Here is a 115126-nt window from a genome sequence, read left to right as displayed (position 1 = left end):
ATTTCTAGCATGGGTGAACCCATGCATCAACCAGGTTCTTCCCCTGGCGTTAGACAAAGTCTGATCCGCCCGTCACGCTCCAGCCAACTGAAACATTAAGCAAAGCTTCCTGCGAGGGAGGCAAAGTTCAGAGAGTGGGCATGGCTGCTACACATGCTGGGGTGTGTCTTATGCTGAGGTGGGGGTATGCCCCCATGCTGCATCTGCCATCCCCACAACAGACAGCATTCAAAACTAGTTTATTCTGATCTTATGTGTCAGAGGTTGTTGTGACTACTGTATATATAGAGTAACGACTCCACATGCTTGTCTTTTAACAGTCTTTATTGGTGCACTCTATTTACAGTGTAACGGGGTGTTGGAAACGTGTCTTCTTATTCCGATGCAGAATCCGGCACTGCCCCCCGGCGCGACTTCTCCCAACATAAGAGTCGCGGGACAGTGAATCTCCTCCCCTTTCTTCTCCGTAATTCCGGAACCAGGGGAAAAGGTCTATGCTCCGTGCTTTCCCTTCCCCCCCCTTCCACCTCTCTCTCTTCCCTCCTGTGTAGTCGGGGCTCTCCCATGCTGCCAGAGCCCGGGCACTCTCCCTCCACCAGCCTCTCCAGAGCCCGCGCTTCCATCGCTGCTTGGGGAGGAGCTACTCCTGATGCAAGGGGGAGGTTCTCTATGCTGTCTTCCCCTTACATTATGTTTATATTCTTCCAAAAGGTCATTTTAAAGTTCACCATGTAGTTCCTGGGTGATACGAAATTGTGGCGTCCCACTTGTTCAGAAAACCTTCACGTATACAAATGGGCTTCGCCTTTGTCCCAGTCCCCTCCACGCACCCCAAAAATAGAGAGTCGGAAAAGGATTCAGAGCATATTTCCTGTTTATTCAGATGGTCACATTCTAGAGAGATGGAACAAGTCAAATAATAGCCCCGTCTTCTTGGACGTATTGCAGACTTCCAAGATCCACAGAACTCTTCATAGGGCTAAATTAGTATGTTGAGCACAAAGAGTTAGAAAATGCTGTTGCGTGGAAGCTTCATGTTTTACTCTGCAAGGTGTGTGTTAGGGTGCAGATCAAGAAAAACATATTTTACCCATGCACCGTTGGTACTTAATTGACATAACTGAAACAGGAAATCAGAAGGTGAGCAAAGCACAAAAGGGAACACCCACTACCGTGTTTCTCTGAAAATAAGACAGTCTTATATTTATTTTTCCTCAAAAAAGCACACTATGGCTTATTTTCAGGGGATGTCTTATATTTTTCCTCCTCCTGCTGCTGTGGCCGGCATTGCTGCTGTGCCTATCACTATGTCTTATTTTCGGGGTATGGCTTATATTCCTTGAATGCTTAAAAATCCTGCTATGGCTTATTTTATGACTACGTCTTAAAATAGGAGAAACAGGGTACTATGAATTGGAAAGGCCTGCTGTTGCTCCTTATACCCTAATTCAGATACATGCAGGTGTGGAATAATTGGAAGGGCAAGAAACTGGATTAACAGCTAAAAACACTTAGATTTGTATAAGCCCACAGGTTACTTGTGCGATTTTAGAAGCTTTTTTGAAAAATTCACATTACCGCTTAACACGAACAACATCTTAATTGAACTATAAATGCAACCAAAACTCTCAATTTCCCTAAAAGATTCCTTGTTCACGCCTTCTATTGATGTCTCTCTTGAGTTGGCAAAGAGCAAATTGAGGGCAACACCACAGAGTGCAGAAGTCATCGCAGAGGGATCCCTGTTAAAAAGAAACGAGGCCACGAATCTATATAAAGAAAAATGTAAATGTCCGTTTGTACAAAATCTATGTGCTCCGAAAGGTCTTGACCGATTGCTTTGAAATTTTGTCACAACGTTGCATTCGGATACGGAAGTGTTTCTGTGTAATTAGATTATATAGATGTCACATCTGTGACAGGTAAAAACATGGTTTGTTTGTTTTTTAAAAAAAGCGCCATCTGTTGGACGTCTAAGCAACACACGCTATACTGCCATCCTTCCAATGTGAGTGTGCAGAGGCTGCTGGTCGGCAGCTCCTTCTGGAAGGGCGGGGTCGGATCCTGCCCCTTCGGCACCTCCGCCTCGCCTCTCCCGGCCACCTTCCCCATGTCCGCCTTGGAGAACCAATTGCAGCTGGCCCACCTGCCCCCTCACCCGCCGGGACCTGCTGGGGGAATGGGCCAGGCCCTCCCCAATATACACATGGGGTATGCAAGGGGGGGGAGAGAGAGGGGTCAGGGGGGTGGCGGATTACGTCAGAGAGAGGGATGTCGTTATGTCATGGGACTGCCCTGGGAAACGAGGCCACTGAGTGCAGGAGGGGCGTGCCTTTGGGGAAGAAGAATGGGGCGGGGCGGGACGGGATTTCTACACCCCTTATATTGGGGGTGGGTAGGGGGGCATTTTCAAGAACACTTGAGTGAGGGAGGCTTTGTTTGGGACTTACAGACTAAGCCACAGCAACGCGTGGCTGGGTACAGCTATTGAATAATAATAATAATTAATTTAGACCCTGCTCATGTGGCTGGGCTGCCCCAGCCACTCTGGGCAGCTTCCATCATGTATAAAAATAATTTTAAAAAATCAAGCATTAATAGTAACAATCTGATCCAATATAAAAAGTCACAATAACTTAAAAATAAACAATATTCAGTAATCCATTAGATTCCAATGGTAAACAGTAAAATTAAACACCAGCAAATAATTAAGTTTACACTTATCAATTACAATAAAGAATTAGTAATAGAGTATATACACGCACATGCATGAGCTGCTATTTTGCACCCGAGGTTCTAGCAAAACTAAAACAACTCACTGCAGATTCTTAAAACCTGGATCTGCCCTCGCTACACTTACCGGGATCCCATACTTTGTTCGGTAGACAGCCCTCATTGCCATGCTTGTGCCGCAGAGGCAACATTCATTCATATCTGCAGCAACTTGGCATCCCAAACACACATAGCAAAATGTTCCACAGAGACCTAGACAGAAGAGAGCATGAAGAGGGCATCACTTAGAAGAAAACGACAAGCCTTACTAAATACAAATAATCTCAAAGTCTAATAGGTGATTGGAATGGGGAGATCTGAAAGAGCCGCCACTATTTGTTTTCCTCCACAGTGAAAATTTCTGCCCTGCTTCCTTCCATTTCCCCAGCTGCCATTCCATCCTTTGCCAGGTCTGGGGCTAAACGAAAGTCGGTGGCAAAATTGACTTCTAGAATGATGTGCCCCAGAATGTAGGAATATTTAGGCTTTTTTTCAAAGAGGAATGTTGAGCCGTCCTCCATGAATTGATGATACTAGTTATTAGCCACAACAGCTGCAAAAAAATTGAACCTCCAGTTAGCAAGTGAGGGGGACAACCTCTGTTTGTGAGTTTCCCAGGGGCACCAGGCTGGCTGGTATCAGAGATGGGAAGTGTTGAACCAGCAAATTCTTTGCTCTGATATAGCAAGGCCGTTCTACTCTCATGTAGCTCTGGATTTCTGAGCCAATGCAGAGTCACTTCAGAGATTCCATAAGGATTGCGCTCTTATTTGCTTCTCCCCAATTGGGTGGATGAATATTAAGTACTCCGCGGACCTGTCTGGAACGGATTAATCCACTTTCCATTACTTTCAATGGGAAAGTTTGCTTCAGGTTAAGTATGCTTCAGGTTAAGTACAAACTTCCGGAACCAATTGTGTACTTAAACCGAGGTACCACTGTAGTCACATAGAATCATAGAGCTGAAAGAGACCACAAGGGCCATCCAGTCCAACCCCCTGCCAAGCAGGAAACACCATCAAAGCATTCCTGATGGCCGTCAAGCCTCTGTTTAAAGACCTCCAAAGAAGGAGACTCCACCACACTCCTTGGTAGCAAATTCCACTGCCGAACAGCTCTTACTGTCAGGAAGTTCTTCCTAATGTTTAGGTGGAATCTTCTTTCTTGTAGTTTGAATCCATTGCTCCGTGTCCGCTTCTCTGGAGCAGCAGAAAACAACCTTTCTCCCTCCTCTATATGACATCCCTTTTATATATTTGAACATGGCTATCATATCACCCCTTAACCTTCTCTGCTCCAGGCTAAACATACCCAGCTCCCTAAGCCGTTCCTCATAAGGCATTGTTTCCAGGCCTTTGGCATTAAGTGTCTCTTGTCCCCAGACAAGACTCGGAAGGGGTTGAATCAGGAATGACTTATTCTTCTTCTCGCACCCCATTTTTTGGAACACCTGAATCAGCGATAAGCTCCTTTATAATCCCATTCTGCTTGCTTGCTTCCTGCTCTGATCAGAGGCACCCATTAACCCTATTATTTATTGACTATCCTCTGCTGCCTTGTGGGAAATCTTTGGTAGAAAAGGCTATAAACTTTACACAAATCCGGAGTGGAGTCCCTAAGATGGTCGAATGGCACCTTGTAGTAGTAGTAGTAATAGTAATTATTATTATTATTATTATTAATATTATTTATTTATACCCCGCCCATCTGGCTGGGTTTCCCCAGCCACTCTGGGCAGCTTCCAACAGAAATATTAAAATGCAATAATTTATTAAACATTAAAAGCTTCCCTAAACAGGGCTGCCTTCAGATGTCCTCTAAAAGTCTGGTAGTTGTTTTTCTCTTTGACATCTGGTGGGAGGGCGTTCCACAGGGCGGGTGCCGCTACCGAGAAGGCCCTCTGCCTGGTTCCCTGTAACTTGGCTTCTTGCAGTGAGGGAACCGCCAGAAGGCCCTCGGCACTGGACCTCAGTGTCCGGGCAGAACGATGGGGGTGGAGACGCTCCTTCAGGTATACTGGGCCGAGGCCGTTTAGGGCTTTAAAGGTCAGCACCAACACTTTGAATTGTGCTCGGAAACGTACTGGGAGCCAATGTAGGTCTTTCAAGACCGGTTTTATGTGGTCTCGGCGGCTGCTCCCAGTCACCAGTCTAGCTGTATGCCTCCTTCCAGCAACTCCTGCACCCGAGCTGGTGCCAAACCTATTGCTCTGCTTTCCTTTGGACCACATCATTGAGGCGGAGAGGGGGGTCTTGTCATCTGGGCAGTGCAGGGTCTCCAGAGACACTGCCCAGGCTTGGACCAAGGGGAGGTCATTTCAGGGCTACTAACACAGCAGTCTGACTTCACACACACACACACACACACACACACACACACACACACGGAGGAGCACTCCATTGTCTCTCAAGACAGATAGAGGCCAACAACATCCTTTTGACCACAAATGCAAACAGAGAGTAACTAAGGATTATATTTGCGCTTGAGCTTGTTTTCACTTCTCCTTCCTGCTCCTTTTCCCACACATGCCATGGTTTGTTTGTTTTTAAGATTGTAAGGCTGAGGGCAGGGATCGTCCTAGTACTTATTTCAGTAAACTGCTCACATGACACCACCGCTCTCCTGCAGAGAGAAAGCTAAGGGACAATTTGCATGGAAGGGGCCATAGCTCAGTGGCAGAGCACAAGCTTTGCATGAAAAGGTGCCAGATTCAATCTCTCGCACCTAAAAAGATGGCTCAGAAGGACTTCTGTCTGAAGCCTTAGAGCAGGGGTCAGCAACCTAAGGGGTCATTTAACCGGCCCATCGACCCCAGCTGCCCGCTCGGGGACCCCCGCTCAGTTGGCTCCCGTGCACTGCGCTAAACCTGCGCGGAGCAGAGCAGGGACCGCCTTCCGCGACGCTGGCCGGCTTCCCATTGGCTGCAGGAAGCTCCAAACGAAATGTTTAGGGGTATGCGTACCCCTGGCGTACCCCCAGAAAGAAAAAAGACCACTGGTGTTACACTATTCATTTGTGCTTTTATCTTGTATTTTTATCTTGTGAGCAGCTCTCAGACCTTTCGATCCTTTCGATCAATCTAATTAATAAATTAATATTTTTATATAAAAAAACCCCAATCTGATTGAGAACACAGCCAGCGGAGAGAGAATTGTGCTTCCATAACGACAATGATGAGCAAGCTCATACTTGTTTAAGATTTGCATCCAGAGTGGATACTGACCCTGCCTTTCCCAACTGAGTAAACTGCCTTAATCTCTATGCAAAAGGGAGCTATGTGTATCATAGCTACTCACATATCCCGCAGTCATGAAAACAGTCATACAAGCCTGTCTGCCAGTAGTTCTGTTGTGATGGCTGGACAACCACAACTTGTGGCTGCTGTATGATCACTGGCTGAGGGTTCATTTTCCAGGCTGCTGATTATAAAGAGAAAGAGAGAAAGAGATGTTAAAATAAACAGATCTCCATTCTGAAAATACAATAATACGAATGCAAGGAACATGTCTATGCTGTGAACTGCCCTGAGCTATTCAGGTGAAGGATGCTATACAAATTTAATTTTAAATTTTTATTGGAATTTTATTTACAACATAACACAACCCACCCCCCCCCCACCCCAATACACAAATCCACCCTCGTTAAATATGAACATAACATACAGTGAGCATAACTTACAACAATACAAACAACCAAATAAAAGACTTCCTTTTATCCTGTATCTGGCCTTCTTATTTACTTCTTATTGAAGGAAGATGTGACCCAATTCTGATCATATGTATAGTTTGCTTGATCCTTTGTATAGCTTGCCAATTCTGATCAGGCAATTCTGACTGCACAGTTCAACCCCAAGCTGGGGGCCCCCTGCAAATTCCTAAGATGTTTTCTCTCTATCTCTCTGTTCCTTTTGAAAATCCATTAGTGCCTTCATGCCAAAGTGTAATGTAAACATTAGACAGGATGCCCTGCTCGCTGTCAAGGCCGAATAGCTGTCCTTGTCTGGAAGGTAGAACGAGGATCTTAGAGAGGCTTATCAGCAGATGATTCACTACCAGTTTGATGCACAAACCAGGCAACCCAATTCTGATTGTTGGGTCACATCTTCCTTCATTACAAACTGTTTCCTTTGTGAACAACTATTAAGATTTTTCTAATTATAACTTAAACATCCACAAAGTCTCCTGAAGTCATTGATCGAAACAAATCCAGGTATGTATTTTAGGGCACTGTTTTGTGAAGCATTCTCTGCAATTCCCCCATGCTTTTTGAAACTCTTTGTCTAGCGTGATCTCTAATTGCCTCTGTTAATCTAACCAGTTCAGTATGTATAACTTTATGAACCACACTGAAACTTTTCTATTAGGGATAACGGACACAGGTATAGCAAGACGAGATCAGAAAATATTCCTCTATGCCACAGGAGTGGCAAGGATCCTAATTGCTAAAAATTGGGGGGGGGGGGGAGAAACTGTGCCAACAAAAAAGGAAAGGCAAGATAAACTGTTAGAGTATATGGATGCTATACAAATTTAATAAACAAAATTGTCACTGAAATTCTACTCAATATTGATCCAAAGTAGATTCCAATGTACTGTATAGTTAGCAAAGGAAAAACTTAAACACGTTGCAGGATTCCACAAAAAAATAGACCAGAGGCAATTAATATTTCATGCAGCAGAGTTTTACTGCTACTGAAGGCAAATGAGCATAATGGTCACAAATCCAATACATTCAGAATTGGCACAGTCCATAAGAAATCCAGTTGACTTAACTTAAACTTACAATATATATAATAAGTCTAAAAGGCTTAACACTAAGCATACTACTTACAGAACACCACGCCAGAAGGAAAAGAGATGGGAAGAGAAAGTGAATCCCAGGCTCCTTCTGGCCCTACTTTTATAGACAGAAAGAAATTGCCAGAAAGAAATAACAAAACCAGTTTAAGCCAGCTGTACTCAGCTTCTCTGAAGGTACAACCAGTGCTTTTTTTTCTGGGGGTACGTATACCCCTAAACATTTTGTGAATCTTTGTACTTTTGTCCATTTACTGTATTTATTTCCCCCGATTTGAACTATAAAATGGTGGTTTTCTTGAGTCAAAATGAGAGTACCCCAAACATTTTTAAAGAAAAAAAGCACTGTCCGAAGGTATAACCCAAATATCACGAACCTTCTGCTTGCTTCTTTCACACAGAGAAGCTTCCAGAACCCTCTTGAATTAATTAGAATAGGAAAGGTCTCTACACATCAGATCAATACTTTCTGCACTAAGAAATGCAAACTAACAATAAATAAAATACATTTTATTAGAGAACCAATCTGCATATGTACCTGAGTTTATGCTGGACTGAGAACGTTGTTAATCTCTTCCAACTCGACAGTTCTATGCCCCTATGATTCTTTGTTTTCTGTGCATTTGTATGCCTTGCAAAATTCCGCAACTGAATTTTGCATGAAATCAACGAGCAGGCTTTTGTTCAGGTTTCGATACCATTTTGCATCAAGCTGCTGGTCTGAACCTTCCCTAACTCAACTGATTTTAACCACTGGTTTCAAAACTGTACCAGTGATTTATTTATTAGGGTTCCCGAGCAGCGCTTGCATGAGATAAGACTGGGCTCCTCATTCACATGCTGCTTTTTTAAGATACTTGTGTGAACGCAATGTGGAAGTTGTCCTCCAACCTTTTCGTACAGGTATCAGAACTGGAGCTTCCCCAGGTAAAAAATAAGCCCCCATTCAGCAACACCACAGGAGACCCAGAACGCAGGCAAAAAAACCACTGCCTGAAATAAACCAGGCACAATGCTTTATGCGCAATGCTTTTCGAATGTGATTGGAGCACGCAGCCTGATTCGTTTCCCAGTTATGCTCTGTTTTCCGCAGTTATTGTACAACCACCAAACCCCCTCCAAATTTTGCAGACTTGCCCCTTTTCAACTGGAATACATGAAGAAAACCAGGCAAATATAATCCAGATATTCCTGGATTACATATGTCTATTCGGGTAGTAATTTCTGTTGCATCATGGGCCTGTTTAGACCCACTCTTTATAAACTTTAAGTTGAGATGCATTCTTGATAAACCTAAACTACCAACACTGATTATAGGTTACATTTCCCCCTTCTTTTTCCAGGAAGGCTATGTTAATTGTTAGCTTATTGCAGCATCCAATTCCAGGAGTTCCCTCTATCAGCTCTTTCCTCTTTTCAAGCAAAATCAGACAGTAACATCACACATGCCACTTACCAAGTGTTTAGAAAGCGACAGGTCCCTTCGCAGCCGGAGGCTGGTGTCACTATAAGAGACACTTCAGTCCAGCAAGCAACCTTTGTCGGTTTAAGGAAGTTGATGGCAAAAAGAAAAACGAGAAACCCACACACTAACAAAACTGCTTTTGTTTGTTCCGTTGAGCATAAAAAAAACAGGTATCAGCTTGCAGACTGGCCACCAGGTAGGTGGTACATTTTTTTATGTTAATAGCAAAGGTGGATCTTAGCCAGCAGATGCAGAAAAAGATCATGAGGAGCCATCATTTCTTGGGGACTGGGAGCATCTACATTGAAAGATCTACCTGAAGGAGCGTCTCTACCCCCATCGTTCTGCCCGGACACTGAGGTCCAGCACCACCGAGGGCCTTCTGGCAGTTCCCTCGTTGCGAGAAGCCAAGTTGCAGGGAACTAGGTAGAAGGCCTTCTCGGTGGTGGCACCTGCCCTGTGGAACGCCCTCCCAACAGATGTCAAAGATGCTTTTTAACATCTATATGCAGCCGCTGGGAGAGAGCATCAGGGGGTTTGGGCTGGGTGTCCATCAGTATGCGGATGATACCCAGCTCTACCTCTCTTTTAAATCAGAACCAGTGAAGGCGGTGAAGGTCCTGTGTGAGTGCTTGGAGGCGGTTGGAGGATGGATGGTGGCTAACAGATTGAGATTGAATCCTGACAAGACAGAAGTACTGTTTGTGGGGGACAGGAGGTGGGCGGGTGTGGAGGACTCCCTGGTCCTGAATGGGGTAACTGTGCCCCTGAGAGACCAGGTGCACAGCCTGGGAGTCACTTTAGACTCACAGCTGTCCATGGAGGCACAGGTCAACTCTGTGTCCAGGGCAGCTGTTTATCAGCTCCATCTGGTATGCAGGCTGAGTCCCTACCTGCCCGCTGACTGTCTCTCCAGAGTGGTGCATGCTCTAGTTATCTCTTGCTTGGACTACTGCAATGCGCTCTACGTGGGGCTACCTTTGAAGGTGACCCGGAAACTACAACTAATCCAGAATGCAGCAGCTAGACTGGTGACTGGGAGCGGCCGCCGAGACCACATAACACCGGTCCTGAAAGACCTACATTGGCTCCCAGTACGTTTCCGAGCACAATTCAAAGTGTTGGTGTTGACCTTTAAAGCCCTAAACGGCCTCGGTCCGGTATACCTGAAGGAGCGTCTCCACCCCCATCGTTCTGCCCGGACAATGAGGTCCAGCTCCGAGGGCCTTCTGGTGGTTCCCTCACTACGAGAAGCCAAGTTACAGGGAACCAGGCAGAGGGCCTTCTCAGTAGTGGCACCCACCCTGTGGAATGCCCTCCCACTAGAGGTCAAAGAGAACAACAATTACCAGACCTTTAGAAGGCATCTCAAGGCAGCCCTGTTTAGGGAAGCTTTTAATGTTTAATAAATTATTGCATTTTAATATTTCTGTTTTGTTGGAAGCCGCCCAGAGTGGCTGGGGGAACCCGGCCAGATGGGCGAGGTATAAATAATAAATTATTATTATTATTATTATTATTAAAGAGGAAAACAACTACCAGACTTTTAGAAGACATCTGAAGGCAGCCCTGTTCAGGGAGGCTTTTAATGTTTAATAGATTACTGTGTTTTATTTTTCTGTTGGAAGCCGCCCAGAGTGGCTGGGGAAACCCAGCCAGATGGGTGGGGTATAAATAATATATTATTATTATTATTATTATTATTATTATTATTATTATTATTATTATTGACCTGTAGACCCTCCCAGTGTCCCTATTTTCCAGGGACAGTCCTGAATTTACAGAAGTCATTCCAGTTTCTGATTTGATCCTGGAATATCCCATTTTTCCTTAGGACGTCCCTACTTTCATTGGAGAAACGTTGGAGGGTATGGAGATTAAATTACTTAAGGTCATAACACTGAGTCACTGATGCTATCTTTAGGTGTGCCATATATTTCAAGGCCTGCCTCTAGACCAGAGGTCCCCAGACTACGGCCCGGGGGCCTCATTTATCCGGCCTGCCACCCACTGCCGCCGCCCGCTCTTAGCAGCGCAGCACGGCTGCCCACTTCCAGGTCGAAAGGGGCACCAGAAATAGCTTGTGTGCATGTGCAAACATCATTTCCGGCGCACTTCTGGGTCGGAGGAGGCCAGTGCGCATGCGCACAAGCTATTTTCGGTGCTCCTGTGACCCGAAAGTGCGCCGGAAATGGCGTGTGCATACACGTATGAGCGTGCGCTCCTGCACTCTCCCCCACCCTCCAGCCCGCCGTGCGATCGGCGCTGCAGGCACTGGCTCACAGCATGGTAAGTTTGGGGACCCCTGCTCTAGACTCTGTATAAAGGTAAAGGGACCCCTGACCATTATGTCCAGTCGTGACCGACTCTGGGGTTGCGGCGCTCATCTTGCATTATTGGCCGAGGGAGCCGGCTTACATGGCTAGTATGAAAAAGCTGCCTCTGGCGAACCAGAGCAGCACATGGAACTGCCGTTTACCTTTCCGCTGTAGCGGAACCTATTTATCTACTTGCACTTTGACATGCTTTCGAAATGCAAAGGTTGGCAGGAGCAGGGACCGAGCAACGGGAACTCACCCCGTCACGGGGATTCGAACCGCCGACCTTCCGATCGGCAAGCCCTAGGCTCTGTGGTTTAACCCACAGCGCCACCCGCGTCCCAGACTCTGTATATAGACTGTAAATAAAGTAGTTTAGAACTACAGATGATTCGTTCTTCTTGCTGGATCATGCTGGAAGACCTGCGTGCTCTTTTCATGAGGAAAGGTCGCATATTACTGGCACTCTGGACTGAAGGGACATGCCAGCCAGAGAGGGCCACAAGGAAGACGCTCCGGAGTCTTGGGGAGTACGCCGTCTCCCCAGAGTGTTTTTCTTACAGAACACCCTCCCATCAGACGTCCAGGAGATAAATAACTATATAACCTTGAGAAGACATCTGACGGCAGCCCTGTATAGGGAAGTTTTTAATGTTTAATGTTTTATTATGTTTTTGTATATGCTGGAAGCCACCCAGAGTGGCAGGACAACCCAGATAGATGGGCAGGGTACAAATAATAAAATTATCGTTAACTTTTCCTGGCTTGGCCATGTGTCGATGAGGAAAGTTTTATCTGCTGAATTTCCGTATGCCCTGCGACGCAAGAGCCCTGTGGAAACTCAGTGGCTGGGGCTGGTGGGAAATACAGTGCAAAACATCTGGAGGGCGCGAGGTTGGGGAACACTGTCCTACAAGGAAGCAATGCACTTGTTCACGGGCCGTTTGCTCCTTCCTTTCCTTGCGCGTTCCTGCAAACATTGCTTGGTTTCTGTTAACTTTCTTTGCTCCCTGCCCCCTTTTGTTGTGTTTCTGCAAAGGAATAGAAAGGGCTTGTCTGTGTATCTTTCACTGATCCTGACAAACAGTAAAGGCATGTTAGCAACTACAGTACCCTCCCATAGTAGAAGGAAACTGGCACATATTAAAAACCAGAGAAAATTAGGAGGGGATATTGCAGGGCCGAGTGGTTCATTGCAGCTGGTGAACGCATGGCTGACTGACAGCTTTTCCCTCCATGAATAGTGGGGCACAGGGGCACCATCTGGGGGGAGGTGAGGGCCCTCCCCAATTTCCAAGGAGCATGCCAGGGCCCCTCAATATTCCATGGCAATGTGCACACGCTGTGTGTGCACACATTGTGCAGTACCCGCCTGCTCAACCAGTGCACCTGGGGGGGATATTGATGGCCAGGGATGTGGGTGGCACTGTGGTCTAAACCACTGAGCCTCTTGGGCTTGCCGATCAGAAGGTCGGTGGTTCGAATCCCTGAGATGAGGTGAGCTCCCATTGCTCTGTCCCAGCTCCTGCCAATCTAGCAGTTCGAAAGCATGCCAATGCAAATAGATCGATAGGTACTGCTGTGGCGGGAAGGTAAACGCCGTTTCTATGCACTATAGTTTCCGTCATGGTGCTCTGTTATGCCAGAAGCGGTTTAGTCATGCTGGCCACATGACCCGGAAAGCTGTCTGTGGAAAAACGCCGGCTCCCTTGGCCTGAAAGTGAGATGAGCGCCTCAATCCCATAGTTGCCTTGGACTGGTCCTTTACCATTTACCTTTAATTGATGGCCGCCATCTTGGATGGCTTCAAAATAAAATTAGAAAGTTCGTGGAGGACAAGGCTATTCCTGGCTACTAGCCACCTTGACTATGTTCTACACCCACCATCAGAGGCATTGCGTCTCTGAACACCAGTTGGTGGGAATCACAAGTGTGGAGAGTGCTGTTGCGTTCATGTCTAGCTTGCAGGCTTCCCACATTCATCTGTTTGGCCACTGTGAAAATGGGATGCTGGACTTTGCAGGAGCCCACAGGACAACTCCGGTGGTCACCCAATGCTACTCTCTGGAACTGCCCTCGGAGATAGGAGTGGAAGCACTATAAAATGGTACCTCGTCTCACAAATCCTAAAGGTGGTTCAAGGGTATAATGTGATCCATGATATTGAAAGCCGCTGAGAGGTCAAAGAGAACCAACAGGGCTTCATATCCGCCATGACTCTCCAAACAAAAGTCCATGGATCAGAGTGACAGTTATGTACTGAGCTGAATCCTAGAACAATAGGATCCAGAATGCAGCAGTCCGATTGGTTTGCAGGAGCCACCCAATCCAGCTCCCAGTGGAAGTGAATCAGCAACCTGATTAGCCTGCAGGAGCAGCCAATCAGGCTGCTGGCAGAAGTCAATCCGCAACCTGATTGGCCTACAGGAGCAGCCAATCAGGCTGCTAGCAGAAGTCAATCCGCAACCTGGTTGGCCTCATGAGCAGCCAATCAGGCTGCTGGCAGAAGTCAATCCGCAACCTGATTGGCCCCAGGTGCAGCCCTGTAGTAGCCAATCACGCAAGGCACATTGTGTAAATAATGTATATAAGCAGACGTTTTTTGGGAAAGAGCCATTCTTCTTCTCTTCTCCTCTATTGCTACTACAAGCTGAATAAAGAGCATGAAATTCACTCTTGACTCAAAGCATATTTCAGTGACCAAAGCGATTTTGGTCCCCAAACCAGGCCTGAAGTCAGGTTTAAATGAGGTCAGGTATCACCAACGGGCATTAAAGTGTAAACCAAAGTTCTCAGGGCAATTAAAAGCATTCACAGCCTAAAGCACACTTCCTTGTAACTGAAAAGCCTTGTAACTGAAAAGCGGACACCTTGTGCCACACCCCAAAGAGATATTTTGTCAAGTAATTGGAGAAAGGGCAGCTTCCTACGTTCTTGTTAGACCATGCAATTAGGCTGAAAGAAAATAAAAGCATAATAAATGATTGTGTCCTTGTTCTGGCTATTCTTACTATGTAGTAGCACAGTAGCCCCATATTTTCCCCAACTCTTTTTCATTAATCTCTCAGTTAACAAGAAAATAAATTGTGTTTAAAACCATCAAACGGGAGATAAAATCCCAGTAATTCTCATGGGCTGGGTTCAGGGATTTTGTTGCCTTTACTTTTGCGATGCTATTGAGAGTGCTGTCTTTCCTGTGTGTAGATCCACCCCCACCCTACATCTTCGTTCCAAGAAACATTGTGGATGACATACACAGCACAAGGCTCCTTTTTATTAATTCTTTAACAAATTTCCAGTGACAAAATTACCTAAATATTTATGTATTCTAAAAAGCTATGTGCTTTTCCATAATCTTAGGTCCAAGGCATCATCTTTCAGAGATTACGTAGAAAATGAGCCGAGCAATGTTTGACTTGATTATGAAGGGTGATGGTGATGAGCAGAAGGGACTTCCAGACCCGTCCCATTGCTGAATGTGTACAAATCTGAAAGAGAAGGGGGAAACACCAGTCACTCAGAGCAGAGCTGGGAGAAAACATTCTGAAGTGTTTTATGGGCAACTGTTCTGTTTTGTGGCAAACCACTGTGAGGACCCTGCGGCAGAAAAAACCACTATATAAATATAAACAAGCAAATGTAAGGGCGAAGAACAACAACAACAAGAAGAAGTTGTTAAAGTGGTTTGCTTGGGGAAAGGTACCAGGCTGGGCTATGTAATGGCACTGGTAATGCCGCAGGTGGTGCTGTGGTCTAAACCACTGAGCCTCTTGGGCTTGCCGATCAGAAGGTTGGCAGTTCGAATCCGCGCAATGGTGGTAGCTCCTGTTGCTCTGTCCCAGCTTCTGCCAACCTAGCAGTTTGAAAGCACGCCAGTGCAAGTAGATAAATGGGTACCACTGGAGCGGGACGGTAAACGGCGTTTCCATGCACTTTGGTTTACGTCACGGTGTCCCGTTGCACCAGAAGCAGTTCAGTCATGCTGGCCACATGACCCGGAAAACTGTCTGCAGACAAACGCCGGCTCCCTCGGCCTGAAAGTGAGATGAGCGCCGCAACCCCATAGTCGCCTTTGACTGCGCTTAACCGCCCAGGGGTCCTTTACCTTTACCTTTTTACCTACTCACCATTCAAGGAAATTGCATCCAAATCAACACCATTTACATTCGCCATTCTACATACCATGCAGCTGTCCATAGGAGATGGCTCATGGGTGGAGGGCAGGCTTGTTTGTAAGTGATTTGTACTGTATATTGCAAGGAACCTCTGCACATCAGTGTTCCTTCTCAATGGCGCACTTGATGGCAGGGCTGTGGAACCTCAAGTCTAGGCCTCTCTACCTGACACCTGGGACTCACCCCAGGCCATGCCCCTTCTCCAGTCCATTCCCACGCCCCAGGCCACAATCCCAGCAGCCCTGCTTCTCTCCCGCCTTGACTGTTTTTGCCTGGCTGGACTTTGTCTTTGAAGATTAATAATGAACCTTCCTTGCCTGGACGGAGAATAGAGAGAGGTGTGTTGAAATTAGACTGCTGGGCAAAGGTAAGATTCGCATTTACCACTCTACCCATTTCTGCCTCTGACCAAGCCTGTTTTGATATTTTGCTTCTGGCCCAGCACACCTCCAGCATGTGGCCCACAGAGTGTTGCCCAGAAGGGAAATGACCCTTGCACTCAAAAATGTCCCCCATTCCTCCTGTATAGTTAACATTTGTAAGGAGCTCAGTTAGTTACAGCATGGTGCTGACAACACCAAGGTTGCAGGTTCGATCCCCATAAGGTAAACCTTCATTGGGGATGACGACTAAGAGGTCCGCAGGGCCCCTTCCAACTCTACAAACCTGATTGGCCTGCAGGAGCAACCAATCAGGCTTCTGGCAGAAGTCAATCCCCAACCTGATTGGCCCACAGGAGCAGCCAATCAGGCTGCTGGCAGAAGGCAATCCCCAACCTGATTGGCCCGCAGGTGCAGCCCTGAAGTAGCCAATCACGCAAGGCCCATTGTGTAAATAATGTATATAAGCAGACGTTTTGGGGAAAGAGCCATTCTTCTCTTTTTCTCCTTTGCTACTACAAGCTGAATAAAGAGCATGAACTTCACTCTCGACTCCGAGTATATTTCAAATTCTATGATTCTATGATTGAACACTGTAAATGAAACCAACCTTCCTAGAAGATTCCCATGTCTTTTCTTTTGTTGATGTCCCTCTTGAGCTGGCAAAGGGCACAATGAGGGCAGCACCAGAGAGCACAGAAGTCCCCCATGAGAGATCCCTGTTGAGTAGAAGAGCATTTTCAGGTGCCATTATTGTTGTGTACACACAGCAGATGAAAACTCACAAGGGGGCTTAGGGTTAACCACCAATTAACAGGGGAGGGTCCAACCAATACAGGGGAACCTTGGTTCTCAAACTTAATCCATTCTGGAAGTCCGTTCAACTCCCGAAAACATTCTAAAACCAAATTTTTCGATGTTTGGGATTTCTTCACTAAGCCGTTCAAGAACCAAGATTCCACTGAACATACATTTGCACATAACTCATTACTGCAAAGTAGGGACATGGGTGGCGCTGTGAGTTAAACCACAGAGCCTAGGGCTTGCCGATCAGAAGGTCGGTGGTTAGAATCCCCGCGACGGGGTGAGCTCCCGTTGCTCGGTCCCAGCTCCTGCCAACATAGCAGTTTGAAAGCACGTCCAAGTGCAAGTAGATAAATAGGTACCACTCCGGCAGGAAGATAAACGCCGTTTCCGTGCGCTGCTCTGGTTCACCAGAAGCGGCTTAGTCATGCTGGCCACATGACCCAGAAGCTGTACGTCGGCTCCCTCAGCCAGTAAAGCGAGATGAGCGCCGCAACCCCAGAGTCATCCGCGACTGGACCTAATGGTCAGGGGTCCCTTTACCCTTTACCATTACTGCAAAAACAACAAACACACCCCTCTTCCTTCACTTTTTAAGTGTGTCCCTCGTCCCCCTGACTTTTTAAAATAATGGATTTTTCCATCGTGAAAATGTGGTGGCACCAATCCTCCTTATATTCCCCTTCATTGCCCCACGATGCATCTGAGGAAGGCCATGGCCTCATGGCATCATCTCCTTCATGGGCGTACCCAGGATCAAAACTAGGGGGGGCAAGGGGAGGGGCCAAGGCACGGAAGGGGAGGGGCCACAAAGTGGGCGGGAACGGCGAACTCGCGCTCCGCCGGGCTGTGCCCCTCCCTAGAAGCAGGGCTGGTGGGCGGAGGCGGAGCCCAGCCCAGCGGAGCGCGAGTTCAGCGTTCCCGCCCGCCGCTCCGCACTCTCTGGTTCCCCGCCGCGCTTGGCCTTGCCAGAGGGCGCGACGGGGAGCTGGAGGGAGGGCGCAGCGCGGCGGGCGGGAACGGCGAACTCGCGCTCCGCCGGGCTGTGCCCCTCCCTAGCAGCAGGGCTGGTGGGCGGAGGCGGAGCCCAGCCCAGCGGAGCGCGAGTTCGGCGTTCCCGCCCACCGCGCCGCGCTCCCTGGTTCCCCGCCGCGCTTGGCCTTGCCTGAGGGCGCGGCGGGGAGCTGGAGGGAGGGTGCGGCGCGGCGTGGCGGGAATGGCGAACTCGCGCTCCGCCGGGCTGTGCTCCGCCTCTGCCCACCAGCCCTGCTTCTAGAGTAGGGCAGCTGCCCTAACTTGCCCCATGGTGGGTACGCCCTTGATCTCCTTCCAGGTGTTGCTGCGGTGATGGGAAACAAGGGCTGCTCCCAGGGAACCTGCTGTCCCACAAAATAATGAATCTGGAAGGACATTGTGTCCGGGCATCCTTCCTCAGATGCATATTATGTAAGACTGGCTCAGAGCAGAGCAGAATTACTGCCTCCCCCTTTTTCCAGGGTGGAAGGGCCTCAGGTCAGTGAGGTAGAACACCTGCTTTGCATGCAGAAGATTCAAGCCTCAGCATCTCCAGGTTGGACTGGGGAAGATTCCCTGCCTGAAACCCTGGGAGAGCCGCTGCCGGCCGGTGCAGATGACACTGAGCCAGATGGCCCAATGGTCTGATCCAGGCATCCCCAAACTAGGCCCTCCAGCTGTTTTGGGACTACAATTCCCATCACCCCTGACCACTGGTCCTGTTAGCTAGGGATGATGGAAGTTGTACTCCCAAAACAGCTGGAGGGCCTGGTCTTTCCAGTCTATTTCTGAATTCTGAAGTTGCTGAATTTCAGCTTATTACCAAACTTAAAACCATGGAGAGACCTGGTCTGAATAGAGACGTTGGATTCTTATCTCATTATACAGTACATGATAATACAATTTCGGGCCATCTCATCCCTTGCTTTTTCCTGTAAGACCAATTGCAGTCATTAACAGTCGCCAACAGTTTTACCACACCTATCAGCCAATCACCCAGTCCCACCACCCTTCTGAGTAATACCCCTCCCCACCCTCTGGTGGCTTCTGTTTCAGTGTATCTGAAGAAGTGTGCATGCACACAAAAGCTCATACCAAGAACAAATTTAGTTGGTCTCTAAGGTGCTACTGGACAATATATTATTATATTATATTATATTATATTATATTATATTATATTATATTATATTATATTATATTATATTATATTATATTATTATATTATATTATATATTTGTCTGGGGAAACCCAGCCAGATGGGTGGGGTGTAAATAATGAATGATGATGATGATGATGATAAAAATAATAACAAATTATTACCCCCACACCAGCCCCCTCCCAGGGCCCTTGGTGCACATGGGAAGCCAACACGCCCCAAAATGTCCAATTTCCCTTTTACCTGTGAAGAGTTCCGTGGGGAGGGGGGGGCAGCGGCTTACTTTTGAGTAAATGCAGCTAGGTTGGAGCTGGAAATGTGGGGCAAGTTCAGCATCCACGCAGAACTAGGAGGGAGAGGGCTTTGTCTTTCCATGGGAACCCACGCGCCTCATCTTTGCCTCCCTGCCCGGGGTGGAGGCTTGCAAGGGAGAGAGTCAAGCGCCTTGTGCCTTTCCGGGCCAGCCATCTGACTGGGCGTTGGGAAAAGGGGAGGCAGCTGTGATCGACACATATCCATTGCGCGATCGACAAGTCGTTCGTGATCAACGCATTGGACATCTACGATAACCTAAGGCAGCTTCCTGTGTTCTTACGAAGCCCTGGCAGTTAAGCTGATCTTCAATAAAAAGACATAAGCTGGTCTTTAAAAACCTAAAAGAGAAGGTTTATAAAACTAAACCATAGGGTTGTAGTCAAATAAGTTATACTCAGAGTAGACCCATTCAAGGGAATGAGCCTAAGTTAGTCATTGCTAGTGATTTCAACAGGGCTGCTCTGAATAGGACTTAAGTAGTTGGTTACAATATGGGACCCAGGTGGCACTGTGGGTTAAACCACAGAGTCTAGGGCTTGCTGATCAGAAGGTCGGCGGTTCAAATCGCTGCGACGGGATGAGCTCCCGTTGCTCGGTCCCAGCTCCTGCCCACCTAGCAGTTTGAAAGCACATCAAAGTGCAAGTAGATAAATAGGGACCGCTCCGGCGGGAAGGTAAACGGCGTTTCCGTGTGCTGCTCTGGTTCGCCAGAAGCAGCTTTGTCATGCTGGCCACATGACCCAGAAGCTGTCTGCAGACAAACACCAACTCCCTCGGCCTATAGAGCGAGATGAGCGCCGCAACCCCAGAGTTGGACACGACTGGACCTGATGCGTCAGGGGCCCCTTTACCTTTACCTAGTAGTTGGTTATGGACCATGGAGTCACGAAGAGTCGGACACGACTAATCGACTAAACAACAACAACAAAGTAGTTGGTTGCAATAATAATTCTATTTTTTATATCCCGCCCATCTAGCTGCATTACAACCCATAGCGTTTGTCGGTGATATAGAGGCACGCGAATGCAGTCAGGGAATTATTTTCCATAGCAGGATCATCATCAATGCGATCCGATAGGGCAGAATTTGCCCCCGGTGCTGTAAAGTTGGATTTGGGTGGCCTTGCAGGTGATGGCTTCGCTGGGAAGGGCAGTTTCGGGCAGCGATTGGCCCAAGATCACTCGGTCAGCTTTACGGCTGATCAGGAGTGTAAAGGCAAGCTTCCCAACCCAAGTCCAACATGTCAGAGATTTTAACCACCTTTCGGCAAACCACCTTTCATCTCACAATGAGCTCCTGACTTTACCACTGGTGTTTATATGTCCCAAGCAGGACATGATGCCTCTTAGATCCTCTTTTAATGTTAAGAGCAGGTGAACTTTTACATTTCGCAAACAAAAATAGAAAAGCAAGCAGTTGAGAGTTCCTCTTCCATACATGTACACAGGATTCAAGTTCACACACTTACCGGGATCCCATATTTTGTCCGGTAGACGGACCTCATTGCCATGGTTGAGCCACAGAGGCAGCATTCATCCATAGCCGAAGCGATCTGGCATCCCAAAATAAGGGGGCAAAATAATCCACAGAGGCCTGGATAGAGACAGAGCAGAGCGTGAAATTCATCTCTAGGAGGTCACTCGGGAGAGTGGAAGCAAGGCAAAGGTTAGCCACAACTAATGGATGAGCCTTATGGAGCATCGCAGGTTCTAGCAAAAGTTCTTAGAGGGCCTCTCCCTTGTGAACATTTGTCTATATTGCCTTACAGAACTACAAGTTCTTAGAGTGGTATAACAACCCATCTTTCTTCTCAGGGAATGATGGGAACTGTCCAGGGCCGGAATTTAGGTTTGATGAGTCCCTCAGCTACTGAAGGTAATGGGGCCCTTTATATGTCCAGCTGTCCTTTGTCAACTACAAATTGCCACTGTTTTTTGTGTTGAATATATGCTATATGGTAATTTATGGACCTAATAGGTATCTAAAGCCATTTGCACATATTTCCATGCAACCAGTCCATGCAGAATGTAGGCACCCTATATATAGAAATGAGCAAACCAGTGATATTTTAGGGAGCAGGCTAGCAGGCGGGGCCCATTACTTACATCACAGGAGCCTACACAACACAATACACTGTTTCTGTATGTAAGTTTTACTTTATTTGTTTTTTATCTTATATTTTGGAAATGTACATCCAGTTTTTTTCCTTTAATTTTTTTTGGGGGGCCCCAAGAGAATGGGGCCCTAAGCTATAGCTTGTTTAGCTTATACAGTATGTAAATCCGGCACCGGAACTGTCGCTTGAGGAGAACAGGGGACCCCTAACAACTCTCAGCACCCTGAACAAACTACAGTCCCCAGGATTATCTGCGGGAAGCGATGGCTGTTTGAAGTGGTATGATCCTGCTTTCAATGTATAGTGCAGATGGGGCCTAAGCGATAGCAAGGGTTTCAAGTTTTATTATTGTCTGTGACAGATTAGCATGGAGAATTTGAGAGAGTGGCAGAAGTAATCATGGAGAGGATAGGTACTTCTTTCCTTTTCTTTGATGGAGTTCCTATCTTTTTTCAGGGCTGCATTCCCAACGGGGAAACTTTCTGTGGGTCACGTGACAGCGGTGGGCGGGGCCAGAGGTAAAAGTGGGTGGAGCACTGGATGTAAATTTTAACTATGTACAGTGGTATCTCGGTTTATGTACACAATTGGTTCCAGAAGTCTGTACTTAACCTGAAGCGAACTTAACCTGAAGCGAACTTTCCCATTGAAAGTAATGAAAAGTGGATTAATCCATTCCAGACGGTCCACAGAGTACTTAAACTGAAGCGTACTTAACCTGAAGCGAACTTTCCCATTGAAAGTAATGGAAAGTGGATTAATCCGTTCCAGATGGGTCTGCGGAGTACTCAACCTGAAGCGTACTTAACCCGAGGTATGCGTGTAATTGGTTCTAGAAGTCCGTACTTAACCTGAAGCGTACATAACCTGAAGCAAACCTTCCCATTGAAAGTAATTGAAAGAGGATTAATCCGTTCCAGACAGGTCCGCAGAGTACTTAAACTGAAAGTACTCATACTGAAGCGTACTTAAACCGAAGTATGACTGTATAGTAGGTTATGTTCTCCACATAACTCTCTATCCTCCGTCCAGGAAAACAGAGTTTGAGGACACATTTTAGTCAGATAAGGGCACTCTAAGAGGGTGTGGAGCAAGGCCAGCAAGGGGTGTGATCTGGGAAGGGGAGAGTCTCAAGGGGCAGATAGAGAGGCTGCATTTGCCCCCTGGGCCTGTGAGATCCCCCACTCCAGTGTAGATTGGGTAGGTCCAGTCCTCATTTGCCCATCTGACGTGAAGCCCGTCTGCAAAACTGCAGCAATACAGTGTCTTCATCGGAGGAGAACTACAGATGGCTGGAGTCGGTTGATAGCAATCAGAGTACAAATAACAATAAAAATAGCACAGCATCTATGTGGAGCGCATATTTATTCTGCCATGCCTGACCTAGCGAGCCTTTCCCTTGGTAAACAGCCGGAAATAGCAGGAAAGAGTTGCCTGTTCTCATCGTAAGAAGCTTGTGGCCTGGAAAGGCATTCTGGAAAGTCACAAAACTCATCACGCTCAATGAGGCACCCCCACCACAGCCACATCTTTGAGCCCCCACTTACACACTCCACAATCACTGCAACAGTCCATTAAGTCTGTCTGCCATTGAGGGCTTTGGTGCTGGGCAAGCACAACCTGGGGCTGGTTCATGATCACCGCCTGAGTGTTCATTGCAACGACGGCTGAGAAAAGAAAGAGGACAAAAAATATATATGATTAAATGCAAACAACAATCATTCTGAAGTTTTTAAAATAATAATAATAATAATTTGATTTTACAAGTGAAGAGTTATAGCAATACAAATTACACATCCATATTTAGAGATTTCTTTGAATCTCCAGACTTCCCACCCTCCCCTCCATGGGTCCTATTGTCAATCTTTTCGACTCCATATTATTTCATAATCCATATTTTGTATCTTTCCACATTGTTATTTTTTATAAGTATTTTATTAAAGATTTCTTGAATTACAAAGGTGTGTGCAGTGTCTCTCATATTTTTACATGTATAATTTTTGCAAATCAGTTTCTTTTGTTAAGACACTAAGAAGAAAGAGGGAAAATGAGGTAGATAGGGGGTGGGAGGGTGGATGGGGGTGGGATTAGGTGACGATGTTTCTGTTTTGCTTAATATATGTAGGGCTTGATGTCAGCTTTGTTTGTGTTGGTACTCCTTTATTCGCTTGTGTTCTTTTGGTGGTGAGAGAGATTGGGGTTGGCCAAGGGTGTGGTTGTTCATTTGTGATTGGCTATGATGCTCTTTGTTTTCATATGTGAGTGGGGTAGGTGGGTATTTTTGGGTCAGGTTAGCCATACTGATTTGTATGCTGGCGGTAACTTTTGTCATTATCTTGTTGGGCTGTGTGTGTGATAAACAGGAACCATACCGGGGTGAAGGCATCCTCTCCTATTTGTCCCCGTGTCAGTTTCAGCTTGTTGGTTAGTTTTTCTAGTAAGGCTGTTTCCCATACTATTTGGTACCATTGGTCCATGCTTACTCCTGACAGGTCTCTCCAATGTCTGGCTATGACGTTTCTGGTTGCTGAAAGTAGGTAGGTTATGAGGTCTTTGTGGTATAAATGGGCATTATCTTGGAAGATGTTTAGTAGGGCCAATTCTGGGGTAATTTCTATTACTTGTTTGGTTATTTTGCATATTTCTAGTATGGTTGTTGCCCAGAATAATTGGAGGTGCACCTTCTCCAGCATTTTGGTGAGGTTCTTGGGCGTATTAGCGCTAGCTTTCTTGGTGTTAGGTACCACCTGTAGGTGAGTTTTAGGGTGAGTTATTTTCTTTTCATTGATATGGATTTAAAGGGAGGTTTAGACCACATTCTGGTCCATTGGGTAGGGTTGATTTCAAATCCTATGTCATCTTCCCATTGTCTTTTTATTATGTCTAGGGGGTTTGTGGGATTTTGGAGTAGTATTTTGTATATTGCAGATACCATTCCTTGGATCTTTCCGCATGGTTCATAATATTTGCTACATTACAAGTGTCATTAGAATCCTGCTAATGTTTCCATCTGCTTACAATGGTCGTCTCAATAAATTATAAATTTCCCCCATTCTTTATTGAAGTTTTTGTCTTCTTAGTTCCTGAGCTTCCCGGTCAGTTTTGCCATTTCAGCCTATTCCAACAGCTTGGTTTGTCATTCCTCTCTGGTAGGGGCTTTTATCTTCTTTCCCTGAAGTTTTGATAATACAGCACAAAGAGCACTGTACATTATAGACATTGCTAACTTAGATCCATCAATTTCTGTGATTCTCCTCTGAGTAGACCTTAGCACGAAGTGCAGTAGCGCAGATGGGGGCAATGTGGGTGTCAGGAGCTGGATCCAGGCGTTAAGTCAGCAATAAAACAAAACAGCACCCAATGCCAGTGAAGTTAACTCTTTATTCACAGAAACAAAACAAGCTCAGTCCTCGTGGTCACAACATCCCTTCCCAATAGGTCATGCGCCAATGAAGCAGTTGTGAGGTAAAAGGTAAAGATAAAGGACCCCTGGACAGTTAAGTCCAGTCAAAGGTGACTATGGGGTCGCAGTGCTCATCTCGCTTTCAGGCCGAGGGAGCCGGCGTTTGTCCACAGAAAGCTTTCAGGGTCATGTGGCCAGCATGACTAAACTGCTTCTGGTGCAATGGGACACCGTGACGGAAACCAAAGTGCATGGAAACGCTGTTTACCTTCCCACTCCAGTGGTACCTATTTATCTACTTGCACTGGCGTGCTTTCAAACTGCTAGGTTGGCAGGAGCTGGGGCCGAGCAACGGGAGCTTCTGATCGGCAAGCCAAGAGGCTCAGTGGTTTAGACCACATGGGGGCGCAAGAGGCCATTGCATGAGGTGTTTAACTCAAGTTCTAGTAACCTCTGAATTGATAACCGGGAGATCAACTAATGCATTTATTTCATTTCGAGTCATACATTCTTTTTTGCTGCTAGTAATGCAAATAACAGCAAAGATAGGATTATTACAAATATTTTCTGCTTTCCCAATGCTAGGCTATGCTGTATAAGATGTATTATACATTATGTTCTATATCTTAAGACAAGTTATATCACATGCTAAGTTCAATGTGGTATGTTATGTTTTGTGTTCTGTGTTGTTATATGTCTGCAACACCAGTAATAATAATATTGAAAATAATATTGAAATAATAATAAAAAATGGAAAAAATAACCTTGGACCAGATGTATAAGAGTGGTTAAATAATTATTTTTGGGGGGGGGGGGGCTTCACATGGTTCAACTGATACATTATTAGATTTCAAAGGAGTCAGAGAGGAACAACAAAATCAATAAACCAACTGGGAACAGTTTTGAAACTTACTGATGTAGACATGCTAATTAGAAGGCATGGTGGAAATGCTAATTATTTTGAAGGGACTGAATGTTGTAGAACTATTTTGTAATATTTAAGAACAATATTTCAACTAGACTGGGAGTAGGCAGGAAATTAAAATACGCTTTGACCTAACTGCAAGAGAATGCTGCTCAAAATGCCTTTGGTAGGGGGGAAAGAATAACAATTTGCATTTATATGCTGCTTTTAGAGCATTACTCTAGGGCATTGCTAGGTGAGGAAAGTCTCCTCCCTCCCATCGTCCAGAATTTAATGGTTTTATTTCTAAAATCCATTGTAAGCGTGTGGCTGTTGTAGACACACAGCACACTGTACTCCCTTGTGCAGTTTAGCAAGTACTAAACTGAATCTCTTTTGCAGTCTGTAAAAAAAAACCTGAATTGATTAATTAAATGGAAACTATAAGGAAAGAGCAGTTGCTTTTCTAGTCATCTGGGCAAGGTCTTGGGAAGACAGAGGGCACCTCGAACCTCTGCTTAACAACCTGCAAGGAATGAGACATGGTCATTTTCTTCCACTGAACGACAACTCCTATCAAGGGTTAGATCAATGTGAGGGACCAAGAGACTGACATGGTGTCAGCAGACAGCATTTGTGGGCACTGCTAATCCTTGCTCTGTGCCCACTTTGAAAAAGTGTTGGGGTCCAAGAGCTGCCATCAGGGCCGGCCCACCCGTGAGGCAAGGTGGGGGCCCAGGGGGGGACTGTCTTACGTAGGCGGCAGGATCTACAGGAACGCATCACCCACTGCAGCACATGGCTTCCTGGGCGTAGGCAGGGGGGCAGGAGGGGGCAGTTGCCCCCCCTAGAAGCAGGGCCGCTGATGGCCAGCCTGCCCCGCTGCCCGCCGCCGGCCGGTGCCATCTCCCTTCTCCCTGGCTGGCTGTGGGGCGGGTGGAGGGAAAGCCCCAGAGCCGTGCAAAGCGTTTGGCTGGCTTTCCCTCCACCCGCCCCGCAGCCAGCAAGGGAGAAGGGAGACGTCCCTTCTAGCCGGCTGGGTGTGGGGCGGGTGGAGGGAAAGCCAGCCAAACGCTTTGCACGGCTCTGGGGCTTTCCCTCCACCCGCCCCACAGCCAGCCGGCTAGAAGGGACGTCTCCCTTCTCCCTTGCTGGCTGTGGGGTGGGTGGAGGGAAAGCCAGCTTTCCCTCCACCCGCCCCGGCAATCGCGGAGGGGGAGGAGGGGATGATCCTGGCGCCCCCTCGCCCCTGCCGATCGCGGAGGGGGAGGAGGGGGTCGGAGCAGCCCGATTTCAGGCTGATCCTGGCGCCCCCTCGCCCTGCCAGTTGCGGAGGGGGAGAAGGGGGTCGGAGCAGCCCGATTTCAGGCTGATCCTGGCGCTCCCTCGCCCCTGAACGACCATGGCTTTCCTTGCCCCACTGTGGCCCCTCCCCTCATGCCTTGACCCCGCCCCTTGCCCCCCCCTAATTTTGATCCTGGCTATGTCCCTGCATGGCTTCCTCCAAAGAATCCTGGGAGCCATAGTTTACTCCTTGCAGAGCTGCAATTCCCAGCATCTCAGTTCTCAGGATCATTGGAGGGAAGCTGTGTGCTTTAAATGTGCTTACAGTTATGGGGGTCAGGTGAAAACATTTCTCTATAACCCGGTATTTGGCCGATTAACATTCTATGGGCTTTTAAATGTTTTTTTTTTAAAGTTCTATGGACTTTTAAATGTTTGTGGAAGGTGGGTTATTGGTTTGTTTCTGTTCTTGTTTCATTATGTATTTTGTGTTCCCATTTTGTATTTTTATCTTGCAATCTGCGACCCTGTGATCTCTGGGTGGAGGGCAGTAAACAAAACTAGTTACCATACTTTTCTGTGTATAAGACGCCCCCTACTTTTGGGGGCTCCAATTTACGAAAGTGGGGGGAGGATTGCCCCTTGTATAAGATCCCCCCAACGATTTCTAACCTTATTTTAGGGGGGGGGGGAAATCTAGCCTTATACACAGAAAAGTATGGTAAGTTAGTTAGTTAATTAACAATAGTGTGAATGGGAGTAAATAATCAAGTGCTGAGAATTTATGTAACAAACAGATGTATAAAACAATCCTTAAGGATGTGTCAGCTGAAACAACAACTAGGGGATGTTAAGAATTAGTCTGGTGCATGTGTGCCAAGTTCCGCCCAACTTTGGGGGCCCTGGCCCTTTCCATGAACATTTGGGGGGCTTTGCCTCCCCCCCCCGGGGCCCCCCAAAGGTACCCCCTGGTCTGGTGAATCAGGTCTCAATGCAGAACCAACAAAATCCTCACACATTCTTAGGATAACATGATCAAAGGACTGACGGTTCAAAGAGGAGGATGAACAAATAAGAGACTGAGATTTGAAAAGGATAAGGAGAAACCGCAGGTGGGAAAAAAAATCAGGGAAATAAACGATCGCAGAGGCAATGCGGCTGTGGAGGACAGACTGAACTCTCTCCAAGGTTTCAAATGAAAGGAAAAGGTAGGCAAAATGAATGAAGCAATACGCATTCCCAGAGAAGAGGCTGGGTGACGGAGATTTCAAAAGACGGGAAATAATAGCCTGCTTTCAGCTGGAAGTCAGGTTTGAGGGTGGGGGACCCGGGAGCTAGATTGAAAATGTGCAAAACCATAGAAAGGAAACTAGCAATGAAGAAACAAGATGAAATTAGCACGCTTCAGCAGACAGCAGGACTCCTGTATCTTTCATAGCTGTGCCCCAAAGGGAAATTTTGGCAGGTGGAGCTGGTCATACAAAGGTGGAAACGGTTTTCCCTTGCCCAAAAATTCCCACTAGGACATTGCAATTGAAAGGTCAAGGATGCCTGATTTGTATTGCATTCAAGCAGCCTAGGGAGTCTTGGAAAACAGTGATCTATGCAGAATAATGTCAACATTTAAAAACAGCACCATCTTCTTTTCTTACAACCATGGAGAAAAGTTTTAGAAGGGGGGAAAAGCCTGCAAAAATGCCTGTTGCTTTCTCAGTGTTATTGCATTATTGCCACCTGGAGGGGCCCTCTTGAACTAAGAATTATAAAATCATAGAACTGTAGAGTTGGAAGATACCACAGTGCTCATCTAGTCCAACCCCCTGCAATGCAAGAATCTTTTGCCAAAAAGTGGGGCTTGAACCCACAACTCTGAGATGAAGAGTTTCATGCTCTGACTGTGCTATCTCAACTAGCTTTATTCAACACAATATAAGTAGGACAACCCCCCACACACACACAACAAAATATTTTGTTGTAAACAAAGTTACAGGATTTCAGCAAAAACTACCGGGCATGCATATATTGGAAACTAAGCAGCCCAAAACCTTTGCTGAAGCAAACAGCATTGAAAACAAGATCATGTATCATAAGATTGCCATTTTTCTACAAGTTGTTGAGCTTTTTAAAGGTAATCGACCTCAGAGTAGTCGAGCTTTTTGGGGAAATTGCCTCCCCGCTCCACATTACGACTCGGATACCATTTTGAGCACAAATCATCATGCTTGCTCGATAGAAAGGGCACAAGATTCAATCAAGTTTCAATCAAATATTATTAGTACAAAAAGAAAACAATAAGAGAACCATATACAAATGCCGACACAGAAGCCAAAACCAAACGTCAAGCAAATAGCATATACAAATAAATACCGAAAGGCGAACCAGTCTTTATGGTCTTTGAGGCTATGTAGCGGTCAGAAAAGTGGCAGCAGGTCGAACGAAGTGTCAATAATAGACAGGCTGCCAGCGTTTTTCACCTGTTTTGCCCATATGACGGGCTTCTTCAGTAGTTTCTCCTTCTGCTTTCTGTTATGTTTAATACATTCAAATTCGTATGAAACCACTTATCTTGGCTTAGGCCACAATGCTCAAGTTCTTATTTCAAAAGGTTCTCTCATGCGGCTTTGATACATTTACATATTCAATTTCTTATATTCAGAGTTTTCTTAATTTGAGCATGTATTGACTAAGCATGTATTCTGACAGATGTCAGTCACAATGAAGTCCCACTAAAATGCAAGGGACAAAATGGGGCAAGCCAGTTTTATCCACATCATTGCCCAATTTCTCAGCTCTCCCTTCCGTAATTCTGAGGTCTCTCACAACCCCTTCCAAATTTACCAAACACCCAAATATATTAGGAAAACCAGGCAAAGGTATAATTCAAATTTGCTTATCTTGTAAAACAAATTGGAGTGCTTTGAGATGGGAGTTTCATACCATAAACGAGTTGTTGAAATATTGCAGAGGTGAAGCTGGTACCAGGCTGGATTTTTTTAAAACAAGATCAACATTGGGTTTCTCCTGAAAATGTTACATTCTGGTTATATGCAGGGGAAACACAGGCTGGCATTTTGATGATGTCTTGTATTCACGACAGACACCCATTTCATAATAAACACCCATCTGGAAGCACTCTTGGGAAAGCCAATTTGGGACTTTCTGGCAATAGAATTAGCCTGTATACAGTATGTATATGTCTAAACAAAGGCTGATCGTCGAAGAATTGATGCTTTTGAATTATGGTGCTGGAGGAGACTCTTGAGAGTCCCATGGACTGCAAGAAGACCAAACCTATCCATTCTGAAGGAAATCAGCCCTGAGTGCTCACTGGAAGGACAGATCGTGAAGTTGAGGCTCCAATACTTTGGCCACCTCATGAGAAGAGAAGACTCCCTGGAAAAGACCCTGATGTTGGGAAAGATGGAGGGCACTAGGAGAAGGGGATGACAGAGGACGAGATGGTTGGACAGTGTTCTCGAAGCTACGAACGTGAGTTTGACTAAACTGTGGGAGGCAGTGGAAGACAGGAGTGCCTGGCGTGCTATGGTCCATGTGGTCACGAAGAGTTGGACACGACTAAACAACAACAACAACAACAACAACATCATATGTCTAAACAGAAATGATTAGAAGCTCTGCTTTTGCCTTCCAAAATTTTATGTTTGTCTTCCAGAAATTTTATTTTTCTCCGTTACTTTATCTTGCCTTCCCCGGAGATAAGAACATCTGCAAGTCAACGCTTAAGAACTTCTAAACGATTGCACAAAATAACCTTGTAGGATTCAATGAGAGATAATGTTGCTACATGCCACCTACCTGGGGCTTAGAACGAGACAGGGAACCCTCTTCACTGAAGTCAAGTGTAACTGCAGAGTTATTCCGCTGTGACTGGCAGACAACCTTTGCAGCTTTCCAAGATTGTCAGTGGGTGTTTCCCTACAAGGAAGTTGTGGTCAAAATCATCCAAGCTGATAACTGCTCCTTCTGGACTTAGTCAGTAAGCGGTTTTGCAAGAACATAAAATAGGTCTTTGGGTAATAAAGAAATGGCAAGATTGTACAGTACATACAATCAAAACGTTATTCTTGCCAGGAAAAAAAAGTTTTTTAAAGCACTACATACTTAGATTTATGTCTTTTGTATAAACAGGAAGTAGGTGTGTATTGTGTGGAGAAGATCTAATTCAGAAAGTCCTGGTTCATTGAGATTTTATTTTAAACTAGGGTTCCACCGTGGTCACATTAGACTGCAATTCTATGCATACTATCTTGAGAGTAAATTCCACTGAACACTCAAGCTCTGAGCAAGGTGTTTAGGATTGCTCTGCGAAATGTTTTATTTCCCAACAGAAGACACAAGACTGAATAATGATCATAAAATGAAGTTTGCCTATAATAGTAATAATAATAATTTATTATTTATACCCCGCCCATCTGGCCGGGTTCCCCCAGCCACTCTGGGCGGCTTCCAACAAAACAGAAATTCTAAAATACAGAAATCCATCAAACATTAAAATACAGAAATCCATCACACATTAAAAGCTTCCCTAAACAGGGCTGCCTTGAGATGCCTAATTCCTCCCCTTGTTTTCCACAAGTGTTCCAGAATTAGCGATAGGCAGAAATTCAACAGGAGGAATTTTCCTGACGTGGTGTGAAGAGGAAAATTCTCCCCGCAGAGAATCTCGCCTGGCACCTTCTTTGTGATTCCTTTGGTGGCAGTGAAAAAGCTTTTTATTTCCCCAAAACTTTATTGTTATATAATGTATTCAGAACTATTTTTCTAGAAAAAGAGGTGGCTTTTTGACCTTTTTTTTTTTTAGGGGGAGCACCCAGCCAAAATTGTCATGCTGCAACACTACAGAGGTGTCGCAATGGGCCAAAGAAGTGAATTCATGCCTGAAAAAAGCCCTGATTATATTGTTTTTCTCGTTCTTATAGCATTCTTATATCTTTTAATTGTTATTTTAAGTGATGCAGATAGCTTTCTTAAAGGCAAGCATATAAACACTGTTAAAAAATAAATAGAAAAACATATTACAGTGGAACCTCGGTTTACGAACACCTCGGTTTATGAATTTTTGGTTTACGAATGCTGCGGACCCATCTGGAACGGATTAATTCACTTTCCATTACTTTCAATGGGAAAGTTCGCTTCAGGTTAAGTACGCTTCAGGTTAAGTACAGACTTCCGGAACCAATTGTGTTCATAAACCAAGGTACCACTGTACTGGTTTCATGCGCTCAGTGACTACAGCTGACTTTTTCAATATGAGAGCTACAGGCGATATCCAGGATATGACTGCATCCTTGCCTTTATTCTATAAGGAAGTAAAACACTTAATTCCTGGACCAGCCCAGGCAGGACAGATGGGCAGCCTTGCAGACCTGTTTGGATACTCAACAATATTACTTTATCCCCGATTTATTTGCTCTCCCTCCCTCTTTTAACTTTTGTGTTTATGCTATGAGTGCACAGCTGCATGGAGAAAGAAAACATGCAGGAAATGGCAGGAAGGCAAAGGATACAACACAAAACACATGCACACACACCTGCTCATTCACTCTTTAACAATTGCCTGGGAGGATTCCACAAGGCTGCAGCCAAGACATTTGCACTGGACCCGGAAATCTTTCTCTGCGTTTTAAAAGCCCTCATTTACAGGGGAGCGAGGGGCAGAGTACAAAGTTTCTTTGTACAGTGAGAAGGTTGTGTAAGGGAAACGGACTCAGACAATTGCTCCAGGAAGTTCCTTGTGCTACCTTTTGAAGAAGTGGGGGCGGGGGGCTTTTAGGGTTTGGTACAAAGCTGGCTTCTCCATCTCCATGCCCTCTTATCCTGCACCAACTCCTTAGGGCTGGGGTGTCTCTTGCCCCCTCAATATGGTTTAGCATGGGGCTCAGCCCCCTCAATATTGAGGGGGCAGAGGAAGCTGAGCACCCAGCCAAATACAGCACAGCACCAATGGCAGGCACCTCCTAAGCGCAAGAGAGGAGGAGCTGCGTCCATTGGCGCTGTGCAGCGCTGGGCTAAGCACTCGGCCCCTCCCAATGATATGCATGTTCTTCTTCTTCTTTGGCAATCCCTCGTAGCCGAGTAAGATTGTATTCCATAAACACGGTTTTAACAATGAGTCCATAAGTGACTGTGGAGGCCAATTCTGGATCCGCACGTCCTTCCACAGTGGGGACATTGGTTTCTGGGCGGGAGTTGATCATGGTGTGGATTTGCCAAGCGTGTCTGAGATCGAGTGTCTTCAAAGCCCATGACACCTTTGGTAAAGGCTGTTCTCCAACTGGAGCGCTCGCAGGCCAGTGTTTCCCAGCTGTCGGTGTTTATACTACATTTTTTTTAGTTTTGCCTTGAGACAGTCTTTAAACCTCTCTTGTTGGCCACCAGCATTACGCTTTCCATTTTTAAGTTCGGAATAGAGTAGTCGCTTTGGAAGACGATCATCAGGCATCCGCACAACATGACCAGTCCAACGAAGTTGATGTTGAAGAATCATTGCTTCAACACTGGTGATCTTTGCCTCTTCCAGTACACTGATATTAGTTTGCCTGTCTTCCCAAGTGATGTGTAAAAATTTTCGGAGACACCATTGATGGAATCTTTCAAGCAGTTGGAGATGGCGTTTATAAGTGGTCCATGTTTCAGAAGCATATAGTAAGGTTGGTAGTACAATAGCTTTGTAAACAAGCATTTTGGTTTCCCTGCGAATGTCCCGGTCCTCGATATGCATGTATCACTTACTTGACATCCCAGATGCATGACACCTGTGTGACCTTGCGTGTGTGATGCTGGGCCCTCCCAATCTTGGGCCCAGGGATGTGGGTGGCGCTGTGGTCTAAATCACTGAGCCTATTGGGCTTGCTGATCGGAAGGTTAGTGGTTCAAATCTGCTCAGTGGTGGTTAGTTCCCATTGCTCTGTCCCAGCTTCTGGCAACCTAGCAGTCTGAAAGCACACCAGTGCAAGTAGATAAATAGGTACCACTGCAGCGGGAAGGTAAACGGTGTTTCCATGCACCTTGGTTTCCGTCACGGTGCCCCGTTGCGCCAGTGCTGGTTTAGTCATGCTGGCCACTTGACCCGGAAAGCTGTCTGCGGACAAACGCTGGCTCCCTCAGCCTGAAAGCAAGATGAGCACCGCAAGCCCATAGTTGCCTTTGACTGGACTTAACTGTCCAGGGGTCTTTTACCTTTTTTACCTAATCTTGGGCCCAAGCTGGCACCTCTGCTTTCATTCCTGGCAGTTGTGCTAAAATGTATACTTGTGCGTGAGGAAGGACTTCAGATCAGCCCAAACACAAGTCAGGCAAAATACCCAAACACATACAAGGATCACATACCCTCCAACATTTCTCCGACAAAAATAGGGATCCCCTATTCTATTATTATTATTATTATTATTATTATTATTATTATTATTATTATTATTATTATTATTATACCCCACCCATCTGACTGGCTTCCAGCATATATTTAAAAACATTAAACATTATAAAATATATAAAAACTTTCCTTTACAGGGGGCTGCCTCCTTCAGATGTCTTCTAAAGATTGTATAATTACTTATCTCCCTGGCTCGGGTGATCACATAACTGATGAAAATAGGGACGTCCTAAGGAAAAGCGGGACATTCGGGAATGAAACCAGAAACAGCGACGGCTTCTGTAAATCCAGGACCGTCCCTGGAAAATAGGGACACTTGGAAGGTATGGGATCATGCATGTATGTGTCTAAGCCACAAAATGGAGGGGATGAAATCGTCTAAAGCAGGGACGTCCAACAGGTAGATCGTGATCTACTGGTAGATCACTGGACGATCAGTGGCAGATCACTGGCTCTTCCCCAACGAAGCTCCAGAAGTTTGGCTCCCCTAAAAAAAGCTCAACATTTTCCCCCTGTACCCCCAAAAACCGGGACTGTCCTCCTCCCTAAAAAAAGCTTTGACTTTTGAACTTCCTAAAAAAAGAAAAGCTCAACAACTTTGACCTTTGATCAGTGCCAGTGTTTAACTCTGTTAGTAGATCACCATCTCTTGGGAGTTGGCCACCCCTGGTCTAAAGGAAATAGCAGTCACGAAAGTCACAAAGGCAAAGCCTCATCCCCAATAGCTCTCCGTCCTGTGGAGCTAAAGTGAGAGGGCGGGTTTGCTTCACCTAGTACCCCCGGGGTCATCATTCCAGGAAATATTGCATGGCTTCTCATTATGACAGTTAAGTTGAGAAAATGTACAGGATAGAGGAAATCTAGGCCGATACAGCAGTTAAATTGCGAAAAGGCAGACACTGTGAGGCAAATACAGCATTCCTGTTACACGCAATGTAGCGAGGGCAAACTTAGTGACTCAACGGAACAGGATGTAGCATATTTCCACCTGCATCGCGATGAGGGTGAAGTGGAAGAGGTTCTGGCTTTTAACAGGAGCTTGGGGCTGTGAACACACAATACCATCAAAGCACATTCGAAGCACATTTCCCACTTCAAAGAATTCCAGGCACTGTAGTTTGCCCCTCAGAGAGTTACCATTTCCAGCAGCCCTTAGCAAATGGCAGTGCCCAGAATTGTTCGGGTAGGTTGGGGAGGAGGGAAACGTGCTTCAAATGTCCTTTAAAGATATAGTGAGACCAGTTTGGGCAGTTTAACTATTCCACCTTCATCGTTTGTATGCGTATGGTCCCTGACTACCACTGACTGGTTGGACGCAGAGGAATGATAGAAGGAAGCATTTGGGTAACACCCAAGGGAAGACGGCTCAGAGGGTAGATAACATAGAGAATTGTATCTTCTCAGGGGAAACCGCTCGCACAAATGTGCCTATCAGGGGAAGCTGCACATTCAGCAGTGTACGTTACGGGAAATTTGCACTAAAATGCTGACTGGTTATCAGGAGGACGTAGCTTTGTGCAACAAAACTTGCAAACGGAAACGGAAATGCTGAAAACTGAACTTAAGACATGGGGGGGGGGGAATAAGAAACTGAGAATTGGCAGACCCATCTATCCCTGCAGACGTACAGCACAGTGCTTTAAAGATAGGTGAAATGCAATCCCAGCACACTGCCTGGCTTTAAAGCAGGCATCACCAAACTTCGGCCCTCCAGATGTTTTGGACTACAGTTCCCATCTTCCCCAACCACTGGTCCTGTTAGCTAGGGATCATGGGAGTTGTAGGCCAAAACATCTGGAGGGCCGCAGTTTGGGGCGCCTGCTTTAAAGCTGCATTCTTGAGCTGTCTTCAAGGGTAGCCCCATGTAAAGTGTGCTGCAGTAGTCCAAGCATGAGGTTATCTGAGGCCAAGCTATTCCAGTCCAAGGACAGCTGCTGAAGCCGAGCGTAGGCACTCCTTTACACTGGACCTCCAAGTGATAGCTTGGAATCAAGGAATACCTCCAAGCTATGAAATTGCTCTGTCAGGGGAAGGGACACCTACTTAACTGTAGTAATAGTAATTAAGCAAGAAAAAGCGACCACGAGACAAATGCACTCAGCATCTGCGCTCTTCATCTGGAGCATGCTCCTCTTTTGGACGGACTTGTGACTTCTCGTTTCAGTTTTTGAAGGTATCACGGGAAAACAGCCTGTTCCTCCTGCAGTGTCGAGATTGCAGGGTTGGTTCCTACCTCAAAGAACAGCACGAAGAAGAACAAACAGCTGTTTCTTATCAGAAACCCATCATAGGATGGAAAGTGAAGCCAGGGTGCAAAAAGCAGCAAACAAATACCACCAGATTTTTCACACATCCTTAAAAAGATAGTACGATATAGTATACTGGGTTTAATTCAGGCGGAGACGAATCTGCGTACAGGGGGGAGGTTCAAAAGGTATCCACAATGTGCTCAGAGAACAATCTGCACCTAAACATTGGCAAGACAAAGGAGATGGAGTTGGACTTTTGGAGGAAGAGAGGGGAGTTAGCCCCGTTGTATATCGGGGGGGGGGGCTGTGTGGAGTGAGTCTCTTCCTTTAAATACCTGGGAGTCCATCTTAGTGAAGACCTAACTTGGAAGGTCAATACAGCCCAGGTGATTAGGAAGGCCCAACAGAGACTTCATTTCCTTAGGGTCTTGCGAAAGAAAAAGGTTGGACAGCAACTGATGATTTCCTTCTATCAGTCCACGATAGAAAGTGTTCTCTCATACTGCACTACGGTGTGGTATGCTGGTTTGACAGCCATGGACAGAGAGTCTCTATGGAGGGTGGTGAAGACAGCACACGATATCGTGGGCTGTCCCCTGGGTCCGCTAGACGTCATCGCGAGAGACCGTTGCCTCAGAAGAGTGAGGAACATTCTCCGAGATGACTCACACCCTGGCCAGCACCTTTTTAATCTCCTGTCCTCGGGCAGGATATATAGAAGCATGATAAGCCCCACCAACAGGTTATAGAACAGTTTCTACCCATGGGCCGTGAGGCTGCTGAATGGAAGACAGCAACATTGCAGCCGACGTTCGGGGTTTGTGGTCATAACAGAGTGTAACAAGGACTGAGAGATTGTGGGGGGAGGGGGCTCATTTAATTTCACTGTAAACAAGTGGTACAGTGACAATAAAGTATTTCTATTTCTATTGAGCTATGTGTAGTTTAGGAGTGTCAATCAGCTGACTAGTCAATCATCAGGTAAAGGTATAACTAGAGCTGTGTGGAATTGAAAAGAACCATTTCTCTGGGTCCCTCCAGAATTGATTTTGTTTTGGCCACATGCCATTGATGCAAAATAATAGGGCATTATTTAGATTGGACTGTCCACACCTCATTCTGCTTCGTAAGTTGTTCTGCAACGCTTCCCCAATGGTGTTGCATGATTTCTGTCTGGAGGGAAACTATAAGTGGGGGAGGGGGCAGGGACACTAGAACAGGCATCCCCAAACTTCGGCCCTCCAGATGTTTTGGACTACAATTCCCATCATCCCTGACCACTGGTCCTGTTAGCTAGGGATCATGGGAGTTGTAGGCCAAAACATCTGGAGGGCCGCAGTTTGGGGGTGCCTGAACTAGAACACATCAGTTGCTTATTTGAGTGCTAAGGACAGGAACCATCACCTGACGGGGAGAGAAACCCTAGCAGTTGTGAAGCCCCAAAGCCACTTCCACTGTTTTCCATTGGGGAGGAAGTTGTGTTAAGACCAATCCATCCCTCCCTCCCTGTGGTGGTTAGTCTGGTTTTGAAAAACCCTGAGAGGCAAAGAGAACAGTTGAAGAAATTACAAGAGTATGACTTCACCGTCATTCACCTAAGGTGGGTAAAGAGTAATAATGCTTGGGCCCCTTGAGATATTGTAGGGTTGAGAAAGAGCGACTAAAGCGATCACAGGATGCAGCAACTGCCCCATGAAGAAAGGTTGCAGACTCTGGGACTTTTTCATTTGGAGAAAAGGCAAGTGAGCAGAGTAATAATAATTAATAATAATAATAATAATAATTTATTATTTGTACCCCGCCCATCTGGTTGAGTCTCCCTAGCGACTCTGGGCGGCTCCCAATCGAGTATTAAAACAGTACAGCATTAAATATTAAAAGCTTCCCTAAACAGGGCTGCCTTCAGATGTCTTTTAAAAATAGGATAGCTGCTTATTTCCTTGACATCTGGTGGGTGGGTGTTCCACAGGGCGGGTGCGACCACCGAAAAGGCCCTCTGTCTGGTTCCCTGTAACCTCACTTCTCGCAGTGAGGGGACCGCCAGAAGGCCCTCAGCGCTGGACCTCAGTGTCCGGGTTGAATGATGGGGGTGGAGACGCTCCTTCAGGTATACAGGACTGAGGCCGTTTAGGGCTTTAAAGGTCAACACCAACACTTTGAATTGTGCTCGGAAACGTAGTGGGAGCCAATGTAGATCTCTCAGGACATGATAGAAGTTTATAAGATTATGCATAGAGAAAGAGGATAAAGTTTTCCTTCCTCTCTCAAAATGTTTAAAAGTGCTTCCCCCCCAAAAAAACCCCAGAGTCCTTTCTGTTGGGGATAATTCAGACTGAAACTCCCAGGTGTCAAAAAAGGTAATTAATGTATGCTACAATTGCGGCCCGTGTTTTGTTAGCCTAAAAATGGAAAACGAGCGTGGTCCCAACTAAAGAAGAATGACAGCTTAAACTGATGGAATATGTGCAGTTTACGGGCCTAACACACAGAATAAGAGAACAAGAAGAACATATGTTTAAAGAAGTTTGGAAAATGTTTATTGAATATATGGGGGGAATTGTGTACACTTGAAAACGTTGGCAGCATTAAGATGAATTCAACAGTGTCAATAAGTTTAGATGGATGTAATAACGGAACACTGAATGGTATAGTTCATGTAAAATATGCAGGGATTTAAGATATGCAAAATGAACCATGGAAAGAGAAGAAGCGACGTCATTGATATTTTAAGGATGCTTAAATGAATATTTTAAATTGTAAAACAGAAAATTTAATAAAAATTCTATCTATAACTCATGGAGATATTCAGGGAGAAGAGGGCTTTTGATGGCTACCAGCCATGACATCTATGCTGTGGAGGAAGTAATGCTTCTATATACCAGATGCTGGAAGCGACAAGAGGAGAGAGTTTTCTTGTGCTCAGATCCTGCTGTGGCAACTGCTTGCCATTGCGAGAACAGGATGCTGGACTAGATAGGCCAATGGCCTGATCCAGTAGGCTCTTCTTGTTATTATCGCCTTGAGTTGCAGGGAAATAAATTTGCAAACCCTAGACCAGGGGTCTCAAAACTAAGGCCCGGGGGCCGGATGCGGCCCAATCACCTTCTAAATCCGGCCTGCGGACGGTCCAGGAATCAGCATGTTTTTACATGAGTAGAATGTGTGCTTTTCTTTAAAATGCATCTCTGGATTATTTGTGGGGCCTGCCTGATGTTTTTACATGAGTAGAATGTGTCCTTTTATTTAAAATGCATCTCTGGGTTATTTGTGGGGTATAGGAATTCATTCATATATTTTTTCCTAAATATAGTCCAGCCCCCCACAAGGTCTGAGGGACAGTGGACCGCCCCCCTGCTGAAAATGTTTGCTGACCCCTGTGGGCCTAGACAATTGGGGAAACTCTATCTTATCTCAGCATCACTATGAAAGCTCTCTAGTTTGAGAGAAAATTAAAAAATGCGACTGGAAGGAATTTTTTAATTTTGTTTCGACTACGGCAGACCAACACGGCTACCTACCTGTAACTAGTCTGAGCGGTAGAGAGAGAGAGAGGAGGTGTGAAGTTGAAGCATGATATGCAGCAGATGAGTGAAACCAGCCGGGAATGTGCTCAAGAAAGTGTGCTGTAAGAAAAGCTTAAAAAGGGAAGTGATAGTAGTTGCGTCCTGTTACAAGCCTGAAACTGCTGGACTTTCTGGCCTTGCAAAAGTTCACGGGGGGGGGGGGTGATGCCTCTGTGGTTAAGCGGAGGCGAAATGTTGACATCAGGTGCAGAACCATGTGGTTCTTGCGTAGCAAAGAATGGCCCCCGGAGGCTAAAGGAGTCCGCAATGCAACACTAGTGTTGAAACACCAGCAAAGTCTCTTCCTGTGATCGGGGATCTAGCATGAAACAAAGGCGGGCAACCAATACATCTTTGTCACTATGGATTCATCTAGTGGCCAGAGATTTACTCTACGAAAAACAGGGGGGATAAGGCTATCAGTTGCTACTGCCTATGGTGTTCTGCCTCCTCCACTGTGGCTCTGAATACCAGTTTCTTGAAACTGCAAGTCGAGAGAGGTCTGTTGTGCTCAGTTCCTGATTGTGGGCTTCTATCCCATGTACCCTGATATATTCATTCTTATGTACGCTTTGGTCGGAAAATGGCATTGCAATATTCAGAAAAGTGTTAATGTCAGAGGATGGCTATGTTTTGGTTTTCAGGTTGTTTTGGGAAACATGAATGAGGTCAACACAGTTTTAAACGTGAACCGGATTGCAATTCTCTCCCATCCGTTATGGTAGCTCAGAAGCAGCGCATCAGGTTTGCATGCAAAAGGCCCAGGATTCAATCCCAAGTATCTCCAGGTGGGGCTGGAAAGGCTGCTTGTTTGAAAATAACCCTCACTTTCTCAACTGGAGATGGAAGTTTGGTTTCCAAGGCCAGTTTCCTTGAGGATAAAGTTTTGAAGACTTCTGATGCTACTGCAGTGTTGGTTTCTTCCCAGCAAGGACAGTGAAGCTGCGGCTCTGGACTCCAGTTCCCATTAGCCAACAGTCACAGATGATGGGAGTTGTAGTCTAACAACATTTGGAGAGCCACAGGTTATCCATTCCTGCTGCACAGCTCTGTTGGTTAGAGCATGGTGCTGATAACAACAAGGTCGCAGGTTTAATCCCCATAAGGGACAGCTGCCTATTCCTGCATTGCAGGGGCTTGGACTAGATGATCCTAATACAGATACAGTGGTACCTTGGTTCTCAAACGCCTTGGTACTCAAACAACTTGGAACCCAAACACTGCAAACCCAGAAGTAAGTGTTCTGGTTTGCGAACTTTTCCCAGAAGTCAAACGTGCTCCGTTTTGAGTGTTACGCTTCCATTTTGAGTGGCACACTTCCATTTTGAGCGTTACGCTGAGGTCTGTCTGTTTTTGCTATTTATTTTGTATTTTTGTTTTGGGGGATCTTTTCGTTTTGGTTTTTGTGACTGTGTGGAACCCAGTTCAGCTACTGATGGATTGATTGTGTGACTGCAGTACATCGTTCATTGCTTTCGTTTTATAGATCAGTGGTCTCGTTAGATAGTAAAATTCAAGTTCAATTGCTGTTTTAGGGGTTGTTTTTAAAAGTCTGGAACGGATGAATCCATTTTGCATTACTTTCTATGGGAAAGCGCGCCTTGGTTTTGGAACGGACTTGGGGAACGGATTAAGTTTGAAAACCAAGGTGCCACTGTGTTGAATGGTGTGTGTGTGTGTGTGTGTGTGTGTGTGTGTGTGTGTGTGTGTGTTACCAGGATCAGGTGTAGAAGGGTGAAGTTTCACCAGCGACATCACAAGGAGAGTTTATGTTGTATTTGAAATACTTGTTTATTTAAAAGCATAAAATGGGGGAGCAGGAAAACGCTGACTCAGATAGTGGTAGTCTATTAAACAGCATCAGTTCAACCCCAGAAATAAACTCACATCCTTGGATCCTGCCAAGGCTCCTTTCACAACCAGCTGAAAAGATGCAAAACTCTTTCACTAGCTAGTAGATGCATTCATGTTCTCTCTCACTCTCTGTAGCTGCTTCCTAGCCGAATGACATTTATTCAACCACCAGCCATCAAAAGCCATTAATGTTAATTTATAGAGGCTTTTGTCCACAAATAATAAACAGAGAAACCTAGAGTACATATATATATACACACACTAAAATTATTGCAATTATTAAAGATATGAAATTATGTCTAGTAACATGCATTGCCTAGATTGGTGACCATAAGGAAAAGGTATTTTTAATCAATAACAATGATAATTTATAGGAAGCGGGGAGAGATAAAATATGTACTTCATGCATGCTGGCCTGGCTTCTTTTACGGAAAATTGAGTGGCTTACAAGTGGGTCACTTGGGTGGGTGGCAAATGGAATACAGTCAGTATCTGGTTGCCTCCGAAGGATCTGGGTGTTGGCATTTCACGACTTGTCTTCTATTAAACAAATTATGCCTTTACTTAAAATAATTTAGCAACCAGTCCCAAATTCTGGCAATTGGCCCAGATGTCTTCAAACCTCCCCCCCCCCCATAAAAATGAAAAACGAAAAACAAGTAACTGTCTTGGCTGGAGTTTTTCTGGTTAGGTGGGTACCAAGTTTTGAACACTGTACTGCAGCAGAGTGGAAATTTCAACGCCAGGTTTTGAAATACACCAAGTTCAGGGACACACGAATATCCAGGTCAGTGAATGCAGGAACCCCTAAAATAGGGCAAAAGGGATAATAGTTATTTATAATGTTTCCGGGTAGGTAATCAGTCAAATGGCGCAACATTAAGCACTTAAGCAGTTGGAGTGAATCAAGGCTGAGGGACTGGAAGCAGCAACATGGGCCGACATGACAATTCTATGATTCTATGATGCTATCCCAGATCAAGGGAAGTAATAGTCCTCTTCTATTCTGCCATGGTCAGACTACACCTGGAACACTGTGTCCAGTTCCGGGCACCACAATTTAAGAAGGCTATTGACAAGCTGGAACATGTGCAGAGGAGGGCAACTAAGCTGATCAAGGATCTGTAAACAAAGCCTTATGATAAACGATTTAAGGAGCTGGGTATGTTTAGCCTGGAAAAGAGGAGACTGAGAGGAGATGTGATAGCCATCTTCAAACATCTCAAGGGCTGTTACATGGAAGATGGAGCAAGCTTGTTTTTTCCTGCTCTGGAGGGTCGGGCCCGAATGAATAGATCCAAGCTACAAGAAAGGAGCTTCTGACTAAATATCAGGAGAACTTTAAGAGCTGTTTGACAGTGAGAGGTGGTGGACTCTCCTTTGTTGGAGGTCTTTAAGCAGAGGTTGGATGGCCATCTGCCACGGATGCTTTAGTTGAGATTTCTGCCTTGTAGGGGGTTGGACTAAATGACCCTTGGAGTCTCTTCCAGCTCTACAGTCCTGTGATTCTACGATTCAAATGCTGGGTGGAAGCTCTGCTTCATGCCAACTTGTAGTAGCTGTTGAAACTGTTGGCTCAGCACCGTGGTCCTTCATTAAGGGACCATAAGAAGTCAGACCACCAGGACATTCAGCTTGGCATTGTCTACACTGATGGGCAAAGGCTCTCCAGGATTCCGGACAGGAGACATTCCCAGCCCTACCTTGAGATGTTGGGCGTTGAACCTGGGACCTTTTGCATGCAAAGCATCTGCTGTAGCACTGAGCTCGAGCTCTTGGGTAACATGGGAAGTGGCCCTTAGCATCAGGCGTTCCCAGCTGTAGAATGGGACCTGTAGTGATGAACGAAGGGTTGTGACTCTGACGCTTTTGACCATGCTTCCCTACGGCTGCCCTAGGACCTATGTGCTCCTCCTCTGTGGAGGAGCGGGCCATTGCACAATTGCACATACAGAGGCAGGAAGCTGAAGCATGCCATGTTCTGAAGTTCTGCCATGTAGCTATCCTTGACTGAAAGCTACCTCTCATCCTCAAGGCCACACGTGACCACCCTGTTGCCTGTAGCTTAGTGAGAGGGCATCTGCCCTGTATGCAATCTGTTTCAATCCCTGGCATCTCCAGGTAGGGCTAGGGATGCTGTCCAACTGGAACCCCAGAGAGCAGCTGTTGGTACTGACTTGGTCTAAGGTAGCTTCTGGAGTTTTTGGACCACAACTCCCATATGGAGGGCCCCTGGGCTTGAAGGTCCTCACCACTGTCTAGAAGAAGAAGAAGAAGAAGAAGAAGAAGAAGAAGAAGAAGAAGAAGAAGAAGAAGAAGAAGAAGAAGAAGAAGAAGAAGAAGAAGAAGAAGAAGAGTAGTTTGGATTTGATATCCCGCTTTATCACTGCCCGAAGGAGTCTCAAAGCGGCTCACATTCTCCTTTCCCTTCCTCCCCCACAACAAACACTCTGTGAGGTGAGTGGGGCTGAGAGACTTCAGAGAAGTGTGACTAGCCCAAGGTCACCCAGCATGTGGAGGAGTGGAGACTTGACCCGGTTCAGCAGATTACGAGTCCACCGCTCTTAACCACTACACCACACTGGCTCTCTCATAAGCGGGTTCAGTGGGGCTTATTCCCAGGTGAGCAGGTACAGCCCAAGGCAGTAATATGCCATAACTGTTCGAAACCTCGGCGCCCTTGACCTTAATGTATTGTGTGCTTGATAATATCTAGTAAATGTTTACTGAAAAAAGCAGAAGCGTTTGAAAGAGGAGAGAGGTGCGGCCTCACAAGCAGGGCGATAATCCGCCGCCAGAAAGCCATAAAACTGGGGGGGTGGAGGAACCTACGTCAGTCTCATGAACCTGCTGGAAGGGAAAAGGAGGCTAAATGCAGTCCTGTCTCCCAGCCCTTCAGGGCTCTCCCCAGGCCACACCTGCTCCCCATGTCCCCTCCACTCGCTGGCCTTGCTCCAGGCTATCTTGACTGTTTTGGCCCACCTGCGATGCGTCCTTTAACCCTGATACTGATTTTGCTTGCAGGCATGGATCAAATGTGCATTAAGCTCACATAACGATAACGGGAATAAGCCATAGAGCATAAAGTGCAGATGGTGTTTGAGAAGCGTGGGCTAACGATGGTGTCAGAGTCATCTTGATCTCGCGTTCAATACTGTTTGCTCCAGCAAAGGTTTCAGGCTGCTCAGTTTCTGGTAGTTTCTGCTGAAATCCTGCACAACAAGTATTTGGGAGGGGCGGGTTGTCCCGTTTTTATTGTGCTGAATAAAGCTAATTGGGATAGATAGCTCAGAGGGTAGAGCATGAGACTCTTCCGAGCCCCACATTGGGACAAAGATTTCTGCATTGCAGGGGGTTGGACTAGATGACCATCATGGTCCCTTCCAACTCTACAATTCTATGATTCTATGACCAGGCCAGTATCTGGCAATGGGTCACAAGCCAATGTCATGAGTTACATAGCAGGGGACTTTTGCTTTGCAGAATTTCAAGGTGTCAGGGGCTGTGCTGAGGAGGGTTGCACTGAGAAGGAATGGTGGGAGCCTCCCCCTCCTCCTGATCCGGATCCTGAATCTTGCCAGGAGCAGGAGGACAGTATAGATTTGGAACAGTGGTTTGAAGAGGGGCATAGTTCAGAAGGCAGAAGCTGGGAAATACTGGATGGGGAACAGCTAGGAGAAGAAACATTGGAAGAGAGACAGAGAGTGTTAACAGATTCACAGTCTCTGGATAGTATCCACCCACCTTCCTCAATGTCCCGGAGAGCTCAGAATGTGTCAGAACAGAAAGCACAGAGGGTACAAGCTCAGATTACAAGACGTAGGAGTGACGTAGATTGATAGGGATGGAGTAGGGAGTGACCTTAATTGGGAGCACCGCCATTCTGGTTAGATGCTTTCTTTTGTCCTTCGCTGTGTTTATTAAAGAAATGAACTCGTGAGGATTTCCTTTCGTTTGATCTGCTCATTTACAGCCACAGGGGAGGAAGCCGATTCTCCGTAGCCTGACACAAGGCAGATATTTTGGGTTTCTGGGATTGGTCCCTCCTTACCTCTTCCCTGCTCCCCCAGTCATATCTAAGGACAACAGAGAATGCATCGAAGAACAATGTACTTTTACCACGCCTTCCATTCCTCACCCCTGCTCCTAGGCTGCAAACCAGGAATCACAAACCTTTCTAGAATATCCCCAGCTGCTTCCTCCTGTTGATATCTCTCTTGAGCTGACAAAGATTGCAGGGAGCACAGAAAGTGGTGGTGAGGCAGTCGCAACAGATGGATCCCTGCAGAGAGTAAAAAAAAGCAAAATGTCACCGTAGAAGACTGAACTGTATTTTGATTAGGGGCGGGTGGACCATTCTGTTTCCAGTCTCCGCTGGTTTCCTTTATTTTATTTATTTAAGACGTTATCCGCACAACACTTCATTTGGGATTGTTTGTTGAGCAAGCTGGAAAAGCGAAACACAAATATTATCCAGTAATTTACCGGTATCCTGAACTGAGTCCGGTAGCGAGTCCTCATGGCGACGCTTGGTCCACAGCAACAACATTCTTCCATGTCCTTGGCAACTTTGCATCCTAGGCAGCAGAAGCAAAATGTTCCACACAGACCTAGAGCCGGGGGAGGGCGGGCGGGAGGAATCAAACACAAAGGTTAGCATTTTCTCACCCTCTAGTATTAATGCAGCCAATGGAATTTCACTGCTTGGTTTCAGAAGCATTTAGAGGCACGGTGTCTTGAGATGAAGAAACACTTTCAAAGAGAGGACCACTTCTCAGTGTTAGAGCATCTATCTTGCAGACAGAACTGTGCCCCAGCATCTCCAGGGCGAGGCTGGGAGTGCCCTGTGTCTGAAATCCTGGAAAGTCACTGCCAATCGTTGTAGACAAAAATGACTCAGGATAGGCACTTCCCTATCTCCCAAATTACTCTCTAGCACCAATTGCTCTTGGGTCAACAATTCCTTGCATCTTGGATTTCTTTCTGCAGTTGCTACGTGCACTTGAAAATTATCAGTCATAATGATGGGTTAGCCAAACTTGTTTGTGAGTTTGCAAAGACTCGCCGAAGGGTGTGTGCAATTCAACTCATGCTCTCTATATAAGCACATACTTAGCCAAGGGACAAACAAGGGCAGCCGAGGCTTAGATAAAAGGTAAAGGCACACCCATTCTGTTTTGCAAAGCAAAAATTAATTCATCCAAACATGTGGAATTAATACCCAAGCCTTGCTGTACACACCACAGATTCAGATATCCAAATAGAGAACATTTTTTACTTCCTCATTTGCATTTTGCTGGTTGGCTGAGGAATGGAGGGAGGGGGGGCAATCGAATAAATCAGAGAGCACTTTTTCCTGGATATATATTTTTTGGCCTTTGGGAGTAAAAATTCTATGGTCGGGACACATTAGAAATTTCTCCATAGGAATCATTGGAAATCATTGGCTTGTTATGTGAACGCTTGCCCCAGTTAATGATTTCCATGGAACGCATTGTGTTTAGATAGCGAGACCTATGTTTTTTATTATATATTATATAGAATAATAATTAATCTCCCTGAGAGGGAAGGTCAGACAATGTAGGCCACACCAGGGTCACCCTATACAGCGCTTCATTTCTTCCCATATAAGTGAGTGGCTGCCCTTTTCTCCTAAGGGGTCCACTTGGGACCATTAATGGGGCGTGGTGACATCTGATCTTATAATATGCTAGGGAGGGAATCAGTCAGTGTGGGCTATTGATTTGATCTTCGTTGCTCTGCAACACCATATTAATGGCCAGAGAAGCAATGGCGTAGCAAGGTCTGGTGGTACCCAGTCCAGAAGTCACCCCCCCCCCCCAAATTGAAATTTTTGCCTGCAAACATGGTATAAGGAGCCAGATTTGTTGAGCTTTTTTGGGGAAGCCAAAGTTGTTGAGCATTTTTAGTGGAGATGGCTGCTGCCTTACAGTAGCAGAGCTTCATGCTCCGACACCGGGGGGGGGGCGGAGAGCAGGCAGGGGCATGGCTGGTGTGCGCTCCGGGGGCATGGCACGCATCCCAGGGGCGTGTTACATCGACAGCAGGGGCATGGCACGTCCCAGGAGAGTGGCGTGCGTCCTGGTGGTGACGCATGCCGCCGGCGGGGGTGTGGCGCCCAGCGTGGGCAGGGGGCCAGTCGCGATGTCACCCCACCAGGATCGCACTGCCGGGGGCGGTGCGCTCCCCCTGCACCCCACTTCCTCCCCCAGTGCTGCCCTACAGGGGAGCTGTTTTGGCAGCGGTAAGCCAAAGCACACCAAAGCATCTCTCACTGACGTCGAGTGCCGCACAGCATTTGGTCACCCCCCCCTCAGAGGTGACACCCAGGGCAGACCGCACCCACCGCACCCACCTTGCTCCGCCCCAGCAGAGAAGGGGACTGGAGCTCCTCACCTCAGATGGACCAAGTGATCTGAGGAGCCAACGGGAGGGGCTGGCTGGCCTTGTACAAGTCTTGCTCCAGGGTTGGTTTCTCAGTCCACACAACTTGTCAGAGGAAGTAGCTATTCTAGAGACTGCTGTGCCTCTCCTCCCCTTTCTGAGACCTCCCCTGAAGCTTCCATGTGTCCCGCTTTACAGAATATAGTCCTCTATTTGAAGGACTGCCGATCCAAAACCAATTTAAGGACAGAGAACCCAGAAAAGAGATAGCTGGGGCCTGGAAGGTGCCCAATAATTGACAGCACCCCAAGTTGAAAGCTCCTGGGCTGCAAATGGAGCAGATATGGTCTCGGTCCAGTATACCTGAAGGAGCGTCTCCACCCCCATCGTTCTGCCCGGACACTGAGGTCCAGGTCTGAGGGCCTTCTGGTGGTTCCCCTCCCTGCGAGAAGTGAGGTTACAGGGAACCAGGCAGAGGGCCTTCTCGGTAGTGGCACCCGCCCTGTGGAACGCCCTCCCTTCAGATGTCAAGGAAATAAACAACTGTCTGATTTTTAGAAGACATCTGAAGGCAGCCCTATATAGGGAAGCTTTTAATGTTTGATGTTTCATTGTGTTTTTAATATTCTGTTGGGGGCTGCCCAGAGTGGCTGGGGAAACCCAGCCAGGTGTGTATAAATTATTATTATTATTATTATTATTATTATTATTACTACTACTACTACTACTACTACTACTAACATTATTCACAAGTGGCAGATGCTACACTTCTTCCCCTGAATGGGAAGTCCACCTTGCTATTTGAGAATGGCCACACTATGTGTGATGGAACACTGGCTTTTATAGAGAGAGGTTGGCTGTTGTTTTATAGTACAGATAAACCATGGCTGATATTCAAAGTCCCACAAGGCCATAAAACCCCAAATCTTTGAACTTCACTCACAGATGCGACAGTCACTGCCACAGTCACAGAGGTCCGTCTGCCACTCAAAACTCCGCGTGGATGTGTGGCATTGCGGCTGGCTGGTGACAACAGGCCGATAAGTCATTTCCATTTTCACAAGGTCTGCTTAGATGTTGCTGTCTAGTGGGAGGGAAAAATACATTGGTTTTGAGACTTTTAAAAGTGCAACTAGTCTCTGCATCGTGCCCTTCAGCAAAACCCGCTGAGTAAATCATGAGATTAAGAAAAAAAAGGATCATTTTCTAAATTAGTAAATAGTTTAGGAGCAGAAAGCAGACATTAAGGGTGATTTCACAGTACAGTGAGGGAAGGAAGATTGTGGCTTTCCAGTTGCTGTTGAACTACCATCAGATGCCAAAGAAATAAACAACTACCTGACGTTTAGAAGACATCTGAAGGCAGCCCTGTCTAGGGAAGTTTTTAATGACTGATGTTTTAATGTATTTTTAATCTTTTGTTGGAAGCCACCCAGAGTGGCTGGGGAAACCCAGACAGATGGGTGGAGTATAAATAATAAATTATTATTAACTAGAACTCCACTTTGCTTAAAAATTAGGACCAAATGAAATCCTGCTCCATTTGATGATGGTGAGATGGTCTTAACATGGTATAAGGCAGTTTCCTATGTTCCTAAATCGGGAAGAATGCTCAGTAAACAGGTTGTCTGGAATGAAAGAAGCCTCAGTGCATAATCATGGAAAAAACACAAATTTCATGACAAGAATTATTGACATTATTAGTAAAAAAAAAAAACTAAAAAGCAAATTGCCAACATTGTCATTAGGGCTGGGCGATGTATTGATACATCGTCCAAAATCGGTTTGAAGTCCACATCCTGGTAATAGTTTCATAATATCCAACATGGCAATATATCGCGAAATATCACAATGTGTGTGTGTGTGTGTGTGTGTGTCGTATGTTAAAAAAATAAAATTGTGATGTGGGAAAAACTGTGAAGCCAACTCGCCACTTTTCTCACAATTCCTCCTGCCCCTGTTGCGCTGTACAGTGGTACCTCGGTTTACAACCACAATTGCTTCCGGAAGTCTGTACTTAACCTGAAGCGTACTTAACCCGAAGCACGGGTGTAATTGGTTCAGACCTCTAAGTAGGAGCAGTTGCCAGGAAATTACCCAGTTCGCCTCTACAGACTGTAGTTGCATCCTTATTCTCAGACATTGTGATACATTGGTCAGAGCCGTAGCTAGGTGATTTTGCACCCCTGGCCAGAACCGTCCAGATTGCGCCCACCACCAACCACTGACAAATTAGTTCTTCTTTCCGCCTCTCCTCCAAACGCCGCCCCCCCCCCCGCACCCATTCATTTCCTCACACACTTCACCTTGTAATGAATTCTGACTGAAGGAGGACACCAAGATGGAGAAGGTTGACCTAGATGACTGTAATATAGGCTGGTTCCCATTCTGTAATATATGGGACTGTAATATAGGCTGGTTCCCAGACTGCAATATAGGCTGGTTCCCATTCCTGTCTCCCTATTAAAGTGGGGTGCTCCCCACTTTATGGGATTTCACATGCCATAAAGTGGGGAGTCCCTCCCCATGCGGGACTCCTGCCTGCATGTGAAATCCCATAAAGTGGGGAGCAGCCCACTTTAATAGGGAGACGGGAATGGGAACCAGCTCCTTGGGGTCAAGGTTCCTTCACCCCGCCTAAAATATTTGAGGCGGTTCCTCCCCCCCCCCCCAGTTTATGAGCATTGCCATTCAAATAGTGTGTGTCCGCTTTGTCTTATGGTTGATTATACAGGGCAGTGCTTACTTGTCCCCCTCCCCCCATATATTTTATTCAAGTTGGCACCCTTGAGGGAGGGTGTGCGAAAGGGGAGAGAGAGAAAGATACTCCAGAGTAGGCAGGCTTTGAAGTTGGTGCCCGGTGCCCGGAGAGGCAGGGCCGCAGGCGCTGAGGTCGGCCTGGCAGCGTCGGAGCCCTTCCCAGCCCCAGCCCTGAGTGAGGTCTGGGAAAGGCAGAACCGGTGCTTCACAGCCAAGCGGGATGGGGCGCTTGAGGCGCATGCAGGCTCCCCCGCCAGCTCAGCTGAGAGCACGCATTGCCCATCATGCCCTCTTCCTTATCCTGCTTGGCTGCGGGCAGGGAGCGCTGGCTGGACAGGGTGCCTGGCGGAGGATCTCAGCAGCCAATTTTACTCCCTCCTCTGCCTGCACCCCTCACCACCCCCTAGCTACGGCCCTAATATTGGTACATTGCAATGGTTAGCTAGTGATATATCACAACGTTGAAAAACCAGACATCACCCAGCCTGAATTGTAGTTGCTTTATATAAAACTATGGTGTGGTCACTTTTGGAATACCGTGGAACATTCTAGCTGCCACGTCTCAAAACTGATATCATGGGGATATAGACTATGACACCAATGAAGCCATGCTGATGTGAACAGCTATGGGGCGGAGTTGTGAAAAACACACCAACAAGAAAACAGCTTCACTGTGCTCTAAGGCAATGATGTGAATATACTCTTGGTTTGCAGTTTGGGTCAGCTAGAGGGAGGTGGAGGGAAAGGCCAGGGCTGTAGGATTTGTAGGGAGCTGGGTGTGCCCCTAAGAAGCCTGATGAATGTGTTGAACCAAAGGTGAGCTGTTCCGGACGCTCTGCAAACGTCATCTTGGTAGTCAAGATAACCCAACAATTAACTGGTACTTGTAGCAATGAATTTTTTCTGCAAGTCCACACCTTCTTAAAGCACTAGATTTTGCTGCAAGCCCACACCTTCTTAAAGCACTATTTCAGATTGCTCTGGCGTTTCTTGAACAATGGCGGTTCAGAACAATGGGGGGAACAGCGACTGCTGGAGGTTGTGGGTTTCAAAAGACGTTCCAAGAAGTCCCAGGGCAACCAGGGACTCCTCCATGAGATGGTCAGGAGTGGTGGAAAAGGAGCTCCGCCCACCGCTACTGATTATTTTTATTTGCAGTGGAAGATGCAGAAAGAACACAAGTTACAGGGAACCAGGCAGAGGGCCTTCTCGGTAGTGGCACCCACCCTGTGGAATGCCCTCCCACCAGGACATTTTTCTCAAAGAGAAAAACAACTACCAGACTTTTAGGAGACATCTGAAGGCAGCCCTGTTTAGGGAAGCTTTTAATGCTTAATAGATTATTGTATTTTAATGTTTATTGGAAGCCGTCCAGAGTGGCTGGGGAAACCCAGCCAGATGGGTGGGATATAAATAAATTATTATTATTAGGTACACTTGTAGTTCATGAACTCTTGTCTTGCACAGAGTGTGATAGCGAAGCCAAGTAAGTCTGGCCTCTTTCTTGACATGAGCAGATCGTGTGCCCGGGCTGGAATGTGCTTCTGCATGTTCCTCTGCAACATGCAAGGCTTGCACAACACTCTGGGCGACTCATCACCAGACAGAGCAGAATGGGAAGTATTATTCCCCAAAGGCAGAAAGTCTGGAAATCACCGAGGAATCAAGGCTGAGGTTGCATACGCACTGAACCTTTAAAGAATTCTGAGCACCGCAGTTCACCTCCTGCAGAACTGCAATTCCCAGCAACCCTTAACAAACCACAGTGCCTAGTATTCTTTTTTTTTTTGGGGGGGGGGTAATGTGCCAAGATTTAGTGTGTACTCAGCCTGAGAGGGAGAGGGCATGTCCACTCCAGATGAGCATCCCTTGAGCCTAGGCTCACAGGGTTGTCTCTAGCTATTTGTTACTCATCAGCAAGACCCAGTGCCGGATTTACGTATAAGCTAAACAAGCTATAGCTTAGGGCCCCACTCTCTTGGGGGCACCCAAAAAACTTAAAAGGAAATAAAACCTGGATGTACATTTCCAAAATATAAGATAAAAAAACAAATAAAATAAAACCTACATATAGCAACAGTGTTTTGTGTTGTGTAGGCACCTATGGTGTATTAACGCTGTACTGTTTTAATACTCGATTGGGAGCCGCCCAGAGTGGCTGGGGAGACTCAGCCAGATGGGCGGGGTACAAATAATAAATTATCATCATCATCATCCTATTATGGTGTAAGTAATGGGCCCCACCTGCTAGCCAGCTCCCTAAAATATCACTGGTTTGCTCATTTCTATATCTATATACATTCTTCTTAATTGTATACTATTAATATACTTCTTAATTGTATTTCAGTTCAACAATCATTTTGATAAAATATGTATTTTGTTATGTGCAAATGGCTTTAGATACCTATTAAAGATAAAGGGGCCCCTGACCATTAGGTCCAGTCGTGACTGACTCTGGGGTTGCGGCGCTCATCTCGCGTTATTGGCCAAGGGAGCCGGCGTACAGCTTCCAGGTCATGTGGCCAGCATGACAAAGCCGCTTCTGGCGAACCAGAGCAACTCACGGAAACGCTGTTTACCTTCCCGCTGTAGTGGTACCTATTTATCTACTTGCACTTTGAGGTTGGCAGGAGCTGGGACCAAGCAACGGGAGCTCACCCGTCGCAGGGATTCGAACCGCCGACCTTCTGATCAGCAAGCCCTAGGCTCTGTGGTTTAACGCACAGCGCCACCTGCGCCCCAGCTCCAAACTTCTTTCAAAAATGCAAGCTTTTGATCTGCTAGGTTGGCAGGAGCTGGGACCGAGCAATGGGAGCTCATCCTGTTGCGGGGATTCGAACCGCCGACCTTCTGATCGGCAAGCCCTAGGCTCTGTGGTTTAACCCACAGCGCCACCCGCGTCCCAGATGCCTATTAGTCATGTCCATTTCCATGGGTAGGACAAACATTGGGTGCAACCCTGAAAACTGATGGGTAGATCATGGGTCATGTTCAGGGCCAGCCAAAGCCATTTTACCCCTTAAGGCAAGGCATTTACTGGCTGCAAGGGATTGTGGAGACTGCGGAGACACTCGGCCTGGCAGCTGCTAGCAATGGGATCTTGAAACACATTCATTTGGGCAGGCTGGTCGTCCTTGGTTGGGAACGGGGCAAGGGGATACATGATCTGCTGCCCTTCCTGGTCTGCCTCCTGAGACAGATAGCTTCATTTTGGCTCGTGATAGGATTAGTCCTAGTCATGTTTCAAGTGGGAATGGTTACTTCCTTTTCCCCTGAACTATTTCTTCTGAAACAGCCAGTTTTCAGTTCCTTCTACCCAGCATGGTTGGCACAGGTGAAATGGAAACCCCTGCGACTGAAATCTCACAGAAACCACAAATCTGATTTGATAACCAAATCGTTCAGTGACCCGAAACCTTTCCCATCTGCAGATTTTGTGTGAGAATCAAGTGTCCCCTGGTCATGCAAAGCGGGGCAGCTAACCATTTCCAAATGTTTGGGTTTGTAGTGGTGCTGCCAAACTGAAAGTGAAGTTCAGCATAAATTGCATTTTGATTTGTAGTCTCAGCAGGTTGCTTTTGACAAAGCTGATCGCAAGAAATCCAGCCAAGTTCTCTGTCTTCTCACATCCACACCATCCATTTAAAGCCCTTTTATACAAATTTAAGAGCCAGGGCTTTCCCCCAAAGAATCCTGGGAACTGTCATTTGTTAAGGGTGCTGAAAGCTGTTAGGAACCCTTGACAAACAACAGCTCCCAAGAATCTTTGGGGGAAGCCATGACTGTCAAAATGGCCCAAGTGTGCTTTAAAAGCATGGTGTGGCTGTGACGTCAGAGGGCCATTCAACTAATGTTACATTTGTAGTTCCCCTAAAAACAGACAAATGCTGCTGTTTAGTGCAACCCCAGTCTTCTGCCTGCCTCAAGCTACCTCTTGCTGCCTAATGATAGGACCAGCTCTGGCGATCTCTCTAATGGATATTGCCTGGACATTTGCAAAGCTTCAACCCACAATCATGAAAGCTAAATGTCTACTTTTGTTTCCACAGGTTCAGTGATAGTTGCTCACCCGCTTCCCCAACAAAGAGATTTCTGTATCATCCCCCCTGAAGGATCCACCCTATTCTCCCGATTGTAAAAATTTAAAACTAACTTTAATATTGACTTTTCATATTGTTGCAACCTGCCCCGGGACCTTATGGTGAAGGGTGAGTAAGAAATCCATTTAATGATAAAAACGATAAGAATTAAATCTTCGTGTTTTTAAGTGTCAGGTGTAACTTCAGCCTGAACACAGCAGAGTTTGCGCAGGTTTTTCCGGAAGCTTCTGGCGGTAACTTAAATGACTAGACTTCTGGACGCAGAGTAAACTATATACAGGATTTATTAAAATAAAAGAAATCCAGAGTTTCTATGTACAACTTTAGAACTCAAAAACAAAGTAAAATAAATCCTTTCCTCTCTGTCTCTCTGTCTCTGTGTCTCTCTCTCACAACCGATACAGCACCTCTCCTCCTACACTGACCACACTCACCACACCACATACTGTGCTAGCTTTCTCTGATAACAGGTCTCAGTGCTGATCTCAACCAATGAGAGCGCAGTTACTATGGCAGAAGTAGACCTTGGCTTTCTGCCCAGTGTTAATTGCTTGTCCTAGAGTTGATTGTGTGAAGAAGCAATCTGATGGTTTCTCATGCTACTAATTTAGCAAAACCCGAACATTAAAATGGTCATTCTTATTTTCCAACTGGTTGATAATAAAAACTAGAAGCCTTGTATCTAGCATTGTTCAGCTATTCTAAGAAACTGAAAAGTCAGTGCAGTTTTGAATGTCTCAGTCCACCATCTTGGTTTAAAATGGAATCCAACTGCAATCGAACACAGATGAAAACCTGCTCCCTGATCTCAGAACCATCAACCAAGATTTGGTTACGATATCTTAAGAACTGTCCAAATGCAGAGCAGACAAAAAACTTTTCAAAATGTATAGTAGGTAACTATATACAAACTGTCCAGTGCCTTGTGGACAGCTGCCCCCTGGCACCATCAGATCTGAAACGAATAATATTTTAAGCCACCACCCAGGTCAATTTCATGGGATACAGTTATCATCGATAACATATAGGGTACAATCCAGTCAATGAAGAAAACGTTTAAGTCCCATAACTAATTTGAACAGTGGAGAGTTAAGCAGACACTTGACTCCTGCTAAAATGGTTGGGAACTGAAGATTGTAGCCCCAGTTTTTCTTCTTGTTTGAAAGGACTAGTCAAATCGATCATGTCAAAACAAACAGCATGCAAGGCCTAGCACAGCCTACATTTTAGATGCCAGGAAACTCATGATGATTCACAGATATCGCAATGCAGAGTTCATTAGAGCTCTGATTTCTCGGTCCAATTTCCTTTGAAAGCTCCTGGCGTGGCTCTCTTTGGAAAATGAGGCGCACGCTTTGAAAGCAAGGCTTTATTGGTGCCTGGGTTCAATCCAAGCACCTGTTGTCAGTGCCAAGACACAACTCCAAAGCATGGAGAGTTGTTTAAGCAGTACATTTAAATCGGGTGGAACTCAAATTGAGAGTATCTGGGTCAAAATTACAGGAGAGAGAAATAACAGTGATCTCATTATGGGAGTTTACTATAGACCCGCCAAGCCAAACTGAGGACACAGATGATGCCTTCCTGGAACAGATGGCCAACCATTCAAAAGGAAGTGAGATAGTAGTAATGGGGGATTTCAACTAGCCTGATATTTGCTGGATGTCAAACTCAGCCAAGAGCAGCGTTTCTCAACCACTGTTCCGTGGCACACTAGTGTGCCGCGAGACACTGGCTGGTGTGCCGCGACGTGCGGCGACGAGAAGGACGATTTGCATTGTCACGTGCCTGGCGGCCGCCAATAAACAACACTAACCCGCCGGAAAGCAATATTTCTCCTCCTCTTTCCCAAAGCTCAGTGCAAACGAGCCTGGCGGCCACCAATACACAACACTAACCCGCCGGAAAGCAATATTTGGCAAGTGTTTCTTACAGTCATAATTATAATATAGGGCGGCACAGAGTTAAATTTTTTAACTTTTTTAATGGTGGTGTGCCTCGTGATTTTTTTCACGGAACAAGTGTGCCGTGGCCCAAAAAAGGTTGAGAAACACTGGCCAAGAGCATAAGGTCGAACAGATTCCTCCCTGGCCTTGCAGACAATTTCATTGTCCAGAAAGTAGGAGAAGCAACAAGAGGATCAGCCATTTTAGATCTGGTCCTAGCCAAGAGTGATGACCTGATTAGTGGGGTAAAAGTGACAGGATCATTAGGTGGGAGTGATCATGCTCTTCTGGAGTTTATTATACAGCGGAAAGGAGCAACCAAGCATACTAAGACTCAAATCCTAGACTTTAAGAAAGCCGACTTCAGAAAACTTAGGGAAACGCTGGGTGAAATCCCATGGACAGCAATACTAAAAGGGAAGGGAGTTCATGATGGCTGGGAGTTTGTTAAAAGGGAGACATTAAAAGCACAACTTCAGGCAATACTAATGAGACGGAAACATGGAAGGTGCCTAAAGAAGCCAGGGTGGCTATCTAAAGAACTTTTAACTGAGTTAAGATTTAAAAGGGATATGTACAAAAAATGGAAAAAGGGGGAAACCACCAGAGAGGACTTCAAACAAATAGCCAGCACGTGTAGAGACAAAGTCAGAAAAGCTAAAGCACAGAATGAACTCAGGCTTGCTACAGAGGGTAAAAGCAACAAAAAATGGCTTTTATGGGTATGTCCGTAGTAAAAGGAAGAACAAGGAAACAGTGGGGTCACTTAAAAGAGAAGATGGTGAAATGCGAACAGGGGACAGAGAAAGGGCAGAACTCCTCAATGCCTTCTTTGCCTCAGTCTTCTCCAAAAAAGAAAACAATGCCCGACCTGAAGAATATGGAGCAGATGATTCAGCAGGGGAAACACAGCCCAGAATAAGTAAGGAGGTAGTACAAGAATACTTGGCTAGTCAACCTGACATCAATACCAGGAAAGATTCTAGAGCAGATCATTAAGCAAACGGTCTAGAAAGGAACACTGTGATCACTAAAAGTCAGCATGGGTTTCTGAAAAGCAGGTCATGTCAGACTAATCTGATCTCATTTTTTGACAGTCACAACCCTGGTAGATGAAGGGAACGCTGTGGATGTAGCATATCTTGATTTCAGCAAGGCCTTTGACAAGGTGCCCATGATATTCTTGTAAAGAAGCTAGTAAAATGCGGGCTAGACAATGCTACCATTCAATGGATTTGTAACTGGCTGCCTGACCGAACCCAAAGAGTGCTCATCAATGGCTCCTCTTCATCCTGGAGAGTAGTGACTAGTGGGGTGCCACAGGGTTCTGTCTTGGGCCTAGTCTTATTCAACATCTTTATAAACGACTTGGATGATGGGCTTGTGGGAACCCTGATCAAGTTTGCAGATGACACCAAATTGGGAGGGGTGGCTAATACCCCAGAGGACAGGATCACACTTCAAAATGACCTTAACAGATTAGACAACTGGGACAAAGCCAACAAGATAAATGTTAACAGGGAGAAATGTAAAGTACTACACTTGGGCAAAAAAAATGAAAGGCACAAATACAGGATGGGAGACACCTGGCTTGAGAGCAGTACATGTGAAAAGGATCTAGGAGTCCTGGTAGACTACAAACTTGACATGAGTCAACAGTGTGATGTAGCAGCTAAAAAAGCCAATGCAATTCTGGGCTGCATCAATAGGAGTATAGCATCTAGATCAAGGGAAGTAATAGTACCACTGTATTCTGCTCTGGTCAGACCTCACCTGGAGTACTGTGTCCAGTTCTGGGCACCACAGTTTGGGAGGGATGCTGACAAGCTGGAATGTGTCCAGAGGAGGGTAACCAAAATGGTCAAAGGCCTGGAAACGATGCCTTATGAGGAACGGCTTAGGGAGCTGGGCATGTTTAGCCTGGAGAAGAGAAGGTTCAGGGGTGATATGATAGCTATGTTCAAATATATAAAAGGATGCCATATAGTGGAGGGAGAAAGGTTGTTTTCTGCTGCTCCAGAGAAGCGGACACGGAGCGATGGATTCAAACTACAAGAAAGAAGATTCCACCTAAACATCAGGAAGAACTTCCTGACAGTAAGAGCTGTTTGACAGTGGAATTTGCTGCCAAGGAGTGTGGTGGAGTCTCCTTCTTTGGAGGTCTTTAAGCGGAGGCTTGACAGCCATACGTCAGGAATGCTTTGATGGTGTCTCCTGCTTGGCAGGGGGTTGGACTGGATGGCCCTTGTGGTCTCTTCCAACTCTATGATTCTATGATTCTACCGCAAGAAGACGGTAGGCTTCCACAGATGAAATGAGAAGCCACTCAACACATTATGTCAAATTGTGGCATCATTCAGCATTAAGGACTCAGGACACAAAGGTGAAAGAAACAAATATAAAAAGCTCTGAGGTGTTCTGGAGACTTCTGTAGCAATGGTATGTTTGTGTATATACTCTCTCTCTCTCTCTCTCTCTCTCTCTCTCTCTCTCTCTCTCTCTCTCTCTCTCTCTGTATGCCTTTAAGACCCATTCATTAATGGGGCACATGGCTGGAATTTTACGCACACTTAATTGAAACACCTTTTTCTTATTTGTAAACCGCCCTGGAATATTTTGATACAAGGTGGTACACAGTGGAAGCTGGTCCATTTACACACTCAGTCTACTCTTGGGCTCTCCCAACCTAACTTCAACTGTACCAATCCCAATAGCCACCAGTAAGAAATAGATAGATAGATGATAGATAGATGATAGATAGATAGATAGATAGATAGATAGATAGATAGATAGATAGATAGATGATAGATGATAGATGATAGATGATAGATAGATAGATGGTAGATAGATATAGATGGATGGATGGATGGATAGGCAGGGAGGCAGGCAAAGGACTCAGTTCCTAGTCATGACAAACAGCTTGTGCCCATTATTTCCCTCTCACACCATTTCTTTGCTGATATGAAAATTAAGCATTGGATTCAATTCCAGACTTTAGGCAAATCAGTTGGGAGCTTTCAGAAATCCCAAAATAATCAGGGGAAAAAAGAAACTGTACACATACCTCTTTGCTGAATTATCCTGGATGGAGTGTTTTCTTTCCTTAGATGAAATTTAACCAACACGTTTATTCTGTATAGGGTGTTCACACCACAGCAAGGGAACACTGACACTCTCTGAGATTGTCACTCGCTATTTATATTCAGGAAAATTAATTGTCGGTTACAATATTTGATCTGAACCTGATAGGGAGTAAAGGCAGTCACTCGTTCTGCATGACAAACTAGTAAATTAGACGCTGAGGTTGCTGCAATTGCACAAGTTGAGCATTACAAAAGCTTGGTCTTTCCATAGTCACTACTGGATTACACACTGCTGGACTTAATGTGCTTCTATATATAGAGACGTGAAACCGGCCCTGCCTGCTATTGCGAGAAGTCCACTTTTAAATGAGCTAAGCTGATTAATTAAAAATTAAAATGAGTTAGAATGACTAATTTGTTTTAATAAATTTTCCCCAGCTGGGGTAAGGAGGCACATGAGAAAATAATCTCATGCCATTTTTGGTAAAACAGAACTTGCGGCTCTTCCCAAGTTGCTAAACTACAACTCCCATCAGTACCACCCAATATGGCCAATGGGCAGAGGTGGTGGGAATTGTAGTTCATCAACATCTGGAGCAGGCTTCCTCACACTCGGCCCTCCAGGTGTGATTGGCCTACAACTCCCATGATCCCTAGCTAGCAGGACCAGTGGTCAGGGATGATGGGAATTGTAGTCTCAAAACATCTGGAGGGCCGAGTTTGAGGCAGCCTGATCTGGAGGGTCAAGTGTACTCCATAGCTGCCCCACAAAATATGAAAAAGTGTGTTTGTGTGTGTGTGTGTGTGTGTGTGTGTGTGAGAGAGAGAGAGAGAGAGAGAGAGAGAAAACCCAAATGCAGGGGGGGTGGTTTTCCTGCAAGAAGCGAGGTTACAGGGAACCAGGCAGAGGGCCTTCTCAATAGTGGCGTCCGCCCTGTGGAACGCTCTCCCTTCAGATGTCAAGGAAATAAACAACTATCTGACATTTAGAAGACAACTGAAGGCAGCCCTGTTTGGGGACTATATATATATATATATATATATATATATATATATATATATATATATACTTTTATTGCCTTTTATAGATTCTCGTATATGACAATACTAAACATTTTTATAATACAATCATCATCTTCAATAGTTTATATTACATTTTTTATCCTAGATACAAAAAAATAATTCACACCACTAAGTCCATTAAGTAAAATTAAAAGGAAAAGAAAAAAAATAAGAGAAAGAAAAAGAAAAAAAGAAAAATCAATTTCTCCAGATCTTACATAAATCATCAAATTAGACTTCCCATCAATCCCCATTGTATATTCTTGTATTACAAATGAATGTACTCAATTTGCTATGCATATCTTTATCTATTTTCTATTACAGTGGAACCTCGGTTTATGAACACCTCGGTTTATGAATTTTCGGTTTATGAACGCCGCGGACCCATCTGAAACTGATTAATTCATTTTCCATTACTTTCAATGGGAAAGTTCGCTTCAGTTTATGAACACTTCAGTTTATGAACAGACTTCCGGAACCAATTACACCCATGCTTCAGTTTATGAACATTTCAGTTTAAGTACTCCGCGGACCCGTCTGGAACGGATTAATCCACTTTCCATTACTTTCAATGGGAAAGTTCGCTTCAGTTTATGAACGCTTCAGTTTAAGTACTCCGCGGACTGTCTGGAATGGATTAATCCACTTTCCATTACTTTCAATGGGAAAGTTCACTTCAGTTTATGAACGCTTCAGTTTATGAACAGACTTCTGGAACCAATTGTGTTCATAAACTGAGGTACCACTGTACATTCTTATAACAACATGTACCCACACTCATAATAATCAAGTCGTTCTCACTTCGAGGTCACTCAAATGCTAGGGGGTGGGTTAGGGACATTTTTAAGGACTGGTGTTTTAGTATGTTCTGATATATGCTGTGAGTCTCCCAGAGTGGCTGGGGAAACCCAGCCAGATGGGCGGGGAATAATAATAATAATAATAATAATAATTTTACATTTGGAAAGCTAGGCAAGGTCTGGTATGGTATAAAATTGGATAGGGGAATGCATGTTAAGATTGCTGCATTGCAGAGGGTTGGACTACTTGACCACTGGGGTCCTTTCCAACTGTATGATTCTATGAACTGGCAACTAAATTGTGCCAGTGGATTGAATGTGGTGATGGGGGTGATGATATTTAGAGTTCAGGCTTTGTTGGGGTATATGGGGTGTTAGAGGAACGGTAGTTCGTTCTCTGCCTTGTGGCTATACTCGTCCATGAGAAAGGCTTCGGGAGTAAACCCCAAGGGAAAAAAATCTGTACCCGCTGCCTTGCAGGACATCTTTGGGAGAAGAAAAGGCTAAGGGGTAAACTCTACACAAATCTGGAGTGGAGTCCCTAAGAAGGTTGGATGGATGGCCCACATCTATATTGGCCCATTCTGATCTCTTTTTCCACAACGGTGACACAGACCATTCATAATGCAAGGATGGTGGGCAGGGCAGTGTGAACTGTGAGCAGGACAGTGGGGGGGTAGGGTAAGTGAAGACAAGCTACAACAATTGCAGTGGTACCTTGGTTTAAGAACAGCTTAGTTTATGAACAACTTGGATTAAGAACGCTGCAAACCCGGAAGTAGGTGCTTCGGTTTGTGAACTTTGCCTTGGAAGCAGAACATGTTCCGCTTCCTGTTGAGTGTGTCCTATTTGTAAATTGAGTCCCCCCCGCTGCTATGGGAAAGCACACCTTGGTTTAAGAACGCTTTGGTTTAAGAACAGACTTCGGGAACGGATTAAGTTTGTAAACCAAGGTACCACTGTAACCATAACGTTGTTCACTGCTCCTGCTCAGGCTGCGCAGAAAAAGCATTTTGGTTCCTGACATCCATTCTGATTGTGCAGATAAAATATAACAGATGGAATTAGTGGTATTAGTGTGTGAAAACAGTCAAGATCCAAGGATCCTCAGGCATGCACCTCCAGAGAGTGAAAATGTCAGGTACCATCCTGGCACTCAAGCCTCTGAGAGCCAGTGTGGTGTAGTGGTTAAGAGCGGTAGACTCGTAATCTGGGGAACCGGGTTCGCGTCTCCGCTCCTCCACATGCAGCTGCTGGGTGACCTTGGGCTAGTCACACTTCTCTGAAGTCTCTCAGCCCCACCCACCACACAGGGTGTCTGTTGTGGGGGAGGAGGGGAAAGGAGATTGTTAGCCGCTTTGAGACTCCTTCGGGTAGTGATAAAGCGGGATATCAAATCCAAACTCCTCGTCCTCTTCTTCTTCTTCTTCTTCTTCTTCTTCTTCTTCTTCTTCTTCTTCTTCTTCTTCTTCTTCTTCTTCTTCTTCTTCTTCTTCTTCTTCACTTGGTTGCAAGTGGTCGAACACTGGCTATTTCTTGTGATGCTTAGAAACATTCCTTGTATTGTCTAAAGACTCCTTTCAGCTGCAGAGAAAACAAGACCCATTTCAAAATATTTATGAAAACATCTTAGATTTGTGCGTTTGTGGGGGGGGGGTTAGGGTTAAGGTTCCCTTCTGGCAACAGGAAAAAAAGAACCTTTGGTTCCAGCTCATTCTTCCTATGACGTGTGCTTTGTTTTAAAGCTGTTGTCCTGACGCTGTATTCACTATTGCTTGGGTGTGGGGTGAATGACGTTAGCCCAATGGGTAAAGCATTGGGAAAGGCAGTGAAACTGGATTCTTTGACTGTATCGCCCACTTACAAACACATGCCTGATGAGGTCCCATGTCGGGCTGGGCCAGCAAACCTTGGATCACTTGAAAAAAATGCAAATGGGCAGAACCCCCAGGCATAAATGAAGCTGACAAGGGAGTATTTTAGAGCTGTAACAATTTGGTTGACACAAGAGATGAAATATCACAAGAGTATTGCATGGTTTTTGAGAGAGCTCTCCTAGCCGCATCACACCAGGAAGACGTTCAAAGCTCGGCAAAACGAATGCCGCAGAAGTGAGCTTGCTGTTGCTCTTTGAAAGGTGTACCTGCCACACCTTAGCAATAAATGATTTCTAAGAACAGTTGTGCAATGCTTTCTTGTTCCACAGCATAGCTTCCTTGGTGGAGGGATGGATGGGATAATCCTGCTGGTAGTCTAATTTATTATTATTTTTAAAGCCCCTGCTCACCAAGGAAAGGGCACTTAGGAATGAAATACCCTGTGAACCCACTCTCCTGAGATCTTTCACTGTCTTGACACATTGGCACTAGAACCTTACTGGAAATGAATTAGCTTATGGGCTTAAGAACAAAGGTACTAAGTCACTTGTCGACTGCATAAACAGCTCAGGGTTAATTCATCCTCATCTGTTAACAAGGCTCTCCTTGATGTAATGCCAAATTAAGGGCGTCTGGTTCAAAGCAGCTCAAGTTGTTTTCTGGATGCCCTGCAGGAAACTACTAGAAAAGTGGAATTGCTAGAGGTAGACAAAGTAATGAGCTAATTGGCAAATTAAGTTTGTCACAATTTTGAATTGCGGGTTTTCAATCTAGCCACTTAAATTTGAGCCTTCACCTCTGAAAGCTTGTTTAGAGTGAGTGATATTGTTAAGCACCTAGAACATGGGTCAGCAACCTTTTTCAGCCGTGGGCCGGTCCACCGTCCCTCAGACCATGTGGTGGGCCGGACTATATTTTTTGGGGGGGGGAGGGGGGATGAACAAATTCCTATGCCCAACAAATAACCCAGAGATGCATTTTAAAGAAAAGCACACATTCTACTCATGTAAAAACACACTGATTCCCGGAGCGTCTGCGGGCCGGATTGAGAAGGCAGTTGGACCGCACCAGGCCCACAGGCCTTAGGTTGCCTACCCCTGACCTAGAACAACGACACTTTTAGGGCTTCCCTTGGCCATGTAGTGGCTGCTGTCAGAACCACCCTGCTTTAGGGGCTCACATCAGTTTGCACAGCTGGCTGACAGGCACCTCTGCTTGTCACCCGGATGTTGTCAAGGACATCCTATTTAATGAGACAAGTTTTGAACAGCCATTCTTATCAACTGCTGAAGGCTGCAGCTTTCCCCCTGCCCCTCTGGAATGGCTGGCCTCTGTCAGAATGAAGATGATAGATCAGTGTGCAGTCTATCTGCAACCAGAGGACCAGCCTTTTCAAGAGAAAGAGCAGCAACCAGCCAGGTATATAAAAGTGTAGTATGCTCAAAACATTTTAAATGAGAACACCACAGAACTGAACATCACCTAGACAAAAGTCCCTTTATAGTTTGGTTTTGGATATCTCAAAATAGAACTATTTTACACAAATTAAGAATTTCATGAACCACACTATTTCATGAGTCACAGTTCTTATTTACAGTAGGCCTATATCCATAAGAGTTCTCATACCCATTACAATTTTACAATGCTGAAGTTCAGTTGTAAACTTCTGCAAGTGTTTCCTCCTAAAGTTTCAACAGGAAGCAATCAACTATAGCTGGTTTATTGCCACAGCTATATACAGGCAGTGAAAAGTTTACACATAATAAATATACATATATATTTTTAAACTGTCTTGTCAATAAAGTATTTTAAATAAAGCATTAGCTGAAATCATGTAGATTTTTTTAGTTCTGTTCATTTTCTTTCTGCAAAACAACTTTATTTTCTTCTGTACTATCTAACTTTTGCATTGTTGCTTCTGTATTTTTCCTTTTCCGTAAGTTTCCAAGAACAATCCCTATGAAAAGTATGAGTCCTACTGTGCGGTTAGAAGAGAACTTTTTCCAGCAATCTTCAGGCTTGTGAATATCCAAAGTGTATATCTGGAGAAGGAAAGGGGATATCAATATTAGTGTACTGTAATTCACACTTATAATTCAATACCCTTTACTCAGTTCCCTCTTCTTATGATAATTTTTTTGCTTCCAAGTTTTTTCCTAGACTGTCATAAATTCACCTGCTTTGTACAAATGCTATACATGACTTTCTCCTCCCCAAGTTTTGCTGTGCTTTACCAACTTCTCTCTTCTAGCCATCCCATGTTTTATTGTGTTTTTATATTTTGCTGGAAGCTGCCCAAGGTGGCTGGGGCAAACCAGTCAGATGGGCAGCATATAAATAATACCGTATTGGCCCGAATATAAGCCACACTTGAATATAAACTGCTCTTTTAAAATTGGAGGGGGGGGGGAGACAATACCCGAATATAAGCTGCTCCCTTAAAATTGGAGGGGGGATTTTGAAAGGCACCCGCCCAATGAAGCACAACCACACAACGAGGAACACACTCACAAGGCTTGCCCAGGCAGGGTTGGGGGTGGGAATCAAAAGGGGGTCAACAAGCACCCGTCCCAAACAAGCACTCTCTCACCACTGAAGCCCATGCAGTCATCCGCTGTCAAATACAGTAACCGCTTGGCTCGGGAGAGGCGGATGGGTGGCGTGCCATTGCCCGTGCTGCTTCCTAGGGGCTGAGCCACGCCGCTTTTCCTCACTTCCCCCTTCTTTCCGGCAGTTTGGGGGAGGTTTGGGAGCAGAGGCTGGGACGGGCGCTGTTGTCCCACACCCCCGACGGCCCTCGTGGGCAGCTGTTTCAGCAGCAATATCGTAAGGTCGCGAATATAAGCCGCACTTTAACTTTTAACATTTGGGGGGGGGGAAGTGTGGCTTATATTTGGGCCAATATAGTATTATCGTCATCATCATCACCATCCCCTCCCGGTTAAAAATTTCATTGTATACCTAGAAAGGCAAGAAATAGCTTTAGTGGATACAAGACAGAGCAGATGCTTCAGCAGTAGACCTATTGAAATAGTAGATCTATTTCAAGCTTCCACATAAAGAACAATACAAGTATGGGATCTAACCTGCTGAGCCAAGTGGATGCCTGCTACCGTCACAGCAACATAGTATGGAAAAGTCTGATCACAATGCATTCCTGCTGCAGTAAGTCCCAAAAGCATGATGGTGCTGAAAGCACTGAGCCATGGCTTTGTGTTTTCATTGAACCGGAGTGCTGTAGATTTCACACCTATGGCGAGATCATCTCTTTTATCCTACAAGGGAAGGAGTTGTTAATGAAAAGACCAGTCACGTGGCATTTCATAGACTGAGATAGGGAAGGGTGGTGATTTTACGTGGAAGTGGTCTTTGTAAGAAGAGCCTGTCAGCACGTTGATCCTGGTTAGAGGCCTAACCCAGCAATAAGAAGGCCAAAGAGCTGGAGAGAAGACACCAACCAAACCACAACCCCTTGGCACAAATGGGAAGATGCTTATCAGGTACTGAATCAGGTTGAAGGTTTTGAGGTCGATATTAAGAACTTTGGTCCAAGGTACTGTACTTAACAGACTGCCTCCCCTCGTACAGACCAAGTTTCATGGCTGTCACTTGGTGATTGCACAGAAATGGACTTTATTAGTGGTCGCATCCATCCTTTGGAATATCTTCCCCTGGATGGTTCATGTGGTAGAGAAAGTAGTCAGCTCTGAATGCTTCTTAAAGGTATATATGACTACGCAAAGTTTCCTGGAGTCTTATTCCTAATTCCCGGAAAAAAAATCTTTGTGTGCACTGCTCAGTTTTATCTATGGCACAAAGTTTTACTTTGTTTTCATTTAGCTTTTAAACAGTTTTATTTAATTCTTGCTACATTTTTATAAGAATTTCTATTGATTTCCCTTGATTTGATGGAGAGAGATATATGTTAACCCACACATTTTGGTCCAAATGAGAGTAACATATTTCCTGAAAGACGGAGTGCAGAGGAAAAGGATATACGAGAAAGCTAGAACATGAGCCACTACAAAGTAGTTAAGAGCATGAGCTACAAATTAAGGTGTTCCTCATTCAAAGCTCAGAACTACTTGCTGAGCAGCCTTATGCAAGTAGCCCTCTCTCAACCTTAGCCTCTCATATGTAATAGGGAAATAATAATAATAATAATAATAATAATAATACAAGACTAACTTCTTTTATTAAGGTTGCTGAAGATAAATGCACCTGAAGCCTTGGTGTTATTGTTTTGGGATATTCTTATCATTTTTGGATATTCTGATTAATCATTCCCAAACTGTGGAATCAGCAGCTGCCTAGCCGTTATGAAAACCAAAAACAAGCATGGAAATTCATAAGCAAATATTCCAAACATCCATGAACACCATTCATTTTTTTTCATTTTATCAAACAGGGTTGATATGGATAGGTCACAATAACCGCCATAAAAACATCAACAATGAGAACAAAGAAACTATAAACAAATAAGGAGTCGTTCAAACAAGCACACACAGTTTAAAACCTGCTTTGATATCCATCACCCCATAACAGTGCAATCGATCAAAACCACTCAGCACCAGTCCCTAATTTCCAAATCCTCCTTATTAAGAAAAAGGAAGGCTATATACCTGATGAGCATAAATAGTGTCGTACATTAATGTCCAGAAAACTCCTGAGAAATACAGGGGCAAGCAAACTGACCAGTCACAAGAGCCTTGGACAGCTGACCACCCAAGTAAGGCTCCCCAGTTGAAAGTCAGGCCTGAAAGAGACATGACAAAAATTAAAACAAAGAGTCTCCAAATGCAGCAATAGTCTCTATTTTTCAGAAATATCTCGCATGTTCATTTGCAATGAGATTCAACATTCTTGTGAGGCCCCCTGATAGGACTTCGTTTTCCGAATGATTCAATACTCAGCCAAACAATTTTATTTTACTTACAAAAGTATTTCTACATTGTCAATTCATACACTATAACATGGTGATGTGCAGTGATGTATACAATAAAATATAAAATACAATAAAAGCAGTACAAAATCACCATGAAAATGACTGGCTGATCAAAAAGAAATCAATCCCAGAATAGTAGCCGTGTTAGTCCAGAGCAAGAAAAAAGTAACAAGTTCTGTAGGCGACTTAAGAGAAACTGGCTGACTGCAGCCGGAGAATGAGCTTTGTTGGAAACGATTATGGCTTTTGCCAAAATAAGCCAGCTAGCCCCACCCTTTTCTGTCATCTGACTTTTCAACCTAAATAGAGTCAATTGACCACAAAGTGTGTGCACAAATACTAATGCAAGGGAGAAAACCATGCACCGTCCCCCTGACTACGTAACATGTGCATTGCCATCAACACTGAGAGAATGGGTGGGAACACGAACCTGCCAGAAAGGTGGCACATTCTTGTGGGTTCTTAAGCCCACCCAGGCTAGTGCCATAGGCTCTGATCCCCTCCTTACAAAGAGTAGACAAAGAGATAAGACAGATTTCAAGCAAAACAGATTGGTTTTGTTTATCTTTACTCTGTTTTGTTGTGGAGGAGTAAGACTGCAGGGTTTTCCATGTTTCCAGCAAAAGATTATATTTTCGTACAGAATACAGTGACTTGGCAGGAAGAAAGGGACTCCAATTCATAAACAGATTAAACAACTGAGACCCTGAAAGAATAATACTATTTCTTTTATTGTATTCTACGGAAGTGAGTCAGGGCTCTACAATGACAAAGGCAGTTCCCAAGGAAAAAAGAATCGCTTAAAGTCTACCCGTCCCATTGGTCTACACTGTTTTCATTCATGGCAGAAAGCTAATCTCATTCCATCTGTTCTATTCACTATTAGTAGCCACACAAAAAGGAGGGCAGGATGGTTATGCAGCATTGGAAATTTTGGCAATGACACCTGGCTCATTATACAAGCCATAACGATGGAAAAATTGCACTTGCCAAACACTCCCTCTTCCAGAGAGAGACAGGAGGCCTGCCTTCACTTGCATCTTATCAACCTGCTGGTATAATGTTTATTAAAAGACATATGTAGGGAATATAAACGAAATGGGGGGCGGCGGCGACTGTGATGGAACAGTGAATAGATTATAAAAATGAAATCCTATACATGTCTACTCGGAAGTAAGTATGACAGGTTTCAGTGGACTTTACTCCCAGAAAAGTGTATACAGTAAAGTACTGCAGCCTTAAGTTCAGCCTCTTACCCAAAAACATTAGCTGGGCAAGAAGACTCGGCCTCAAAGTATATATTGAATTAATTGAATGCTACAGAACCTGAGAATACCTCGTAACAAAAGGTAGGCGCCACAGTATTTCTTCCAGTTGTTATTTATCTGTCATTAAGATTTATAGACTGCCACTCAAGCACATTATCAGGGTTGTTTAGAATAAAATATTATAAACTACATCAACATAGAGGGAAGCGGGTAGCGCTGTTGGGTTAAACCACAGAGCCTAGGGCTGCCGATCAGAAGGTCGGCGGTTCAAATCCCCATGACGGGGTGAGCTCCTGTTGCTCGGTCCCAGCTCCTGCCAACCTAGCAGTTCGAAAGCACGTCAAAGTGCAAGTAGATAAATAGGTGCCACTACAGCAGAAAGGTAAACAGCGTTTCCGTGTGCTGCTCTGGTTCGCCAGAAGCGGCTTTGTCATGCTGGCCACATGACCTGGAAGCTGTACGCCGGCTCCCTCGGCCAATAACGCGAGATGAGGGCTGCAAGCCCCAGAGTCGGTCACAACTGGACCTAATGGTCAGGGGTCCCTTTACCTTTACATAAACATAAGGTAAAACACATCAACTCTAGGGCTACAGGCCTATCCTCACTTACCTGGGAGAAAGTCCCATTGAATTAAATTGGTCTTACTTCTAAGCAGACAGTGTTAGGATTGTGCTGCTAGTCATACACAGAATAGACCTATTGATATCAATAGACTTAAAGACTTCAGGGGTTTCACTTGATTAGATGCAACTCTATAAAACCAGCATTAAAATGCCAGCATAAAAATGATAAAAAAAAATGCTTCAGAAAAGAAAAAAGATATTTGCCTGGGTCCAGAAAAACATTGGACTGGTCAGCAGGAAGGCTTTTGGGGTAGACCATTCTAAGGGCAGGGTATCAACATTGCAAAAGCTCCTCCTTGGTAGCCACCTGATAAATCAGACAGCAGGAAAACCCCAGAGAAGGGATTCTGAGGAGGATCTCAAATGCCAAGATTCAAATAACTCCTCTTGTAGTTCTGGGAGCCAATACATCCTTCAAACTTCTGTTTCTTAAACAGTATTTCTCCAACCCGCAATACTGTGTGGCAAACTGCCTTTGAACGACCAGAATTTCAAAACAGGTTTCCAATGTAGCATAATGAACCGCTGTTCAAATTAAAAAGAATTCAGAAATCCAACTGGATGTGCCTTACAAGTTTCGCATGCCTCACTAGTTGCATTGTTTCTAGCCCTCTAAATCAAATGCCAGTAAAGAAATTAAGAAGGGAAATAATTAAAATGATATTAAATGTTTAATCGATTCTTTTATTTCATTTTTCTGTTGGAAGCCGCCCAGAGTGGCTGGGGAAACCCAGCCAGATGGGCGGGGTATAAATAATAAATTATAATAATATTATTATTATGATTCACATTGCAGCTTCCCATCTTTCCAGTGTCCATTTGAAACATCTGAACTCATTAGCTAATACTATCAAATTACCATACTGTTTTCACATGCTAGGTTAGATGGAGACTAATAACACGATACTCAGAAGCGAGTCCTTTTTAATTAAATAGGGCTTACTCATAGATAAGTGGAGCTAATACTTCAGCCTTAGTCCTGCTTAGAGCAGACCCACTGGAAGCAATGGGACAAGTCAGACTAACTCAACTCCAATTACTTTCAATAGGTCTACTCAAAGCATGACTGGTTTCCACCCACTCATTTGAACTTTGCTAGCCAAACTAAACATGCAAATATTAGCGTCCCTCCTTACAGAAGACTCTCTCCGAAACCCAGACTTTTAAGATCTTACTTTGAGGCCCTTTCTGGAATGCTCCTATCAGGTGAACTGTGGTGGGAGGGAGCCATTTTTGTAGTGGCTCCTCAGCTGTGGAATACTGCCCCCAAAGCAGCTCACTTGGCACCTACTTTGATATCATTTTAGTGCAGAGACTTTTAATCTGCTTCAGCATTATATTTTTATCCCCACCAGGTTATGTTATACTGATTTTATTGTAACAGCTGTTTTATTTGATTTATGTATTTTAATCATTTTGACATTCTGATTTTGTAAGCCACACTGAGAGTGTTGTTAAAGAACAGAATATCAATACTTACATTATTAAGAACAAAACTGTGTATTCACAATTGTTATAAATCAGTAAGAGCTAATAAACAAACAAAAACAAAGCTTGTTATTGGGCTAACGTTTAACTATTGCCCACTGGCAAAGTTTGTTTAAATCAGGTAATTCAGACTTTGAACACTTCAGAACTGCACAGAGAGCAGGAAAAAGTTATACAAGAGGCTGGTGCTCATTAACTCTCATGTTGTGATGAAAGAAAGTGAAGCATGCTTGCTCAGAATAAATCTAGCCAATTCTTGCAAAGAATACAATACACTGAACAGTCTGACCACAATCCAGTGTAGAGTTAAGCCAGTACAAACAACTCATCTGTAAGAAAAAGCAACTTGTGAGCTCACCCAAGAACAGCTGTGGCCAGTATGTTATTCTCTTCATAAGTGGATAAGTCACCACAAGAGATAAAGAAGCAGCTCCCAGAGCAATACTGCAAAGGAAGTGGAAAGAGCATTAAGAAGTTGTATTTATATTCTACCCCAAACTACTTCTATCATTGCAACAATTCACATTTGAAATACACTGAAGTCGGGATTAATTAAGGCCATAGCAATTCCCCTTCTCAATTAATGGTTCTGAACAGAACATTTTCATTACTCACTTCTAGCCTCGTAACAACAGACCTCATGAACCACACCTTTCCATTAAAAGAACTACTATTTCATCAATTACTATGTAATGTTTTCCATGTTTATGCCTCCATAGGAACGGCTCCAGAAAGTGCATCCATGAAAGCAAGCTTTGTAAGAAATGGCCTAAGCAATCAACAGCTCCTGTCTAACTTACCTGTAATAATTTAAACATAATAGGATGCATAAAGCCAAGCTCAGCTGTCCTCCCAGAAAAACAAGGGACTGAAAATTTGAAATCTCTCCGGCTGCCAGTGGGCGGCTTGCTGTTCTTGTAACCTACGCACAGAAGATTATTTCAATGATTGAATCATATAACCATGTATACATACTGTTCCCAAGCCAGAAAATTTAGGTTTTAGTCATGCACCATATTTAGTAGTCATGGCCTTTGGTGCATGGCACCCTCCTATTCACCAGAGGGCGTGTATATGCCACGAAGGCCAGTGGGACTAAGTACAAGTGAACACAATGCGGTTCTAGGTGAAGAAGCATCATAGAGCCACCATGGTGTGCTGTGCATGTTCACACTGAACCTCAATCTACCTGGCGCAGCCTACCAAGCTGGCTAACACATTGCTGGTGATATGCATTGACAACAGAGCAGAGGCTGAGAGGGATCCTGGAGGTGAAGGCAATTTGTAGGCTTCCCATCAGATGGGAGACATTAAGGGACAGTGGTTTCCAGTCACAGCAACTCAGACCAGCCCCTTAATTTGAGACGCACATTGCTAACTTATTTCAGTACAAAGAGAAGTGCAGCTTAGGTATTTAAAGCCTAGGAAGCCCGCATACAGTCTTCAATGAGCATATCTTGTGGGTGGGACTTTCTTTACAAAAAGGCAATTTACTTACTTAGCAAACATTATGAGCCTGCCTGCTCTTTTCAAGTCCTCTCTACCTTTTTGTCATAGTCTTGATCCCACATGTCATTGATTGTGCAACCTGCTCCACGCATCAGGACTGCACCAGCACCAAAGAGTAACAGCATGTCCCAGGCCGGCAGACAGCCTGGTTCTGCTGCAAGGGCTATACTCCAAGTGCAGGGTAGGTACAGCAGCCACGTCCCTAAAAATATAAATCATGGAAGGAATTAGTGATGGATAAATGTATATACATGTTCCTTTTTATTGGTACTGACCCATCTGCGTGAACATAAAGCTTCTGAAAGCAATATCTAGGACAAATAAAATAAGTAAAAGAATAAATGGACCACATAAATTGCAATACTGAAAAACCAGTGAGAAAATTTTAATCTCCCATGACACCCTGTAACTGACCTTAAGGTGGCCAAATGGGAACAGAGGAATTTCAAGGGGAGATTGCTCTACAAAACCGATGAATTGTAATACATCAAGAGGTTCACTTCTAGAATAAATGCTACATGTGTTAATTGACTTACTGTGCCAGGGTGCCTATTTAGCAGCATGTTTGTTGTGCACACCCACAGCTAAAAATTTAACTAACACATTGGTACTTTTCTAAATTTCATTTTCCTGGCCTCATTGTTTACAAGCCCAACTATGTATGTACCTGCAACTTAGAACACTTTATGCACCTGATGAATTCGGCTATGGTACATGAAAGCTTATGATAAAAATAAATGTGGATGATGGGAGTTGTAGTCCCAAAACATCTGGAGGGCCAAGTTTGCTTATGCCTGGTTTTACTGCAAAAGGCTAGCACAGCTTCACTGCTGGAAATTGTTACCAAGTTGCAATCAATGCCTGGCAACCCCTGTAGATTATATTACTTAGAAGTGTTCCATGCAACTCAATTGACTCAGTTCAGAGCACAAGGAACACCTTAAATACACATCTCTTATCATGACACAGCACCCACATTCGTCTGGAGCAGCTTCTTCCCATAGCTGCCAAGTTTTCCCTTTTCTCACGAGGAAGCCTATTCAGCATAAGGGAAAATCCCTTAAAATAAGGGATAACTTGGCAGCTATGGCTTCTTCCATGCATTGTTTTTGTGGGCATGTGCAGAATTGCCACTTTCGTTGAAGTGAACGTGGATGCTTTTGAAGGCAGGATAGCTCTGCATTTGCATTGAAGGAGATTTCAACAACTTATGGAATTTCAGATTACTTTTACATTTTGTCTCTTTGTTCTGAAGGTTACATTCCCACATTTTTATAATGTAATTTAGAGGTTTCACACTAAATCCAGACTCCTGAGCATTGTCATCTAGCTAGGGATGAACAAATGTATTTGCCATCAATGGCCCTTTAGTACTATTGTTGTTGTTGTTGTTTATTTATAATTAAATTCCTATGTAATTTTGGAAGCCTCATTCCTGACCACACATGATCACTGTGGAAATGCAAGAGGAAGTAAGGGGCAAGGGCTGAGAGCAGATCTCTTGCACCTTTCTTCTTGGTTTCCTGTGTTACAAATCGACAACAGTTTAATTTTCCCACAAAAAAAGGAGTTACAGTATATCTAAGGTTGTCAGCTAAATAGGAAAAAACCCAGACTGCTCTTGCAAGCTTTAACAGTGTCTTGATGTGTAGTACAAATAAAACTTTAAAATCTCTCAATATGCAGATAAACATTATCTGCTGCTAACATCCATACATCAAACTACTGTCAAAGGCACAGGCACAGCTTTTTCAAGCAGACAATCTTAGATATACCTTCAAATCAGCTTTTTGTAAGGGGCATGTAAACATGTAACTAAAGACATGTAAAAACATGTAACAAACAGGGACATTTTAAACATAGATGGACAATCAAGCAGAGTAGAAATTATATTTGCCAAAAAAGACACACACATTTAAATTCTTACACTTCTTTCAGGGCTGTAATTAAAGCAATGAGGGGCGAACCAAAAGGTTCAATCCAAAAACTGCTGCGCTAGTCACAGTTCACTTAAATGCAATGTTAAGAGAGGAGTGAGTTTGTATCTGCTCTCTCCCTGTCCCATTTACCACTTCATTTGGTAGTGTAAAAGAACATGTGAACTTTGTAGGTATACAAACATACAGGGCAGTCAGCAGGCACAATCCGACTCCCTCTTGTATGTTCAGATTAACATATAAATGGGACTATCAACAGAGAGGTAGAAAGCTGCCTTTTTACCATGTACAGTACTGTAAGACCATTGGTGCATTGAGCAGTAGCTCCCCAGTGTTTCAAACACAAGCCTTTCACAGCTTTATCTGAAGACACCAAGGACTGAACCTGGAACCTTAGGCATGCACAACGTGGTGCTCTACCCCTGAGCTACTTTGCCCATTGCTGGTTCCTAACCTTCCCTAACGCGAATCACGTGACCACTCCGCTTACAAGAGAGGCAAGCGATCAAGATTCATTCACAAAGAAAAGAGGAGGAGTAGAGCTCAACCTTGCAGTATAATTTGCAATATAATAGTTGTGATAATTCTCAAAAAGCCGTTTACTCAGAGAGGCAGTCAGAAAGGGGACTGCGGCAAGAAGAACCTCCTTTGCAAAGTGACAGAATCCACGCCCCTTGCAAAGATTCACAGCTCAGCGCAATCCTGCGCGTTTGCTCAGAAGGAAGCCCCTCTAAGTGCAACCAAATTTACTCTCATGTAAATGTGCCTTCATACGGATAGCAACAGCCACCCGTCCTAGGCACGTTTGCACTTGACAGCAAGTGAAGCCAGGCAAGTTCAACAGGGTCAGGACAGGCCAATCGAAAACGCCCCGCGACTTCCCGCTCCCTCCGCCCTCTTCAAAACAAAAACAAAAGAGGGGAGGAGACTAAGAGGCTGCCCCATGATTGACAAGCAGACTCACCAATAGGCTTGTCCAGCCTCATGAGGCGCAGGTAGGGCTGAGCCGGCCCGGGCGCCGCCCGCACCAAACCCGCCGCCGATAAAGTCCCGAGGGGCCGCGTCTTCTGCCCGAGCGGCCTGGGAGGCTCATGGCTCGAAGTACAGCTAGCTAAGACGCGAAACGGGGCGACGGGCCACCTGAGGCAAAGCGGCCCGGCTAGGCGAGAGAGTAACCGCCCGGCGCACATAGCGACTCCGCACCCGCCTGACGTCACGGTGACGTACAATTTCCATAGAGATAAAATAAAGGAGCGGCGCGGTTTCTCCGCTCGATGCGAAGCATACCACGGAGGCGCCGGTGGATAGAGCGCCAGCACGTTCGGCGGCTTTACGTTTCAGCTCACGTTTTTCGTCACTTCCTGTTGCAGTTGGTCGTCGTAGAGATAAGAAACTCTAGAGTAGCCCATCCGAGTGTCTGGTATGGGGAATTCCGGGTTCAGAATCGGGGTTCTATTACTCCTTTTGTAATCGATGTTCTAGACCAGGCATCCCCAAACTGCGGCCCTCCAGATGTTTTGGCCTACAACTCCCATGATCCCTAGCTAACAGGACCAGTGGTCGGGGAAGATGGGAATTGTAGTCCAAAACATCTGGAGGGCCGAAGTTTGGGGGATGCCTGTTCTAGACTCTAGATCACGTGTGACTAGGCAGCCACGTGTCTCCCCATCTACAAACACGAGTCAGACTCAGCACCAAAGACAGGAGTTCCTGGTGCGTGTGGGTTTTTTCCTGCTTCGTGTGAAGAAAAAAAATATACTTTGGGAATTGCTAAAGTGAAACTTTAGTGGAGCAGAAGTTTTAAGCGTTTAACTGAGGGCAGGATTCGTGCTGGGTGCGGTTGGGAAGGGGACTATTCCAGCTGAATGCCCTTTGGTACAAACCGTGTTTCGTATGGAGGTGTTTTTTTGGCTGAAGCTCCAAACCAGCCTCAGCCCCCACCTCTGACCCGAAAATATTAATAGTGGACTGCCTACCTTCCAGGGGCAGATATGATTGTTTTCAGATTGTATTTTATTGAATATGATTATCTGAAGAAGACACTATTATTATTACAGTATTGCTTTTAAGATGTCCATTTGATCCTCGGTCAAATACTGCTGGTGCAGAATGTGACCACCAGGATTCTGATGGTCAGGGACAACTTAGGTCCAGGGTACCTTGTTGTTGTTTGTTGTTTAGTCGTGTCCGACTCTTCGTGACCCCATGGACCATAGCACGCCAGGCACTCCAGGGTACCTTAGAGAGAACCTAAACCCTTATATCCCAGCTCGATCACCAAGATCACTGACATCAATGTAAAACAGAGCCTGAGGGTCATTGGCCCAGTGCTGTGGAGTGGTATTCTCCTCAAATAGACATTCAGGAGCTGCCTTCTGGTTCAACCTTTAAATGTTTGTGGAAAACATTATTCCACCTTTCATTGTGGAAGAGTGCCCTTCCAGGCAGCAGAAATGCAGGTGGCGCTATGGTCTAAACCACTGAGCCTCTTTGGCTTGACGATCAGAAGTTTGGCCATTCAAATCCCTGGGATCTCCCAATGCTGTGTCCCAGCTCCTGCCAACCTAGCAGTTTGAAAGCACACCAGTGCAAGTAGATAAATAGGTACCACTGCAGCGGGAAGCTAAACGGCGTTTCCGTGCGCTCTGGCTTCCATCACGGTGTCCCATTGCATCAGAAGCGATTTAGTCATGCTGGCCACACGACCCGGAAAGTTGTCTGTGGACAAACGCCGGCTCCCTTGGCTTGAAAGCAGCAAATGAGCACTGCACCCCATAGTTGCCGTTGACTGGACTTAACCATCTAGGGGTGCTTTACCTTTACCTACTGTGCAGTAACCTGAGGAGGCTAGGTTACTAGCTTTTGACACTGTTGTAGTGCACATGGGGGTCAAAACATTGGTTGTTTTTATTTTTAAAAAAAGTTGGGACAATGACACCACCTGCTGGCTTGCCTGTTTCCTCTTATCTTAGCTGCAACTTCTTTTGGGGAGATATGCCATCTGCTGTAAAAGGGAAAGTGATAGGATCATATCTTTGTGTTCGACTTGTGCTATGGGCAAGGGGGGGCCTTATTAGAGTGCTCATGGGGTGGGAGTTCCTTTATGAAAATGTTCAGGATCAAGCTATATGGTTTTTTTTAATGTGGCACCTACATTAAGGTTACCAGATTTTTTTTCCAATGAATCCAGGGACACTTTTCAACTTCAATGGATTTTGTATTGGGACTGATTTGTAAATCTGGGGACTTTCGCCGGGAAATTGAGACGTCTGGTAACCTTCCCATTGGAAACTCCTGAGCTTATTCAACAGCCCCTTTAGCACCAAGGAGGCTGTGTGGCAACTAAAAAGCCAAACATTCAAAACAGCAAACAAAATTAAAAAAAAATCATTCCAGCAGCACCTTAGAGACCAACTAAGTTTGTCCTTGGTATGAGCTTTCGTGTGCATGCACACTTCTTCAGATACCATGCACATGAAAGCTCATACCAATGACAAACTTAGTTGGTCTCTAAGGTGCTGCTGGAAGGATTTTTTTTTCATTTTGTTTCGACTACGTCAGACCAACACGGCTACCTACCTGTAACTAAAACAGCAAACACGTAATATAAATTAGTTTATTTCAAAAAAACGTGCAGGTACCAAAACACATGAACACATATCACAAGTGAAGTGCAATAAAGTTGCCTAGAATTGCATTTTGGCAAGCTGCATGCCAAAATCTAGGAACATTATCCTGAGTTTGAGCATTGCGCCATCAAGTTCACTGAAGCAAACATGTGGCCTCTAGATGTCGGTGGACTCCAGCTCCTGTCAGTCCCAGCCAGCGTGGCCAAGGATTAGGATGATGGAACCAGGAGACCAGCAAGCAACACCTGGAGGGCCACAGGTTTCCCTACATCTCTCCAGAGCGTCAGACAGGAGTTTCCAGCAGCCCCATTTGGGGATGCCAGAGAATGAACTGGGGACTGTCTGTACGCAAAGCCTGGGTTCTTAATCCTCAGCTGCAACCCTTTTGCCTTTGTTGCCTAACAGCAATCTCAATTCTCTTGATTGCAATTGTTTGTCAAGGATGGAACCATGATTCTTGCCTGTTGGCCAGGCTGGCTGGGGCCAATGGGAGTTGCAGTCTGCAGTATCTGGAGGGCACCCTGTTGACTATCCCTGGCTTATATCTGCAGTCAAAATGACCTTATATCTGCAGTCAAAATGTCTCCTTGGCTGTGCCTGTAACCTGCTTGCTTCGTCTTCTATTAACCTCAAGATTGCTTTTCCCTAATGTCACTCAACTGGCCCATTTGCCTGTTTATCCTCAGATGCTCAAAGGGTTGTTGCTGGCATCCGTCTGCCTCGGGAGACAATGGAAGAGTCTCGCCTTTGGGAAGAAAGTCAAATTGTTGGAGAGTTTCAGCGCTTGTTGAATATGGTCTTTTATTGCAGGTGGGGCAGATGAAGGCATCCGGTTGTCTTGCTGCAGGTGCCCCATGGCGTCTCTCTACACGCCTCCCAGAGGTCATTCCTTCTCTGACAACTGCTATGGATGCACAACCTGACTGTCTGTCTCCAGGCACTGCGATTGTTTGCAGATATCTTTATCTCTTCTCTTTGGCGATCACTCGTAGTTGAGTTAGATCGTCTTCCATAAACACGGTTTTAACAATGAGTCCATAAGTGACTATGGAGGCCAATTCTGGATCCGCACATCCTTCCACAGTGGGGTCTTTGGTTTCCGGGCGGGAGTTGATCACAGTGTGGATTTGCCAAGCGTGCCTTCCTCTTAGCACGTTTCTCCCTTGTGTTCTGAGTTCGAGTGTCTTCTAAGTCCATGACACCTTTGGTAAAGGCTGTTCTCCAACTGGAGCGCTCGCAGGCCAGTGTTTCCCACTTGTCTCGGTGTTTATACTACATTTTTTTAGATTTGCCTTGAGACAGTCTTTAAACCTCTTTTGTTGACCACCAGCATTACGCTTTCCGTTTTTAAGTTCGGAAGAGTAGTTGCTTTGGAAGGCAATCATCAGGCATCCGCACAACATGACCAGTCCAACGAATTTGATGTTGAAGAATCATTGATTCAACACTGGTGATCTTTGCTTCTTCCAGTACACTGATATTAGTTCGCCTGTCTTCCCAAGTGATGTGTAAACATTTTCAGAGACGCCATTGACGGAATCTTTTGAGGAGTTGGAGATATCTTTATAACACAGAGTTGGTCTGCCCAACAGGCTTAGTGCTTGAAGCCAGCTCCCCGTAGAGAACGTCCTTGGGGATCCTGCCACCTTTCATTCTGTGTACATGACCAAGCCAGTGTAGACGCCACTGAGAACCTATGCCACTAATTTGCAACTTGCTGTCTGACATCCATCTTCTTTGCATCTCTAACTGGAATCCCTCCTTAAGCTGAGCTTTTGTTCTTGGGGAAACAGTGGCTGAAACAAAGTTCTTAGGTAAGTGTTACAGGTGGAAATTTGAAATAAAAACGGGGGCCAGGATGGAGGGGATATTCCCCTTCACTCTTGGATTGCTTTGTTTCTGCCACCAAAATATCTGGAGCAGCCGAATGTCTTGACACGACATTGGCCATCAACTTGATTTTGGGAACGTGAGCTAAGTTACTAAATGCAAGCCAGCACCTTGGCATTTCTTATTACATAGAATCCATATGAAAAAGCTGGAAGTGCAAGGCGGCTTCCTGGAGCAAGAGGCTTTTCCCTGAGAGTGGGCAGTAGTTCATCATCCAACATTTTTAATACATGGCCATTCAGCTGCACAGATCTGCAAGAGGAAAGAATGTATATTTTAGACACAGAATCTGTCATCCTCAAACAATAAACCTGATTAAGGTTTTGTTGCATTTGTTTTCAAGAGACCATTTTTTAAAAAACAAAGACAATTCTAAATTTTAAAAAATTCATTCCAGTACCACCTTAGAGACCAACTACGTTTGTCATAGGTATGAGCTTTCGTGTGCATGCACACTTCTTTATTACAGAAAAATTTCAGAAACAGACTGGAAAGAGAAGTTTCTGGATTGCAACTCATTGCCAAGCTTAAAACCATGGAGAGACCTGGTCTGAATAAGGACATTGGATTCTTATCTCATTATACATGATAAAGCTTTCTTTAGCACCTCACCCCTTGCTTTTTCCTGCAAGACCAATTGCAGTCGTTAACAGTCATCAACAGGTTTACCACTCCTATCAGCCAATCACCCATTCCCACCACCCTTCTGAGTAATACCCCTTCCCCACCCTCTGACTATACATAAGGGTCTGGTGACTTCTGTTTCAGTGTATCTGAAGAAGTGTGTGTGCACACGAAAGCTCATACCTATGACAAACTTAGCTGGTCTCTAAGGTGCTGCTGGAAGGATTTTTAAAATTTTGTTTTGACTATGTCAGACCAGCACAGCTACCTACCTGTAACAAAGACAATTCTGTAATACAAAATGGTATCTCTAATTGATGAAGTTTTAAAATGTATTTTTTAATTATTTCATGAGAATGGCTTTAAATAACAGGGAACTCTACCATCTATGTGTATTTCAGAGTGTTAGGTTGCCTTTGTGTGTGTGTGTTACACAAAGAGCTTCAATCCCTTTTGATCCTTGATATGCTCTTTGTGTGCTTGTTTTTAATGCACAAGTATTTATAACGCGAATAAGCTTTCCGGCCAACATAAGTTCATAGTGCACATGTAACACTATGTAAAGGAAGCCTTCTGGGTGGAAACGTCCTCGCTGTTCAAGCTGTTCAAGAAAAGGAAAAATCCATGTGTTTCCAGAAAGGTGGATCTGAATGCTGAAAAATAAAGTTTGGCAAACACTGTCTGGCTTTCATTCCTGGTCAGCTGAAAGTTGGATCTGATCAGGGAACTGGAGCGCACAAGGTTACAGGATGCAGCTTCACTTACAAGTTCACAGAGGGACAGATCATTACCATAAATTGAGGAAATATCAATATGGACCAGGAAGAAACGTGGACAGAATTCTTGAGAACTGGCTTCCCAGTTTTTGAGATGAGACACAATTTCTGAGAAGTTACTTGACTTTCTTCCTAGCTGCAATGCTGTTAAGGTGGAAAGGATTTCCTTAGTACTTGGGACCTAAACATGTAATCCTGATCCTGTAGTTTCTAAGAACAAAATAATAAGTTTATTGCATTAAAAATGAACAGGGATGACAGCCTTTTGTCAAATCTTGAACACTGTTTCAAGAAATATAAGTCATTTTCAAGGGCTGTGAATGTCCTAGAATCACAGAACTGTAGATTTGGAAGGGACCATGAGGGTCATCTAGTCCAACCCCCTGTGATGCAGGAATCTTTTGCCGAATGTGGGGCTCAAACCCATGGCCCTGAGAGTAAAAGTCAGAAATGTGGACTGTGAACACAGACTGGTTAAAGCACATTGTTAATGTGTGGTTACAGAATGATGTGTGAAGTAATTGTTATGCAAAATGATGTCACATAACACTTAGATTTGTTAGCCTGGCAGATTGTGAGTTGTATTCAAAGCCCCAATTACTCAGGCATGGTGAAGGTTTCTGTGTGAGCCAGTCTATACCTCTTTTGTTTCACCTCCTGTGCAGGTGTTGTGAAAATAAAATGGGAGTGGGAAGAGCCATAGGCATTGCCTTAAGCTTCTTGGAATGACTGTTTCAGGAAACTCTGGCTGTGTACACACTATAGCTTTAAAGCACATTTGATGTTATAGGCTGTAGGGATAAAATGTTTAATATTTAAGGGTTTTGGGGTAATGTAATTAAGTATGAAAATAAGAGAAGATCTGTTAAAAAATAGATTGGATTATGGTTGAAATTATGAAATAGAAATTGCTAAGAATGATTTACAGTGAAGCACAGTTAGGGGGACTTGAGGAAGTAACTAAAATGTTATGAAATAAGATTTAGATAACAGCACCATTACTGGCCCCAACAACATCCAACATACCATCTCAGGACTATTTAATTGCTCATCTTCTAACATTGTGTATGCCATCAAATGCCAACAGTGCCCTTCAGCTCTCTATATTGGACAAACAGGCCAAACCCTACGCCAAAGGATAAATGGACACAAATCTGACATCAGGAACCACAAGACAGAGAAACCAGTAGGAGAACACTTCAATCTCCCAGGACATTCTATACAAGATCTCAAAGCAGCTGTTTTATTACAGAAAAATTTCAGAAACAGACTGGAATGAGAAGTTGCTGAATTGCAACTCATTAGCAAGCTTAAAACCATGGAGCCACCTGGAATGAACATAGGATTCTTATCTCATTATACATGATCAAGCTTTCCTTAGCACCTCAGCCCTTGCTCCCCCCCCCCCAAGACCAATTGCAGTCATTAACAGTCATCAACAGTCATCAACAGGTTTACCACTCCTATCAGCCCATCATCCATTCCCATCACCCCCACCCTCTGAATATACATAAGGGTCTGGTGGATTCTGTTTCAGTGTATCTGACGAAGTGTGCATTCACACGAAAGCTCATACCAAAATAAAAACTTAGTTGGTCTTTAAGGTGCTACTGAAGGATTTTTTTTTAATTTTGTTTCGACTCAGACCAACACGGCTACCTACCTGTAACAAGATTTAGATAAGTTAGAAATTTTTTTTATTACTGTATTTTCTATCTTGATTTTTGTTTTGTTTTTGTTTTTTTCTTTTGCATGTATTTTTCATTGTATTGTTATGTACTGTGTTTTATGTTTATGTTGTTTGTTGACATTTAAAATGAAAATGAATAAAAAAAATTGAAAAATATAAATAAAGCACATTTGAAGCACATTTCCTCTACCTCAAATAATTCTGGGTACTGTGGTGTGTTAAGGGCTGCTGGGAACTATAACTTTGTGAGGGGCAAACTACAGTTCCCAGAATTCTTTGATGGCGTGTGTGTGCTTCAAAGGTATTCACAGCCTAACAAAAGTTTCCCATTCGAGGTACCTCATTTGTCCAGTGTCTACAAATCAAGAGTCGGGTACAGGGGGTTAAAATAAATTTCTAACACCGTTTAGATCTCGAACAACATTAGAAAGGGAATGAAAAGGTTCTCCTCTGAACATCTCCCCCCCCCGCCAAGTTTTAAAAGCTCATATTAAACAAATAATATTTAGAAAGGCAGGAAAAGTTGGAGCTGCTTACTTGGAAAGTATGCCGTCTTCTCCATGGGGCAGTAAAAGATATTCATCGATCTGCTTGCTGGAGAAGGAAGAAGGTAACTGCAAGTGTTTTGTGCTGTTATAAAGGTTCAAGGCAAATAAGGTGATATCCCCTTCTCTGTACTTCGGGCTGGAAGGAAAACATGAAGCAGCCTGTTAAAAGGATATACTAGATAATATACACTCCAACATTCCTCAGATGAAAATAAGGGCATTCTGTTTGACATCTGTATCACTGCTTGAGCGTTTCCTCTTAAAGGTAAAGGCTAGACTCTGTGGTTTAACCCACAGCGCCACCTGGGTATATATCTAGTATATATTATACTAGATAATATATAGTATACACTCCAACGTTCTTCAGATGAAAATAAGGGCATTCTGTTTGACATCTGTATCACTGCTTAAGCGTTTCCTCTTGGTGAAGTACAAAAATCATTATTTATTTATTTTATTTGTGTACCACCCTATAACCCGCAGGTCTCAAACGTTATCAGAGGAAACGCACAACTGCAGTATTCTAAGCACAGAAGAAGAAGAAGAGTTTGGATTTGATATCCCGCTTTATCACTAACATTCTCCTTTCCCTTCCTCCCCCACAACAAACACTCTGTGAGGTGAGTGGGGCTGAGAGACTTCAGAGAAGTGTGACTAGCCCAAGGTCACCCAGCAGCTGCATGCAGAGGAGCGGAGAGGCGAACCCGGTTCCCCAGATTAGGAGTCTACCGCTCTTAACCACTACACCACACTGGCTCTTTGCATTTATGTTTTGCATTTAGAGAAGTCTGAAGGGCAAAGAAAACCCCAAATCAATAAATACAACTGGCCAGTGCCATTTTTCTAGAAAAAGAGATGCTGAAACTCACTGCAAACACCCCCCTTGTTCTCTTATAATGGCATGGCAACGGTACTCAATTTCGGCTTCGCACAGGGCACTGTATTGCGAAAGATTACAAAGTCCGCCCCTGCCAAGGGGCTGGGATAGGAGGTGCCGCACTCGGAGCAAAATGCATAGGGCAGGGCAAACTCCATTCTCCATCCATGGGGACACTCTGGGTGAGCAATATGTGGGGTCGTGCTGCACACACACGTTTCCTGCCATAGCGACAGGCGTTCTTCTGGCATCTGCTAAAAAACTGCCCCCGCGCACAAGATCCAGGATCCTAGCCTAGAAAGGGCATTTGTAAAGCGAGGATTCCTAACTCCTTTTGGAATTTTTTTTGGGGGGAGTTTGTGTGTCTTCGCTGCCATGCTTTCATTCTGCCCCACTTTTCTTTATCTACACTTGACATGTTAAAAGGTAAAGGGACCCCTGACCATTAGGTCCAGTTGTGACCGACTCTGGGGTTGCGGCGCTCATCTCGCATTATTGGCCGAGGGAGCTGGCATATAGCTTCCAGGTCATGTGGCCAGCATGACAGAGCCACTTCTGGCGAACCAGAGCAGCACACGGAAACGCCGTTTACCTTCCCGCTGTAGCGGTTCCTATTTATCTACTTGCATTTTTGATGTGCTTTCGAACTGCTAGGTTGGCAGGAGCTGGGACCAAGCAACGGGAGCTCACCCCGTCACAGGGATTCGAACCGCTGACCTTCTGATCAGCAAGCCCTAGGCTCAGTGGTTTAACCCACAGCGCCACCTGGGTCCCATAACACTTGACATGTACAAAGCTTCAAATTCTTTGGTGCAATTGCACTAGCATGTTTTGCTGCACCAGAGCTAGTGTACCAGGGCCCTTGCACCTTTTCCGAGCCGTGTCTCCCCTTAGCTGAAAGTACAATACAGGGTTACTTTTCCAAAAGGTCTTCAGAGTCTACTAGACATGCTTACTGGTGCTCATTTGTACAGTGAAGATACACTCGAAGCCTCCTTGGGTCTTCGCCTGACAGCTTGACATGCAGGACTTTGGCGCCCACTAGTTTCTTGTATACGAGAGAAAGCCAATAATCCTTTTTGCATGGGAAAAGAAGACAGCTTTTATGCACAGCAAAAAACATGTTAAAGAAATGTAACCAGCAAAGAGTTGGTGGATAAGCAGGAGCAAATTGGAATCAAAAGCACAGAAGGCAATCCCCCTCCATTAGGTACCCATCCTTATCCTTTTCCTATCGTTTATTTTAAACTGCTTTGAAATTTGAATTTAAATTGCTGTGACCTGACTGCCTCGAGAGCTTATTGTGAAAGCCAGTTGAGAAATTGAAAAAAAAAGGTAATTATCAGTGGGATTTTTAAAAAGCAAAATAGGTGTCAGTATACACCAAACATCCCCAAACTGCGGCCCTCCAGATGTTTTGACCTACAACTCCCATGATCCCTATCTAACAGGACCAGTGATCAAGGAAGATGGGAATTGTAGTCCAAAACATCTGGAGGGCCGAAGTTTGGGGATGCCTGGTATACACCATGCCCACCCAACCCCGCTGTCGCTCCTTGCCACCCATCCACTCCCTCCCCTCCTTGCACCTTTGCCGCTTCCTCTGCCGAGGTATACGTACTGCAATCAATACAAGATAATATCACCAAGGCAACCATCTGTAAACAAACAATAAACGTCTATAAAAATGGCAAAGGTATTTCCTTTCCAAGATAGGTTTTCTCTTATACAATGGCAACTCCTGCCAACCTAGCAGTTCGAAAGCACGTCAAAGTGCAAGTAGATAAATAGGTACCGCTCCGGTGGGAAGGTAAATGGCATTTCCGTGCGCTGCTCTGGCTCACCAGAAGTGGCTTAGTCATGCTGGTCACGTGACCCGGAAGCTGTCTGCGGACAAACGTCGGCTCCCTCGGCCTATGAGCGCCGCAACCCCAGAGTCATCCATGACTGGACCTAACGGTCAGGGGTACCTTTACCTTTAAACAATAGCAAACACAGTAAATAAAGGGTTCACTCGTAATAAATATATCAGTGGCTCAGTGCTCATTTCTTTCCACAATAGATTTTATCTTGGAACAATTGCAAATGCAGTAATAAAGAGTCTACTTGGGATCTACCAGTGGTTCAGTGCTTGGACTTTTCCCCCGGTAATCCAACATTTCGTCGCAGAAGAGCTTAGTCATCAAGCTTTGTAGTAAATAATATACAAGTGAAGACCATATGTAAACAACTTAAAGCACAGAAAGAGGGAGGAGCACAGAAAGAGGACAATGTCCTTCAGTTTTTTAAACCACCTTGATGGATGCTTCCCTCGATGGAAAAGGTAAAGGAAAAGGACCCCTGGACAGTTAAGTCCAGTAAAAGGTGACTAGGGGTTGTGGCGATAATCTCCCTTTCAGGCTGAGGGAGCCTGCATTTGTCCAAAGACAAGTTTTCCAGGTCATGTGGCCAGCATGACTAAACCACCCTTTGGTGCAGCGGGACACTGTGACAGAAACCAGAGAGCACAGAAACGCTGTTTATCTTCCTGCCGGAGTGGTACCTATTTATCTACTTGCACTGATGTGCTTTCAAACTGCTAGGTTGGCAGGAGCTGGGAAAGAGCAACGGGAGCTCACCCTGTCGCGGGGATTTGAACCGCCGACCTGATCAGCAAGCCCTAGAGGCTCAGCGGTTTATACCGCAGCACCACCCGTGTCCCCTCCCGATGGAAAAATGCAGATGGGGACAGATATAGGCCTGCTTTAAGTCATTTACAAACTGCCTACGTACTGTTACAAACGTATTTACTGTGTTTGCTGTTGTTTAAGATAAAACCTCTTTGGGAAAGAAGCTACTTTTTCCATTTTTATACACGTTTATTGTTTGTTTACAGATAGTTGCCTTGGTGATTTTATCCTGTGTTGATTTTAGGAGTCATTGTATCATCACCCTGTTCATTGTTTTAGAGGTATACATACTGGCAAAGGTTCAAAGCTGGCGTTCACCAAATGATAGCTTCCTGCTCCAAACAAAACCTGTCTCATCACCACATCAATGCCCAGTTTGGCAGACAGACCTAGTTTGTCCAGCCACCTGCGTAATAAAAGTAGGGAGGGGAGCAAGAAATGAAAGAAAATGTCAATTCATCTGATCTAACTAAAGAGGTGTGGTGTTTTGTTCTGCGTGCGAGGCAGAAACAAGAGCTGATGCAAATATCAGAAGTGGTGCTTAAAAAAATGCATTCAATAGTTATAAGGTCAGAAAAGGCAGGTGTTCTTTATAGCAGCATTGTAACCATGACCTTTAATAAGTAGTTGAGAGGAGCAGAGAGAACGGTGTGGAAAAGCATTCTCAGTTCTTGGCAGGGGCATGAGAGGTCCTTAAACTGAAGTGCCTGTCCTTCAATACAGAATTTCCCAAATTCCCTTAGTGTGGTTTTTTTCCCCATAAGAGAAACAAAACAGATGATGAACTATCTAAGCAGACCAGCTTCTGTTATTGTCACCTTATGAAACTTTCTCAGTTGCACAGAGTTCTTCAACATGCTGTGATCAGAGGTCCCGGGTAACACAAAAGCTTGATTCCTCATACAGGAGGATGAATGGGCTCCACAATAGGGGTGATTTGGGTTTGGTCTTAATTAAAACGAGCCCTGGTATCTAATTCGTCTCCTTTCTGATTCACCATATGGCCTGGTGAGTTTCTAGAAGCCACCAGATGTTGACAGTCGATGCCAACGTTAGGGCACCTCCAGGATGTCAGCGTTTCGTGAGAGAGATTCAAGGAAATCCTAGGGAACTTGGGTGAAAAGAAACTGACTTTTTGTAGTTAGGGAAGTGATTGGGAAATGCACGGAAAAGGAATGGGCAAGGGGAAGAACCATGTAAACAAGTCTGGATGGATGGTAATTGATTTCAGAAAGCACTCTTCCGACTTGCTGCCACTTTACATCTATGGTAACATGGTTGTAGTAGTAGAGTCCTTTAAGTTCCTGGGCTCTATAATTTCTCCAAACTTAAATTGGTCAGGCAACATCAATAGTATTATTAAAAAGGCCCACCAGAGGTTGTATTTCTTGTGTCAACTAAGAAAATTTAATTTGCCCCAGAAAATGTTGATCCAATTTTATAGAAGTATCATTGAAACTGTTCTCTGTAATTCTATTACTGCCTGGTATGGCACAAGCCTCCAAGATGGACAAGAAAAGGCTCCAACAAGCAGTAAGAATTGGCGAAAGGGTAATTGGTGTTGGTTGCCTTCAATAGAGACACTTTATGCTGTCCGAGCTAGGAAGAGAGCAGAGGGAATTGTTGCAGATCCTTTGCATCCCGGTCATCAGCTGTTTGGTTTACTTCCATCTGGACGTCGCTACAGAACTCTATACACAAATACGGCTAGGCACAGGAACAGTTCTTCCCCTTGTGACATCAAATTGTTAAATTCATAGTTGTGTAGTGGAAGGGGAGGCCAGTTATGGGTGGGGTTCCTTGCTGTGCTATTGTATTGTATGTGGAACAATGTTTGTATAAGGTATGTTTACTTTGCAATGTAGCCGAAGCAAAATTCCAAGTATGTTTGTACTTGGCCAATTAATAATAATAATAATAATAATAATACAGGATGAACGCTCATGGTTGTACAGGCAACAACCAACTGGCGCATAATTGTGCCTATGCACACGGCACCGGACCTGGAAAAGACCCTAAAACGTCACTAAATGGCAGAGCGGGGGAGGGGCAGAATGGGGGAAGGGCATAACATTTTATGTGGTTCCCACTGATGTGCAAGGAGATCAGGACATAAGAGGAGCCTGCTGGCTTAGACTACTGGCTCATCTGTTCTCACAGTGGCCAAGCGGATGCAGGGCAGTCTTGAGCAGATCGCGCGCCCTGGTGCTGAAGGGCAGAGGTCGCTCCGCCCCGCCCTCGCAGGGCGCAATTGGTTTCCGCGCGACGAAGCGCGCGGCGCCCTCCTTGCCAGGCCGGCGCCCAGCTTACCAGCCCCCCGCCGTGGTGCACTGCGCCACCGGGGGGCTATGTAGAGCCGGCCCTGAGCGGATGCCTCTGGGAAGCCTAAAAGCAGAACCTGAATGGCAAAAAAGACAATCACAGGAATATATAATCAGCGCAAAAGCAAAACTATACCGTGATAAATTCCTGAAATGAGATATTGATAAAGTGAATAATACTAAAACTCAACTAATGATTACTCAAAGAAACATAATAGGTTTAAATTTCCCAAAAGAAACTTTGATATAGAAAAGACATGAATTTCTCAAAGTAAACTCTAAATAAAGTAAACCTTGACGAGGTGCCAACTAAGTGACTCATTTCACTGGGAAATCTCTATCTATTTCCTCAGAAGGAAAATATTTAGGGGCTGAGGTTTCCTTATAATCAAAAACTAAACAGGATCTGTAAACTCTGAAAAGAATTGAAAATTACATAGCAGTCAGGGATAAACCTCCCCAAGATAAGACCATAGTTGTTTAAACTAAAGGTTAGCTAACCTATGGGACAATTCAGCTAATGAATATCATTGCTCTTAGAAAAAGATTAAGTAAAGGGCTGTAAAAGCTCTCCTAGTTGTGATGTTGTAACGCCATTGTTCAGACTGCTGTTCAGGCAGAACATAGCCACCATAGCTACTGGACATGGATAGCTTTATGGGCATCAATGAACACAATAGCTTCTCCTGTTTGATCAAAGGAAGGGCTTCTAGGGCATTGGTAGAGGACAAGATCCCGATATTCACAGAAGGAAAGCAGAGCTTGTAGGAATGTATATTATTGTACTTACATGAAACCAGCAAGATACGTATTGGACAGCTGAGCAGCACCCCCTCCGTAGGCTGAACTAGTTTCTCCCAGCCAAACCTTCTTGCCTGGGACAGTGTCATCAACAAGCTAGAGAATGTTGTGAAATCAAAGTGTAGAAAGGTGAGTCAATACAGGGACTTGAGCCTGGGAGATCGGCAACTTTAAATTAGGAGGGATAGATGAGCTGTCCAGCCACCCACACAGACTCCCGATTACCTGGAGTTCTTCTTGCACGGCTGTGATGAAAGTGTCCAGCACATCTGGGCTCAGGAAATCCTCTCTGGTAGCAGTTCGGCCATTCAGGTAATAGCTGCGAAATCAAGACATTTGACGTAAGTCTAAAAATAAATTACACTGGTGAGCTGGAAAAGGCTTTTGTGTTGATACAATAAGTCCAGCACAATTTGGGTGCTTAAGCCCTTCTATTAGAGATCACCCAGAAGAGAGCTGTTAGTTGTCCATTTTGTTACAGAAGCCCAGATGACCTCAACAAGAAGTTGGGTATTTAACACTGTGGAACACTCTCCTAGCAGAGAGTTGACAGGCGCCCTTGCTGTTTGACTTTCAGGCATCTGTCATGGATGCTTTAGCTGAGATTCCTGCATTGCAGGGGGGTGGACAAGATGACCCACAGGATCCCTTCCAACTCTATGAATCTATTCTATGATACCTTCTTGAGTAGCCAGTCATTTCAATGATTGTTCTGTACAGGGCCGTCCCTAGGCCCGGGCTGGGTGGCGCAAGACGCCAGGGCGCCTGGCCATCAGGGGCGCAGAAGGGGCACCGAATACTGGTGTCTGCCTCAGCGCGCCTCTGCTGTTGAGTGGCTTCAGGCAGCTCTCCGGAGGTGCACGGGGAGCGCGAGCCTGGGGCCGCCTCTGCCGCGCCTCTGTCTCAGCTGTTGAGTGGCTTCAGGCCGCTCTCCAGAGGTGCATGGGGAGCGCTGGCCTGGGGCCACCTGAACAGCTGAGAGGCGCAGTGCGGCGGCCCCAGGCTTGCACTCCCTGCACGCCTCCGGAGCTTCGCGCGGGGAACGGAAGCCTGGGGCAGCCTCCTCCGCGCTTCTTAGTTTTTGAGCGGCTTCAGGCCACTCTCCGGAGGCACGCAGGGAGCGTGAGCCTGGGCCTGCCTCCTCCATGCCTCTCAGCTCCCCGCACGCCCCTCCTGCCCGCCTTACTCACGGGGGGGGGGGGCGCCGGAGGGATCTTGGCACCAGGGCGCCAGATATGGTTAAGACGGCCCTGGTTCTGTACTGCTTTTAATGGTTTTTAAATGTTTTTATACACTAGCCTGATATTTTGTGAGGGCAGCATATACATGCAGTGGTACCTCGGGTTACAGACGCTTCAGGTTACAGACTCCACTAACCCAGAAATAGTACCTTGGGTTAAGAACTTTGCTTCAGGATGAGAACAGAAATCGTGCGACGACGGCGGCAACGGGAGGCCCCATTAGCTAAAGTGGTACCTCAGGTTAAAAACAGTTTCAGGTTAAGAACGAATTACGGCAAGTTCCCTGTTTCTCCTATTTTAAGACATACCCATAAAATAAGCCATAGCAGGATTTTTAAGCGTTCAAGGAATATAAGCCATACCCCAAAAATAAGACATAGTGATAGGCTGGTTTGCCGGCCGCCGCAGGAGGAGGAGGAGGAGGAAAAAAATAAGACACCCGCTGAAAATAAGCCATAGTGTTTTTTTTTGAGGAAAAATAAATATAAGACGGTGTCTTATTTTTGGAGAAACACGGTTCTTAACCCGAGGTACCACTGTACTTTTACAAACAAACAAAAACAAACTGGTTTTCCTCATGGTTTTCTTCATATTTTCTCCACAGTTATCATCGACTTAATATTTCTCTGAACTAGGCATATGTTAAGAAAAGCCCTGGTAGATCAGGCAAAACATCCATTTTGTTCAGCATCTTACCAGACAGATATCCCCATGGACAGTTTCCTTTAAAAGACCTGAGCAAAACAGCACTTTTCCCTCCCACAGTTTCCAGTAACTGGTAAATGTTTTGATACATGCTGCCGTAATGCTTGGGTAACAAGTTGCTGAATATGAACTCAATACTTACTGATGCCACGTGACGGAATCGATTACTTTTCCTCCTGATTTCAGGAAGCTGCAAAACAACGAAGAGCAACAAGGGTTAGATTTACCACCTCCTCTGCTTTTCTTCAAAATTCTTCAGATTGGGGGAACGGTAATCCAGCAAAACAGACGGAACATATAAATTTTGGAAGCTGCTTTACTCCGTATTATACTTAATAGACACCCAGCTCAGTATTGAGTCTGTAGTTTTGCTGCTCTGCTCTACTGTAACCTTGTCCATTTTGTCTCATAAAAAACATTTTATCTAAACTGCAAAGAAAATTGCACCCTGCCCAGGCTTAGCGATCTCAGTCAGGATTAAGGTAACAAACCATGGCTAAAGCCAACAATGGTTATTTGTTATGTTCTGCAGTGGGGCATAGCGGCATCAAGTCAAACGATGCCGGTGTTTTTATTTTTACCTCCTTAGCTATTGGAGTGAAGTAGCAGTGGAAGAAGAGTGGAAGAAATTTAAATTTTATTTAAAGAATAAACGTATAATAGATTAGAATTAGTGGAAGTGAGGGAGATAAAACAGAGGTTGTAGATAATACAATGGTGTGAAATAAGTATTGATAGAGGTTAAGGATAATATAAAAGATTAAATAATTAAGGTATAGTTAAAGTAACAATTAGTATTTATATAAGATTTAGTGTTTATTACGGAGGATATGTAAAGAATCACAGAAGGAGGTGGAATGAGGAAGTCAATAGATTGGAAATAAGGGTTATAGTTAGAATTTTTGTTTTTGCATTTTTGTATTTTTTCGTATTCATTTTGTATTCTTGTTTTTTCTTTATGTTTTGTAATTTTCCTTGTGTGTTGTATTTTTGTATGTTTTGTTGTTTGAGAAAATCGTTAATAAATACATTTTTTTAAAAAAATTTTTACCTCCTTAGCAACTTCTGAGTGTGCTTCCGAGGCTGACCTACATCAGGCCCGTAGAGCTTGGCATTTCTGTAGCTGCTGTAGCTGTCCAACAGCTGACGTAGTTGTATGAAGTCCTGTCCTAGCTGGGAGCCATCGATATAAATGCCAGACTTCTTCCTGAAGCTGTTGGGCTCTGTAGAAAGCGTAAACATCCTTAGATGGCTCTCAAAGCTGTGTGACTCATTCAGAATTTGCACAGTGGCAGTAATCAACCAGAAGTACGGAATGTTAAATATCAAACTTTACTATTCCGAAGGAACATTTGGAACTAAAGATACGTGAGACTCAATTTTATCTAAGGGGTAAGGCGGTCTCTCAAATTACCTGGTAGGGTCAGCATCTAAACAGTGATGGATTTTTTTTTCTTTCACTGAATTGCTTTCCATTAAACCAGAGCTTTCCAAACTGTGTGTCGCAACACATTAGTGTGTCGGCTGCAGTGTTTTGTGCAAACATTCCTCCCAGGGCTGGAAATGGGTTAGTTTAACCACCAGTTTGCTAGTAAAACTGAATTACAGTGTCGCAAAATGATGCCAAGACCATATAACACCGGTCCTGAAAGACCTACATTAGCTCCCAGTACGTTTCTGAGCACAATTCAAAGTGTTGGTGCTGACCTTTAAAGCCCTAAACGGCCTCGGCCCAGTATACCTGAAGGAGCATCTCCACCCTCATTGTTCAGCCCGGACACTGAGGTCCAGTGCCGAGGGCCTTCTGGCGATTCCCTCCCTGCGAGAAGTGAAGCTGCAGGGAACCAGGCAGAGGGCCTTCTCGGTAGTGGCGCCCGCCCTGTGGAACGCCCTCCCATCAGATGTCAAGGAAATAAACAACTATCTAACTTTTAGAAGACATCTGAAGGCAGCCCTGTTTAGGGAAGTCTTTAATGTTTGACGTTTTATTGCTTTTTTATTAATATTCTGTTGTGAGCTGCCCTGAGTGGCTGGGGAAACCCAGCCAGATGGGCGGGGTATGTATAAATATATTATTGTTGTTGCTGTTGCTGTTGTTGTCTAAAAAGTGTATCACCAACATGAAATGTTTGGAAAGATCTGCATTAAACATTCCAAAGCGATGTAACAATTTATTTTGTTGTTGCTGCTGTCTTCTGTCCTGAAGGCATCACTTCACAAAAGCTGTGAGGGGTGCATAAAAGCATTGTGTTTTTTTTTTTAAAAAATCCTTGACATGGCATGTGATTTTGCAGGGCTGAATATAGGGAAGAGGGGCTTATGGGCTTTCTTCCCCCTCCCACTTTGCCCTCCCCCATATGCATTTGCATACTGCCAACACAAAAGCGCACTCCAATCTGAGACCTACCATTCCCAAGTTCCCAATCCATGTCGTAATTCTGGGATTCAGTATAATTCAAAATCAGCTGGGCGTTTGAGCTGTCCCACTGGTTGCCTTTCCTCAGCAAAGCATTGAGTCCGAAGATCAGGTGCAGATTGGCACAGCGTGCAAAGTCATACAGAATATCCACTGTACTTCCTGTGAGCCGGGGGGGGGGGGATAAGGACAAAGGGTCATGTTACGAGGAGGAAATCCCAGGGAAAAAAATTCCTCCCCACCGGAACCCTAGGTCAGAAAAATCATCTCATAGAATCATAGAGTTGGAAGAGACCACAAGGGCCATCCAGTCCAATCCCCTGCCAAGCAGGAAACACCATCACCTCAGAGCTTTTTATACCTCAGAGCTTTTTATATTTGTTTTTTTCACCTTTGTGGCCTGAGTCCTTAATGCTGAATGATGCCACAATTTGACTTAATGTGTTGAGTAGCTTCTCATTTCATCTGTGGAAGCCTACCGTCGTCTTGCGGTAGAATCATAGAATCATAGAGTTGGAAGAGACCACAAGGGCCATCCAGTCCAACCCCCTGCCAAGCAGGAAACACCATCAAAGCATTCTTGACATATGCCTGTCAAGCCTCTGCTTAAAGACCTCCAAAGAAGGAGACTCCACCACACTCCTTGGTAGCAAATTCCACTGCCGAACAGCTCTTACTGTCAGGAAGTTCTTCCTAATGTGTTTAGGTGGAATCTTCTTTCTTGAAGTTTGAATCCATTGCTCCGTGTCCACTTCTCTGGAGCAGCAGAAAACAACCTTTCTCCCTCCTCTATGTGACATCCTTTCATATATTTGAACATGGCTATCATATCACCCCTTAACCTTCTCTTCTCCAGGCAAAACATACCCAGCTCCCTAAGCCGTTCCTCATAAGGCATCGTTTCCAGGCCTCACTGGAGAAGGTTCACCAGCAAAGATGAATCACAGAATCATAAAAATGTAGAGTTGGAAGGGAACCACAGTGGCTGTTTTTTATTTATTTTTAATGCATGAACCACAGTTACACCTTTTTCTTATTCTCTAGTGTGGTCCATGTTTGCACAGTCTGAAACAGCATATAACAAAATGTGTGGACATTGGGGTGGAAGCAGCAACTGTGAAGTTTGTTATATAGCTACAGTTGTGAAAAGAACCTTAATGCATAGGATTACATCAGGGGTCCACAACGTAAGGCCCATGGGCCAGAAGCGGCCTGCGGAGGCCGTTTGACCGGTCCACGAGCTGCCCCCAAACTGAGCCGCCCACTAGCGCGCTGCACTAAACTGGGGACTCGCTTCTGCAGTGCCAAAAATCGCATCTGCTCAGATGCAGACGCTAAAAACCACGGGTGCACGCACTCACGTGCACACGGGATCCGGCCCACAGAGGGATCTCCACGGGACTGATCCGGCTCAGGCAAGATAAACCTTGCTGACCCCTGGATTACATGTTGTAAAGTTTAATTGCAGTACAGAGTCCAGATATTATATTGGTGGCAAAAGTGCTTTCTACACTTCTTGTTCCAGGAGAGGCAAAGAGGACAGACTTGCCACAGTGTCTGCCCACCTCTGGATTTTAATTGGTGGGCCTGGGAGAGATTCAGGACATTTTATCCTCAGTTAATTCCCGCTGCAGTGAAAGACTCCTCCGTGGATGGCAATCCAAGGCGTCACTTCCATTAGATTCAGAAGACACCTCTGGACCTTAAATTGAGGCTCATACAACAAAAAAATAATATTTAGAATATACTGAACCCCATTATGGTTGTTTTAAAAAGGGATATCTAAAGCATCTAACTGTTGGAGGTGCAATAGGGATAATGGTTCTCTAAAACATGTTTTTTTTCATTGTCCTATGTTGAAAGCTTTTTCCCAGAAGGTTACTGAAACTATCAACAGAACTGTATGGAACTGCAGTGTTGCCTCGCAAGAAGAAATTAATTCGTTCCGCAAGTCGTTTTGTATTGCGAAAATTTCGTCTTCCGGTTTTCCAATTTAAACAAAAGAAAAAAGAAAAAAGAAAAAAAGAGAAAAAAAACGTCTTGTGAAGCACGGCCATAGAAAGATTTGTCTTGCGAGTCAACAAAAAGGTCGCAAAACGATTTCGTCTTGCGAGTTTTTCGTTGCACGAGGCATTCGTTATCCTCTTGAATTATATACCCAGCACATGGAACCTTACAAAAAGACAGTACGAGTGGACTCTCCGTGCCCTGACCACAGCAAAAGGACCGATACTGATGAATTGGAAAAATAAAAATGCGGCTCCCTTCTACGATTGGATTGAAGACTTATACACACTCACAACATATGAACAACTAGCATAAAAAGGCAGACTTGCCATGGAGAAATTCAATGATATTTGGAATCTGTTCTTACAAATACTGTAATAGGTTAAGATCTGGCGAAGTACAATTACAACTTTGTAAAATATACAGTTTTGGGTTTCACCCCCTCCCCCCTTTATTTTCCCTTCTACATGGGTTCTGTTTCTCGTTTTCTTTCTCTCTCTTTTATTTACGTATCACCATGTTTAGTGCACATATAACTATTTACTTTTTGAATTGCCAATAAAGATGTTAAAAATAATTGGAAAGAAAGATTCAGGAGACACCTACCCCAAATGAGCTGGTGCTGTACACAAAGCACCGCAAGAAGGTGCCAAAGAGCAGCTATTTTGTGCTCAATAAACAGGTTCTCTAGAAGCCTCCAGAATGATCCAGCTCTTTCTTTACACTCAACAGCCACTCATTCTCCTAGCCCTGCTCTTGCAGTTTTTGTACAGTTGTTGACCTGCATATATAGATGATGCCTCTTGCATACATACATACATAGATGATGGCAAGAACCAGAGGACCCGCCATAGCTGCAGGAGGGTATTCAGCAAGGAGGGACATGACAAGGAGGCCCTTTGGAGCAGCAGTTATGCCAGAAAGTCACATGTCTATTAGTTTGCTTATCCCTAGGTAAAGGTAAAGGGACCCCTGACCATTAGGTCCAGTCGCGGACGACTCTGGGGTTGCGGCGCTCATCTCGCTTTACTGGCCGAGGGAGCCAGCGTACAGCTTCCGGGTCATGTGGCCAGCATGACTAAGCCGCTTCTGGCGAACCAGAGCAGCGCACGGAAACACTGTTCACCTTCCTGCTGGAGCAGTACCTATTTATCTACTTGCACTTTGATGTGCTTTTGAACTGCTAGTTGGGCAGGAGCTGGGACCGAGCAACGGAAGCTCACCCCATCGCAGAGATTCGAACCGCCGACCTTCTGATTGGCAAGCCCTAGGCTCTGTGGTTTAACCCACAGTGTCACCCGCGTCCCTACTTATCCCTACTGCAGGGCAATTAGCAGAGCTCATTAAGTTTCCAGACCCCGTCATTTTCAGCAAACGGCGAAGAGAGAGACCTTCCAATTAGCGCATGGTGATTGCAAGTGTCTTACGTGTAATGGTTGTGTTTCGGAGCCTCTTCCTGGATTCCTCCCAGAGGATGACCATTTCCTGGAAAGGCCACTGAGACTGCAGTTGCTCTATGACGTCCATAGGTGTGGATCTGAATCCACAGACACCTGCAGCATCTGTGGCAGCAGAGAGAGAAGGAAAGAGAGAGAAAGAGAACACACATCAGCGATCAACGTTTCAGGCTGATGATCTCACCAGCAGGAGCCGGGAACCTTTTGAAGCCCATGGGACGTTATTCCCTTATGAGGAACCTCCCAGGCACCCCAGAGCTTGGTGTTGAAACCACCAAGGTCACAGGCTCGATCCCTGTATGGCCCACTTGCATATTCCTGCATTGCAGGAATCATGACCCTCAGGGTCCCTTTCAACTTTACAGTTCAACGGTTCTGCTCAGCGCCTGGAGGCCCCAGTCCTGCCACTCACCACCTGGCCCAGGGCGGGGCCAAGGCCTATAAGAACTGCTGTTGCTGCTGCTATCAGCCAGGAGGACTCCCCTGCTCAGCGCCTGAAGGCCCCAGTCCTGCCACTTACCACCTGGCCCAGGGCGGGGTCTGATGGGCTTTATAAATTTTTGTTTAAATTCCTGCTATTTTTTACCTATGTTATTTTAAACTGTATTAAGGATGTATTCTTAGTTTTAGATTTTGATTCATGTCGAAATTGGTTTCTATTCGGTTGTGTATTTTTTGATGTGGCTTATGTATTGTTTGTGACTTTTGTAATTGTGCTATTGTTGTATTGTTTTGATATCTGACTGGAAGCCGCCCAGAGTGGCTGGGGAGACTCAGCCAGATGGGCGGGGTACAAATAAAAAATTATTATTATTATTATTATTATTATTATTATTCTATGAAATGCAATCGACTTTAGTTCATTATCCCGATCGAGTATTGGAACGCTGCAATAATGTCAATGCAATTTTAAAAATTGACTAAAATCTGACTCTAAACTCATCAAAACTTCTTTCAGTTTGCAGTCCTATCCAATAGGGATTTTCCCGAATTCTTCGGGGCAAGACCATCCACTAGCAAAGAGTGTCAGTTGCCTGATAGTCTTGGAAAGAACCAACAGCGCTGTCAAGGATCATGTTGATTTTGCTTTATCTCGTGTGCAGAGTGCCTGGGGGAGGCCCTTGCAAAAGACACCAAGAGGCCCTGTGTAAGAATACAGCGTTGTCAGCAGCCCCCAGTGCCTGAAACTGGATGAAATTGACATTTGCAGTTAGTATAATAGGACTGCTGACACCTGTCTATGAAAAGCCTGAGCAGAAGTTCTAGAACAGATACTATTCCCCCCCCCCTTGGCCTCACAGATTGATAGCAACCATTAACACCACTAACACAGAGACAGAGGGAGCCTGGCTTTTGTTGTTTCAGCCAACTCAGGAGAGAGCAGGCTTTCCTGTGCTCAGTTTTCCTTGCGGAAAAAGCTGCCCCCCTAATTTACTACAGCGAAAGGTGCCGGGAGTCAGGGTGACCTGAAAGCCAAGGCTGGCCTGAGGAGCCTAGGAAGTTGCCTTATACCTGGGTCAGACAAATGGTCCCTCTAGTTCAGTGTTGTCTACTCTGACTGGCAACAGCTCTCCAGGGTTTTTGGCACCTAGCTCTCCTAGCTCTTTTGATACCTCCCTCTTGTGTAGACTGCATAATGATCCACACTTGGAAAATGAATCTGCTTTTTGCATAGAGGATGGTGTCAACTAGGTTTTATGCTGAAGGTTCTTCATAATCCATCACTATTTCATCTCTGAAAATCAAAGGCATGCATAATTGCTTTTGCCACCCAATGCCAGTCTGCTTCCACTCTGTGCTTGGTGACACTTTCTCATGTGTAAGTGTGCTGCAGCTTGCAACCTTTCGGATCCAACCTACCTTGTTTAGCCAGCAAATTCTGGCAAACCTCTTCCTCTGCTGTTGGTTTCTCTTCAGGATCAAAGATCAAGAAGTCTGTCTTGGTGCCGCCAAATCTCAGGAGGCCAGGCGATAAACCTCTCGCCAGTGTGCGCAGCTTCGTAGAGCTGGGAAAGTGAGAACGGCAAGAAATTGAAAGAAAACACCTTTTCATCCTGTTGACTTTGATCCATCATCATCCATTCAGTTCATATGAGGCGCTTCTAGACTGGCAATTTTGGGGTGGGGTTCAATCGCAACTTGGTAAATTAAGGCGGTGCGATTAAAGCTGATTTGGAGCTTTCGTGAAACAAACCTGCTTCCCCAAACAATTAGAGTTTTTGTGATAAGGAAAGTGATGGAAAAGCAAACTGGGAAGTGTAGGATAAATCGGGCCCTGCCTGCAAGAGAGGGCACGCGTTGCGGTGGGATCCGGCAACTAGGTCTGGGTGTTGGGGCGGGGACAATTGGAGCAGCCACAACACCCTATTGGTGGTCCATCTGACGGAGTGCAATTGGGCTTAGGGCATGCCAATCAAAGGAGTCAGATGGACCACTATTTAGGCACTGTGCATCGGAACACCCGCCCACCTCTCCCTAATTTAGGGCTTTGCCTTGCTATGCCGTCGTGTGTCGTCTGCCGTTGTTGCAGGAGCACGGCAGAAATTTTCCGCACTTGGCTGATTGGCTGGTGCCATTTGGGTTTTGCCTGCCGCGTAGCAATTCGTCACAACTTGTACGGCTGGCGAATAGGCTCTGGTTCATGCTGATCAGGGTGGCAATATCCCTTACCACCCTATTCACAGGTATTCCTCTTAAAGGATTCCATTGGACTTCTGGTTGGTATTCCCCCAAGTGGGGTGTGCCCTCTCCAGAGTTCTGGGCACACATGGGGGAATCGGGCCTGGCGCTAGTCAGGACCCCGTCCCAGGTGTGTACCTGGCTGCTGACTTATGGTGCGTCCAGAGTCAGTGCTACCCTAGGTAGCTTTTGGAACCAGAGCCTATGCAACCACTCACTCGATTTGTAATCAATAAAGTTGTGGCCTAAATTCTGCCAAAAACCAAACCAAAAATATGAGTCATGTCTGAATTTATTTCCAGGCCTAGGTTAAAGGAAGATTAAGATTAAGAAGATTCCACCTAAACATTAGGAAGAACTTCCTGACAGTAAGAGCTGTTCGGCAGTGGAATTTGCTACCAAGGAGTGTGGTGGAGTCTCCTTCTTTGGAGGTCTTTAAGCAGAGGCTTGACAGGCATATGTCAATAATGCTTTGATGGTGTTTCCTGCTTGGCAGGGGGTTGGACTGGATGGTCCTTGTGGTCTCTTCCAACTCTATGATTCTATGAAAGGGTCTCCACACGCAAGACCTAGTTTGATGCAACATCATCTAACCTCCCCACAAACAAATCAGAATAAATGCTCAATAGACAGGCCATCCAGAGGTGCCCTTATTCTCTGCTCAATAGTTCCAGAAACTATGTGTGGTACCCAAGTCTCAGCCTACCGCTCCACAGTCTTGGTGCTGCATGTGTAGAATTCAGCTGGGAGTAAGATGGGGACAAAACTGGAATGAGCTGGCTCTGCTTGTCATTGCCTCTGGCGCCATCTGCTGTTGACCTCCCCTCATTCTACCCTATGGGACCAGTTTCCACTGTGTTTTAGAGAGCTGGGAGTGGGGTGGATATGCCTGCAGATCCAGTCTTACACCTCCCACATTGTGTGTGGTTTGGTGCTGAGCAATCTCCTCCGGTCTGAAGAGTTTAATTGAACACGGCTGTTGGAACAGAAAGCGAAGAGAACCACTAGGAGGATTTCCTTTGCCAAGCCTGACACAGCAGCGGCCTGTGACTCATCATGTGTTCAACTTTCTTTCTTTTTTGCCTACATGCAATATTTGTAACTCTAAATATAAATACGGCATACAGAAATCTGAAGTTTCAAAGCTTGCGCCAACACTTTGAGCATCACATGAAAGCTCTCTTGAAAGCAAACTTGTTGTGTCTGTTTAAGAAAGGAAGAGCAGCAGAATGAAGACTAGTTTCAAGCTCTGCCTGCCTGCATTATTTACTGACAATATACCACTATGGGTTCTGATGTCATTTAAGCACCGCTGCTAAAGATATTTCCTCCCCACAGGGCTTAATCTGGATCAGGATTCAGCAGAATTCAGCTCCAAAATCTGTTTCCATCACCAGCGTCCAGAGTATCTGAAAGAATAACAACAAGCAATGCCTCTGGGCATGTGTAGAGTGCATTTCCCCTCACTGCCAGGTAACTGCAGCCTGGTCTACTCACTCGGGATTAAGAACCATGGTTTGCAGGTGCTAGGCCTTTTATTTGAACTATATTAGAGATTCTCTAGGGATGCGGGTGGCACTGTGGGTTAATCCATAGAGCCTAGGGCTTGCCGATCAGAAGGTCGGCAGTTCGAATCCCTGTGACGGGATGAGCTCCCGTTGCTCGGTCCCAGCTCCAGTGTGGTGAGAGCCAGTGTGGTGTAGTGGTTTAGAGCGGTAGACTCGTAATCTGGGGAATCAGGTTCGCGTCTCCGTTCCTCCACATGCAGCTGCTGGGTGACCTTGGGCTAGTCACACTTCTTTGAAGTCTCTCAGCCCCACTCACCTCACAGAGTGTTTGTTGTGGGGGAGGAAGGGAAAGGAGAATGTTAGTCACTTTGAGACTCCTTCGGGTAGTGATAAAGCGAGATATCAAATCCAAACACTTCTTCTTCTCTTCCTCCTGCCAACCTAACAGTTCGAAAGCACGTCAAAGTGCAAGTAGATAAATAGGAACCGCTACAGCGGGAAGGTAAACGGCGTTTCCATGTGCTGCTCTGGTCCGCCAGAAGCGGCTTTGTCATGCTGGCCACATGACCTGGAAGCTATACGCCGGCTCCCTCGGCCAGTAAAGTGAGATGAGCACCGCAACCCCAGAGTTGTCTGCGACTGGACCTAATGGTCAGGGGTTCCTTTACCTTTACCTTTAGAGATTCTCTAATACTTTGTCATATGGTAAAACTGTGACTGGACTGGACTAGATTAGCGGTGGTGGTGCCTTGCATCAGGTGAGATATCTCCTGATCCATGCACAGCGAAAAAAATAGCATATAAAGGACAAAGTTATGCCAGAACCCTTTCCCTAGTTTTCCCTGTTACTTGAATGCTTGAATATTATGCTGAAAATGAATGAAATGCAGCTAAAATAATTATGTTCGTTTTTCACACGGCCTAGTCCTTCCCCTACTCGCCCCCATAATATTCTTTAAGAGGGTCTCTTCTCCAGTCTTCAGAGAGCAGCTGGAAGTGGGGAGGCAGAAAAAGGGCCTCCTTTCCTTCCACTCTGCAGTTTTGATCTGAAATCTTCAGCGCAGTACTGTGCCCAGAGCTCAGAAACTGCTCAAGCTAATGAAATTCCCTGCCGCAAAATGTGCCCAGAGCAATGGGAGTTTCGAACGCTGCTTGTAACGTCATAAATGGGGAAAAAAATTCTTTCTTTCTTTTACGGGATCGATCACAAGGCATCAGATCTGCGCCTCTCGTCAGCTAAATGGCAAATATGCAGCTGATCAGCAGCCACCAACAACTTCCTGGTTGGAGCTGATAAAATACCAGAGTTAAATAAAGGACTCGCTTGATACAAGCAATAACAAGTTTGTTTCTTACTCCACTTTTCTTCTGCTTTTGAGAGCCAAGGCTCAAAGGGCACCCAGCAAAAGAACATGGAAATGAAAACTATATCCATTGTACATGAAGAAATGCTAGGAGGCTGTGTAAAATTGAGGAACAAAGATATAAGGAGTGTGCAGATTCATTCCATAATATGAAATACAGTTTGACATCTTTGGCATGTTTCTAGTTCTCAGGATGGTAAACGGGAGCATAATACAGGCATACCTCGGTTTAAGTATGCTTCGGTTTGAGTACTTTCAGTTTAAGTACTCCGCGGACCCGTCTGGAACGGATTAATACACTTTCCATTACTTTCAATGGGAAAGTTCGCTTCAGTCAGGTTAAGTACGCTTCAGGTTGAGTACGGACTTCCGGAACCAATTTCACTGATACCTTGGGTTAAGTACGCTTCAGGTTGAGTACTCTGCAGACCCATCTGGAACAGATTAATCCACTTTCCATTACTTTCAATGGGAAAGTTCGCTTCAGGTTAAGTACGCTTCAGGTTAAGTACAGACTTCCGGAACCAATTGTCTTTGTAAACCGAGGTACCACTGTAATCTGTAGCCAATGTTGCAGAAAGGGGTGATCCCCATGGTCATTACTCAGAGTAGACCTATTGAAATCAAGGAGTTCAAGTTAGCATTTTAAAACTGCTGGAATGTGGCTTTGTGTAGCAGAAAGAGATGTCAGCTATCTCAGCAGCAAGGGGATTCTCGTGGCATATCTCACCAGCCAAAGCACCCGGAGGGAACCACAGGAAATGTCAAAGCGAAAATGGTCAGATAATTAAGAGTGCATTTGCACTCCTTAATCCCAAGGATGCCAACTCATTCATCCTCCTTGCCACCCTACAGCCAGAGGGTAAAATGGCAACCAGGAAAGGGGGAAAGTGTCACAGGGTGAGTCTTATAAAGAAAAACAATGTACCTCTAAAAAGGCTATGGAAGGCAGGGGTCACATGTGCATGATAGAATCTTAGAGTTGGAAGGGACCCTGAGGATCATCTAGTCTAACCCCCTGCAATACACGAATATGCAGATGTCCCATTCGGGGATCGAACCTGCAACTTTGGCATTATCAGCACCCCGCTCTAACCAACTGAGCTAGTTTAATCTGGGTTGTCTATTGCGTTTTAATTCTGTGTGTCCCCCAAGAAGCTCTGGGCAAATATATGGTTCTTCCCACACCCACCCTACCCATTTTATATTCAAAACAACCCTACGAAAGGAGGTTAGGCTGAGAGGCGCCGAGGTCACCCAGAAAGCGTCACTGCTGAGCAGAGATTTCAATCCGTAGGTTCCCCCCTGTCCTAGTCTACCACGGTGTTTGGGAGATTCTGTTTACATTTAGATTTCCCAAGGAGCTCAGGTTGGCATACATGGTTTGCCCCCCCCCCATTTTATCCTCACAACAGCCCTTTGAGGTAGGTTAGGCTGAAAGACCATGTGACTGGCTCAAGGTAACCAATGGCTGAGTGGGGATTTGAACCCCAGTCACCTAGTGTTCTACCACGGTGCAAGCATAATGCTGGTGGTAAACAAAAGAGGTTTAAAGACTTCCTCAAGGCAAATCTTTAAAAATGTAGTATAAACACTGACAACTGGGTAACAATGGCCTGCGAGCACTCCAGTTGGAGAACAGCCTTTACCAAAGGTGTCATAGACTCTGAAGACGCTTGAACTCAGGGCGAAAGGGAGAAATGTGCTAAGAGGAAGGCACGCTTGGCAAACCCTCTTCTTGCGAAGTGGGTAGGCAGAGCGAGCTCATCCGCTCTGCTCTCCGGCCCACAGGAGCACTAGGGCAGCGGTGGCAGCAGGAGGAAGAGGCTGAGCGGCGATGGCTCTGCCAATCAAACCAGGCACGGCGTTTGATTGGCAGAGCTGCCAGGGCAGTCTCAAGCAGGTCGTGCGCCCTGGCGCTGAGGGGCAGAGATCGCTCCGGCGCCCCCGCCCTCGCAGGGCACAGCATGGCTTCCGCGCAGCTTCACCGCGCAGTGCCCTGCCTACCGGCCCGGTGCCCTACACCACCGGGATTCTACCTAGAGCCGGCCCTGAGAGCCGCCACCACTCGGCCTCTTCTCCCGTCACCATCTCCGGGAGTCTCGGCTTTGTGGTGGGTTCTGGCTTCACGGCATGGGCCAAATTTAGGACCCAGGTGAGCCTGATCCTGTCCAGGAGCCGTAGTTTGCCGACCCCTGGTCTACATTTATACGCTTCTATTGAAGGATCGTCATATTTAAGATGACGGGGTGAGCTCCCGTTGCTCGGTCCCAGCTCCTGCCAACCTAGCAGTTCGAAAGCACGTCAAAAATGCAAGTAGATAAATAGGAACCGCTACAGTGGGAAGATAAACAGTGTTTCCGTGTGCTGCTCTGGTTCGCCAGAAGTGGCTTTGTCATGCTGGCCACATGAGCTGGAAGCTATACGCCGGCTCCCTCGGCCAATAATGCGAGATGAGCGCGCAACCCCAGAGTCGGTCACGACTGGGCCTAATGGTCAGGGGTCCCTTTACCTTTACCTTTATTGTTTATACACTGCCATCAGTTTATATGGAATTTTACAGAGTTTCCTAAGTGAAAAGGCAAGTTTAGGTCCCTGCCTGCAAGGAGCTTACGTTCTAAATTTGACAGTGGGGTTAGACAACAGGGAGGGGAAAGATTGACAAAGACAGTGAAGGATGAAAGAGAACGAAGCAGCTGCACATATACCGGTAGGTGAGATTCAGCCAAAGGTAGAAAAAAATCAAGGGGGCATTTGGGAGGTGGCATTGCATAGATTAAAAAGCAACAACCCATCATTGCCCATGGAGAACACAGCACACCCATTTATTTATTTTACTTCCACTGTTGTTCATAGTTAAGCAGATTTTGCTGCTTTTTCCAAGTACAAAAAGATTTTGCTGCTTTTTCCATAGTTTGCCTACCCATGTATTAGCTCCAGGCTAGCATGCTCAAACCTCTTATAGCCCTTTAGTTGGAATAAATTTGGACAAAGCATTTCGAAAAGGGAAGTTTCAGCTGCAGGCAAAAAACCAAGTAAGAGATTTTTCAGCTTTGAGACAAATTTTCACACACTCTCTCTCAAACGCAAAACTTCAGGGGAAACCCAGCGTGGGACTTCCATTTTCACTCACGGACCCTGCACCCACCGAGCTCCTGCATCTTCAGCCGCTACAAAGCAGGCAGCAGCTCGTCAGGTGCAGCTCACTCCCCCCCCCTTTCCCCATTGGTAAACAGCCTTCTCGTAAGGCGCAGCGGGGAAGATCCCGCACACACCCAAAAAGGGGGGCGAAACCAGAAAACGGCGAGCCTGGCGTGACCTACCCCAGGAAGGTAATGAATCTGGGATCAGTGGCTAGGTTGGCATCGATGGTGAGAGACAGGAAAAACGGGCTGACCTCCCTGGCCGGCTGCTCGGGCAGCTGAAAGCTCAGCACGGCCGCCTCGCCTTGGCCGGGATCCGCCCAGGAGCCCCTGGTCAGCGGAGCCCGGCAGAGAAGCGCCAGGATAAGTCCCAGCAGCGGCAGCATCTTGCGTCCCAGCGCGCTCTTGGAGAGATCGGGAGAAAGCAGATCCTCGCCGGCGCTTGCTCCTCCTCCTGCTATTTCTACTACTGCCACTGCCTGCCTGCCTCTGGGAGGTGGAGGAGGAGTAGGGAGCGCGCATTTCTGCGTCCCAAGCTCTGTCCTGCCTCCTGTTGCGGCGTTTTGGGAAAGGCAAGAAACGATCCGCCCTCCGATTCGGTCACCCGGCGCTCAAAGACGCGCAAAGACGCGCAGAGGGGACGACCGAGATCAGTCGGGAGAGTCGGTTTTGGAGGTGGTTGGGGAGGAGTTCCTACGTTCAGGAGGATCCGGCCTTAAATGGCTCGCCACCCCAGGGGACTGAGCTTGAGGATATAGGTGCCATGTGGCCATCCAGAACAGAGTGCATCTGGGCCTGTACAAAGTGCAGCCCTCAGTGACAGACTGGCCGAGTCTAGCTTCACTTGGTGGTGGTGGACACCCGCGTATACACACAGAGAGAGCTGGATTTGCGCACTGCCTCATAAAAAAGTTGTTGGCCATTGCATGTTTGGTAAGGCATACTCTCAGGAAAGGGGACCCAGGTGGCGCTGTGGGTTAAACCACAGAGTCTAGGGCTTGCTGATCAGAAGGTCGGCGGTTCGAATCCCTGCAACGGGGTGAGCTCCTGTTGCTCGGTCCCAGCTCCTGCCCACCTAGCAGTTCGAGAGCACATCAAAGTGCAAGTAGATAAATAGGGACCGCTCCGGCGGGAAGGTAAACGGCGTTTCCGTGTGCTGCTCTGGTTCACCAGAAGCAGCTTTGTCATGCTGACCACATGACCCGGGAGCTGTCTGCGGACAAACGCCGGCTCCCTCGGCCTATAGAGCGAGATGAGCGCCGCAACCCCAGAGTCGGACACGACCTTTACTCTCAGGAAAACAGGCTTAGAATTGCTACCTTTGGAAAGGATCAGATTTGGGGCCTGAGGGCAGCCTTGTGTGAAGATAAAAGAAGACCGCCATGAATAATACCTTGAGCAATTTGGCAGGCAGGCAAGATTAGAGACAGACAGACACACACACACACACACAGAGAGAGAGAGAGAGAGAGAGAGATTTGCTGCCTCTGCTCATGTTGTTTGCCAGTCCTCCCTACCCACTCAATCAATGCCCCACCCCAAGATTGTAATGAGGCACCGCAAGCCTTCCAATGGGGGCTGTGTGATGACAGCCTTACACTTTTATGAATATAGGAAGATAAACATACAGCATAACAAAAACTGTCCTGGTGGACAGCTCCGTTCTTCATGGATAGGGTTCAAATGATGTTGGAGATAGAATTAATAGCCTTTGAAACAATCCTATTTATGTTTGCAATGGACTTTCCCCCATGTCCGTTCTCTTCTTCCTTCTCTCCTCCCCCATGTTTTGTCATTTGCTGCTTCCTGCAAGCCACCTAGTTATTAGCAGAGGGAGCATCAGATCTGAATGATAAGTCTACAGGGGAAAAGCCTGGGAGAGTGACAACCACAAAGTATGTGTGCATCATATTTTCCCTACACGCTTCCTCCAAGGAGATGGTATATACACATGGCTTTCCCTCCTTCCCACTTCATCATCACGACAACCCTGCAAGGTAGGTCTGGCTGAAAGAGTCACTTGCCCAAGGACACTGTCTGAACTCTCTGGCTGAAGAGGGGCTGGGATCACCCCATCCTAGTCCATGTTACTAACAACAACAGTGAGCGAGGAAACACATTACAATCCAAACAGTTCCCCTTTTTTTGCTGCAATTTCTAGTGACCTTTTCAAGAAAACAGGAACCCATACTTTTGCTCGCATGCATTCAAGTAAAACTTTTGTATGTGTCTCCAGGAAAGCCACATCCTGTTGACTGGGATACACCTTGCAAATCAGAGCAATTTACATACTTTGAGAGCATGAAACAGACTCCTGCTTCTAGTTTAGCATCCTAATCTCAGTGTTTGACCCTATGCCGGAGGGAGAATGCCTCTGAATGCTAATTACTGACAATCACAGGTTGGGGAAGAGGAGAGTGTTGTTGTGCTTAGGGGCTCTTTGCAGGCTTCCATTGGGCATCTGCTTGGCCACTGAGAAAACAGAGTACCGAACTAAGCGGTCCTTTGGCTTCTTATGTCCTTGTGCCTATGAAAAGCCTGAAAGCAGGACCTAAGCACAATAGCATCCTCCCCCATTGCTGTCCCCAGCAGCTGGCACTCAGAGGCATATCTTACCTGTGATAACTGAGGCAGAACATAGCCATTGCATGCAGTTAGTAGTCATCAATAGCCACCTCCACTCATAAATTTGCCCTATCGTCTTTTAAAGCAACCCAGGTTGTCGGCCATCACGACATTTATCTGGGTAGCAAATTCCATAGTTTTAACCATGCACCGTGTTAAGAAGTACTTCCTGAATAATGTCCAGATCAAACCTTACGGAGAATGGTTGAGGGAGCTGGGTATGTTTAGCCTGGAAAAGAGGAGCCCAGGAGGAGATAGGATAGCCATCTTCAAATATCTCAAGGGCTGTCACACTTGTTTTCTCCTGCTCTGGAGGCTAGGACAGGAACAGTTGTCCAACAGTGGAAAGGTCTCCATTGGGAGGTTGTGGAGTCTCCTTCCTTAGAGGTTTTTAAGCAGAGGTTGGATGGCCAACTGTCATGGTTGGTCTAGTTGAGAGTTCTGCATAGCAGGGGGTTGGACCACATGACTCTCGGGGCCCCTTCCAACTCTACAATTCTATGAATCTTCCAACATTCAGCTGTTTGTGGCAGAGGCAGACCCTTTGGATTTGGAAAGAAACAGAGCTGGGCTGCTGCCTACAGAAATGAAGCAGGACGGATACCAACCCGGCACCACTCTTGACCTTGACCTTGCTCAGTGCTGCCCTTCTCAGCAGTAGGGACGCCCAGTGCTGGTAGCACAGCTCTTCAGTTCCGCACTACCATAGGTAAAAGGTAAAGGTAAAGGACCCCTGGATGGTTAAGTCCAGTCAAAGGCGACTTTGGGGTTGTGGCGCTCATCTCGCTTGCAGGCCGAGGGAGATGGCGTTTGTCCACAGACAGCTTTCCAGGTCATGTGGCCAGCAGGACTAAACCGCTTCTGGCACAGTGGGACACTGTGACGGAAACCAGAGCACACGGAAACGCCGTTTGCCTTCACCTATTTATCTACTTGCACTGGCGTGCTTTCAAACTGCTAGTTTGGCAGGAGCTGGGGCAGAGCAACGGGAGCTCACCCCGTCGTGGGGATTCGAACCGCCAACCTTCTGACCGGCGAGCCCCAGAGGCTCAGTGGTTTAGACCACAGCGCCACCCGCATCCCCCCTTTTACCTACCATATGTGCCACAGCTAGGGATGGGGAAAAGAAATTGATTCAGCTCACATGTAAAGGCAAGCCTAACTCATTTCCGCTTTCCAAAACAGTAAGCAAACTAAAATGCAGGCATCCTTTGAAATTCACGCTTCCACGAATTTTGCAGTGCAGTACTCCAGCCGAGCAGTGTGTAGAAAAGAGAAGCATATACCAGGATAAAATGTGCACAAAAATGTACAAAAATGCATTATATTATGGGGAAGTGTTTAAAAATTAATAAATTATTGCACTTATGGTTTTTTTTCTTTTACAGAAAGTAATTGTAAGCGACTTGCAAAATAGTAGAAAGATTAAAACCAGTATAAAACGGAAACAAAATGATAAACCCATTCATACATATAAAAGGCAAAGTCCTATCACATCTCGGCCACAGAAAGAGGCAGGCCACACACATGCCTAAAACCTTCCAAATAAAGAACTGGGGTCTGGATGCTCTGGTGGGCTGGATGAGGGCTAGTAAACAGAGTCTGAATTCTGAGTGAGTGGTCCCTAGGTCTGTGAAGTTGCTTGCACTCTCTCTAAGCAAGTGTATAATTCAGAAGTGCCCCTGGATCTCACTCTGCCCCTGGAGCCAGGAGTGTCTTTGTTGGCTAGCAGTGCCTTTTCCTGGCTACAGCTGTTCCTGGATCAGGAGAGCTTGACCACAGTTGTCCATGTACTGTTAAGCTAAGGCTGGATTACTGTGATGTGCTCTACGTGGGGCTACCCTTGAGGTTTGCCTGGAGGACGCAGGTAGTTCGGGACATGGCAGCACCAGGTGACTTAAAAGACCACCACACCCCTTACATAACCAGTAGGTCACCGTGTTCTGCAGGAGAGTTTGTCCTTCAAGTCCCCAAAATATCAGACGCTGGCTGCACAGCAAATCAGAGCAGGGCTGTCAATGTAGCCGCCTTGTTTTGTGGAATAGCATTCCTGTTGAGATAACAACAGGCGCCTCCACCCTATGCTTTCCAAAACCAACACTTTTTGTTTTGACAAGTTTTCCCTACTGGAAAACTTGGGTTTTCATTTGGCATTGTTTTAAAACTTATTCTCAGTTGCTTTTTGTACAGTCTTTTTGCTGTTCGTGTCTGCCAATCACCTCGAGAGACATATTTAAGTAGAGGGTGTTTTCATAGAATCATAGAGTTGGAAGAGACCACAAGGGCCATCCAGTCCAACCCCCTGCCGAGCAGGAAACACCATCAAAGCATTCTTGGCATATAGCTGTCAAGCCTCTGCTTAAAGACCTCCAAAGAAGGAGACTCCACCACACTCCTTGGCAGCAAATTCCACTGTCGAGCAGCTCTTACTGTCAGGAAGTTCTTCCTAATTTTTGTAAGTTGTCCCTCTCTGCAGAGGTGCATCTAACACCTTCATTATACCTGATAAGGACACGACTTATTTTTGTGAGCCCAAGTTGTTTTAAATGGTTTTGGTTGCTGTAACCTGCCCTGGGGCTAGGGCTGGGCGATATTTGTTTTTTAACATGGTGATGTATCACCAGCTAAACACTGTGATATGCTGAGATGTCACAGTGTCTGCAATAAGGATGGAGCCATGTAGAGGCATCGGATGGCTTCATGGTTTTTCCTGCATTGTGATTTTTGCTGGCACCTGCTCTTGTGATGCACTGCCCCCGGCATGAGGCAGGGGATTGCTGAGCTGGCAGAGTTAACACAGGCTGCAGAAATTGAGAGAAACATTGACTGGCTTCATGGTTTTTCCCATAAGGCGAGTTTTGAGCACGCACACATTTGCGATATATTGTCAAGTCAAAAATTACGAAACTGATGTCACGATATAGACTTCAAACCAATTTTGGACATGTCTAAATCTAAATCAAACAAGTGTTGGAAATGTAGAGAAGGAAGGTTCTTTTTTATCATATGTGGTGGCCTTGTAGTAAGGTTAAAGCTTACTGGGAAATGATATATAATGAATTGAAAAGGATGTTTAAAATAACCTTTGTAAAACAACAACAACCCCAGACGCTTTTCATTTGGGAATTAAAGGGACAGAACTACCTAAATTGGGTAGAAATTTATTTATGTATGCGACTACAACAGAAAGAATGCTACTCGCCTGAAAATGGAAAGAAGTCGCAGCAAAGAAAGAATGGATACAAAACCTATGGAATATGCAGAAATGGCGAAACGAAACTTACTGGAAGAATAAGAAATCAAGATAACAAACTTTTAAATAAAAGAATGGAAATTGTTTATTGAATATTTACAGATAAATTACAAACAGATAAAAACATTGGCAGGATAATTGTAATAACCTGCAGTCTCAAAAGAGTATATATTTAAAGTAGATAATTAAATGAGCAAATTAAATGAATTTGGATATGCCAATGATATTAAAAAAAATAATTTAAGGAACTGCAAAAAGAGGGGGAAGGAAGTCAAACTTTGAAATGTTAAAATGATTGTAAAACTAATGAAATGTGTAAATTTGAAAAGTATAAATAAAAACTTTTAAAAAGAAGAGTGTTCTGCATTTTCACTACCTTTCAGCGAGTGCTGAGGATGCACCTCTTTAACCTGGTCTGTGATATCTCAGATTTGTGTTTCCAGAATCCACCCTATTCCTGTGACTGCAATCCGTTTTAACTGTTTTAATACTGGATTTTAAAATTGTTGTAACCTGCCCTGGGTCCTGCTGGTGAAGGGAGGATAATAAATTAAACGCTCACCATCCCAGACCATTAACTGTCTTGGCTGGGGCCAGCAGAAGTGGAGTTCAACAACACCTGGAGTTTGGCTATCCCTGATCTAAGGCATCTATTACTATTTTTGCTGCCAGGTCCAATTTGGCTCCACAGTACAGTCATACCTCGACTTCCGAAGGCTTCGACTTCTGAAGGTTTCAACTTCCGAAGGCAACAACCTCCGGAAGTCTTTTCGGCACGTGCGTTCTGCGCCTGCGCCGAAGCGGCGCTTCGACAACCGAAAACCTTGACTTATGAAGACAGCCGCGGAATGGATCGTCTTCGTAAGTCGAGGTACCACTGTATATACTTTGGAGTTCTGAAAGTGCGGCAATAGGAATTTGAAAAAGCCATCTGTGTTCACACTTGTTTTCAATGCAAAAATGGCAATTTCTGCTTCAGGCACGTTGATAACACCACCACATCTGTTCCGAACAAAGGTCTCTTTTCAAATTAGCTTTAGTGCCTCCCAAGACTTGTCATCATAAATACAGGAAGTCACAGTTTAAAGGCGGTGGCGGTTTCTGTTGTCTCCAGCACGGTTTACAGGAGTTTGAGACA

The 115126-nt window shown here is 45.3% G+C and overlaps 5 protein-coding genes across 12 annotated transcripts; all 5 read right to left on the bottom strand.

Moving 5' to 3' along the window:
• Positions 1-856: 856 nt before the first annotated feature.
• On the bottom strand, positions 857-9162 carry LOC118083907 (placenta-specific gene 8 protein). 6 transcript variants are annotated; one of them, XM_088660591.1, is made up of 5 exons: positions 9025-9113; positions 7946-7987; positions 6069-6191; positions 2861-2985; positions 857-1742 (listed from the first exon to the last, which is right to left on the bottom strand). In XM_088660591.1, exons 3-5 carry the CDS (start codon positions 6178-6180, stop codon positions 1638-1640), a joined length of 342 nt encoding a protein of 113 aa, XP_088516717.1. In that variant the 5' UTR covers positions 6181-6191; positions 7946-7987; positions 9025-9113; the 3' UTR covers positions 857-1637. The 6 variants fall into 6 exon arrangements, with proteins under 6 accessions (XP_088516717.1, XP_034968833.2, XP_034968834.2 ...); XM_035112942.3 differs by lacking the exon at positions 7946-7987 and having other exon boundaries at positions 9025-9162; XM_035112943.3 differs by lacking the exon at positions 7946-7987 and having other exon boundaries at positions 6069-6188; positions 9025-9123.
• A 5436-nt stretch (positions 9163-14598) lies between these two features.
• On the bottom strand, positions 14599-30860 carry LOC118084480 (placenta-specific gene 8 protein). The gene is made up of 5 exons (XM_035114044.3): positions 30719-30860; positions 22859-22978; positions 20664-20788; positions 16517-16625; positions 14599-14839 (listed from the first exon to the last, which is right to left on the bottom strand). The coding sequence occupies exons 2-4, from the start codon at positions 22965-22967 to the stop codon at positions 16521-16523; spliced, it is 339 nt and encodes a 112-aa protein (XP_034969935.1). The 5' UTR covers positions 22968-22978; positions 30719-30860; the 3' UTR covers positions 14599-14839; positions 16517-16520.
• An 11013-nt stretch (positions 30861-41873) lies between these two features.
• Positions 41874-60387, bottom strand: LOC118084409 (placenta-specific gene 8 protein). The gene is made up of 5 exons (XM_035113895.3): positions 60237-60387; positions 49310-49450; positions 46447-46571; positions 46135-46243; positions 41874-42768 (listed from the first exon to the last, which is right to left on the bottom strand). Exons 2-4 carry the CDS (start codon positions 49419-49421, stop codon positions 46139-46141), a joined length of 342 nt encoding a protein of 113 aa, XP_034969786.3. The 5' UTR covers positions 49422-49450; positions 60237-60387; the 3' UTR covers positions 41874-42768; positions 46135-46138.
• A 5085-nt stretch (positions 60388-65472) lies between these two features.
• Positions 65473-77119, bottom strand: COQ2 (coenzyme Q2, polyprenyltransferase). Of its 2 annotated transcripts, none has more exons than XM_088660585.1 (7): positions 76993-77119; positions 73864-74030; positions 73120-73241; positions 72678-72763; positions 68617-68750; positions 67081-67269; positions 65473-66036 (listed from the first exon to the last, which is right to left on the bottom strand). In XM_088660585.1, exons 1-7 carry the CDS (start codon positions 77048-77050, stop codon positions 65839-65841), a joined length of 954 nt encoding a protein of 317 aa, XP_088516711.1. In that variant the 5' UTR covers positions 77051-77119; the 3' UTR covers positions 65473-65838. The 2 variants fall into 2 exon arrangements, with proteins under 2 accessions (XP_088516711.1, XP_034969401.1); XM_035113510.3 differs by lacking the exon at positions 76993-77119 and adding an exon at positions 76730-76974.
• Positions 77120-79367: 2248 nt separating this feature from the next.
• On the bottom strand, positions 79368-108644 carry HPSE (heparanase). 2 transcript variants are annotated; one of them, XM_088660583.1, is made up of 12 exons: positions 108291-108644; positions 101277-101422; positions 99387-99521; positions 95944-96114; positions 94588-94759; positions 93679-93726; positions 91816-91909; positions 91580-91686; positions 88760-88874; positions 86756-86874; positions 84912-85058; positions 79368-81536 (listed from the first exon to the last, which is right to left on the bottom strand). In XM_088660583.1, the coding sequence occupies exons 1-12, from the start codon at positions 108494-108496 to the stop codon at positions 81377-81379; spliced, it is 1620 nt and encodes a 539-aa protein (XP_088516709.1). In that variant the 5' UTR covers positions 108497-108644; the 3' UTR covers positions 79368-81376. The 2 variants fall into 2 exon arrangements, with proteins under 2 accessions (XP_088516709.1, XP_088516710.1); XM_088660584.1 differs by lacking the exon at positions 79368-81536 and adding an exon at positions 83914-84012.
• Between the last annotated feature and the right edge of the window lie 6482 nt (positions 108645-115126).

This window comes from Zootoca vivipara, chromosome Z1 (assembly GCF_965207765.1).
Source record: "Zootoca vivipara chromosome Z1, rZooViv2.hap1.1, whole genome shotgun sequence".
NCBI lineage: Eukaryota > Metazoa > Chordata > Lepidosauria > Squamata > Lacertidae > Zootoca > Zootoca vivipara.
Note: the sequence above shows the minus strand (reverse complement) of the source record. Positions and strands in the feature narration are given on the sequence as shown.

Excerpts from the sequence above, each read along its gene's own strand:
- LOC118083907 (XM_035112942.3), bottom strand. The coding sequence starts at position 6,180 with ATGAACCCTCAGCCAGTGATCATACAGCAGCCACAAGTTGTGGTTGTC. Across the intron at positions 2,986-6,068 it reads TTTTCATGACTGCGGGATAT|GTCTCTGTGGAACATTTTGC; the intron begins GTGAGTAGCTAT and ends TCTTCTGTCTAG. Across the intron at positions 1,743-2,860 it reads GAACAAAGTATGGGATCCCG|GGATCCCTCTGCGATGACTT; the intron begins GTAAGTGTAGCG and ends TCTTTTTAACAG.
- HPSE (XM_088660583.1), bottom strand. The coding sequence starts at position 108,496 with ATGCTGCCGCTGCTGGGACTTATCCTGGCGCTTCTCTGCCGGGCTCCG. Across the intron at positions 86,875-88,759 it reads CCAGCTTTGAACCTTTGCCA|GATTATTGGCTTTCTCTCGT; the intron begins GTATGTATACCT and ends CCATGCAAAAAG. Across the intron at positions 81,537-84,911 it reads GAAGACGGCATACTTTCCAA|ATCTGTGCAGCTGAATGGCC; the intron begins GTAAGCAGCTCC and ends TTCCTCTTGCAG.
- LOC118084409 (XM_035113895.3), bottom strand. The coding sequence starts at position 49,421 with ATGGAAATGACTTATCGGCCTGTTGTCACCAGCCAGCCGCAATGCCAC. Across the intron at positions 46,572-49,309 it reads TGGCAGTGACTGTCGCATCT|GTCTGTGTGGAACATTTTGC; the intron begins GTGAGTGAAGTT and ends CCCCGGCTCTAG. Across the intron at positions 46,244-46,446 it reads GGACTCAGTTCAGGATACCG|GGATCCATCTGTTGCGACTG; the intron begins GTAAATTACTGG and ends TACTCTCTGCAG.
- LOC118084480 (XM_035114044.3), bottom strand. The coding sequence starts at position 22,967 with ATGAACACTCAGGCGGTGATCATGAACCAGCCCCAGGTTGTGCTTGCC. Across the intron at positions 20,789-22,858 it reads TTGCAGTGATTGTGGAGTGT|GCCTCTGTGGATTATTTTGC; the intron begins GTAAGTGGGGGC and ends GTCTCTATCCAG. Across the intron at positions 16,626-20,663 it reads GGACAAAATATGGGATCCCG|GGATCTCTCATGGGGGACTT; the intron begins GTAAGTGTGTGA and ends TCTACTCAACAG.
- COQ2 (XM_035113510.3), bottom strand. The coding sequence starts at position 76,955 with ATGTGCGCCGGGCGGTTACTCTCTCGCCTAGCCGGGCCGCTTTGCCTC. Across the intron at positions 72,764-73,119 it reads TTATGTTTAAATTATTACAG|TATTGCTCTGGGAGCTGCTT; the intron begins GTAAGTTAGACA and ends CTTCCTTTGCAG. Across the intron at positions 66,037-67,080 it reads GCATCCACTTGGCTCAGCAG|ATATACACTTTGGATATTCA; the intron begins GTTAGATCCCAT and ends TTCCTTCTCCAG.